Raw genomic sequence first — 141404 nt, 5'->3', positions numbered from 1 at the left:
GATGTCTATTATCAAAAAGACAAGAGAAAACAAACTCTGATGAGGATGCGCAGCAAAGGAAACCCTTGTGTGCTGCTGGTGCTGTGAACTGGGTAGAGCCATTCTGGAAAACAGTGTAGAGGCTTCTCAAAAAATCAAAAGTAGACCACCATGTGAGCCAGCAGTCCCACTGCTGAGCACACATCCAAAGGAAATGAAACCACTTTCTTGAGGAGGTAATTTATACACCCAAGGTCATTGCCACATTATCCACGCTAGCCAAGATGTGGTAACAACCAAAGTATCTATTGATGGATGAATGGATAAAGAAAATATAGTGCATATATATATATATGTATACACAGATATGTCTGTTTGCATGTGTATAAATGGAATATTATTCAGCCATAAAAAGAAGGAAATCTTGCCATTTAGGGCAACAAGGATGAACATGGAGAGCCTAATACTAAGTGAAGTAAGCCACAGAAAACATAAAGAGAAATAAGTACCATATAATATACTCATCGGAAAAGGCCCTGATGCTGGGAGAGATTGAGGGCAGGAGGAGAAGGGGATGACAGAGGATGAGATGGCTGGATGGCATCACCGACTCGATGGACTTGAGTTTGAGCAAGCTCCGGGAGTTAGTGATGGACAGGGAAGCCTGGCCTGCTGCAGTCCATGGGGTCACAAAGAGTCGGATATGACTGAGCAACTGAACTGAACTGAATATCACTTATATGTGGATCTAAAAAAGGAGGGGTTGAATTAAAAGAAACAGAGAGTATAATAGTGGTTGCCAAGGGCTGGGAGGTGGAGTAAATGGAAATGTTGGTTAAAAATACAAACTTCAGTTACAAGGTAAGTTCTGAGTACCTAAGGTACAGCATGGTGACTACAGTTCCTAATACTTGTATACTTGAAATCTGCTAAGAGTAGATCTTAACAGTCTTACCAAACAAACAAAAGTAACTATGTGAGAAGATGGATGTGTTAATTAACTTGATTGCAGGAATGATTTCATAATATATACATATACCTAATCACCACATAGTACATTCTAAGTGTATTACAATTTTATTTACCAATTATACTACAAGAAGCAGGGTTTGGGGGTGGGGAGGCTGTTTCCTGCAATGAAGAGGAGTCAAGGGTCAAGGATAGAATCTGTTGCCTCCATCAGGGACAGGCACTCTCTTGGGTCCAAGCTCTGTCTTTGTGCCTAGAAGCTAAAGGAAAGTCCAGGGTCTCCAGGCAGGAAGAGGTTCTTGCTGGTCCTGCTGGGGTCAGGACGAGGTTCTTCACAAACTCCAATCTAGCCTGAGAGCCAGGGTCAGGAATGGATATTAACCTAATGTTGATTCTGGACCTATGAAGAGGCCTAGAAAGAGGCTGGAACAGGACTTAGAAGTACAGATTTGGGGGACCTCTCTGGTGGTCCAATGGTTAGGAATCCGCCTTCTAATAGTAGAGGATGCAGGTTCGAACCCTAGGCAAGGAACTAAGACCCCACATGCTTCGGGGCATCTAAGCCCATATGCCGCAAACACTAAGCCTCTGCACTCTGAAGCCTGCGTGCCACAATGAAAGATTCCGCATGCCAAAGACATACCCAAGTAAATAAATATTTTTTTAAAACAGTACAGACTTTGATAATCCTGTGACAATCTGCACCTCGGCTTCTCCCATGTGAAGTGGGGCTATGGATTCTGGTCGTGGGACCCCGGTGAGAAATCAGAGGAAGAAGTAGGAAGGCATGGTTCAAGGCTGCTCAAATGCAGGTTCACGCCCCTGTGAAGTCTCCAAGCTCGGGGCAGAGACAGAGAGCTTTTCTTCTCTCCTCTCTTCCCCTTTCCCACCTGCGGCCTCATTTCTCAGCCATTTTTCCGCATTCTCTTTTACTCTCTGGCGATCCACGCAGACCTTTGTGCTTTCCCTTCCCTTCACAGTTTAATAATTTAATAAGTACTGAGCCCCAAGGTGAGGGTCTGGGGCTTTGATCTCAATCCTGGGAAAACAAGAGCAGCCTTGGCCTGTCTGGGCTGATTTATGGCCCCCGTTTATGGTTTGTGTGTGTGCTGGGGGAACTGGCCCCCACGGAGAGCGAGGAGCCACCTGAGAAAGCCTGGCCAGGTTGGGACTGGAAGCCACGGCAGAAGCCAGAGGCACAGCACAGCACAGGTGCCAGGGCCCCGCCTCCACCCACCTGGGAGCCACCTGGGACAGACAGAGGAGGCATTAACTATTGATGGTGTCCCAGCGGGCAGGGATGGAGCCAAGAGCTCAGAGCCAGCTCTGCCCCACTCTCTCCTCTTGGCTCTAAGGTCTCAAGGCCTTGGATGGGACACAGCTTGCAAGGGAAAACTCAAACATCAGCATGCTCACCCCTGACTTCCCAAGATGCCCCCTTGCCATGTGCAGCCAAGCTCTTCCAAGCTGAGCCACCTGTATGCCTCACTGACCGCTGCCCCAGAGGTCAGAATCCTCCAACACATATCCATACAGGTGGCACCTCTCCAAATCTTCAAGTCGACCTTCTAAAGTGTCTCCCAAATCAATCTGCTTGCCTGGCTGCTCACAGCCCTGCCCTGGGAGAAGCCACACTGCTCCTCCCCCGGAGGAGCAGGAGCCGCCAGCCTCGTCCTCCCCGGCCCCTCTCTGGCCCCAGAGCCTTCCAAGGCATCTACAAGATCTTGTCACTCTTCTGTTTATTGTGTGCTCAGCCGCTCAGGCGTGTCCGACTCTTTGTGACCCCACGGACTGTAGCTCCTCTGTCCATGAAATTTTCGAGGCAAGAATACTGGAGCAGGTTGCCATTTCCTACTCCAGGGGATCTTCCTCACCCAGAGATCGAACCCGAGTCTCTTGCGTCTCCTGCATTGGCAGGGGGATTCTTTACCGCTAATGCCACCTGGGAATCCCCTCTTCTGTTTAAAGCCCTTTCAATAGCTGCCCTCAGGATGGTACACATCACAGTTGCCCCAAGCATTCGTCCCCCTCAGGTGTCCCTCTGGAATTAACTTCTGCCATCCAGAAGAGGTCATCCAGCAAGGTCAGAGCCTTAAGACCTCATTAGCACCTGGCCCATCCAGGTGTCTGACCTTGGACAAGTCACTTCCTCTCTCCAGGGCTGAGAACTCTAGACCTGGGCTGAGAAAGAAGCTAAAACATAATGACCTCTCGGGTCTACTTGGGTTCTGATGTTAGAAGTCAGTGGCCATGCCTCTTCCACCAGCCCCACGCACATACCTGACCAGCTTCAGGGAGAATGTATTCGAAGGACATTTGCTGGTAAGATCAGGGTTTTAAAAGGAAAGCAAAGCAAAGCAAAGCAACCACAGAGAAGAAGGGCTACAGGCCCCTTCTGCCACTGCTGTCTGAACTGGATGAGCAATTCATAGGCCACGGGCATCCCAAGGGCAGAGACAACATCCAGTGCCCCGCTCCCTATTCTCCACGCCCAACACCAGGCCCAGCACAGAGGGCACCAACACACGAAATGAATCAGCGGGAGCATCCTCACAGTTGCATTCAACTCTGATAAGGGCAAAGTGTCTCCTCTCCTCACTCCCAAGGGTACCCGGACACCCCCACCTAGACACACACACAGCCCCATTCCCTGGAGAAGGCTGGCCTTTCAGTAGATGCCAGGCAGAGGCTGGGGGTCAGCCAAGGGGAAAGACGAAGATGAAAGCCAGGAGCATGTGGAAGTGCCACCACCCTCATCGAAGGACAGCACCCTCCCTGGCAATGTTCTCCCTCTCTTGCCCCCACCTAACCTCTGGAGCGGCCAGCATGGCGTGATGGGGCAACAGAGGCAAAGAAGGCCATCTAGAGAAGCCAGTAGACGTACTTCCCTCCCGTCTCCATCATCTCAAGAGGGTTCTCTCTCCTCCTCCTGCACTGACCCCACACAGACAGCCTGTGGGACCAGCAACCTGCTTCCACAGGTAGAGAAGCAAGGGAGCAGCCGTTCAGTGATTTTCTGCACAAAGTTCCATGGCCTGGAGGGCTGGGATGACACCAGCCAGGACTCAGCCCTCCCCAGTGGCTCAGCCGTAAAGAATCCACCTGCAGTGCAGGAGACCCAGGTTCGATCCCTGGGTCGGGAAGATTCTCTGGAGCGGGGCATGGCAACCCACTCCAGTGTTTTTGCCTGGAGAATCCCATGGACAGAGGCTATAACCCCTACGGTAGCAAAGAGTGGGACACAACTGAAGTGACTTAGCACACACATACTCAGAGCCAGCTCTGTCCTCAACACGGCTTGTGTCAGACCACTTCCAGGAGCAGCCTCCTCTGCGCCCCCCATACCCAGCTCAGTATTCTCAACTGGAGTGGTACCGTCTCCTCTGGATGGCTTTTTTATGTTTTGCCACCCCTTGCAGCTTGCAGGATTTCAGTTCCCTGACCGGGATTGAACTCGGGCTCTCGGCAGTGAGAGCACAGGGTCCTAACCACCGAACCACCAGGGAGCTCCCCTACTGGGGTGCTTTTTAAAATATTGGAGAGTTGTTTTTTTTAATGACACAGGTGACCAGCGACATTTACTGGGCGGGGGTCACGGATGCTAAATGAATAGTTCCACACCCAACATGACAGGAGCAGCCCTGCCTCCAGGAACACAAAGCCAACTCCTACTCATTTTCAGATCTCTTCCCTGGTCATTTCACAACCCAGACCCCCAAGACCAGGTCATGTTCCCCCACGTTCCCAGTCTTCTCTTTCACAGTCCTCATCTAAACATTAGTGCTTGTGTAAGAAACTGAGAGTTGGTGATGGACAGGGAAGCCTGGCATGCTGCAGTCCGTGGCGTCGCAAAGAGTCGGACACGACTGAGCCACTGAACGACAAAGATGAGAAACTAAAGAAAGATTTGACGGCACTGTTAAAGTAGTGCCCCAGCCTCCAGGGGTAGAGCACAACTCTCCGCCTCTAGTGCGGGCTGCACACACGACTTCCCTTCAAAGAGTGCAAGCTGGAGGAGAGGAAAATGCACCTTCAGCTTCACAGTGGAGAGGACTGATGAGCTCTACCTCAGCCTGTGATCAAGGTCCTCAGCCACAGTGATGAGTCACGTTGATGATACGTACTGTTCATATGCTGCAACTAAAATGGGACTTCACCGCTATGGTCTCTCCAAAACCTATAACCATAGTCTAATCGCGAGAATACCAGACAAATCCCAGTGAAAGGGCAGTCTACAAAACACCTAACCAACACTCCTCAAAATCGGCAAGGTCATCCAAAACAAGAAACGTAGGAGAAACTGTCACAACCAAGGGGAGCCTAAGAAAACACAACTGTATATATAAAATGTAGTAGCTATAAATATAATGTGGCATCTTGGATGGGAGCCTGATACAGAAAAAGAACATGGGGGAAAACTGAAGAAATCAGAGTAAAGTGTCGACATCAGGTAAGAACCATTTTCAATACTGGTTCACTAATATCACAAATGTTCCATACTAACGTGAGATGCTAATAATGAAGGCAACTGGACATGGACGACATGGAAACTCTACTGTTTTGCAATAATTCTGTAAATCTAAAACTGTTCTAAATGAAAAGCTGTGGGGTTTTTTTGTTTGTTTTTTTGTTTTTGTTTTTTTTTCTTTTGAGTTGTAGGGCCAAAGTCAGAGAGATCTTGGCTAGAATCCCAGCTCCACCTCATACCAGCCATGTGAGCTTGGGCAAGTTACTTACCCTTTCTGAGCCTCAGTTTATGCATCTTTGTGCTGTGCTTAGTCGCTCAGTTGTGTTCGACTCTGCGAGTCCGCGAGTCCATGGACTGTAGCCTGCCAGGCTCCTCTGTCCTTGAGGGTTCTCCAGGCAAAATACTACAGTGGGTTGCCATGACCTCCTCCAGGGGATCTTCCCAACCCAGAGATCGAACCCAGGTCTTCCACATTGCAAGGGGATTCTTTACTGTCTGAGCCACCAGGAAAGCCCATCTATGCATCTATAAATGGGGATAATAATCATACTTACTTCACATGACAGTTTTAAAGGTTAAAGGGGATAATAGGTGTAAACAGCTTAGCATAGTCTCTGGCACATTAGTGTGAGTAATTGCTCTCATATTCTGATTCATTTGTTCATTTGCCGTTCTTGTTCTGAGCTAACTCCCAGACTGGAAGGGGAGCTCCATGGCAGCGAGCCCTCATCTTCTTGTGTACTACCATATCCTCAAGCCTAGGAGAACAGCTGCCTCATCACTGATGCTTAGTCTGTGTTTGTTAAACAACAGAATGAGCCCTTTTCATCAGAGTATCCTTGGAACCCCAACTCTCACCCTGGGAGAACTTCAGTTCCAGAGCCCAGCGCAGAGCCCTGCCTACCTCCAGACCTGCAGCTAGAGCGAAGAGAAAGCCAAAGCCTCCCACCTGCCTTCCGGTGACTCTTCCTCCTCTTGGAGCCCTGCTTCTCTCTCCACCCTGCCCCAAAGACATCAGCACCTGCTCATTTCCTAAAGCAGCAAGATCTGCATAATGACCTCTGATAAACATCTTTTAATAAACCCTGTGGCTGGATTTGTCATCCAGAAGCTATATTCTCCTCACTTCTTGCCGTCACCGCCATCTCCTCCCACTTCCTGGGCTGGCCCTTTAGTGCCTCTGGTCTCACCAGGTAGACCTCCAGGCCCCCAAGGCCCCTGGACTCCAGCTTGCTGAGGAATGGCCAACAGGCTGCCCCAGCTATTCCATAAGCTGGACCCTCCCCACCAGCCTGGAGTCTCAGCGGCCTGGCCCAGCTCTGCCTGTGCCACCCAGCCTGACCACTGGCCAGTCCACTTCCCTCCAGCCCTGCAGGCAGTTTTCCCAGGCGTTACCAAGGAGACCACTCACATCCTACCCAGGGTTGCCAAAGCAACCAGCTCAGTGAGGAGCAGCCCCTCGGCTTTCAGCCCCTGGGTGTGCAGGACCAGGAGTGAGAGAGTCACAGGCCAACAGGAAATGGGCCCAGGCAGCTGGCGCACCCAGGTGGAGGCAGCCCTAGCATCCCCTGGGCAGTGCCCTGCTCCTGTTCTCCTTCCTGCCACCTCTTCCTCCTCTGTTACTGCCCTGGTGATGCCCACACCACCACCATCTTTGGCTTTGATTTAGAGCCAATGCCTGGACCTCAATGTACACATCTTAGAACTAGGCGCTTGTCATCCCAGATGCTCAGGGAGAAGAAAGTCCCAATATGCAGAAATTCCTCCAAGGCTAATTTTCTCCCTCATGGACTTTGGTGTCCTAGATAAAAATCCCAGTTCTGCCATTTCTTATTCTGGACAGCACTCTTAGAATACATGAGTCTCAGTTTTCTTGCCTATAAAATGGGAATAATAATAACTTCTTTCCACTTACTGAATGATTAAATGAATTAACCTACAAGAATGCACCCAGCATAGTGCCAAGCACCAGGTCTCACACTTCTTAAAAATCCTTTTATTCTTCTGAGGAATAAGAGCCCTCCTGGCCATAGCCATTGGTCAGAAATGCTTCCAGATTCACCCATGGGAAGCCTAGATGAGGCCGTCAGCTTGGCTGTCCCACCCAGCCCTTTCAGCTTGGCCTAGGACAGAAGCCCTTTAGCTTATTAACCTCCCAGCAGCTCAAGATGCTTCATCTGCTCCTCCTCTCTTCTCTGCTGATGCTGTAGTTTAAAGGAAATCACTACATTCATCTGCTCAAAAGCCACCCATAGCTCCTACTGCCGACAGGATCGACCCAAACTCATTCTGGCATCTGAGGCCCTGTGAGATCTGGCCTCAGCCTATCTTCAGAGATCAACCCGTTCATCTCCCTACTGTGGGTCTCGCATCCCAGATGGGAAGGGCTGCTCACTGTCTCTGCCAGCACCTTGCATTTTCCTACTTCTGTGCCTTTGCCTCCAAGCCCTCACCAAGATGCCCTTGAATGCCCATTCCAAATCTCCATCCAACTTCAGGCCCCTCTCCTCTGGGAAGCCTGATTTCACCAACTCCAAGAATACCAGAGTGGGTGTGTTCCGAGGCCACACAGCCTTGACAGTTCTCAGACTCTGAGGCATAGCAGAATGACCTGGGGCTCCTGTTAAATATGCAGGTTTGGGGGCTCCATCACCAAGGTATTCTGAGACAGTTGGTCTGGCCTGGGGGCTGGGAACCTGCATTTTAGATGTGTTTTCAGTTGATGCTGAAGCAGGTGGGAGAAAAACCTCACTTTGAGAAACACTGGCCCAAAGGAACAGAAAGTTCCCTTGAAAGTGTCCGATGACTGGCTGATGGGTCTACTAGGCATTTTCTCTGCAGAGGAGGTGGAAGGGGTGGGGTCAGGGGCTGGAAAGGAGCACACAAGAACCCTATGGTACTCTCCCTCTTCTGGGGCCCTGTCCAGAGGCCAGGAGACTGCTCCCCAGTTTCTCTGACACAATGGAAGACAGGGCCCACCAAGAGTGAATTCTATGGTGGCAAAATGTATAGTGGTTGCAAGAGTGAACTCTAAAGTCAGAGAGACGTGGGTTTGAATTCGAGCTCCATCAGTTTCAAACTGTGCGGTCTGGGATTAGCTATTTAACTTCTCTGAGCCTCTCCTTCTCCATCTATAAAATGGTGACAATGATAGCTTCCCCCTCAGAAATAATCTACATGGAAGCACTAGGCACGCAATAACCACCCAACACATGTGGCTCTTATAAATGTTACTGTGATGGTCAACAATACAGAGTTCCAAGGTCAAACTAAACAAAAACCCAACAGGGTGTGCAGGACAGATGCTCCAGGTTCAGAATGGGGGCTGTCTCAGCTCAGCTCTCTGAAGTCTTGGCGTGGCAGAGGAGGCCGCCAGCCCCCACCCCTTCACCATGCCAACTCTGTCTGCGGCAAGGCTGGGGGGTGGACAGATGAACTAACCTAACCCGCAAGTGTCATGAAAGCCAAGTGAGGAGCCCAGACAAGGGCTGTGGGAATATCTGTGGGCTGAGCAAAGAATGGAGGCCTTGAATTTCCAATTACGGCAGTCTGGGTCATGGCACTGAAGACTATTGATAGGAGAGGGGCAAGATGAAAGGAATACTTTAGGAGGATCCCTTTGGCAGCATCAAAGGAGAAATGAGAGGCAGAGGGGTCAGCTACGGCAATACCTGGGCTGGGGACCCAGATGGGGGGAGTACCAGCAAGGCTGTGAAGGCTGAAAAATGGCTAGGACCTTGTCCTAGGCAAATGCACCCCTCAACCCCACCCCAGAGCAGTGAGGAGGTTAAGAGTCTGACAGACAAGTTCCTGTAGCTCACTCTGGTCCACCTCAGAGTCAAAGCTCCTTGGTCAACCTTAGACACTCCCCCCTCTGCCTGCCAGGAGCCTCGGCCACCAGAGAAAAGAGACTTTGAAGACAACAGGGGTCTGGCGGGTGCAACCCCCAGCCAAAGCCAGAGGGGGATGATCCCCTGCATCCGTCACAACCAGTGGCTTTGTCAAATGTCCAATTCGAAAGCACCAGCTTTAAAAAGATGGAAGGCTCACTCCGTGGTATAGACCCAAAAGAACCGAAAACAGGTGTTCAAACAAAAACTTGAACACAAATCTTCACAGCACAAAATTCACAATAACCAAAAAGTGGAACAATCTAAATAGCCATCAGCTGGGAAGTGCGTAAGCAAAATGTGGCAAATCTACACAACGGAATGTTATTCAGCCACCAAAAGGAAAGAAGGTACACGCTAGGACACGGATGAACCTTGGAAACACTAGGCTAAGTGAAAGGAGCCAGACACAAAAGGACAAACGTACTGTGAGTCCATCTAAGGGAAATGTCCAGTGTGGGCAAATGCATAAAGACAGAAAGGAGACGAGTGGTTGCCGGGGGTTCAGGAGAGGGAGTAATGAGGAGTGACTGCTTCACGGGCACAGGCTTCCCTTCTGGGGTGATGAAAACGCTCTGGAACTACATAGAGAGGTGGCTGTACAATATTGTGAATGTACTAAATGCCACCTAAAAAATGTTAAAATGGTGAATTTTATGTTATGCGAATTTTACCACAATAAAAAAAATGACAAGAGGTGGTCTTTCCCATCCCCATCCCATCTATGAGTGACCACGGCAGACTGGGCCTCCCCGAAGGCTTTCCCAGTTACCTTCCCCCCAGTACCAAGCACCAAGTAGGCAGGCACTCAGAAAGAGAGAGGGAAGAATGAAGATCTCTGTTCTCTGCATCTGTCTCCACGAAGCATGAACCCCCTACTCCAGTCACCCGGGACCCATCACTGAGAATATCCACACACATTTACTCATCCTGCCCCAAGCCTTTGCTGCACGTCCCTTGCCCTACCCTCCTGTCCATATCTAAGACTCCCCCTGCACCCCTCGCCATCTACCCAATTTCTACAGTTCTTTCCGTGTCCAACTCAAACTCTTCCCTGATTCCCCATTTCTGACCTCTGCTCACACATATCTGGGATTTTAACAATCCAAACAAGTATTTGATGCCATCCCTTCCCTCAGCCCCACCTTATCAAGTAGATCTTCATTCTGTGAATGTCCAGGGATGTCACGAGCCCTCACCCCTGACCCAGGCACATAACCAGCTCTTCATAACTGTCTGTTGGTCCTTATCCCAGATCTATACCTTGGACCTCTCCCCTGGACACTCCTAGACCAACACTGTTCAGACCCCAGTGTGAATCACCAGCAGTGGAGTGAGGTCAGGGTGCCTTCAGGAAGAAGACCAAAGTCTACCACCTGACAGGTGATGGAAGAGCTTCATTTCATGTCAGTCTGACAGCTAGACCAATCTTAGATCTCTAATGAGTCCCAGGGTCCCCATTATGCCAGGTCCTTTCCAGTTGTTTTAATTAAAATGGTGAGAAATCAATAGATGGCAATTATGGAAAGAGAGAAAACAATCGAGAGTTCCCTGCCCCAGTAAATTTCTGGATGGACAGTGATAAGAAGCAGAGTTGAAATTCTGGGTGAGTACAAAGCAGAATCTGGGGTGGACAGTCTTAGAATCACAGCCAGTATCAAGGTCATACCAATAAAATGGGGGTAGAATTCTGGATGACCGTTGATGTGTCAGAGAAGACCCCTAGCTCAATGCTGATATAGTTAAAAAGGAACTTGGAGTGAACATTAAAACAATCACAGAATAAAAGTGATGGTTCTCTTCGGATGGGGAAAAGTCAGGCTGAGAAGCCGAATCAGGAGGCCCTAGACCTTCGAAGGATGGAAGTCAGCCTTTATGGCATGTTCTAATCCTTCATCTCAGGCTCGGTAGGAGCAGAACCAAAATTCTCAAGGCCCCTCCTGTAGGTGTGTGGTTAGGGACAGGGGAGAATGAATCCTGGAGAACCAAGCCAGAAGGGAGATGGACGGGAAGGGAGACTGCTGGAGTGAGGAAAATTTCTCCCCCGTTTACTCCCACTGAATAAGAACTGATCCCTATAAATCAGGGAGGCAGCACAAGGCGACTTTCTCAGGCCAGACAGGTGGGGAGTCAGGTAGAGGAGGAGGCTAGGGTGGGAGCAGGGAGATAGGAGGGCCTCAGACCCTCTCCTGCCCACTCCCTCCCTTGTCAAAGACTCCAGTCCCAGAGACTTCACATCCCTACGATCTCAAACTGTAGGTTAAAAGGGTGCAATTATGGAAGCCTTCTCTGGGCTTCCCTAGGGTCATGGATGGAACACAGCCTTCTCAAGGTAATTGATGAGCATTCCAGGGCCAAGTCAGCTCACTGGCCCCCAGCTAACTCCTGCCCTTGAAGGACTCAGCCTGACTTTGCCACCTTCTCTTGACTGGCCCACTGAGTAAATGGGCAAATCATTCTCCCTTCCCCTCATTTCTCTCCCACGTAAGAAAGAACATTGAACTGGATGACAAACACAGGTTCCACCATCATTAGGAATCTTTTTTCAGTGCTTAGAAAGTCATCATACATGCAATACTTACAGCTTATTTCTGATGATTAAAAATACTTGCCCGCAATACTTAGAGCGTATTTCTGATGATTAAAATTAATATTTGCTTGTAGAAATTTTAGAAAAGAGCAAAATATTAAAAAGAAAAGAAAAACTCTAATACCATCTCATTACTCAGAGGAAACCATGGTTAACATTTTGGAAACTTTCCAAGATTGCTTGATTTCTGTGGGGGAGGGGCATCCATAACATTTTAACAAAATTGGGCTCTACTGTTTATACAGCTTTGCCACTGCTTCTTACAACTGTCATTATGCTGCCGTGAGCATTTTCCCAAGTGATCAAATGCTCTTCAAAAATACTATTTTAAAGGTTGCATAATACTCCACCAAGAGGATTCACCATGATTACAGGGCATTTAGATTGTTTTCTAGTACAAACAACACTGCCATAGCATCCTAGGCTTGTGTACAAGTATTTGCCTTCATCTCCATTTCTTCAGGATCGATTCTGCAGGCAGAGTCACAAGGCCAATGAAAATGATATTTTAAAAGGGTTTGATGTGTGCCACCATATTAATTTTCAGAAAGACAACAAACCCACTGATGTGCTCAAGGTGAGTGAGAGGTGGTTTTTTAAGTGTCAGAGTTAGAATGCAGGATTGTGGTCCTGTCTCTTCTCCTCTCCCCCGTTCTGAAGGTTAACTGTCCAGCAAAAGAGAGGGTAGCATTCCAAGACAGAGATACAGGTCTGCAGTCTAGCTCTGCTGCTCTGGCTTTGGGATCCTGAAACAAGCATTGGTTCTCCTAACTGTGAAATGGGTATGACGAGCTCTGAGTACTATGCAGAGCAGTTTCCTTGCTCATTTGAAAAGGTATTTGTGAAAGTTCTTTGTAAACTTGCCCAAGAGCTTCCCTTCCTGACTCTTAGTCATCTGAATGCCCAGTCAGTGCTGGATGGTTTTCAGGATGATAGAAAAGGAGCTTTCTGAAGGGAATCAGTGGGCTCTGAGGGCCTGAGAAGGCCTAGGTGAGTCTTCAAAAGGTCAGATACAGCACTGAAGAGGTAAAGCAAAGAACAGGGCCTGGCACCTCCCTGAGGGTGCTGAGTAGGTCGGTGGACTTAAGAGGGCAAAGACCTTGAGATCTGTCTCAAGGCTCTCAGCCCATCCTTTCTAGAGTTCTGACTGGACATCTAGCCTTTGGGGAACCAGAAACCAAGCTGATTCGGTGAATACAAAAAGTCAGTAGCCGCAGAGGACTCCAGAGGCCACCAGCTCTGGTCCCTTCTTCCAGGCTGTTATTATTCGGCCCTGTATTTTTAAGACCCTCCAATCGGAAAGGCAACTAGCGTTTCCAGCCATCACCTCTCCAGCCATGGGCAAATGAAAAAGGAGACCGTGGTACTTCTCTTGGGAAGCACAGCTGGCCGGCCTGAGCATCCTGTCACTGTTCCCCATCCACCGGGCAAACGCCCTTCCTCACCCCCGGCACGCTCGCCTAGCACCGTGGCCTGAGGGGACTCCAGTGACGTTTCTGGTGTGCTGGAAGAACTGCGTAGACCCCACGGAACGCCATCCTCCCTGATTTTCGCCATCGTCACCGGCAGCCCCCCACCTCCAGCGCACCCCCAATGGTCAGAGATGCATCTCCCGCCTCCAAAGACGCACAACAGGTGGCACCTGTCTGGCCTCCCCAACCACACCTCTCCACCTGTCCCTGCCCCTCCACCTGCACCCCCGTCCGCCAGCTGAGCCTGGCCCCGGCGGAGCCTTACCTTTGAGGTTTTGGGGGTGGGCCCGCGGCGCCCGGCTCGGGTTTCCTCGGGGCAGAGAGGGAATACTGGAGAAGTTGTTACCCATGGCATCCGGCCCCAGTGGGGTTCGGCACTCGCAGGGGGCAGGCGAGGCTGGGCAGGAGCGGAGGTACGGTGTGCAAGTGGGTGCGCGCGCGGGCGCGCGCGCCGCCGGCGGAGGGCCCTGGTGGGGCTGCGGCCGGGGGCGGGCGGGCCGCTCCTCTCCTCTCTGTGTCTGGGCTCCGCGGTCCTCGGCGGGTCCTGCCCGCCGCGGGGGTTCCTCGCGCGAGCCGGCTACCTGCCTGCCATTTTTCGCGGCGGGCGCGCCCCTGGGCCGGGGCCGGCGGCGCCCGGGGCTCCCTTCTTCCTCCCGCTGGCGCTCGGGTTCCGGGTGTTGGCTCCCGCACGCTTCCCCCGGGCCATAGAGTCGGGGCTCTCGGCGCGGGCGCTCAGCGGCTCGGCCTGCCCGGAGGCTCGGCGGCTTGGCGGCCGGCTGGGTCCCCGCCCGCGGGGACGACCGAGGCGGCGACGTGCGCGGTGCCCTCCCGCCGGCGTCTCGACATGGAGCGGGGCTCCGAGGAGCGCGGGGTGTGCTGGGCGCTCTCGCGGTGGTGGGTCTCCCCCCCCCCCCCCACGCCGCGCTCCCCCCTCGCCGGGTCCCCCGCGCGACCGCCGCCCCCGCCCCCAGCCGTCGCCAGGATTCCCTCGCTCCGGTTGTTATGGTGACAGCTGCGCCGGTGAATGAGCGTCTTAGTGACACGCGCGCGCCCGCTCAGCCAGATGTGGCGCCGGGCGCAAGACGTTCCCGGCCAACACTAGCCCTTCTTGGCCTGGCGGGGGAGCAGATAGGGGTCAAATATCAGACAGAGATTGGGGCTCCAAGGGTTGGGTTTATTCCCCTCACCAACAGGGGCGCTTGGTCTTGAAAACAAGGGAAACCATGCAGTAAGAACGGTGAGCTCCCTGGATACCAGGCCCGGGACGAGGAAACTCATTTCCGATTTCTCTAGTAGAAGGAACAGTGCCTGGCATACAATAAAAGCTCCAGAAAAAATATATATGTGTATATATATATATATATATATTTAAGTGGATGGATGACTGAATAAATGAAGTAAGATTAAGAATCCCACCCACTCTTTCCTATTTTGCAAGATGGCGGTTGAAAAGGCTGAGAAGCCAGATATTAAGGAGAAAAAACCTGAAACCAAGAAGGCTGATTCTGGCCACAAGGCTAAAAAGGTGAAGAAGGTTAAGAAGGGGAAGCCCCACTGCAGCTGAAACCCTGTCCTGGTCAGAGGAATTGGCAGATATTCCGATCAGCTATGTACTCCAGGAAGGCCTTGTACCAGAGACAGTATTCAGCAGCTAAATCCAAGATCAAAAACAAAAAGGTTCGGGTTCTTGCTCCTGTCACAAAGCCAGTTGGTGGCGACAGGAATGGTGGTACCTGAGTGGTCAGACTTCACAAAACGCCTAGGTTTTACCCTAGGAAGACGTGCCTCAGAAGCTGTTGAGTCATGGCAGAAACCCCTTCAGTAAGCATGTGAAAAAGCTGCGTGCCAGCGGCATCACTCCTGGGACTATTCTGATCATCCTCACAGGGCACCACAGAGGAAAGAGGGTCATTTTCCTGAAGCATCTGGGCAGTGGCTTGTGACTTGTGACTGGGCCTCTGTCCCTCAGTCGAGTTCCTCTGCGTAGAACACACCAGAAATGTCATTGCCACCTCCACCAAAATCAACATCGGTGGTGTGAAAATCCCAGAACATCTCACTGACGCTTACTTCAAGAAGAAGAGGCTGCAGAAGCCCAGACACCAGAAGGGTGAGATCTGCAACACAGAGAGAAATAGGAGATCATAGTGCAGCCCAAGGTTGATGAGAAAGCCGTGGACTCATAAATTCTGCAAAGAATCAAAGCTGTCCCTCAGCTCCAGGGCTACCTGTGCTCTGTGTTTGCTCTCACAAATAGAATTTATCCTCACAAAGTAGTGTTCTGAACTTCTTACAAAGAACATAATTAAATAACTTGTCCATTTCAAAAAAAAATCCCACCCAGCACCTGACCCTTTGCTCTCAGTCAGCTCCAAGGGGCACTGGGACAAAGGCTCAGAACAAGAACCCCAGGCTGTTCAGTTACTGGACACAAAAAGGCTTTGGGAGCCTTTAGGTGAACACACACTGGATCTAGAAGACTGGATGGAGGGCCAAGCCTCAGGGACGAATCTCAGGAACAAACTGTCAGAGAACCACCAACTCTGAACTGAGTGGTTCTGTCAGCTCCAAGAGGTGGGGGTCTCTGTGACTTGCAGAAGTCAAAGAAAGCTTCCTGGAGGAAAGGGCCTTCAGCAAGTCACCTGTTCACATGACTCATCCATCCTGAAGCTCAGCACTGATACTAGGACCTGCAGGAAGGGAAGGGAGTCATCATCTACTTGGAGAGGGGGGCATCTTCTTCTCCCCCCTCCTTTTTTTTTTTTTGGAGTATAATTCACTTACAATGTTGTGCTAGTTTCAAATGTATAGCAAAGTGATTCAGTTATACGTATACATATGTCCATTCTTTTTCAGATCATTTTCCCATGTAGTTTACAGTACTATCCTTCTCCCTGTCTGGTCAGGGCTAGAAGATGAGCCAAGGTCCTGCTGGGAGAGAGAATCTGCCTTCCTTTTCCATCCCCTCTAGCTCCCTGACTGGTTTCAACAACTCTGATCCAGAATCCAGCAAGGACACGGGCTGGCTTCAGGCATCTCATCCATCCTCTTCTGGGTGGTTCTTTCCGCAAGCCTTCATGTGACAGCTCCTCATTATTCAGGCACAGTTCATGTATCACCTCCTAACCTTCTCTGACCAGCCCAGCCAGAGAACTCCCCCACTCTCAGTTATGCTCCATACCATTACGCTGTGCTGTCTTCTGGAATTAATTTGAAAGTAGACTTTCCTTTCCCCCCTGGTTTATGGTCTACCTCCCCCCACGGTGAGTGGAGCAAACAGGTCAACTCCACTCACCGTGATGTCACCAGCCTCCAAGAGAATCCCTGGTACATGACAGACTGTCCAACACTGCTTGTAAAATGGACGAATCCCCCTGCTTGCCAGGCGAATTCCACCAAGAGGCGTGGGAGGAAAGCCTCTGAACCATCCCTTTCTCCCCTCTCCTGCCCTCCACCCCCACCTCATTGCAGGCATCACATCCTTAAATGTCTGGACTCCAGGCGAGCTAGAAATATCCTTGACAGCTGCTCTCTGGGGTCTGGAGGGAAAGACAGCTCCCTTCTCCGCCCCCAGCCTCTTAGATGCCCAGGATCACGTGCCCGGCCAGCTGCAGAATGGACGTGGCAGGTCAGGGGTGCTGTCTTTTTATGGGCGTATCTCCCTGAGGCTCACGCCAGCTGATGACTCATGCATCAGAAATCCATGGGCTCTGAATGGCAGCACACTCATCCATTTGCACACACACTTTTACTCTCTCTCACACACTCACTCCTACACAAATACCCACACCCTCACACACTCATATACTCCTAAAGCCTGCTGGAATGAGGTCACTCTAGGCTGCTGCTGGCATCAGAATAAATCTGAAGACTGTATAGACAAGACTAGTTCCCCTGGAGGGTGTGCGAAGTGCAAGCCCTTGGTAGGATTTACCGACAGTGGCTGGGGGGAAGCCTGTTGTCTCCTTCCCTTCCTTGGGGGGATGGGCTGGGACACAGAAGGGATGGGGCCTGGTGAGGCCCCATGGTAGAGGGAGGCAGGGATGTCATGGATCCCATGTGGTCTAAAGCTGGGGCTCTGGGCCAAGCAGGGGAGAAATGGAGAAGGTCACAGGGAAGAGGAGACGAGGGGACCAGACACCGGTGCCTGCCTGAGGGGTCCAGAGGCTCTGCTGACCCCAGGGAGCTGCACAGGAGGGCGAGAGGCATTAGGGACTGGACAGAAACATCCCCTGATCTCAGAGGCTGAGGAGATGATGGGAGCATCCGCAAGGCTGAGATTAGGGTGAGATGAGCGAGGCGTCCCTGTGTGATGAAATGAAAGGGGGCACTCGCCCTTGGAACCAAGCAATGAACAGCTACCCTGCTCTTGCTCAGGCTTGAGTGATGCCTCTGAAATCTTGTACCCTACATCACGGGTCCCCAACCAGTGGGCCACGGACCAGCACCAGTCCATGTCTTGTTAGGAACCAGGCCGCACGGCAGGAAGTGAGTGGTGGGTGAGCAAGTGGTGAGTGAGTGATCAAAGCCTCATCTGTTTTACCACAGGGCCTCCTCACATTACTGCCTGAGCTCCACCTCCTGTCAGATCAGCAGCAGCATTAGATTCCCATAGGAGCACAAACCCTACTATCACTGTCTCCCATCACCCCCAGATGGGATCATTTAGCTGCAGAAAAACAAACTTAGGGCTCCCACTCATTCTGCATTCTGGTGAACTGTATAATTATTTCATTCTATATCACAAGGTAATAGTAATAAAGTGCACAATAAATGTAAAGTGCTTGAATCATTCCCCCACCCTATCTGTGAAAAAATTGTCTTCCACAAACCCAGTCCCTGGTCCCAAAAAGCTTGGGGATTGCTGCCTTATGTCATCTGCCTAGACGGGCCCTCGTTTTCCCAAGGAGCTCTGTGCTATGGTTGGGGGGCAGACACCACTGCCAGGTGGCAACTCACTGTAACTCTCTGGCCAGGCAGGGACCTGGAGGAGGCGGGTGTGGCTGCACGGGATCCAGGGCAGCTGAGGGTGACCCCTCCAGGGGACCTGTGCCTCAGAAACCCTTTCCTGGCAGATGTGGTGGTTGGACCCAGCTCAGAGGAGCAAAGAACCACAGCACCCTTCTTCCCCTGGACATGGGGTGGAATCCCTGAGGCTTCAAGCATCCTTCACCAAAGAGGCTGCCAGGAGGCAGGGAAGTGGCCTCTGAGGCCCCGAGGGCCCTTCCCAGCCCCAATTATGAAGCTAGGAGGGAGAAGGAGCCTGCCAGGAAGAAGATCTGGATGAAGTCACTGTTTTGGTGGCTTCAATGGAAGCTATTAATACCCATAAGGTGGTGCTCCAGCACCTATCACCGTGGCAACCCTGCCTCCCCAGCAGTGTAGATTCTGAAAGCTCTGCCCAAGGGGGTGGGTGTCAGTGCATATGTATTTGGCTGCGTGTACACGTGTGTCCATGTGGATGCTGTGAGCTCTCACACCAATGCACAGGAGAAGAGGGGACCCCAGGCGGGGACCCAGGGACAGTTTCAACAGCAGCTCTGGCCCCCGTCGCCCCTTCTCTGCCTTGCTTCTCTCCCTTCTGACCAGCTCCTTTCTCTTGTTCCCCTTCCTCTCTCTCCCTCCCTCCTCTTGTCTTTCTCCCTTCTTCCTGCCCTTCCCTGTTCCACCCTTGTCCTATGTTTCTCTGCCCTTGCTGCTCCTTGCTCAGTCTCCTCCTGCTGGTTCACCTCTCTCCTCCCCTCCTTTCTCACTCTCCACATCTCCCAAATCAGTTCAAGTCTTCAAGAGTCTCCATGCTGATAAAATAATAAAATATTTGACTGAGAGCTTCCTTTCTTCCTTCCCTGAACCCCTGGAGACTGAGCCCAGAGCAAGCCACGGGATGGTCCCCCCGGGCAGACAAGATGGAGGTCATCTAGGCTGAGCCAGGGCTCCCTTAAACTTCAACAGCTGACCTCCCCCTCCCTGCTGAGAAGCTAGCCTTTAAACAGGAAACAGCCTCAGCCATCCCTGGCTAGGATACAAGGCAGCTCTGAGCCCAGCCCGTAGTTATTAACATCATCAGACCACCGTCAGAAAACACATACAGAAGTGGTCCTGCCTGAACTGCAGGGGGTGGCTGGACGTGTTAGATGGGAGATCCCTGAGTGCCTGAACCATAGCAGATTCTCAATAAATATTTGACAAACCAATGAATCAATGTCAGTGAATTAACCTATCAATACAGCCTCTCAGTAAGCCCAAGAGCCTTGCCCAGACCAGCCTTTCTGGCCGGTTCCCTTCTCAACAGTACCTTCGCCACGAAGTTTTCCTTGAGGCCAGGTCTTTCCTCTGAAGGACCGGAGTCTGTGCTAACCATCTTAGCATGGAATGGGCACCCTGTTTGCAGGCGCTTTGGGATTCAGCTTTGTTCATTGCCCCAGCGACCTTTCTGAGCACTCTCTGTACACCTAGCACTGTGTGGGGTACAGTTTCCTTGCCAACGCCATGAGGGAGCCTGTCCTATGCTTTCCTTAACTCCAGTACAGTTTCCTACCTCCCAGGGCCAAGTTTAGGGCTGAACACACTAATAGGTCTCCATATTGTCGAGATGTCAGTTCTTCCCAACTTGAGCTATAGATTCAATACATCCCAGGGAAAATCCTAGCAAGTTATTTTGTAGATGTTAACAAACTGATTCTCAAGTGTCCGTGGAGAGGTAAAAGACCCAGAGTAATGAACAGAATATTGAAGAAGAGCAAAGTTGGTGGACTGACTTTAGCCAACTTCAAAATTTACTATGAAGCTACGGTAATTAAGACAGTATGATACTAGTGAAAAAATAGACAAATAGATAAATGGAACTGAATAAAGAGCCAAGAAATGGACTCACACAAACACAGTCAAGTAATCTTTGATGAAGGAGCAAAGGAATATAATGGAGCAAAGGTAATCTCAACAAATGGTTTCATGAACGACTGGACATCCACATGCAAAAGGGTAAATCTAGACACAGGCCTTACACCCCCACCCACAAAAATTAAATCAAAATGGATCACAGACCTATATGTTAAATGCAAAGCTATAAAATTCCTAGAAGATAACAGGAGAAATCCAGACGACCTTAGCTTTGATAATGACTTTTTACAAAGATGACAAAGGTATGAACCAAGAAAGAATTGGTAATACCAGGGGGAAAGGACAGTTAGGGAGTTTGAGACTGACTTGAACACACTGTTTTATTTAAAATGGATAACCAACAAGGACCTACTGTTAGCACGGGGAACTTTGTTCAATTTGGTGACAATTTACTGCTACTGTTATTAGCACAGGAGACTTTGCTCTATTTAGTGACAACCCAAATGGGAAAAGAACTTGACTAGAAGTAATACATGTATATGCATAATTGAGTCACTTTGTGTTATACCTGAAACTACCACAACATTGTTAATCAACTCTACTCCAATATAAAATAAAAAGGTTTTAAAAGAAATAATTGAAAAGCTTGATTCATTAAAATTAAATCTTCCGCTCTGCAAAAGACTCTGTCAAGGGAATAAAAAGACAAACCACACACTGGGAGAAAATATTTGCAAAAGACATATCTAAGACCGTTGTCTAAAATATACAAAAAATACTTCAAACTCAACAATAAGAAAACAACTTCATTTTTACAATGAGCCAAAGACCTTAACAGACACTTCGCCAAAGAAAATGGCAAATAAGCATTTGAAAAGACGGTCCATATCTTATGTCATCAGGAAAACGTAAATCAAAACGATGATGCCACTGCAGAATTATTAGAATGGCCAAAATCCAGAACACTGGCAGCACTAAGCGGAACACGGGGGACTCTCATTCATTGCTGGTAGGGATACAAAATAGTACAGCCACTTTGGAAGACAGTTTGCTGGTTTCTTACAAAGCTAACCATTCTCTTAGCATATTATCCAGCAGTTGCATTCCTGCATACTTACTCAAAGGGATTGCAAACTTATGTCCACGAAAAAACCTGCATGTGTGTTTTGAACCACTTTGTTCAGAATTGCCAAAACTTGGAGGCAGCCAAAATGTCCTTCAGTAGATGAATGAATAAATAAACTGTGGTACTTCCAGACATGGAATATTATTCAATGCTAAAAAGAAATGAGCTATCGAGCTATGAAAAGACACAGAGGAACCTTCAAATATAATGAAATATTTATGAGTACTTGTTTAATGATTAATGAGGTTGACACGACGTTGTTTTATAAACAGTTAAGTAAATATTTTTTAATTTTGATTTTGAAGTTTTCCTTTCATAATTTGGAGCCACTGGATTTTTTTCCAGTCTTATGTAGACCCTTAGAAAGCCCATAGGCCTAAGTCCTGGACTTATAGTGCCTATGGATAAAATCCAGGCCTGAGACCAAGCATTCTTAAGACTGCATCTAAAAGGGCTTCCCTCGTGGCTCAGATGGTAAAGAATCTGCCTGCAATGCGGGGGACCTGGATTCGATCCCTGAAGAAGGGACTGGCTACCAACTCCAGTATTCTTGCCTGGAAAACTCCATGGACCGAGGAGCCTGGTGGCCTACAGTCCATGGGGTCACAAAGAGTCAGACATGGCTGAGCGACTAACACACACAAAAGGACAGGTGGAGATTCCTGCAAGAAGCAAAAAGAAAAACGTGCAATGCCAGAAAGAGGACCACACGTCTCCCTATCTGGGAAACTTGTTTAGTGATTTCAAAGGAGTCCAGGCCCTTGACTCGTCCCAGGGCCACTGGCTCAGGTAATACTGACGATGATATTTGTTTGTTTGTCTGTGACTGCACTGGCGCTTCGTTGGAGCTAGTCTTTGTTGCCGTGTGCAGGCTCTTATTGCAGAACAAGGGCTCTCGGCGCATGAGCTCAATAGTTGCAGCATGTGGGCTTAGTTGCCCCAGGGCATGTGGAATCTTCCTGCACCAGGAATGTGCCCTATCCACATGCAGGCAGGCGGATTCTTAACCACTGGACCGCCAGGGATGTTCCTACAGGAGATATTTATGGAGCACATAGTCACGTATACAAGGTCTTGATCTAAGCATTTCATCTGTATTAATTCAATAACCCTGTGAAGTAGGTATTATTATTTGGCAGCAGCAGCAACAGTGTCCCCATTTTAAAGATGAAAATCCTGAAGCTTAGGAAAGTTAAGATGCTTGACTAAGAGCTGATAAGTGAGAACTGAGGTTCAGTCCTAGGATGGTCTGAGTCCGAATCCCTGCCCCAGAGTGGGATTCCTTTAGGTGCCAGCTTGAGGAAGACACCTGTCGCCAGAGAGGTGTCCTCCCTTGAGTTCCTGAACCAGCCCCCTCCTATTGATGAGACCCTTAAAACTCCCCAGGGCTTTGGCTCAGCTCTCCAGAAGTTAGGAAGTACATGGCCACTAATGAACACAAAATAGATTTAAAAACAACAAAACTGAACTCAAAGAAAAGTGCTCCAAGTGGCTGTAATATCCCAGCATTTTCTTTTCCCTACAGAAATATTTTAAATGATCTTGTGTGTGTTAGTCACTCAATTGTGCCCGACTGTTTGCAACCCCATGGACCATAACCCACCAGGCCCCTCTATCCACTGGATTCTCCAGGCAAGAATACTTGAGTGGGTTGCTATTTCCTTCTCCAGAGCATCTTCCCAACCCAGGAATCGAACCCAGGTCTCTCACTTTACAGGCAGGGTCTTTACTGTCTGAGCCGCCAGGGAAGCCAGGAATGACTGTATCTGGCAGGAACTCTTCTAAGAATGTTACAATGATCAGAGCATCCTAAAAGAAAAGTCTGATAAGTAAGACTGTATATAAATTTAAAACTGCTTCATGGTAAAAGTTGGAAGACACTTTCAGGAGCCGGGAGACACACTTCCACGAAGTCAGAAGCCTTTGGTCAGTTCAAACGCCGTGCATCTCCAGATGCAGAACAGGAAACAGACGTTTCTCCATTTCTGCTGCCTGGGTAGCCGCTCACTTCTATCCTCCTTTCCCAAGAGAGGTCTCAGAGGCGCTCGCTTGTTCCGACCTTCACCCTTCACCCAAAGGCGCCTCAGACTGTGGAAAATTTCCTCTCTTCCCAACCAGAGCAGCCTGTGGAACGTTTTCTCTCAGTGGGGTGAGCAGCCTTGCGTACCCCATCTTCTCTTCCCAGTCGTCCCTCTCCGTTTCTCTCAGGCCACCAGGAGGTGGCGCTAGACCTCCATTAGAATCCGCTTTGTCTCTGTCAGGCTTTTGAGGAGGGGGGACCTCAAGTCAATCAACACACCTTTTAAACGTTTACAGGTTGCTCTGTTTCCTCTTTCAAAGCGGAAGGAGAATTTAGGGAGCAGATACATCCTGATACCTTCCATTAACTACTTCATTATAATGAAAATATGTCAATGAAGAAATTAGCTCTGCTCTTTAGCCACCCAGATGTTACCCTCTGGGCACGTTTGCTTCCCTGAGGCCACTTTGTCATCTCCAGCAGACACTCTGTCCCAGGACTGAGAGAATCTCCCCAAACTTAAGGCAACTGGAGGTCCTCTTCAGAGCACCTCACCTCACACTGAGCTGCCCCACTGCCTGGATGTAGTACCTGACGTGGGCACTTGTGTGTGCCCAGCACAGCACAGCACCTGGCTGTGGGCACTGCGTATATCCAGTGAACAGCTGTTGTTATGTGGCCAGAGCTTGAGGGTGCGAGGCCATTGCACCCAACTACTCTCAGGGCTGGGACTTGCCACTCCTGGCCCAGGGCTGTCCCAAACACGCCTGGGAAGTCTCATGAGTTTGTGAGCACTGGCAACAGGGAAAAGGCAGGTACCCAGAGGAACTCTGTCCTTGGTGTTTATGGATTAAGAATAGAATTCAGAAAATCCAGCTCGATGCGTGCCCCCTCCCCAGAGAGCAACTCACCTGTTTTTGCCCCCAGTCTCTGCATTTGGCCCCGCATCCCCATGTCTGGGGATCCCCACCAACAGGACCTCCACACCAGAAAACCAGCCCCTTGCAGAGGATCTGGGAACACTTCATTTCACTTTGGTCAGAAAGTCCATTTTTATAGACTGTCAGTCATGTTTAAAAGAAAAAGGTGAAAATATTATAAAACCAGGCTCAACTGTTTCTTCTTCTGAGAAAAGGAGTTAGAAATGTATTGTGAATGAATGAAATTTTTCACATTCTGTAACCTATAGGGTGAGAACCAAAAATTAAAGTGTGGAATAATGTTAAGGTTTCAACTTGGTTATTTTCTTTTGTGTCAGTCATATATTTCAATCTTATTTTTTTTAAGTAATATTTATTTACATGGACTTCCCTGGTGGCTCAGATAGTAAAGAATCTGCTTGCAATGCAGGAGACCTGGGTTTGATCCCCTGGAGGAAGACATGGCAACCCATTCCAGTATTCTTGCCTGGAGAATCCCCATGGGCAGAGGACCCTGCCAGGCTACAAGTCCGTGGGGTCGCAAAAAAGTCAGACACGACTGAGTGACTAAGCACATTTATTTACATATGGAAACAATTTTTTAAATCCATAAATTTACTGCCCAGAATACTTCTGTTGATTTTTTAAAATAAAGTTTTTATGTACACATTGTTTGAAACATCAAACAGCACAGAAAGGTATAAAACAGAGGGAAAAAAGTACCCCCTGTGCTAGCAACTAATACTATTAACTGTCTACATATTTTATATATCCTTCCAGCAAAAAGTGTATGCACAATACCAAAACTTTTACATATTTATATCATTTTTATTCAGAAAAGATTATACTATGTACAGTATACCCAACTATTTTTTAATGCTTATCAGAATCTATTAGAGGTCTCTTCATATGAATACATATAGATTTGATTCATTCTTCTAATAGCTGTATAGATCCCATTCTATGGCTATAGCATAATTTATTTTAAAAATTATGAAATATCCCCTGTTGATGAAATTCAGGATCTTTCCAATTGCACTGCTATTAAAATGAAGCTGTAATGAACATTCTTGTTTGTTTATCTCAGCTTTTTTTTGCAAATCTATCAATAGAGCAAATACAGACCTATGTAATTGTTAGGTCAAAGGGTATGTATATTTAAAATATAAAAAGGGCATGTATATTTAAATTTTTGCTTTAAATATATTGCCAAGTTGTTCTAGGAAAATTCATACAAATTTTTTTCCAGCCATCAGTGTATGAAAGTGACTGCTTCCCTAAGCCCTCATTGACATTCAGTTCAGTTCAGTTGTTCAGTAGTGTCCAACTCTTTGCACCCTCTAGCACGCCAGGCTTCCCTGTCCATCACCAACTCCCGGAGCTTGCTCAAACTCATGTCCATTGAGTCAGTGATGCCATCCAACTATCTCATCCTCTGTCATCCCCTTATCCACCTACCTTCAATCTTTCCCAGCATCAGGGTCTTTTCAAACGAGTCAGTTCTTCCCATTTCATCAGATGGCCAAAGTATTGGAGTTTCAGCTTTAGCATCAGTCCTTCCAATGAATATTCAGTACTGATTTCCTTTAGGATTGACTGGTTTGATCTCCTTTCTGTCCAGGGGACTCTCAAAAGTCTTTTCCAATACAACAGTTCAAAAGCATCAATTCTTCAGCACTCAGCTTTTCACTCTCCTCTTTCACTTTCATCAAGAGGCTTTTTAGTTCCTCTTCATCTTTCTCCCTTAAGGGTGGTGTAATCTGCATATCTGAGGTTATTGATATTTCTCCTGGAATCTTGATTCCATAGTGTGCTTCATCCAGCCCGGCATTTCACATGATGTACTCTGCATATAAGTTAAATAAGCAGGGTGACAATATACAGCCTTGAAGTACTCCTTTCCCAGTTTGGAACCAGTCCATTGTTCCAGTTAAGATCTTATCCGGTTCTAACTGTAGCTTCTTGACCTGCATGCAGATTTCTCAGGAGACAGGCAAGGTGGTCTGGTATTCCAATCTCTTGAGGAATTTTTCCAGTTTGTTGTGATCCACACAGTCAAAGGCTTTGGCACAGTCAATAAAACAGAAGTAGATGTTTTTCTGGAACTCTCTTGTTTTTCTATGACCCAATGGATGTTGGCAATTTGATCGGGTTTCTCTGCCTTTTCTAAATCCAGCTTGAACATCTGGAAGTTCGAGGTTCACATACTGTTGTAACCTGGCTTGGAGAATTTTGAGCATCACTTTGCTAGTACGTGAGATGAGTGCAACTGTGTGGTAGTTTGAGTATTCTTTGGCATTGCCTTTCTTTGGGATTGGAATGAAAACTAACCTTTTCCAGTCCTGTGGCCATTGCTGAGTTTTCCAAATTTGCTCGTATATTGAGTTCAGCACTTTAACAGCATCATCTTTTAGGGTTTGAAATAGCTCAACTGGAATTCCATCACCTCCACTAGCTTTGTTCATAGTGATGCTTCCTAAGGCCCACTTGACTTCGCATTCCAAGATGTCTGGCACTAGGTGAGTGATCATACCATTGTGGTTATCTGGGTCATTAAGATCTTTTTTGTATAATTCTGTATATTCTTGCCACCTCAATATTTTCTGCTTCTGTTAGGTCCATACCGTTTCTGCCCTTTATTGTGCCCACCTTTGCATGAAATGTTCCCTTGGTATCTCTAATCTTCTTGAAAAGATCTCTAGTCTTTCCCATTCTATTGTTTTTCTCTATTTCTTTGCATTGCACACTTAGGAATGCTTTCTTATCTCTCTTTGCTATTCTTTGGAACTCTGCATTCAGATGGGTATATCTTTCATTTTCTCCTTTGCCTTTAGCTTCTCTTCTTTTGTCAGTTATTTGTTAGGCCTCCTCAGACAACCATTTTGCCTTTTTGCATTCCATTTTCTTGATCACGCCTCCTGTATAATGTCACAAACCTCCGTCCATAGTACTTCAGGCACTCTATCAGATCTAATCCCTTGAATCTATTTGTCACTTCCACTGTGTAATCGTAAGAGATTTGATTTAGGTCATACCTGAATGGTCTAGTGGTTTTCACTGCTTTCTTCAATTTAAGTCTGAATTTGGCAATAAGGAGTTTATGATCTGAGCCACAGTCTGCTCCTGGGGTCTTATTTGTGCTGACTGTATAGAGCTTCTTCATCTTCAGCTGCAAAGAATATAATCAATCAATCTGATTTTGGTATTGACCATCTGGTGTTGTCCATGTGTTGAGTTGTCTCTTGTGTTGTTGGAAGAGGGTGTTTGTTATGACCAATGCGTTCTCTTGGCAAAACTCTGTTAGCCTTTGCCCTGTTTCATTTTGTACTCCAAGGCCAAACTTGCCTATTACTCCAGGTATCTCTTGACTTCCTACTTTTGCATTCCAGTCCCCTATGGTGAAAAGGACATCTTTTTTTAGAGTTAGTTCTAGAATGTCTTATAGGTCATCATAGAACCATTCTGCTTCTTTGGTATTAGTGGTTGGGGCATAGATTTGGATTACTGTGATATTGAATGGCTGCCTTGGAAATGAACAGAGATCATTCTGTTCATCATTCATTTTTGAGACTGCACCCAAGTACTGCATTTTGGACTCTTTGGTTGACTATGAGGGCTACTCCATTTCTTCTAAGGAATTCCTGCCCACAGTAGTAGATATAATGGTCATCTGAATTAAATTTGCCCATTCCAGTCCATTTTAGTTCATTGATTCCTAAAATGTTGATGTTCACTCTTGCCATCTCCTGTTTGACCACTTCCAATTTACCTTGATTCATGGACCTAACATTCCAGGTTCCTATGCAATATTGTTCTTTATAGCATCGAACTTTACTTCCATCACCAGTCACATCCACAACTGGGCATTGTTTTCACTTTGGCTCCATCTCTCTATTCTTTCTAGAGTTATTTCTCCATTCTTCTCCAGTGGTATATTGGGCACCTGCTGACCTGAGGAGTTCATCTTTCAGTGTCATATATCTTTGCCTTTTCATACTGTTCATGGGGTTCCCAAGGCAAGAATACTGAAGTAGTTTGTCATTCTCTTCTCCAGTGGACCACCTTTTGTAAGAACTCTCCACTATGACCCATCCATCCTGGGTGGCCCTACCTAATACCAAATTTTATAAATATCATTCCCGTTCATTTAGATATAGTTTAAAAAATCAAATTCTGGGGTAATTCCATGGTGATCCAATGGTTAAGAGTCTGTACTTCCACTACAGGAGGGCACTGGTTAGACACCTCATCGGGCTAAGATCCCTTGCCATGAAATTCTCGATGAAGGGCCACATGTTCTCGGATGCTGCCTAGAAGGCAGAGATAGGTGGCAGCTTGGAAATGAAGATCATCCTGGGCTCTGCACAGCTTCTCACTGGTGATCCAATGTGCGCAGAAAGTTTTCACAAGGTACCAACAGGCCACGGTGTCACGACAGGGTTGGCCTGTGGCCGTGTTTAAGTAAGCTCAAGTCCCATAGAAGGCCTCACCAAGTGCACAGCAGTGACCCTAAGGCCGCCATTTTCCCATCGTCAGAACTGACATTGGGTATTACCAATCTTTTAGTTTCTAACAACTTGGTAAGTTTGAAAAGACACCTGGATGTTCAGATTCATATTTAATTATGAGTAAGTGCTAGAATCGTCACAGGATTTGGGGCCACTTGTCTTTCCTTTTCTGTGAATAGCCTGTTCACCCACTTTTTCATGGGTTTGTTCATCTTTTTTTATTGATGTATATGATTCCTCTGCATATACAAATTAAGGACATAGGCCTTTGTGCAGCTTATGTGTAGGAAACAGGCCTTGTGTGCAGCTTGTGAAAAAATGCGTTTTTTCAGCTTTTTGTTATTTTTACTTTGCTGATTGGCATTTTTGCTCACAGAAGTTGTGGGGCCCACTTTATCCATCTTCTCCTTCACGACTACCGAATTCTGTGTTCTGTTCACAACGGCCTTCCCTCGCCTCAGATTGTGAAGAAATTCACCTGCATTTTCCTAAATGGTTAGCCAGTTGTTCTGGTGCCATTTTTCAGTCTCCCCCGCCGCCCCCCCTTTTTTTTCCATTCTCTTTTCAGCCCCTCAGGGCTGTGTGACTCTCCAAAGTCACCAGAGTGGAGCCCACAGAAGTGCCACGTTGCTCTGTCTCTCTCTGCCAGCGACAGACCAGAAAGGCCTGTCACCAGATCCCACAGAAGACCTCTGTCATTTGGTAGAAGAGGGTCAGGTCTCTCAAGGGTGGAGAGGGCACCACAGCTCTGAGAGACATGAGGGAACAATAGCCTCCCAGTCCTGGCAGGAAAGTGGGCCACACACCCAGGTTTTCTTTCTGAAGGACACCTCAGGGGAGAGTGTGCTCTCTATCCAGAAAGAAGAAATATAGCCACACTTGTGTTTCTGAAGACACACAATTATACACACACTACACATACCCCCACAAATACCACCGCCCCACATACACACACACGTCACACACATCAGACACACCGACTCCCCTAGCAGGGGGCACCCTGTCCTAAAGAGCCCTCTCATCACAGGAATTCCAAGCACGGTCATACCAGTGTTTCTCAAATAACTCCCAGATTCCTTTTTCCTTTTGAAAGGAAATAAAAATCTGGAGGCCCCCAATAACATATCTGCAAGACCCCAAGTTGAGAAAAAAAAAGAAACCGAAGACTTCTTCTATAAAGATCTTCCAATTGCAGGTTAACACATATTTAAAACTGCTAAATAGATTGAAGTCAACATTAAGATGAAAATCTGACTTTAAAAAATTTTCCAGACTTAAAGATCTGGGGACTTCCCTGGTGGTCCCATGGTTAAGACTTTGCCTTCCAAATGCACAGGGTGCTGGTTCGACCCCTGGTTGGGGAACTGAGATCCCGTGTGGCTCGAGGCCAGAAAACCAAAGCATAAGACAGAAGCAGTATTGTAACAAATTCAATAAAGACTTTAAAAATGGTTCACATCAAATAAATCTTAAAAAAAAAAAAAGATGGGGTACCCCAAGGTGGGGTAGAGAGTTTAGAAGAATCAGATCTGAGGCATTATTCCGCAGCATGTCTACAAGTTAATTTGCTTTCCACACACAGGAATAACAAATGTTTCTTCTATTTTCTCTCTATTTCTGCCTCTGCTTGTTCAGCAGGCCTGAACTCCAGGCAACAAAAGGTGATCTTCCTCCCTTTTACCTTGTCCCTTAATCCCTTCGAGTTTTTCCAGTAAAAAACATTTCTGATTTTTATTGGGAATTTTTAAAATCATTATTACAAAATAGACAATTTAGAAAATACAGAATTTTTTAAAAATGTAAAGCCACCTGCTCACCCTGAGAGGTAACATCCCTTTAAGTTGTGCTGGGCTTCCTTTTTGCCTTTTCCTTTGCTTGAGTGTTTTCCAGTAAATACCCAGCAGGGGTGGGTGCAGTCACACCAGCTGGTTCTCCTTTCCTGTGAGGCCCAGGCCCAGGCTGACCTGGGAGGGCTGTCTCGCCTCCTGGAGGTTGGAGCTATGAACAGGCTGGCCTGGGAGAGACCTTGTCCCAGTTTTCTGCAGTGTTCTCCCAGACGCGTTGTCCACTCTTTCTCTTTTTCAAAATTATTTATCTGGCTGCACAGGTCTTAGTTGTGGCACCTGGGATTTAGTTCCCCAACCAGGGATCCAACTCCCAGTCCCCTCTGTTGGAAGCACAGAGTCTTAACCACTGGACCACCAGGGAATCCCCATTGTCCATTCTTCTCTGGAGACTCCCAAGGTTAGAGGCGGCTGGCGGCCCTTTGACCACTCTCCCCTCCCTCAGAGTAGATCCTCTCAGCCCACCTCTCTCCCTCTGTTCTCAGGTGGTTCAGGGTTGAGAAGCACAGCCTTAGCCAGACAATCCCCTCTCCTGGCAGCAGCCCGGAGGCTGACTAGGACTGGGAGGCACAGAGGAGGAGCCCAGCTTCCTTCCTGGCCCTGGCCCCACCAGGCTGTGTGACTTCGGACAGGACACCCAGCCTCTCAGGCCCCTGCACCCTCCCCTGCCCCAGGAATCTGGTGGTGGTGGCGGTTCTCTGCTAGTGACAGGCTAGAAAGTTTTCTCCAGAACATGCGCCCTCCCTTGTCTCCCCTCCCCTCCCTCCCCTCCCTCCCTCCCTCCCCTCTGCCTTCCCCTCCCTGCAGAGTCACACTCCAGCCCCCTTCCTCCCCGCTCCCGCACCCCACCCCACACACCCTTCCCTCACACCGGGACGGCACATCACTGGATAAACTGCAGACAAAGAATGGGACCCAGGCCTCTGTCTGTCACTACCTCATCAGAGGCAGAGACTGCACAGATACCTTAGCAAGTTTGCAGGACATATTGCGGACTGTCTGACTTAAACTACAGGCTAAACGATCTGCACAGCATTCATTTGGCAGGTCCCAGGGGTCCCTCAAACTCAAACCTCCCCAGCTCTCATTTTTCAGAGGAACTGAAACCAAGATACAGTGAGTCCTCCTGTATCACGAGGGTTAAGAGAAGGGAAAGACCAGCTTCAGATGGAAGTCCCCTCTCCCAGCAGCCCTGGGGCTCCCGGAGGGCGGGCTGGCAAGTAGCACGCCAAGAGCTTCACTCAGTGGTCCCCGGAGTCTCCAGAGGAAGGCCGAGTAGGCCAACCAGCATGCCCGTGTGGGGCCACACACACTGATACCGTGACAGGGAGACTCCAGGGCGGGAGAGTGCAGTCTTGGGGACACTTTCGTATTCTCTGTTTTTAACTTTTTCATAATGGTGTGTTTAATCAGAAAAAAAAAAAAAAGATGGAGATAATTCCATTTTCTAAAAGTTGTTTGAGACTACAGGAAGAAGGGCGGTCAGTGCAGCTGCCACAGTGCCGACGGCTCTGTGGAAACGAGGGTGTTGCTGCGCCCCTGGGCCCAGAAGGACTCAGAAAGATGCTTGCCTCCCGTGCTCCAGAGGGCTCATGGGAGTGGCGCTCGGGACTGTGTGAGGGAAGTGCTGATGACATCACTGGGGTCCCAGATGCCCACAGGTCCAGGCTGGATGGAGCAGGCGTCAGTGGAGTCAAGGGCACCCCAGCCGCTGAGGTTTCCCTTGGCTCAGGGGCAGCCAGAGGGGAGAAGACTGAGGAAGAGCCTGGGCTTCACCCACTCCCAGCCCAGGCTCAGGCCACGCCCATGGATCTGTGACCAGGAGCAGTTCCTGTGTCTGCCTCCACTCCCCTCCATAAGTCAGGCTGCCTGGATCAGAACTAGGGGCCAGTAAGAGTCAGGACTGGGGGCCAGGAAGACGGTGTTGCAGGGTGGGCTGCAGGTGAGGAGGAGGGAAAGATAGATAGGAAGAGACTGCAGGACAGAGAGGGGGACAGAGACAGAAAGACACTCGGAAAGACTCAGACACACGCTGAGGGACACTGAGAGTCACAACACAGAGAAAGGCGGAGTCAGATGGAGGGACAAAGAGAATGAGAGGGAGAGAGACAGAGAGAGCTAAGACCAGCACCTTCGTTCCATTTGCTTCCTAGGAGCAGACAGAGGGGCAGGTGCAGGTCAAGGCCTGGGCGGAGAGGACAAAGCTACAGATGGAAGCAGGGGGAATGAGTGTCAACATCACAGAGAACAAACCTCTGCCGCCCTTGCGGTGTGCTTGGCACCCTGCTGGAGGCTGCAGGGACAGGCAGGTGTGAGTGCAGATCCTATCCTAGCTGGGAGACCCACCCTACACCTGGGAGGCAGGAGCAGCAGGCAGGAGTGGCCTTTCCAAGGGCCAAATGGGAGGAGAGGCTCCCGAGAGCTGAGGTTGCCAGGGGCAGCTTGCTGAAAGGCCTCATCCGAGCTGCCTCTTACAGAGTAGGTGGGAGGAAGAGGCATCTGTAAACGTGTGGAGGTGAGAAGACACTTCTGGGTTCTGTCAGGAGGGCCTTGATTGTCACAAGGAGGCTGAGGGGGCCCGGCCACACTTGAGCAGAGGAGTGATGTAGTGGGACCTGTGCTTTAGGGAGACCTGGGCTGGCCAGTAGCCAGACCTGAAGGGCAGCAGAATAAAGTCGAGGAAAGGGTCGCAGGCACTCACTGAGCCCTGACACAGTCAAGAAACCCCAAACTGGCTGCTTCTCACCTCCGTGCCCTTGACCAGGCAGTACCCTCCATCTAGAAGGCCTCCCCTTCCCCAACCCAGGCAAACACTGAAACAGTTTAAATGCTCTTCAAGAGACTTCTCTTGCAGGATAGCTTCAGGCAGAGTAAGGCACCCCTCCTGGCTCCTCCCAGCACAAAAACCAATGTGAAAGCTCCCTGGGCTCAGCGGAGCTAAGTCATGTTCTTAACCAAGAGCCAGAAAATGTAACTGACTCCATCAGTGCCACAGCCTTAACCACACCCAGAATTTGCCTGTCCCCCAGGGGCAGCCCCACCAGCTGTCCAGCATCAGTATCCAAACCCTGAAGAAAGGAAGGAATTGGCTGGGGAGGGATGGGGGGACAGGGTGGGGCCCATTTGCCTAGAGGTGCTGTGGGCTGGCTGGTTATACAGCAGTGACTCATCTCCCAGAGAGGAGGGGAGCAGTGGGGGACCATTGGGCCAGGCAGGGGAGCCTATAGAGAGCCTGCCTCTGCCTCACACCCTTGGCCAGACGCCATCTCCTCCTGGCCCCCTCAGGCCCTTGGAAGAGAAGGAAGAACCTCTTGCAGCCGCTGGCTTGCCCCCAGTGTGGCTGGCATTGACCAGGAAGGCAGCTGAAGCCTCCCTGCTCCCCACCCGCAGCTGCCGCCAACCCGGGCCGCGGCCATGGATAAATTCCGCACGCTTTTCCAGCACTTCCAGTCCAGCTCCGAGTCGGTGATGAACGGCATCTGCCTGCTGCTGGCCATGGTTACCGTCAAGCTGTACTCCTCGTTCGACTTCAACTGCCCCTGCCTGGCACGCTACAATGCCCTCTACGGACTGGGCCTGCTGTTCACACCCCCAATCGCCCTGTTCCTCTGCGGCCTTCTGGCCAACCGGCAGTCCGTGGTGATGGTGGAGGAGTGGCGCCGGCCCGCTGGGCACCGGAGGAAGGACCCGGGCATCATCAGGTGCGGTCCCACCCCCCTCCGGCTCCCCGTGGGCGTTGTCAGGGGCTCCCCCAACTGCATAAGCACTGCCAGGGGCTCCCCAAACCCCAGTGGCCCCCATGGGTATGGTCAGGGCTCTCCCAGGAACCCCCACAGGCACCCTGATTTCATATGTGCCCCCTGCTCTCATATGTGCCCCCTGCTCTCCTCCAGAAAATGATACCAAGGCACCATCAGTTCACAGAGACAGATTTGCCAGTCTCCACTCTGGAAACAGATATTTTTGATCCCGTTGTCTGTCACCTTTCCATGCCCAATGATAAAGATGCGTGAATGGCAGGACTCCTAAGAATTATCCAGGTCACATCTGTCCTGCTGGCCATGGATTATAACTCCCCACATGCATGAAAGACCATCCCCATGATGTGCATACCGTATTACACATATGAGGGGCATGGTTGGCTTGAAGGCTGCATCCCGTCTCCTGCAAGCTCCCCGAAGGCAAAGACCTCATCTGCTATCACTGTGTCCTCAGACCCTGGTCAGTGCCCTGTATCAAGAAAAGCTGATGGGGAATTCCCTGGCAGTCCAGTGGTTAGGGCTTGGTACTTTCACTCTTTCACTGCTGTGGCCTGGGTTCAACCCCTGCTCAGGGAACGCAGATTCTGCAAGTCATGTGACATAGCTGAAAAAGAGAGAGAGAGAGAGAAGAAAAGCTGATGGACTTTAGCAATTCATAATACTCCCTGGCCAATAGTGAGCCAAGCTCTGTGCCAAGTACTGTGTGTGCACAGCCTCTGAATTCTTACCTTGGCCCTGGGTCTCTTCCTGTCTTGGATCCATTTTTAAGGGAGACCTGAGGCACAGAGAGGTTAAGTCACTTGGCTGAGCTCCCACAGCAAGGAAGAGGCTCAGATTGAAGTCAAACCCAGAACTGCTGCCCTGAGTGTTTTAGAAAAATACCTAAGGGCTCTGGGTCCACAGGCAGCGGCAGAAGGGCCTTGGTGGGTTTTAGTTCACTTGTGATCTTCTCCTCTCCCCTATTGATATAGACACCTGGGGTGTTCTCAAGGGCATGTTATGTAACTTCATAACGAGTCTTTGGTTCCGCCTTCTAACCACCTTGCCTCCATAGACAATGCTGGAGCCACCTCTGCCTACAACATGTTTATAATTCTCCACCAGGTAGGCCAGGTAAGCACACACACATACACACAGCCGGCGCACACCATCCTATGTTTTGTATACAACCCGCCTGCCAATTCAGGAGACATAAGAGACCCAGGCTCGATTCCTGGGTGGGGAAGATCCCCTGGAGGAGGGCATGGCAACCCACTCCGGGATTCTTGCCTGGAGAATCCCATGGACAGAGGAGCCTGGGTGGGTACAGTCTACGGGGTCACAAAGAGTCAGACACAACTGAGCTACTGAGCACACGCACAAGTTAAAAACACCTGTATTCTGTGCACAAGTGGCCTCTCTCTGATGTTCCCAGGGGCTCCCGGCTCCCTGTGATTCAGCCACGCAGGGAGGCTTTTCCTCTGGGGTCTCGTGGTTCCAGCTCCACTGGGCTCCTGTCCTGTGGCCAACACCCAATTCAGGCCACGGGACGTAGTAGGTCAAAAGAGGCCCCTGGGGACAATCAGAGGCTCCCTGGACACTGCAGGGAGGTGTGAAAGTGCCATCTCTGCGCAGGTTATTCCACAGGACCCTCTTAGCTTAGGGTCCCCCAAAAGCAGGTTCTGGGAAGAAGTGATAATAAGGAGACAACTGGGGCTCAGTCCTTTGAGGAGCCTAAGGGAGTGGGTAGAACCCACCTCAAAACCATCCCACTGAGGGTCCTGGACGCTGGGGCATTAAACTACCAGGCCTTGCCCTCTGGGATTGAGGTCGATTTGAGTACAGGAACCCTCCAGGCCACCCCGCGCCGGGAGCAGGGACTCCTCTGAAGCCCCAGACAGAGCCATGTAGGGGGTTAAGGTCAGAGGCCTTCAGGCCCTCCATGTGAATAGAAACTACCCACCAAAGCTCTAGATGCTTCTGGCCTGAGCAGAGCACTAACAGAGTCTGCTACAAAGGCTCGGGCAGGACGAATACCAGCTCCCCAGTGTTCCAGTCCCAGGGCCCCCAGGACCCCAGCTCTGCTTCTCCCCCACCCTCTGCTGCTCGGGCCTCTGCAGTGGGAGCTGCAACCGTCCCTTTGGGGTAACCACGCACCATCCTGGGAAGTTCATCCTTACATCCCCCCTGTAGCCTTCCTGCTGCAGCTGAATTCTGGCTGCCCTGTGTTCCCGCTCCCTTCCTCTGTTCCCAGGTACATGTGCTCCTCTGTACTGCAGAGAGCGCTGGCCGCCCCCCTCGTCTGGATCCTTCTGGCCCTCCTTGATGGGAAGTGCTTCGTGTGCGCCTTCAGCAGCTCCGTGGACCCTGAGAAGTTTCCAGACTTTGCCAACATGACCCCCAGTCAGGTGCAGCTCTTTTTGGCCAAGGTGCCCTGCAAGGAGGACGAGCTGGTCAGCAACAGCCCTGCTCGGAAGGCGGTGTCTCGCTACCTGCGGTGCCTCTCACAGGTAATTTGGGGCGGGGGGTGTCTTCTCCCTGCCCTGGGAAATGTCCTGCACTGGTTCAGAGGGGCACGGGGTGAGGAGGTATACATGGTTTCCTGAGGCCCCCCTCCCAATGCTAGAGACACAACCGCAGAGCATGTGGTCCCTGGAGGGGTGGTCAGAAACATGACCCACACACAGGACAGTGTCAGGCCTTAGGAAGTGGGCACTTTGCCATCAACACTAACTCACCTGAGGGCGGAGATCAGGTGTCCATACCCTTCTGGAGTCAGCTAGGCTCATCTCCAGGTTGGATGGCAGGAAAACACTGCAGATATACTGCACTAACCTGCCCCCACCCCACACACACATTCTGCCCACCCCTCAGAAAACACTAATTACCAGTTATGAGGCACTTATGTGTCAGGCACTGTGTTAAGTATTTCACATCCATTACTTCATTTAATTCTCAAAACTGCCCTATGAGATAGATGCAATCATGATTGTCCCACTTTGCAGATGAGGAAACTGAGGCTCTGAGAGTTTAGTTCACAAGGCCAAAGGCACACAGTTTGTAAGAGGCTGGGCAGGAATCTAAAATGCCATTCCTCCAAACCCTCCCCTACTATGCAGGTCCTCCCTAGAAGCTTGGCTCCCCACGGAGCACAGAATCCATTATCCTGGGAACAAACCCCAGCCCAAGCTCCAGATCCCACCCTCACCACTGCCAGAGCCCTGCTTGGGCTGTGTCTCCCCAAAAGTGTTTACACGCTCCCACCACGTGCAGAGCATCACTGGAGATACACCCTAGCTCTTTGGGGTGTCGGGACAGGCTCATAGCAAACACAGGCCCATGGAGTGGCAAAGAGAAGACCAGTGCTTGGGACACACTTGATTCTGCTTCAGACTGTGACCTCGGCCGTGAGCCCATTCCCCTTTGGGCCTCGGGTTCTCCTGCAAAACAAGTGGAGGTTCAGTCTACTCACCTTGATGTCCCTGTGGACGTAAACACTGTAGACTAGTTCACTATCACCGGAAAGACTGCAGAATCCTCAGACCAGGGTTTGAGTCCTGTTCAGTTCAGTCGCTCAGTCATGTCCGACTCTTTGCGACCCCATGAATCGCAGCACGCCAGGCCTCCCTGTTCATCACCATCTCCCTGAGTCCTGACTCAGCTGTAAATGATCAGTCACATTAAATGCTCCTCCAAGTAAAATACTCACACAAGCATTTTAAACTTAGAGTGGGGTGAGGGGAGGGCCTTGTGAGAGGCCAGGCAGAGAGCTTTGTCAATCACATCTACAAATGATAAGGACTCAAATAAGTCTTGTGGTTTAGAGGATGATTTCTCTGCTCCAGGTCTATAAAGTTGCTCTAGTCCTAGGCGATGTCTCAATACCTTTGGCTGGGCAGAGGGGAGGGCCAGGAGCTGGCCAGGTTGGGGAGAATTACTTCCAGCCGCTCTTTACTCTTGGCCTGGAACACTGTTTCCTGTTCACATCTTGTAAACTATCATCAGCCTTTAGGTCTCAGCCTCAACTTTACTGTTCTCTGAGGCCTCAAATTCAGGTCAGGTGTCCTCTCTCTGAATTTCCATGACCCAAGATACATCCCTCAACATGGCACTTAGCCAGGCATCACCTATGTCATTGTAACTTCCACTAAAGTGTTAGCTCTATGAGAGCAAAGACTGAGTCCTTGGTGTCTCCCCAAAAATAAAGGATGGATGGATGCGTAGATGGGAGGGATGCACATATATAAGCATGGATGAAGAACCAGATAAAAAGATGAAAGGATGCTGAGTGGATGCACAGATGAATGGATGAGAGTGCAAGGAAGGCAGAACTACCTCCGCCCAATGTAGGTTTTCAGCTGAGACTCTAACAAAAAGAAAGATTAACAGGAGGAAACTAAACGGTTTATTACTGTGTGCAGTGCTCATCAGGCCAGGGGGAACCTAAAGCAGAGTCACTCTAAGAGGTGGCTTAGAACTGTGGCTTATATAGCATCTTCAGCTATGAACAATACCTTTGTAGAGAAATGTCAGGACAAAGGAAAGCAGCTTTATGCTTCCACGGGTGGAAACTGTGGGAAGATAAATAAATACATGGGAGGAAACTAAAGGAGTAGGGTGTGTTTGTTCAGGAGGAAGGCAGGCGGGATAAATAACAAGTGGATTGATGATTGGATAGAGATAAATGGAAGCAAGGATGAGAGTATGGGAACATGAATGGATGGGAGGATAGATGGTTGGATAGGGGGATATGGACAGATAGGAGCATGGTTGAGAGGGTGGCTTGATAGGAAGACAATAGATATATAGTCAGATAAGAGGATGGATGACAGGATGGGTGAGAGATAGTTGGATAGAAAATAGATGGAAGGAGAAATGAATGAATGGGAGAGAGGATGGATGGAGGTAGTTGGTAGAACGGATGACTGAATTGGAAGGCAGATAGATCTGAAAATGGATGGAAGGGATAAGTAAAGGGAACACCCTTGCCACGCTGTACAATATCTGTGTGCTTGAATGCTCACCTTAGTGCTCCCCACCCTCTAGGCCATTGGCTGGAGTCTCACCCTGCTGCTGATCGTCCTGGCCTTCCTGGCCCGCTGCTTGAGGCCGTGCTTCGACCAGACAATCTTCCTGCAGCGCAGATACTGGAGCAACTACGTGGACCTGGAGCAGAAGCTCTTCGACGAGACATGCTGTGAGCACGCGCGGGACTTTGCGCACCGCTGCGTGCTGCACTTCTTCGCCAGCATGCAGAGCGAGATGCGGGCGCGGGGGCTGCGCCGGGACTCTGTGGGTAGGGGTCCGGAGACCCCTGAGAGGCCCGAGCCCCCAGACAGCCTGGACGGCGGAAGCGGGAAGGCCCACCTGCGCGCAGTCTCCAGTCAGGAGCAGGTGGACCGCCTCCTAAGCGCCTGGTACTCCAGCAAACCACCACTTGACCTCACAGCATCCTCTGGGCTCTGGGGGTGCGGCCTCAGCCATCGCGCCCCCACAGTGGTCCCGGGCACCAGGGCGTCCCCACACACCGACGTGTAAGGACCCAGACCACTTCCTCACGTAAAATGCCCACACTGACAAGGAGGTGGGGGCTTTCCAGGCAGTGGGGACCCCATGGCAGGGCAGCTTAACCCTTGTCAGCCTCCTTCCCCAGAACAGCCCAGTGCCTGGCCTAGTTTCTGGGCGTGGCCTCTTGTGTGCTCTAAAGCTGTGGTTCACAAACTTCATTGTGCTCACCTGTTCACCTGGACTCTTGTCAAATGCAGATTCTGATTCAGTCCATCTAGGACCAGGGCCGAGACTGCATTGCTAAGGAGCTTCTCATGCTTCTGGTCAGTGGACCAAACTCCAAGTAGAGTAAGAGTCTAAACAGATCTGTCCTGGGTGCTGGGTCCTAGATGTCCATATTCTAATCTAAAATAATAATGACCACAGCACCTGCTTGTATGATGCTTACTATGTACTAGGCACTGCTCTGACTTCTTTCCATATATAACTCATTTAATCTTAATGATAATCTGACGAGGTATAATGATGACTAGCCCCATTTTTTAGAGAAGAAAAGTGAGGCATTAAAGGTTAAGGTGGCTGAGGTCACCCATATAAGAGCTGGAAATTGATCTCAGGACATCAGCTCTAGAGTCTGCTCTGAGCCACTACATTAGTCCTCTAGACTGTGTGTGTGTGTGTGTGTGTGTGTTTTCAGGGCCGTGGCTGGGTTTCCTGCAGCCTCCAACAAGGTTCTCTGAGTGAACTCATCAAACTCTGCTTGAGAATTTTTCTTAAAAGTACAAATTAGTGTCTCTTGCTGACTACTGCAGGGGGATTTTTCTGTTTCTGAATGTCAAGGGGGCGCTGACCCTTCCAACTCCCATCTTCTCCAGTTCCACCGATTCTACTCTAACCAACCAAGGCCAAGCAGCCTTTCAGGGGCAGCTCCTTTGTCAGCCCACCCTTCTGCTCACCTCCAGCCAGCAAGAACTTTCTCTGCCACCTCTCCACTCACCACCCTCCTCACCACCTGCAGCCTGACCCCTGAGCTTGACCTTGCTTTCTAAGGCTGCCTCCTTTGCCAGGCATCCCAGGGGCATCTACCCACTGCCCTCAGCAAGAAGCTGGCACCATGGTAAGAATTTCCCTAGGGATACGAGGAATGGACCAGATCTGCCAGTCAGGGTGCAAATCGGGTGTCCAGGCAGCCCTAGACATCTCCATTGAACAAACACCTCAGGTGATTCTGCAAAATCCAGTGTTTAAAAACCTCTGGACCAAGTGTGGGTGTAGGGTCTGACTCGGGGATGAAGACCCTCGAAATACCAGGGTTACATCTTCCTGGAAGAACTGCTTCTTGGTCTCTGGCAGCCCAAACAGCAAGGGCTGGGGAAGATCTACTCTGTGAGCTCCTCTAGGTCTCTGCCCTTCCCTGATGACTCATCACCCCCATCCCCCCACACATCCTGTTATTGCCTCTGTCAGCACAACAGTGCCTGGTGACCACAAGCATGCACTAGGCTCACTCTGTGCTTTACTGGTAATGAGGGCATGGGGGCAGTACAGGGGTCCTGGAGCTCAGCTCCCTCCGTATCAGGCAATCTCTGCTCTCCTGGGTGCTTGCCAAAGGGCGTGGGAGGACCAGGCTATCCATACAGCCCAGTCTTTCCCCTGCTACCTTGCTGTGGTCAGGCCATGCAAATATCTAAAATGGTACTGGGCAGGGCAAGATTTAGGCAAAATGTTAGCAGGGATTGGTGGGGGAGGGAGGAGGCAGACCTTGGACATGATCCAGTCAGCAGGGCCGAGTGCCCAGCCCAGGGAAAGGAGGCTCAGGGACCTGGGCTTTAAAGGAGCAGTATCTGGACCAGTAAAGGGCCACTGACTGCAATCAATGCCCTTGCCTTCTTATATTGAGCCTACTGCATAGAAAGCACTGTGCCGGGGAGGAGGGAAGGAAGAATACACAGACGATTTATATTGCCTGGCCCCCAAGGAACTCAGTCTCTATTAGAGGGACTGAGATGGGTACAGAAATCATTACAACCCAAAGCAAAAGTTGTAAAGTGATATGATAGCGCCAAGCTGTGTGCCACAGAGATTCAGCATGAAGAGTAGTGGCTCCAAGCTGAGAGACTCAGAAGGATGTCATCACAATGGGCCTTAAAGGATGGGGGTGGGGGTTTGACAGTAGAGAGGGACGGGGGTGGGGGACAAGAGCATATACAGGAGGAAACAGAACAAAAGCAAAGAATTGGGAAACGGGCAACGTCTGGTTCACTGATTCACTCAGCAAACATTGATGGAATGCCTAGAGCCCCAAAGAGCAGGAAAGGCATCGTCCTATCTTAGTGGAGATTCCAGTCTGAAGGGGAGATAAGACGTGAGCCAGAGAACAAACAACCAAGTGCAGGGTGTGTGGTCCAGTCTGGCCAAAGTGAAGGACCTTGGCCAGAGGGCCAAGGAGTCTATTCCAATGAATCCCACCAAGAGATGCTTTCTGAGCCCCACACCCAGTGATACCTTCTTGGATCCTCAGCCTTTGATAGCCCTCAAATGCCTCCTTACCCTCTTCAGTCCCCAGATGACATGGTTTCAAACCCCAAACCCCTTTGCCATCATCCTTTCACACCACCATTTACTCATATCCTAGGAGAGAGGCCTTGTGTAGCACATGCCACGCCACTTGGGAGTGAGGGACCCAGGTGGCAGGCTGCCACCTGCTCCCCTCCCAGGAGAGCAGCCCTCGTGGGTGCTCATGCTCATTGCCCAAGTATCCTTCAACTCTGGGAGACAGTCCTTCTGCACACACCCTGTACACAGGGCCTCTCTTCTGGGAGACACGGCGACCAGCTGGGCAAGGCAGAAATGTACTGTAAGAGTGACTTTGGCTGTGTTAGTCCCCTGTCTTATATGGTCTGGGCAGCTGCGGTTCTGCATGAGAAGTGGAAGATGGTGGCATCCTTGAGGGTTTTGCTCAGGTCTTTGAGTTTATCCTGCAGGCAAGTGCTTCCGGGCAGAGTCAAAAGGCAAAATGATACTCCACCTGGCAGTGATCCCTGAAGCTGCAGGAATGGATACACCAGCGCGAGAGAGACGGAGTGAGAGAGGAAAGACTGAGACCTTTAGAGCTTTGGGGGAGAAAGTCGGGGCAGCAAGTGAGAATAAGGAATCACAGAGGCAGAGGTTCTATAAGAATGCCAGGGGGCAACCTGGTGCTCTGTGACAACCTAGAAGGGTGGGATGGAGTGGCAGGTGGGAGGGAGGTTCAAGAGTGTTAGGACATCCGTATACTCATGGCTGATTCACGTGGCTGCATGGCAGAAACCAACACAACATTGTAAAGCAATTATCCACCAATGAAAAAAAAATTTTAATTATGTTTTGAGAGCCAAAACTGATCAAGTTTTGACTATTTCATTCAATCCATGCCTTGATGACATAAGATTTTACTAGATGGACTCTAAGACCCTTCCCAGCACTGGCATTCTATGGTTCTAAGAGTCCATTCTTGGTAATATCTAAATAATCATTACAGTCATAGAGATTTATACTTTCTGGGGAACAGAATCAGTCAATAAACAAGAAGCTTTTTTAAGAAAAAAAAAAAAAAGAATGCCAAGGAGGAGTGAATTTCAAGACGAGGGAATGAATGAATAAAAGTTGCTCAATAGTGTCCAGCTCTTTGTGACCGCATGGACTATACAGTCCATGCAGTTCTCCAGGCCAGAATACTGGAGCGGGTAGCCTTTCCCTTCTCCAGGGGATCTTCCCAATCCAGGGATCAAACTCAGGTCTCCTGCATTGCAGGTGGATTCTTTACCAGCTGAGCCACAAGGGAAGCCCAAGAATACCGGAGTGGGTAGCCTATTCCTTCTCCAGGGATCTTCCCAACCCCAGAATCAAACCGGAATCTCCTGCATTGCAGGTGGATTCTTTACCAACTGATCTATCAGGGAAGCCCTAAAGATGAGGGAAGGATGAGCAATGAATCCAGAGCTTCAGGGAAACCAGCAGTGGAAATGCAGGGGATTGAGGGAAAATCACAGGTTCTTGGTAACCTTCCAGGGCAGGGGAATGCTCCCCCAGGGAGGTGGTCCTGGCAAAGCAGATGGATGGGTTTCTGTAGGAATCATCTAAATCCCTGGGCACCCACCCAGCCTCATAAAGGAAGAGTGGGAGGTCTGGAGCCTGCTCCTGTTTAGAATATTAACATGGAGGAGGGCACCAGGACCCAAAGACTATGATGGGAGTCAAGGAATCCATACCTCTCTGCTGAGAGCCCATCTCTGCCCAACTGTTTGAGGTCAAATGAAATGAGTTCTCCTTGAAGCTTGATCAGCTCTCACATCGGGGAGGGCCGGAGGGGTATGGGAAGAGGAGAATGGCCCTGAGGCTCTAGAGAAGGGCAGTAGGAGATGGCTGGGGTGGCCAATGGTAGCAGAATAGAGGTGTCACTGGCCTGCCAGTGGCTATCGAAGTGGTGGTGAGCTTTGAATGGATACCAGCCTTTCCTGCCCACCCAGCCAGCACATAATGCTGTTCAGCCCTTCTTACTCTGCTCACAAAGGCTAACAGAGCCAGAGCGGTGAGGACTGTCACATCCTATTTGTGTCCAGATTCCTGCCTCCTCACAAATTCATCTTGGTCCAAGGCTCACTTCTCTCCTTTATTCACTTACTCGGGTATTCATTCAAATATTCAGCACTTGTTAACTAAGCATCTCTTATACCAGCACACTGTTCTGAGCCCCAGGAACATAGGAAAACGAAACAGATGTGGGCCTTTATGGTCCGATGGGAGCTCTGGATATTAAACAAACACACCCTCCAAAACACATTACTAACTGAGATCAGTGCTGTAAAGAGGAAGTACATGGGTCGGGTGGAGGGCATGAAAGCCTTTGTCAGCAGGACTCAACTAAGCTAAGGGTTCAGGATCTTCTCTCAAGAAAGGCAACCTACTGAATAGAAGATATTTACAAATGATACTCCAGTAATGGGTTAATATCCAAATGATATAAAGAACTCACACAACTCAAGGTCAAAAAAGCAAACAACCTGATTTAAAAAATGGGCAGAGGACCTGAATAGACATTTTTCCAAAGAAAAGATATATATGGCCAACAGGCATGTGAAAAGATGCTCAACACTATGAATGATCAGGAAAAGGCACATCAAACCCACAATAAGACATCACCTCTCACGTGTCAGAATGGCTATTATCAAAAAGACAACAAATAACAAGTATTGGTGAGGGTGTAAAGAAAAGGGAAGCTTTGTGTACTGTTGGTGCAGCCACTAGGGAAACAGTAGGGAGATTTCTCCAAAAGTTAAAAATAGAACTAGTCTATGATCCAGCAATTCCACTCCTGAGTATTTATCTGGAAAAAAAAAAAAAAAACCCTCATATTTTAGAGCGACAAGAACCAAAATTCAGTTACATGCATTTCTTATCTTTGAGACTTATTTCCATGAGCCAACATCCCTATGTTCATTGCAACGTTATTTACAAGAGTTAAGATATGGAAGCAATGTAAGTGCCCATCAACAGATGAACGGATAAAGAAGATGTGAAATATGTGTATAGAATGGAATATTACTCAGTCATAAAAAAGAATGAAATCTCGCCATTTGCAACAACATGGATGGGCCTAGAGAGTTCTATGCTAAATGAAATAAGTCAGAGGAAAGACAAATACAGTATGATTTCACTTATGTGGAGAATCTACAAAACAAATGAACACATGTCACAAACAGAAAGAGAGTCATTGATATAGAAAACAAATAGTGCCTAAGGGGAGAGGACTTATGGGAGGAGAGAAATAGGGAAGGGAGATTAAGAGGTGCAAACTTTTAACTGCAAAATAAATGAATATTCATTCAAATATTCGGCACTTGTTAACTGAGCATCTCTTACACCAGGGACACTGTTCTGAGCCCCAGGAACGTAGCAGGGAAACAAAACAGATGTGGGCCTTTATGGTCCGACGGGAGCTCTGGATAGTAAACCAACACGCCCTCCAAAACACATTACTAACTGAGATCAGTGTTATGAAGAGGAAGTACACAGGTATGAAATGTCAGTATGGGAAATATAGTCAATAATTGTGTAATATCTTTGTATGGTGACAGATGGTGATAAACTTACCATGGTGATTGTTTTGAAATGTATAGAAACATCAAATCTCTATGCTGCATACCGAGAACTAACCTAGTGTTGGTCAATCATACTTCAAAAACAAACAAAAGAATGGGTGGAGCTCAGAGGCACCTGTTTGCACTGATGTCTAGAGTCAAAGAGGAAGATGAAAGAGAGCAGAGACAAAAGTAAGAGGTGAGGGCTTCTCTGCCAGAACTCAATCACATGACCCTAAGCCACATGAAACAGGGGCGGGAATTGTACGGAAGGCCATGAAAGGTTTGCTGGGCACTACCATTTTTTGTCACAATGTACAGCCTCCAGTACAGTTTGACTGATGCAGAAGAGAATAGCTCTCTGTCCTTGTCAGTTAAAGCCCTCCTGCCTCTGATAAAACAGCCTGACAGTCCTTGAGCCACCCCGGCAGCCCCATCTAATGGCTCAGTGCCCCCCAGTTGCTGGATGAGCGCTGTGCATTACACACACTCATGCTGTCCTGTGCAAATGAGGCATTTTCCTAAAGTACAGCATCCGCTCTCCAGAGGCCCCCTTTGCATGCTGCTTTTCATGACACTTAACTCTTTCAAGGTGGAGGGAACTCATCAGCGCTGGGATGGGTGCCCAGACACACTCCAGAGGGTGGGAGGAGAAGGGGCTGGTGCACACCCCAGTGGCGGCCGTGGTTGGGTTTGCTGTCAATGCACTGAAACGTTTGAGTAGGGCTATGATATCCTGCTTTCCACGTACACCCAGTCATGCTCAAGGAGTTCAGGGGAGAAATGATGAAGACACAAAGCACTGCTAAGTCACTACCAAATACCCTGCCACGGTCGGCAGGGTAATGGGCTCCCAAAGTCCACCGAGGGTCCCCTATCTCCAGAATGTGTTACCTGCAACAGGGACTTGGCAGATACGATTCTGCTGAAAAGCTTGAGATGAGGAGATGATCCTAGATTAGCCAGGTGGGAGGTTCCTAATCTTCCTCAAATCCCAGTGCATCATGACATTGGTCACTTTGGTACACGATACTGGGGCAAACCAAGGGAATTTGGAGATACCTTTTGGGAGCCTGTTGGGAACAAGGCAATGATATTGCTATCTTCTTGATCTAATATAATTATGAGAAAAAGAGGGAAGATGTAAAACAAAGTATTAGGAAAGATATTAAATATTGAATTGATACAAAACATTAAAATGGAATCTCCCAGACTTCTTAAAATGAGAAATTTGAGCTTTCTTCAGTGAACACAGCTTTTTAACATTGGACTTCTTGCATGAAATGACCACAGGCGATTCTCGTTCAACGGTTTTTTACAAAATTTTAAAATTTTATTTTGTAAGGATTTTTCTTAAAATTAACAGATAACATTATATTAGTTTCAGATGCAAAACATAACTAGTTATTTGTATATTGTTAAATGTTTCCCACAATAAGTCTAGTTAGCATCCATCACCATGCGTGGTTAAAAAAATTTTTTTATGATGAGAACTTTTAAGATCTACTCTCTTAGTAACTTTCAAACATACAATACAGTATTATTAACCATAGTCACCATGGCATCTGGTCCCGTCACTTCATGGCAAATAGATGGGGAAACAGTAGAAACAGTGACAGACTTTATTTTGGGGCTCCAAAATCACTGCAGATGGTGACTATAGACATGAAATTAAAAGACACTTGCTCCTTGGAAGAAAGCTATGACCAACCTAGACAGCATATTGAAAAGGAGAGACATTACTTTGCCCACAAACATCCATCTAGTGAAAGCTATGGTTTTTCCAGTAGTCATGTATGGATGTCAGAGTTGGACTATAAAGAAGGCTGAAGGCCAAAGAATTGATGCTTTTGAACTGTGGTGTTGGAGAAGACTCTTGAGAGTCCCCTGGACTGCAATGAGATCAAGCCAGTCAACCCTAAAGGAAATCAGTCTTGAATATTCATTGGAAGGACTGATGCTGAAGCTGAAGCTCCAATACTTTGGCCACCTGATACGAAGAGCTAACACACTGGAAAAGACCCTGATGCTGGGAAAGATTGAAGGCAAGTGGAGAAGGGGATGACAAAGGGTGAGATGGTTGGATGGCATCACCAACTCAATGGACGTGAGTTTGAGCAAGCTCCGGGAGAAGTTGAACGACAGGGAACCCTGGCGTGCTGCAGTCCATGGGGTCGCACAGAGCTGGACACAACTGAGTGACTGAACAACAACAAAGGAGATGATAAACTTAAAGCCAATTTTTACAGCTATATGAGCATCTACAATGGCTTGAACGGTATGTAAAGACTCTAACATTCATTGACTTTCAATAACTGTAAATACAATTCTAGTGATCATGAGAATAAAGGATTTAGAATCTAATCAAGCTGCTTTATTCCAAGTATTTTAAAATCACACTGAAGTTAGGATTTGCAGAGAGTGTATATGTGTTTAGAGCAGCCACCTGAAGTCAATTTGGGCACCATGAAAAGGGTACATCAGCTACAAATAGAGACCCATGTCCACTACAGATGGAAGACAGAGATTCCAGACAGCCTCTTAAAGCCACACTCCTGCTGGGCTCCCAGCCTCCTGGGTCACCTCACCCCACATTCCGCACCAGGGGCTGTGTGCCAGGCTCTGCCCGCCGCTCAGACCTTTTGTCAGCCGTCTGCATTGACACAGCAGTAGATGCACAAGGGTGGACACCCCCTTTGCTGGGTCTCTCTCACCTGCTGTCCACTGGTGCCCCTCCTTGGCATCCTCTAACAGGGTCCTCCAGTGGCCACCAGCCTGAGTGCTCCAGTTACCCAAGGCCCAGCTTGAGGACTGATGGGAGCAATACTCTTCCCCACCTGTATCCTACTTGTGACATGCTAGCATTGAGAAGAAAGCCAAAAAAATAAAAAAATGCTTCCCTGCCCCCTTCCTCACCTCCCCACTCCCACCTGGCCTGAGTTCAAATCCCCTTCTTCCACCCACAAGTTGTGTAGCCTTTAGCTGGCGTCGGGGAGAAAGAAACCTGTCCTCTACACTTCTGGTCCTTCTGACTGGTTTAAGAATTAAATTAAAACAAGACAAATTAACAGGAGAAAATAAAAATTTAATTTCTTATGTATGGGAATCCCACATACATGAGAGATTCAGAGCCAGAAAGATAAAATGAGGTGCTTAACACCATCCTGAGCTAAGGAATGGGGTAGGAGCCTGGGGGCTTCCTAGGAGAGGATAGTCATGCACAGGACAATAAATGTTACAAAACCAGGTCTGTTTGCCCAACACACAGCAGTCCAAACACCGAGATGACAAGGTCTGCAGCAGAGGAAGCGTTTTTTTCCGCAGGGAAGACAATGGAGATGGGAGAACAAGCCTCAGATCTCTGTCCCCCAAGGCAAGGCGGTTGGGATATTTATGGAATAAGCCGGTGGTCTTGGCATGGGGAAAGGTGATTGGAGGCAGGGGAAATGTGAGGTAACTGGTGTTCTGCTCAGGTGTACCTGGGTTACATGCTTCTGAATACTCAAAACTATAGCCACTTAGCATGATCTGAAGGTAAAGTTTTCCAGTCTCTGATGGAGAAGGAAATGGCAACCCACTCCAGTACTCTTGCCTGGAAAATCCCATGGATGGAGGAGCCTGGTAGGCTGCAGTCCATGGGGTCACGAAGAGTCAGACACGACTGAGCGACTTCACTTTCACTTTTCCCTTTCATGCATTGGAGAAGGAAATGGCAACCCACTCCAGTGTTCTTGCCTGGAGAATCCCAGGGACGGGGGAGCCTGGTGGGCTGCCGTCTATGGGGTCGCAGAGTCGGACACGACTGAAGTGACTTAGCAGTAGCAGCAGTAGATATCAAAAAATCATTCATAAAACACCTGTGTGCAGGCCCAGTTTTCGGGTTGGTGGTCCCAGCCAGCCTTAGCTGGCTTGCACTGGAAAGAGCTGACTCCAAGTTTCCGTAAGTCAGTTGGGTTACGTGACACTAAGAAGATATGCAATTAAAGAGGAAAAAAGGGGGGCTTCCCTAGTGGCTCAGTGGTGAAGAATCCGCTTGCCACTATAGGAGACAGGGGTTCAATTCTTGATCCAGCAAGATCCCACATGCCAAGGATCAACTAAGCCTGTGATCCAGAGCTGGAGAGCCACAATTACTGAGCCCACGTGCACAACTACTGAAGTCCACATCCCTAGAGCCCGTGCTCCACAACAAGAGATGCTATGGCAATGGGAAGCCTGAGCATTGCAGCTAGAGAACAGCCCCTGTTAGTGACAACTAGAGAAAACCTGTGCAGCAACAAAGACCCAGCACAGCCAAAAATAAATAAATAAATAAATAATTTTTTTAAAGAGGGAAAAAAGTAAGCAAGCTTAATAAGTGAAGGCAGTTTATAAGCAGAGGGGTTTTTACAGGTTCTTCCCCTATCTGTTGCTCTGAAAGACAAGCTCAAGAATTCTTGTTCACCACCAGAATCCACCTGCAATACTGGAGACCCCAGTTCAATTCCTGGGTCAGGAAGACCCCTGCAGAAGGGATAGGCAACCCACTCTACTATTCTTGGTCTTCCCTGGTGGCTCAGACAGTAAAGAATCCTCCTGCAATGGGAGACCTGGGTTCAATCCCTGGGTTGGGAAGATCCACTGGAGAAGGGCATGGCAACCCATTCCAGTGTTCTAGCCTGGAGAATCCCCTTGGACAGAGGAGCCTGGCAGGCTCCATGGGGTCTCAAAGAGTTAGACTGAGTGACTAATCACAGCACTAGCTGCTGTAAAGTCTGTAGGGGTATGATTTCATAAGAAGACATGCAGCTGTATGGTGACCAGAGGTTTGCCCTGACATACCAGGAAAAAAATTTCTCTGGGAAAAATTCGCAGTTTAAGTTCTGCAAGTTAGTTAAGGGAGGGGCAGTAGATTCTCTGGAGCCCACAGGGTCTCCACTTCCATTAGTTCAAATAAGCTGTATGCCAAAGTATTGTAACCAGGAAAAGGTTAATTTTGAATTCATGCTGGATCTGCTTCTGTGACTTTAACCCTCATCTTGCCATTTTTGTTGTTCAGTTCAGTTCAGTCGCTTAGTCGTGTCCGACTCTTTGCGACCCCATGGACTGCAGCATGCCAGGCCTCCCTGTCCATCACCAACTCCCGGAGCTTACTCAAACTCATGTCCATTGAGTTAGTTATGCCATCCAACCATCTCATCCTCTGTCGTCCCCTTCTCCTCCTGCCTTCAATCTTTCCCAGCATCAGGGTCTTTTCAAATGAGTCATTTCTTCACATCACGTGGCCAAAGTATTGGAATTTCAGCTCCAACATAGTCCTTCCAGGGAATATTCAGGACTGATTTCCTTTAGGATGGCCTGGTTGGATCTCCCTGCAGTCCAAGGGACTCTCAAGGCTTTTGTTGCTGGAGGCAAACATAATGGCCTGCTTCAGGGAAATACCCTGAGCCAGCCTACCTGTGAAGGACCATAAGGAAGTGAAACTAACACATCCTCCTACCTGAGGCTTGCTGTTCTAGTGGACATTTGCAAGGACCGAATATTCTTTTTACTTTGTTTCCTTCCCTCCCCTCCATCTCTGATCCATAAAAGAACCTGGCATCCAGGCCCCGACAAGGTGATTATTTTGAGGTGCTAGCCTGCAGTCTACTCCATCAGCTGGCTATCAAATAAAGTCCTTCCCTTAACACTGAAGCCCTTGTGGCACACTGGTAAAGAATCTGCCTGCAATGCAGGAGACCTGGGTTAGATCCCTGGGTTGGGAAGATCCCCTGGAGAAGGAAATGGCAACCCACTTCAGTATTCTTGCCTAGAGAATCCCATGGACAGAAAAGCCTGGAAGGAAATGGTAACCCACCCCAGTATTCTTGCCTGGAGAATCCCATGGACAGAAAAGCCTGGCAGGCTACAGTCCATGAGGTGGCAAAGGGTTGGACACAACTGAGCTACTAACATTCACTCACTTGTGTTAACATCTCGTCTGGGATTTATTGGCCTCTTGTGTGGCAGCGAGCAGAGTGAGCTTGGACTCGGTAACAGTAGCACATATTGAGGAGGTCTGCCCTGAACCTACAGTCGTGACTTTACCTCCCTGAGCCCAAGTGCCGCCCTCTGTGACATGGGGACAATAGCAGCTCCCCCAGGACGTTGTATGAGGATCCCATGAGGTGGCGTGTGTGGAGTGCTAGCATGGGGCCCAATCAGCGGAAGTGCCGGTCAGCGCCAGTCCTTGGTGGTCACATGGAGATACACAGACACAAAGCCCACTCACGTGATTACATTAGAGGAAGAGGCTGGTACCAAGTTTGACTGCTCCCTGCTTGAGGGCCAATACTTGAGGGACAAGGGTTGGTGGAAAAGGAAAAGTTGGTCTCCTGCTTTATTCAGGAGGCCAGCAACCTGGGAAGGCAGTGAACAAATATCCTAAGACCATCTCCAAGTTGTAGGTCAGAGGACAAAGTTTTAAGCTGTGTGAGGTGGGGGCTGCCTGGTGTGTGATTAGCTCGCACACGGTTCTCAGATCGGTTGGCCTCAAGGTGAAGTTTCAAGTGTCACTGATCTTCTGGTTTCAGCTGGTCTGGGGTCTGAGTGCCTGTGATCAACGGTTTTTATCTGGTGGGGGTCTGCTTCCTCTTAAAGCAACTTAGGAATGTGGGTCAGGCCTTTATCTATATTTTTCAGGGAACTGGGAGTTCAGTGACTACTTAGTGGCTGGTCTGTCCCGTAAATCGTTACCAGCTATTCTTCGTTTCTACATCTCCATTTGGTTTTAGAAAAGGCAGAGAAACCAAAGATCAAATTGCCAGCATCTGCTGGATCATGGAAAAAGCAAGAGAGCAGAAAAACATCTATTTCTGCTTTATTGACTACGCCAAAGCCTTTGACTGTGTGGATCACAATAAACTGTGGAAAATTCTGAAAGAGATGGGGATACCAGACCACCTGATCTGCCTCTTGAGAAATCTGTATGCAGTCCAGCAAGCAACAGGTAGAACTGGACATGGAACAACAGACTGGTTCCAAATAGGAAAAGGAGTACATCAAGGCTGTATATTGTCACCCTGCTTATTTAACTTATATGGAGAGTACATCATGAGAAATGCTGGGCTGGATGAAGGACAAACTGGAATCAAGATTGTGGAAGAAATATCAATAACCTCAGATATGAAGATGACACCACCCTTATGGCAGAAAATGAAGAGGAACAAAAGAGCCTCTTGATGAAAGTGAAAGGGGAGAGTGAAAAAGTTGGCTTAAAGCTCAACATTCAGAAAACTAAGATCATGGCATCCAGTCCCATCACTTCATGGCAAATAGATGGGGAAACAGTGGAAACAGTGTCAGACTTTATTTTTGGGGGCTCCAAAATCACTGTAGATGGTGATTGCAGCCAGGAAATTAAAAGATGCTCACTCCTTGGCACGAAAGTTATGACCAAGCTAGACAGCATATTAAAAAGCAGAGACATTACTTTGCCAGCAAAAGTCTGTCTAGTCAAAGGTATGGTTTTTCCAGTAGTCATGTATGGATGTGAGAGTTGGACTATAAAGAAAGCTGAGCGCCGAAGAATTGATGCTTTTGAACTGTGGTGTTGGAGAAGACTCTTGAGAGTCCCTTGGACTGCAAGGAGATCCAACCAGTCCATCCTAAAGGAGATCAGTCCTGGATGTTCATTGGAAGGACTGATTTTGAAGCTGAAATTCCAATACTTTGGCTACATGATGCAAAGAGCTCACTCATTTGAAAAGAACCTGATGCTGGGAAAGATTGAAGGCAGGAGGAGAAGGGGACAACAGAGGATGAGATGGTTGGATGGCATCACCGACTCAGTGGACATGAGTTTAGGTGAACTCCAGGAGTTGTCGATGGACAGGGAGGCCTGGCGTGCTGCAGTCCCTGGGGCCGCAAAGAGTCAGACATGACTGAGCGACTGAACTGAACTAAACTCTCCATTTATAATAACAATTAACTCCTGAGTCAGCCATCTGAGACTCAGGGGAGGCCTGGGAGATTAAAGCTTTGCTACAAATGAGAGGTAGGTGGACATGGTGGAGTTGGGGTGGAGGTGGAGCTGTCTCAGAAAGACCCCACAGAGTCTTGCATGGTCATAGTTACACACACACTGAGGACGCACAGGCACTGAGGCCCAAAGCCACAGAAATTTCACACGTGGACACATGACACACAGAGACACACAGATCTGAGGGTCCCACGGAGCTGCCCTGTCCAGGCTCTCGCTTTACTTCAGTCCCAGCCCTCCTCGGGTCCCGCCCCCGCAGCCCCCATCTCACTCCAGACAGGAGCCATCTAGTTGGAGCTGGATCTAACCCACTCTTCTGGGAGAGAAGGTGGCATCAAAGGGAGCCCTCTAAACCTCTCCCACTTTGCTGTGCTGATGGTGGAGCCTTGGCTGGGTTCCCATGGACACTCTGGGTTCCTCAGCCCCAGGCAGGCAATCCCATCACCCATTCCGTTATTTTTGGACCTGGTGAAGTAGTGGTAGGAGGGAGAGCCAGGAAAGGATTTTTCATCCATAATCCACAAACACACAGACATGACCACCGAGACACAAGGAAACAGGACATAAAAACACCTGCATTATGCTTACCGGCCACAGCTCTTTCTGCCTTGCAGAAGGGGCCCTAGCAACCTCTCAGATCCAAATCCTCTGACTCCAAATTCGGGGCTTCCTATTTTATTCCTTTAGCACTATCTCCACCACCATCACCATCCATCCCCACCCTGACCACTGTCACCACCATCATCACGATATTACAGCCATCACAACCAGCAACAACAGCATAGCCATCAGGACCATTACCATCATGACTGGCATCCCACCACCATCAGCACCATCCCCATCATGACTGGCACCACCACCACCATCAGCACCATCAGCACCATTCCCATCATGACTGGCACCCCCACCACCAACAGCACCATCCCCATCATGACTGGCATCACCTCCACCATTATCATACCTATGACAGTGCCACCACCACTGCCCTCACTACATCATCATACCATTTTCTGCACTAGGGGAGGAGTCCTCTTGGATCCTGACACAGCATGGATGAAAGACCCAACGGGAAGGGCAGAAGGACACGCTTCCTAAGAGCCCAGGGGTCAAGGCCCGAAAGCCCAGGCCTCTGCAGCAGTCCTGGATTCCCCCAAACTTCAACCCTGCCCAAGGCCCTGTCTTCCCAGCTGAGTTGGAGCCTCCATCCCCACCCTCCACCAGCAGCCAGAGAACTGGTCCCGGTCAGGTGTGGTCCTCGTGGTTTCCCAGTGGCGGAGCCAGCTGTGGAGCGAGAGAAACCCAGGAGGGGTGGAGCAGGGGAGGGGAGACTGCTGCACCCGTGGGATTGGTCAAGCTGCACCCTCCCGGCCAGCACTTGACTTAGAAGGTTCAAAGAGACAGCAGCCCCAGCCTCCGCCCGGAGCTCCGCCTGTCTCAGCCATGAGGTGGGCGCCCGCTGGGCAGAGTGGGCCTCAGGGACCACCCTGAGGCTGCCGTGAGGTGGGAGGAGGCCAGCAGGCCCCGTGGGGGCACCATGGACAAGTTCCGGATGATCTTCCAGTTCCTGCAGTCCAACCAGGAGTCCTTCATGAATGGCATCTGTGGTATCATGGCCCTGGCCAGCGCCCAGATGTACTCCGCCTTCGACTTCAACTGCCCCTGCCTGCCGGGCTACAACGCTGCCTACAGCGCCGGCATCCTGCTGGCGCCGCCCCTGGTGCTCTTCCTGCTCGGCCTGGTCATGAACAACAACGTGTCCATGCTGGCTGAAGAGTGGAAGCGGCCACCGGGCCGCCGGGCCAAGGACCCCGCCGTGCTGCGCTACATGCTCTGCTCCATGGCCCAGCGCGCCCTCATCGCGCCCGTCATCTGGGTGGCCGTCACGCTGCTCGACGGCAAGTGCTTCCTCTGTGCATTCTGCACGGCGGTGCCCGTGAGCCTGCTGGGCAATGGCAGCCTGGTGCCCGGCCTGCCCCCACCCGAGCTCGCCCGCCTGCTGGCCCGGGTGCCCTGCCCTGAGATCTACGAGGGCGACTGGCTGCTGGCCCGCGAGGTGGCCGTGCGCTACCTGCGCTGCATCTCACAGGTGAGGGGCCGGATGGCCTTGGGCTGGGGGTCCCCTCACAGGTCGGGTCCCTCGGAAAGTATTCCTTCCCTGCTCTTGAAGTGGAGCTTCCGCAGGGCGTGCTCATGTTTCCCCAATAGACGCCCCCCCCCCCCCAGCCAGGGCTGGGTCTGCCCACTCAGACACAGCTCCCTGGGGTGGGGGCATATTTTCCCAAAGGGGCCCAGGGCTTCTGAAGGCGGAGGCAGGTGTCTTTCCTCAGGTCAGTGCCACCTGGGGAAAGAGGCCTGTGCCCTGTCCCGAGGTTCCCCTGAGTGGGCCCAACCGCTCAGTCAGCCCCTTGTCTTCCTTCCTGAGCTCCAGTTTGGAAACTTGGAGGAATTTGCATCCTTTTCCTCTTCCAGGCTGGGGCAGTGGTGAGGCCAGTGGGTGGCTGGGCCGTTGGGTACATTTCCCTGGCAAATGGCCCCAGCTGGCACTCCCAGCTCAGGGGAAAGAGGCTTGAGTGAGGGGATGGACTGTTGGGATGTGCCCCAAAGGCAGGGCTGGAGGGCCCACTGACGGGGGATTCTGTCGCCCTGCTTCATCATTCTCTGCCCCTCGGGCCCGGCACTCATCTGAGCCCCTCAGGACTCCTCAGCAGTTGTGCGTGGGCAGGAAGACCTGGGCGGGGGTCTGCCAGGGAGGGGACAAGGCTACAGAAGCATACACACTCTGCTGCGATGAGTCCAGACACCCCGGCCTCCCCACCAGCCTGAACGCTCCCCTCTGGGGCTTGCAGCGTCCCCGGGTGCCCCTGTGAACCTCACACTCAGTGCTTTCCTTCTCGCCTGCGCCTCCTCTCCTGTGAGCACTTGTCCATCATCCACTTACCCTCCACCTGACCTTTAAACAATTACCTCATAGACCAAAAGGGGCCCCAGAGGGCAGGCTGCCTGGCCTATAGTATGTCATTTGGACTTCAGGGGCTGAATTCAAAGTTTAATTTTAGAATTAGTTGACATCATCTAAAACCTGAAAACTATCACATAAAAGTGAGATTTCCAGGTTTACCTGAAACTTTAGGAGATTCAGCCCAGCGGGGCCCACATTTCCTCATCCACCACATGCTCTGCAGTTTCCCCGCCCAGGGTGCTCTACCATAACCCACTGACCCCCGCTACTGACAGTGGTTGCCCTGCCTCACTCACCCTGATTTGGCCGAATGCTTCTCTGTGCAATTGGGGTTGACCCTGAAGTTCAAACTGGGGGAGCAGCCTTCACCACAGTGAGTTACTGGAAGAATAGAACCAGCACCCGAGTGTCCAGTGCTCTTCAGCACAAGTTTGAGCAATTGTCCAGTTTGTCTCTGTGTCCCCTGAGGGCTCAGCTCGGAACCCACACGGGAGGCACCGACTGAGAGCTGCCGACTGACAGGCAGACAGTAGCAGAAGCCAGAGGCGAGGTACAGGACTCAGAGGAGGAAGCGTCACTGTGGGAGGTCAAGGAGGGCTTCCTGAAGGAAGAGGCATAATTAGTGAGGGCTGGTTGGCCTAATAATAGTGACTACCAGTTACTGAGCACTAACTAGGTACCAGGCACTATGCTAAGTTTATTGCCACTTTTAGTTCCCAGAACAACCCAGTGGGATGATCAACAGCCCCATTTTGTAGGTGGGAAAACTGAGGCACAGGGAAGGCAGGTACTTTGCTCCCAGTCAACTGTTAAGGTCAGGCAGACCTTGTTTTATTGCACATCACTCTATCAGGCTTCACAGATACTGCGTGTTTCACAAGTTGAAGGTTCCTGGCTACCCTGCATTGAGAAAGTCTGTTGGTGCCATTTTTCCAACACCTTTTGCTCACTTCTTGTCTCTGGGTCACATTTTGCCAATTCTCATAATATTTTAAACTTTGCGGTGATCACTGATCTTTGATGTTATTACAGCTGCTCACTGAAAGCTCAAATGATGGCTAGCATTTTGCAGCAATAAAGTATTTTTTAATTAAGTTGTACACATTGTTTTTTATACATAATGCTATTGTTTTTTATACATAATGCTATTATACATAATGTTATGTTAGTGTAAATAACTTTTATATGCACTGGGCACCCAAAAACATGGTGTGACTCACTTTATTGCCATGTTTGCTTTAATGTAACAGCCTGGAGCAGATCCCATCATATCTCTGGAATATGCCTGTGGTGCAAATAGGCAAACCCAGGCATTCTAGTTCCAAGGTCTGCCCAGCTAAGTCCTATGTATTGAGAGCCAGGCCTACATACAGGGCATTTTACTCATGCCGTCTTTTCCATGACATGGTATATCTGTGCCCATTGTATAGAAGAGGAAGTGGAGGCCATGAGGTGCCATCATTTGCTCTTTGAGTCAGTGCTCTTTCCCCTAAAGGCCCTGGCACAGAGTGTGGTTTGGGGGCCTGGACAGGCTCAGGAGGCCAGAGGGCAGTGCCCGGCTGACTCTGTCTTCTCTCGTCTCAGGCCCTGGGCTGGTCCTTCGTGCTGCTGACCACGCTGCTGGCATTTGTCGTGCGCGCTGTGCGGCCCTGCTTCACACAGGCCGCCTTCCTTAAAAGCAAGTACTGGTCTCACTACATCGACATTGAGCGCAAGCTCTTTGATGAGACGTGCACGGAGCACGCCAAGGCCTTCGCCAAGGTCTGTATCCAGCAGTTCTTCGAGGCCATGAACCACGACCTGGAGTTGGGTCACACCCACGGGGCACTGGCTGCCGGCCCCGCTGGCTCGGCTGCCCCTGCTGCCACGGAAGGGGCGGATGAGGAGAGGGAGAAGCTGCGTGGCATCACCGATCAGGGCACCATGAATAGGCTGCTCACCAGCTGGCATGAGTGCAAGCCACCCCTGCGGCTGGGCCAGGAGGAGCCACCGGTGGGCAACGGCTGGGCTGGGGGCGGGCCCCGGCCTTCACGCAAGGAGGTAGCCACCTACTTCAGCAAAGTGTGAGCCGCGGCCAGGTGAAGAGGTGGGAATGGGGGTGTGAGCCCACAGCTCCTCAGACCCCCAAACTGGATGAAGAAATGGTTGTAGGCTCCAGAGCAGACCTACGTGCCCAGGCACTCACCTGCCCATTTGAGGTGGCAAATTTGGAGTTGGAAGGGGACCTCAGTCCCCCAGCTATGGGACTATCCTGGAAGGTCCTGGAGTTATAGGGCCACGAGCAGTATTAGTCAGAGGGATTCAGAACTGCCTTTGGGGGAGACAAGCTCCCATCTGCCCAGCCCCTCCCAGGCTACTTCACCCCTGGTTCACTATCTCCTCTCAGGCTCTGTGAGCACCTTGCCCCAGTGTTCACTCATCTGTGATTTTAAAAAAAATCTTAGTTCCCTTATGCTCAAGGCTCAGGGAAGTCCAGCCACCTCATGAAGCAGGAATCCTCTGATTTTGGCTGGTCTCCTGAGTGAGGATGAACAGACCAAAGTGGGCCCTAAGGACCCGACACAGCCCCACTTGGTGGGACACGCCTATGGTCACAGGTGAGGAGATATCTATCAACAGGTAGGTCCAGTCAGGAGAAGCCAGGGTGTGGCTCACCACGGAGGTCACTCAACATCATCAAGGCGGACTGCACACTTACTCAGCACTGGCACGAAAGGCCCCTGTCTTAGTCTGCTTGAATTGTTCTAACAAATACAGCAGACTGGGCAGCTTCTAAATGACAGAGGCCTCTCTCACCATTCTGGAGACTGGAAGTCCGAGATCACGGCACTGCCATGGCCATCTTCTGATAGAGGCCCTCTTCCTGGCTGGCAGAGCATGCCAGCTCACTGTGTCCTGTGGTGGGTGAGACTGGGGGCTCTCTGGAGCCTCTTTTTAAATTTTTTTATTTATGTATTTATTTGGCTGCACTGGGTCTTAGTTGTGGCATGTGGGATCAAGTCTCCTGACCAAGGATCGAACTCAGGCCCCCTGCATTGCGAACATAAAAATCTTTACCACAGCACCACCAGGGAAGTCCCTGGAGCCTCTTTTATAAAGCATGAATCCCATGCCTTGCTGCTGCTATGCCTTGAGCATCTCCCAAAGGTCCCACTCCTTAATCCCATCGCCTTTGGGGATAAGATTCAACCTATGAATTTGAACAGGGGACATATTCAGACCATACCACATGCCAGGGAGAGGACTTGGAGATGGCCCAGACGCGTCCCTCACATCCAGGTCTCAGGTGGAAATCAGACCGTCCCCAGAGCATTTAGAAAGGGAAGCTGATGTCTTCCCATGTTCTCAGAGACCACATCCCCTGGGGAGGGTGTTCTAAAGTGCTGAAGGTCTCTGTCCTGAGGGGTGGGAGGGGAGCTGCCTAGGGTGGAAATGGCCCAGACTCAAGAGTGAGACAGAATTCAATCAAATGCTGACTCTACCACTTACAAACTGTGTCCCTCGGGTCAGTTGCCTCACTTTGCCTCAGTTTCCTCCTCTGTACAAGGGAGATGAGACACCTATCTCATGGGATTGTGTGAGGATTAAATGGGTGAAGTACGTAAAGTGCATGGCACGTGGTCGGCACTCAGTACTTGGTGGATAATGTGGGTATCGATTTCCAAATCTGAGGGCTTCTCCTCCTCCTGGACGGAAGGCGGGGACATAAGGAACTAGAGCTTCCTTTGTCCAGGGGGAAGCAGAGGGCCAAGAAGATGAGCTTCTTGCCCCAAGACATCTTGGAGACCTAAGTCCCATTTACCTAAGAATTCATTTTGATCTTAAGCCTAACAACACTGGGTTAATAATTTTCATTCTTCCTCAGGCATCCTTCCCTCTATTCCCACTTCTGAGACCCAGTCTTTCTCCTTTTAATTATTTGGGAAGAGGGAGAAACCTGGAAGCCTAGGTAGGCTGGAGGCCTCCTCCAGGAGGTGGGACTTACTCTTGGGGGCGATTCAGATGAGTGAAGACCAGGGGTGTGTTAGCAGCTGGGAGTGGGCGGCAGAGGGGGGAGTGTTGTTGTCCAGAGGAAAAAAGCCAGCCCAGAGTTATTGGGAAGTATAAATGTGGAGGGTGATCCAGAGACCCAGTGGTTAAGAATCTGCTTTGCAATGCAAGGGACACCAGTTGGATCCCTGGTGCAGGAAGATCCCACATGCCACAGGGCAGCTAAGCCCGCGTGCCACAACTGCTTGAGCCTGCGCTCAACTACTGAGCCCACGCGGCGCAACTAGGGAAGCGCACACGCCTAGAGCCTGTACCCTGCAACAAGAGAAGCCGCTGAAAGCCACTGCAGTGAAGAAGCCTGGGCACCGCAACCAAGAGCAGCCTCCCCTTGCCGCAACTAGAGAAAGCCTATGCACGGCAGCAAAGACCCACCACAGCCAAAATATAAATAAAAACAAATTTTAAAGAGCTGTGAAGGAAAGAGTAAAATTTTAGGTCAGGCAAACCTGCATTCAAATACTGGGACTGTAGGACCTGTGGCAAGTCCTTTGACCCACAATCCTCTGACCCACAGAGGATTCAATCCCAGTGGGTCAATCCCTCTGACCCACAGTTGTCTGTCTGTAAAACGGATATTTAAAAGACCTGCTTTTCAGGATTATAGTGAGGTTAAAGGATAACTTCTAAGGAAGAATCAGGAACCGTATTTGGGACATGGTAAGATGTGAAAAAAATGAACACTGGTCCTTTTCCCTTCATTCCTGCACGTGAACAAGCCCAGCTGAGGGAGGCCAGCAGGTCACTCAGCAATTCTAAGGTCACAGAACCCCAAGACTGCAGAGTGAATAGGGGTCTGGGGGTCTCTCCCTTGATCCGGGAGGGTGGGTCATCGACACTGTCTTTGGGCCGGGCCCTCCCTTTCAGCATTCCCGATCCATGACTTTTCAGCCTCAGCTTGTATACTTCCACAGACAGGGATCTCACAACCAGTTTCTGGAACAGGCTGGATAGCTCTAATTGTTACACAGGGCTTCATCTGCCTCCTCATAATTTCCACCCACCAGTCAGAGCTCTCCCCACAGGACCTCAGAAAATCCCTAGAGTCCAGAATTTTCTCATCAGCACTCCTGAGATTCTAAGCAGCATCTGGGGAGTGAGTGGAAGTGAGGACAGAAGAGCCAGCAGGGGGAGGGCTTGCTCAGAGAGCACCAGGATGGGGGAGGGGGGCCTTTGGCTTTGCATACCCCACTAGGAGTCAGCGTCAGTCTGGTGGCTCCTCACCCCGAATCCTGCTTGGGGCTCGGTTCTGGCTGCTTCTGTCAGTGGAGACCAAGTACTGGGGGTGCTCCTGAAACCAGCCTGGAGGACAGGCCCAGACCAGAAATGCCGGGGGCCTCCTGCCTGGCTCCCAAACTGGTCCCACTGGTGCAGAGCCGCTGTAGGCAGGCGGGCAGCTGCAAAACTGACTCCTCCACTTCCTCTCCTCTCCCCGCACCGCCCGCCCTCCGCCCGCCCCCACTGCCTGGCGCCCGCCTGCCTGGAGACTGTTTTTCCACTGGCTGGCTCACACCATCCATCCTGCGGGGTTCAGCCTCTTTTCTGGAGTTAAACTTTTCGGAAGACCCCAGCAGCCCCAGGCCCTGCTGGTCTCTCCGGGGCAGAAGAAGCAAAGCGGGAGGGAGAGGGCATGGGCTGGTCCCCACCGGGATCTCTGGTTCTTGCGCCACTTGGAGAGCCCTGCTCCTCAGAGGCCAAAGCTACCGGTGCCCGCAGCAGATCCCAGGTAAGGAAGGGGAGCACACAGGGCTACTCCGGGTCTACCCGGAGGGACTTTCCCGGGAGCCAGGCCCCTCCCTGAGCCCCCTCCTCCCGCTCCCCAGGCACCTGTTTCCTGTCCTGACTGCTGTTGGTGGAGGTCCCATCAGGGCCTGGATATGACACTCCAAGGCCTGGGGCCCAAGGGCAGTATTCTCAGGGGCAGTGTTCTCTCCTCTGCGCACCACCCACTAGCGTTGTGATTTTTGAACCCAGGGGAGCATATTAGAGGCCGTTAAGTCAAGAGGAGGGGCGGAGAGAGGGGGCTGCCTTTAACTGGATCATCCCCAGTAATATCACAAACTCTTGTTTCCCAGGGAGTTAGACTGGAGCTCCAGGACCACCGGAGACAGTGAGTTAGGCAAGACAGATCTCTTCTCCTTCTCCACATGGCAACCCATGTGGCACCCAGTCAGGCAGTCTTGGCAGTAACCGGGAGGGACAGTGGTCCAGAGAGGAGGCACAGAAGGAAATACTGGCAGGACACCCCACCTCTGTTTGCTGCCTGCCCCCCACCCCCCATCTCTCCACTCCCCAGCTGCCTCTGGCCTGAGGACTTTTGTTTTTCATCCCCGATAGAAAGAACAGGGGCCACACCCTTGCCTGTGTGGGCGGAACCTGGGAAGGGAGGAGTTGGGGCAGAACAGGGCTGAAGCTGGAGGCCGCAGCTACCTCCTGGCAGGCTGCCAGCACTGCTGCTACCCAGACCAAGAGCAGGCTCGAGAGACAGCCTGCCTTCGGAGGCTCCACTGTATCTCTGGCATGGCCAAGCCTTAGGCTTCATCAAGGCCTCCTTTGCTGGCTGGCTGGGCTGCCCCAGGCCTGGGGACCTCGGTGGAACATGGCTGCTGGACAAAGAAAGGGGAACCGGCGGGGAAGGGGAGGCTTGCCAGGGCTCTTGTGGATGGGCACAGAGCAGGGGCAGAGGAAACCAGGAAAGCAGAGGGCTTGCTTAGCTTGACCCACCGTTGTCCACTTCCCAGGCCTGCTTAGGTCACACTCAAAAGTCCCCTCCAGGCACGTCCATATTTGAATAGCTTTGAGCAAAGCGTTTATCCTCTGGAGGCCTTAGTTTCCTGATCTTTGCCCCACGAAGAATTATGCCCCCCACCCACCCCTCACCATCAACCTCACCTCTGGGAGGAGCCTTCAGGACTGGACAGGGTGAGATGGAGGGTGTCATACATGGGACAGTTATCAGGCACGGTTAATTCCCTTTCTTTCCCCCCAGCATTCCTAAGAGGAGGGCAAGGGCCAAATGACTTATCCTCTTTTCACAGATGAGGACACTGTAGTCCAGGGAAAAGTCACGAAGTATGTTGAGAGCCAGGATCTCCTAAACCAGTCCAGAGCCTGCGGTCTCCAAAATGAAAAGGCTCTTATGAACTCCAAGGAGGCTGCACCAGGCTCACCACTGACTGGAGACTCCTTCCTCCATACCAGCCCATAGCACAGGGTCAAGCCCAAGTCCCTCATCCACCGGACACCCACTCCAGCTTTTATACCCATGGGCTAGACACCTGAGGACACACCCTCCGTTTGTCCTAGGTCCCCCAGCACATTAACAAGTACCTGGAATCCCAAAGGGAAAGCCAGTCAATATCCCAGATTCCCCAAAGCTACAGGGCCATTCCTAGTGCCCACCTCAAGGGAAGCTTATGGGGATGACAAGAACCTAAGTGTGTGAGGCAGACAGACCTGAGCTTGAATCAGCTCTGCACTCATGTGTGAGCCGGGCAGGCAGTCACCCTGGGGAAACCTCCACCTTCTCAACCGTGCACTAGGCTATCACAGCTCAGTGCAGGACCGTGATGATGGGCAATGAGGGGTACAAAATGCCTGACATATAGTAGGAGCTCAGTGAACAGTAGCTACTCTATTTCTACCCGGCCCTGGGGCTCCCCGAGTCTCCTTCGTTTCTCACCAGCCTGACTTCACAAGCCCCTTGGTCCCTATTTTCAGAGGCAGATGCTGATTTGTCATCTACTGTCCCACAGGAAGCACCCAACTGGCCACTACAGGGGATGAAATGGCAAGACTGTGCCCTGCCTTCTGGTGCCCACTAGCCTGCAAGCTCTCGTAGTCCCACCTGGAGCCATCATCCAGATCTCCTCCTGCCTCCACCCTTGCCATCGGTCCCCCAGCTGACCCATCACCATGGCAGCCTTGATCGCAGAGAATTTCCGCTTCCTGTCACTCTTCTTTAAGAGCAAGGATGTGATGATTTTCAATGGACTGGTGGCACTAGGCACGGTGGGCAGCCAGGAGCTGTTCACCGTGGTGGCTTTCCACTGCCCTTGCTCACCAGCCCGGAACTACCTATATGGGCTGGCAGCCATTGGGGTGCCCGCCCTGGCACTCTTCCTCATTGGCGTCATCCTCAACAACCACACCTGGAACCTGGTTGCTGAGTGTCAGTACCGGAGGACCAAGAACTGCTCAGCTGCCCCCAATTTCCTCCTTCTAAGCTCCATCGTGGGCCGCGCGGCTGTGGCCCCCGTCACCTGGTCTGTCATCTCCCTGCTGCGTGGTGAGGCCTATGTCTGTGCTCTCAGTGAGTTTGTGAACCCCTATTCACTCATGGTTGGAGAAAGGAGCTTCCCACTAGCCCATGCCACAGAAATCCTGGCCAGGTTCCCATGCGGGGAGGGCCCTGCCAACCTGTCAGTCTTCCGGGAGGAGGTCAGCCGCAGACTTAAGTACGAGTCCCAGGTAAGACTGTATCAAGAGAAGCTCCTCTTTTCTCCCCTACCTGATGGCGAGTGGGCCGTTAACCCTGGAGTTAGTCCTCTGGGGCTGAGCTCTTCAGAAAATCACTAGATTAACAGCCTCAGGCATCAGAGCTGGGTATCCATGGGTTAGCGACTGGTGGGACAAGGGTCAACGCCGTCCCAAATAAGAGAGTTTTAAACATTAAAGGAATTTTCTTCTTGCTCAGTCTGAGCCTGATAGCTGTCACAGATTAAGCCCTTCGCTCCAGCTGGATTGAACACAAACCCCTGCCATCTTATGAAAGTTTTGCTGTTGGCCATGAGCTGGTAGTGGAGGATGGCTGGCTCAGGGGATGAGCATGTTCCTATCCCAGGAAAAGCCATTGCCCAGCAGAGTCAGCCTCAGGCATTGCCAACAGAAGAGGAGTCCCTTGAGACAGGAGGGGTGTCCAGTCAGGAAGCAGCAGCTGCCACCACGATCCTAGCCTCAGCCTCAGCTTAGTTCTGAAGAAGTGGAATTGGTCAGGGAGAGGAGACAAGAGCAGAGACCTGAGCAGGAGCAGAAAAACAGCTTGTGTTAACTTAAAAGAAGCAGGGTGTGAGAAACAGGCAGAAAAGAGCAGTTTTCTTTTTTGGGGGGGTCACTCTGCACGGCATGTGGGATTTTAGTTCCCTGACCAGGGATTGAACCCTTGCAATGCAAGTGCGGAGTCTTAGCCACTGGACCGCCCGGGAAGACCTGAGCACAGATTTTCTAAAGGTACATAAGTAACACAAGTGGAAAAGCAGGGCTGGAGACAGCACCAAAGGAGATGGAAGATGGTAGGCAGAGAGATAAAATGTATTTGATGCTCAAATGCCCACAGATCTCTGTCCACGCTTAAATGGGGAAACAAAGATGACCTTGACTGTCCTAGTCCTCAACAGGCTCAAGGCCACACGAGACAAGCACATGAGTGATTTCAAAGAGGCTAAGTCTAAACACAGAAGGTGTGCGCTCCAGGGAGTGAGGTCAAAGTGGAGGAATCACAGTCAGAAGGGCCTGCTGCCCTTAGAGGAACAGAACCTGAGGCCAGGGAAGGGACAGAGCCAGCTCTCAGGGGGTTATGTCTGGTTCCATCCAGCCCACACCCTCTGACCAGCTCCCGCCACCTCTTCCCGGGGCAGGTGGGGGTCCAGGCAGCTCACTGCCCACCCTCAACCCTGCTCCTTCTCTGGCCAGCTCTTTGGGTGGCTGCTTATCGGTGTGGTGGCCATCCTGGTGTTCCTGACCAAATGCCTGAAGCACTACTGCTCACCACTCAGCTACCGCCAGGAGGCCTACTGGGCGCAGTACCGCGCCAACGAGGACCAGCTGTTCCAGCGCACGGCTGAGGTGCACTCGCGGGTGCTGGCTGCCAACAACGTGCGCCGCTTCTTCGGCTTTGTGGCGCTCAACAAGGATGACGAGGAGCTGGTTGCCAAGTTCCCGGTGGAAGGCACACAGCCGCGGCCACAGTGGAATGCCATCACCGGCGTCTACCTGTACCGTGAGAACCAAGGCCTCCCACTCTACAGCCGCCTGCACAAGTGGGCCCAGGGTGTGGTGGGCAATGGCATGGCCCCGGACCATGTAGAGATGTCCCTGCTTCCCTCCTGAGGGTCCCGTTCCCACACTCTTGGCCAATGACGGTTTTCGTCCCAAACTGAACCCCACTGCCTGCTCACACCAGCATCAGAGGGGACTTCTCTTTTCTGGCTGCGCATGGCTTGTGGGATCTTAGTTCTTTGACCCAGGGCTGAACCCTCGCCCTCTGCAATTAAGGTGCACGGTCCCAACCACTGAATTCCCCAGAGATTTTTTAACTATAGCTTTTAGGGGAAACAGGCCAGCAGAGAAACGAACACAAAGTGAAACTGGGATATGGATGTGAGAGCTGGTAGACGAGGTGGGCTCTGGCAGGAAGGCCCTCAGACCTAAGAAGTCCCCTTTCCGGTTGCCACCAGCCACTTGGTCAACAGCTTTGGAGAAAAGACCTTTTCCCAGAACTGGTCCTTCATGAACTATGATGTGGAGGATGACCTCTGACCAGAGGGACCCATTCCCACCCGTGTGGGAAGCCCTGGCCAGCAGTCAGGTGACGATGAAACTCACCAGCAGGCTCGCGTGCAGAAGGCTATGCAGTCCATTTGTGGATCTGCACGTGGACAGCTGGCTCGGTATGCACAGCTGGGAAGCAGCCCTCTGGCGTATGCCTCCAGCTTCATTTTATACACATTTTTGATAAAGCTTTTCTTAGTATAAAGGACTAGCTTGGTGTCTGTGTGACTGGATGGGTCATGCCACAGCACGCTGGAGGTCACGATGCTGTGCGCTAAGTTGCTTCAGCTATGTCTGACTCTGCGACACCATGGACTGCAGCCTGCCAGGCTCCTCTGTCCATGGGGATTCTCCAGGCAAGAATAATGGAGTGGGTTAGCCTATCCCTTATCCAGGGGATCTTCTTGACCCAGGAATCAAACTGGGGTCTCCTGCGTTGCAGGAGGATTCTTTACCAGCTGAGCTACCGGGGGGACAGACCTAAATCCCAGACCTGGGGAAGGAAGAGGACAGAGACCCTGGGCAAGACTGAAATGGGTAGAAGGGAGGGCTGGGGGTCAGGGGAGGCAGAGGCAGGTGTTCCCACTTGCGGGAAGGCCCTGGGGCTTATAATCTCTTAACTGGCTTCAGTCATCTGATTTGATCTGGGAAACAGATGGAGCCTGGTCTTTCTCAGAGGGAAGCTCGGCTTAGACATCAGGAGTCAGCAGACCCGGCCCCTGTGCTCAGCTGGGCAGTCCAGCTCTCATAACCCAGAGCTAACAAGCGAGAACCAGGCCAGCGCTTCATGGCCTCCCTCCCACACCCGCCCTGCCTGAGCACGTCCGCCACTTCTAGGACCTCCGATGCGCTCTCCCTTGTCCCTGTCCCAATCTCTGGCATGGGACTCCGTCATTTCCCACGGAAAAGCTCCCCAGCTCTCAGGACATTTAAAGCTCTGCCCAAGGAAACTTTTAATTCCCTTAAGACCAAGCCAAAAATGAACTGGCTTCAACTAGCTGGGTCTGGGCTGGCCTCTTAATTCAGGAACATGGGATTCTTATTTATCAAAGAAGGCAGAGACAGTCTTTCTGAGAAATTTACAGGGAGGTGGGGGTGTAGCGGGCCCATCACATCCCTTCTCCCTCAGGTCCCAAGGAACAAGTCAGTCAATGCCCTCTGCCCAGCAAGCTCTCCTCAGAGGAGCAACAGGGAGAGAATCTGTGTAGTCTCCCAAGGTCACACAGCACGTCAATCTAGGTCCTCACTGAGCCGGCACATGCCAGGCCCTGTGGCAGCACATAATATACATGCTCTCACTCAGTCCATAAAATCCTTCAAGCAGGACTGTTTAACCCCATTTCACAAACAAGGCACCCAGTTCACAGAGGTTGGGTAATCTGGCTCCACTGGCCCCGGAGGAGACATCACCGCTGGTTTGGGCTGATACCTGTCACCTTCCTCTCAGGCACTCAGGTCCCTGAATTCCCTTCTGGGCTCCGCCTCTCCTCTTGCCCAAGCCTCACAGCCTCCACCAAGGGGCACAAGGTACCACGGAGCTGAGGCAGAGGCAGGGTCCAGAGATGCTGTAATCTAGAAGGGTGTGGCCTGCTCCCGGGACCCTGCTGATCACCCACCCACACTCCCTGCTAGACCAAGAGCCCGCCAGGGCCACGGTGGGATCCTGACTCCAGGGTTGTGGGGAGTCGGCCCTCCATTCCTGCTCCTGGGGACCTCCCACGAAGGAGACTCTCAGGTTCCCTGGGGACCCAGAGGCCTGCTGCCTGCAACCACTGAGCAGCCCCAGAAAAGGAACAAGATGAAACAAATTGGTTCTTAAGACAAGCAAAAAGGAATTATAAGAAATCTCAAATTACTTTTTATCTTGACAGGATTACCCCAAGGATGCTGCAGAAAAAGCAGCACTAAATAGAGTCCTCAGGCAACACAGTTTCTCAACAGCCCAGGCGCCTGAGGGTCGGCCAGGCTGTTGCAGTGTCCTGGAGCCAGCTGGCCCCTAGTCGTCCATCATGGAACTCTTAGCCTCCACGTATTCCAGGGCCTTTGCCTTGACTGCCTGCACATCCTTCTCCGAGCCGTGTTGCTTCTCGTAGTCCAGGTAGCGCTTGAAGAAGAATTTCATTCGCTTGGGGGCCAGGCTCAGGTGAATGACCCGCTCAAAGATGTCCCTGGGAGGGAGAGCAGATGGCGTTTGCCTCTTGGTCCCTGGCCACATGATTCCTGGCTGACCTTCACTCACTGCTCTCAGGCTCTGGAGCACTCCCACTTCTACCTTTATTTTTATTCCTATTATAAACTGTCACATCCAGCCTTGCTTTCCAGAGGAGCAGACTGAGATGTTACAGGGCCGAGTGCCCTGAAGGCACACAGGGCATCAGGACAGAGCTAATGGGACGGGACAGCCAGCGAGGTGTAGATCTGTGAGGACAGCTCTGCTTAAAGCTCACTGAGAGGCGTGGGCGGGCACCAACTCTTTCTGGACCTCAGTCCAGCCATCTCTAATCCTCCCTGTCTTGGGGGGATGCTGGTGGTGACAGGTGAGATCATGCCTGTGAACACTCTCTACAATGAGAGCCAGGCTCAGCATTAATTGTGAGGAAAACCCAGTCTCCTGACTCCCAGGCCTGGGGCCAGCCTACCTCCCAGCCGAGGTTCCAGCCAGACTGGTGGCTGGGCCCCGAGGTAGAGAAAGAAATTGGAAATGTGAATGCCACAGAACCTGCTGTGTCACGTCAAAGCCGTTTTTCCAGGCAGAGTAAGATAACTGGGGTGCTGGGAGCTGCTGCGGGGCTAAAACTCCTGAGTGGTCGATGCCCGACCCCCACCCCACCACAGGGAATGAGGCCTCAGCCCCCCTCCCCGCTCACCGGGCTTCCTTCTGGCTGCCGTGCTTGATGATCAGGTCGATGTAAACCGACCAGACATCTGTGCGCTTTGGGTAGATGCTCAGTGTGCTCTCAAAAATGGCTCTGGCGCGTTCTGCATCCCCTAGCTGGAACTCAAGTTGCGCAAACTTGGCGATCACATCCACGTCTGCAGGGAGAGGACAGCTCAGACATAGAAAGCAGAGAGACACCCTCATCACAACACATGACTCTACGGGCACAGAGTCTGATGCCTGATTCCCTGCCCTTGGGTCCTGAGACCCAGGTGATGACAAGAGGGATGCAGGGGAGGGTTGAGAGCTAAATACACTGATGGGCACTGCTCTATGACTCCCAAACAGCAGACATTCTACTCTCTGGGCCCAGAAGGTGGATGGGGGATGGGAGGTAGGCTGTGGGGCAGGCAGGTACAGGCAAAAGAATTGATGCTAATCCTTTTTTGTTCCTCAACCTCTGGAGTTTAGCATTTAAAATGCAACATGAGCACATCTTCACGAATATATAATCAACAGAGAGCAAGCTACGCACCCTCCAGAAGGCTTCCCTAAACCAGCCCTTGGATGAGAAGACCCCCATGCCCCTGCCCAGATTCAGGGAGTCTACTGTGCTCAGGATCTGGGTGGGTGGAAGGAACGAGCACGCACGCTCTTTCTTAGGCAGGCACTCGAGGGCTCGCTGCATCACACGGTGACTGGCCTCCGCCTTTCCTCTCCGCAGAAGGAAGGCGCCGTATTTGACCCAGACAGCTTTCTCCTGCCTGAAACGCTTCAGCATCCGGTTGTAGAGTTCGCCAGCTTCCTGTGGGAAGAATGATGTAAGCTGAGAGAGCAGGTGAGAGCAGAGGGGGCAGATGGCTACGCTCGTGGGAAGCTAGCCCTGGGCTCAGGGGCTCCCTCAGTGTCCAGGCCCTGATCCACGTATGTGAGGGGAAAGGGCAGGCGCCCAGGATGAGGAGAGCATGTGCTGAGGAGTCTCCCTCCTAATCCCATGCCGCGAGGAGGTCGAGACCAGAGACACTGTGAGCACGATAAGGGCAAGGAGAGATGGAAAGGGGCGACTGGGCCACATCACCTCCTGTCTGTGACACCTCTGTTGGTGGCTCAAGGGTGGGGGAAACGACTTCTCCCACCTGAAGATGAGCAAGCCTGGGGCAGGACTGGGCCCAGAGGCAGGGGTTTCCCCCCTCCCCAAGACGTCCACGCTGCCTCAGGGACTTCCAGGAGTGGCTGAGGCCCCTCTGGAAGCCGGCTGCCTGGCCCAGACCCCTACCTGGAATTTCTCTGACTTGGTGTAAATGTCAGCCAGATGGAGAAAGACCTTGAGAGGCTCATTGTACTGCACAGCCCGCTCGAAGACCTTGGTCAGCGACTCCTGGGAGCCATACATGTTTTCTAGGTTCAGCAGGGCCACCCACACGTTCAGCTTCTCCTGCTCCTCTCTGGAGGGAGAACAGTCAGCACATGAGTCCACCCTCTCAGCCCTATGAGCCCCCACTCCCGACTGGGGGGCTGGAACTGCGTCCCCTCCCCAGGCTCCACGCATGCCCTCAGTCCCCATCCCCACAAGCCGGCACGAGAGCCCCACTGCAGCCCATGTGGAAGCAGGAGCCCCGATCCATGGCTGCGGGGTCTGAGGCTCCCCTGGCTTCTACCTCCACTCCTGGCAAGATCTACCAAATCTCAAACTGGCCTGAGGGCTGGGCTGGGCAGGGCAGAACCTGTGGTCTGAATCTCCCCTCAAACCAAGATAGCAATGCAAAGGAGCACCATCCCCCTTCACTAGCTTTTGGGAAGCCTGCTAGAACCTCGGCCTGGAAGATGGCCACACCAACATTTTCACCCAGGTGTGTGGAGAGGCAAGCTTTTCCTCTTCTACTTTTCTCCAAGTGGGGCACCTGAAGTGTAAGGACTCATGGAAATGTGACTCTAGCTCTCTCAGTGAAGAGGACCATGAAATATAAATGAGCAGATCTATGTCACGGCCGGGCCGTCTCTGAGAGAAAGCCTGTGAAGCCATGGGCCCTGGTGGCAGTCGCCCCAACTGCCGCCGGCCTGTGGAGGAGACACGGCCCTCCCTGAGGAAAGACGGGGCCCAAAGCAGGACGGCAGGGCCGGGACCTGAAGGAGATGGTCTTGAGCGCCCTCTCAGCCACGGCCCGGGCCTTCTCGATCTCCGTGGCCTGCAGGTGGAAGGCCATGTACTGCAGCCACAGGAGGGAGCTGCTGGGCGAGCTCAGCACCAGTCGGTCAAAGTCCTCGGCCGACTCCGGCTGTCGCCCAGGATCCATCAGCGCCTCCTCGATGCGGGACAGCTCCTTCTCCGCCTTCTGCTTCTCCATCTCCCTCTCCTTCTTGCTTTTCTTCTTCTGCTGTGGAAAGCAGAGCAGCAGGTGAGTCGTCTGCTCCTCAGACCCGGAGAGGTCTGCAGTGGAAGCCAGGAGCCGGCAGGACAGTCCAGGGCTCGGCAATCACTCCCCGCCTGGGATGGCCCCGCCCGCCCGAAGAGACACCGAGCCTAGGGCAGAGCATGGGAGCCCAAGGGTCCCCGTGAAAGAGGTGATGCCCTGGAAGATACGGCACCGTGGCTTGCTCTGGCTTCTCATCCTCCTCGCTGTCCGAGCTCTCTCCGTGAGGTGGCAAGGCCGGGGTCAGGGTGTCCAGACCCACGTCCCAAACGAAGCCGGAAGATAGCTGCAGCCGGGGCGCTTCTGCTGGCCTGGTCAGCTTCTCCTGAGGATCAAAGGCGCACGTGAGGCAGCACTGGGCCCAGCGGCCCCCGCTCCCAAGCCCCTTCCCACTGGAGGAGGAGGGGCACCCACCGTGCCCAGAAACCTAGAGGTCTAGACCAGGCTACACCCTGGTCCACTGGAGAAAACTTACAGGAGTGATGAAAAGCTTTCTTTGTAAATAACTAAATTTAAGTAGTAATTTTTTAAAAAGCTATATATGCATACACACATTAATGTAGGACAGAGATGTGCCAAACGCTCTGAGGGAGGCAGGGAAGCCCTTCCACACTGGTCCTCGGGGTTGTCCTCATTTCTCACAAGGAGACACAGTCTCAGACAGGCTGAAAAAGCCTTTCTTTGCTGGCTCTCCCACCACCTGACTAATTTAATTTAGCTCCACTTACAGACTGGTTCCAAATAGGAAAAGGAGTACGTCAAGGCTGTATATTGTCACCCTGCTTATTTAACTTATATGCAGAGTACATCATGAGAAACGCTGGACTGGAAGAAGTACGAGCTGGAATCAAGATTGCCAGGAGAAACAGCAATAACCTCAGATATGCAGATGACACTACCCTTATGGCAGAAAGTGAAGAGGAACTAAAAAGCCTCTTGATGAAAGTAAAAGAGGAGAGTGAAAAAAGTTGGCTTAAAGCTCAACATTCAGAAAACAAAGATCATGACATCTGGTCCCATCACTTCATGGGAAATAGATGGGGAAACAGTGGAAACGGTGTCAGACTTTATTTTTTTGTGCTCCCAAATCACTGCAGATGGTGACTGCAGCCATGAAATTAAAAGACGCTTACTCCTTGGAAGGAAAGTTATGACCAACCTACATAGCATATTCAAAAGCAGAGACATTACTTTGCCAACAAAGGTCCATCTAGTCAAGGCTATAGTTTTTCCAGTGGTCATGTATGGATGTGAGAGTTGGACTGTGAAGAAAGCTGAGTGCCGAAGAATTGATGCTTTTGAACTGTGTTGTTGGAGAAGACTCTTGAGAGTCTCTTGGACTGCAAGGAGATCCAACCAGTCCATCCTAAAGGAAATCAGTCCTGGGTATTCCTTGGAAGGACTGATGCTGACGCTGAAACTCTAATACTTTGGCCACCTCATGCAAAGAATTGACTCACTGGAAAAGACCCTGATGCTGGGAGGGATTGGGGGCAGGAAGAGAAGGGGACGACAGAGGATGAGATGGCTGGATGGCATCACCAACTCGATGCACATGAGTTTGGGTGAACTTCAGGACTTGGTAATGGACAGAGAGAGGCCTGGCGTGCTGCAATTCATGGGTCACAAAGAGTCAGACGCGACTGAGCGACTGAACTGAACTGAATAAATGTGGATTAGAATTGACTTTTAAGCCTATTCAACAGTTAGGCAGGGGCCCTGTCCTTAGGACCTGATGACCAACTGAGGAAACTAGCCTCGCCACCTTTTCCTATTTTACAGAAAATGAGAACAAGAAAGGGGTGCTGATGACAGCCCAGTCCTCAGGCAGAAGACCAGGGACTCCTCCCGGAGCAGCCCTCCTCCCCAACCCCGCCGCCCCTCACCTTGGGCAACATGCTCATCTCTTCTGCCTCTTCTTCTCCTTCTCGGTAATACACTTCCACACCACTGTCGTCCTCCTCAGACAGGGCAGCTTTCTTCTGCTTCTTGCTCCCAATTTCCTGGGATGACAGGCAGGGACGATGCTGAGCCTAGCTTCTCTCCACGGCCCATGGGGTGCTTGATCCCACCCCTCCCAGGAGCAGCCAGTGCCCCACACAAACTCAGCTGCTCTCAGTCCAAGAGGCTGCAGCGAGGCAGCTGCTGGTAGCTTCTGAAAGGCTCGCCTTCCACATGAGGGGAGGCCATCTTCCCGCGGGCCCTACCTGCTCACTGCTGGACTCGGGGTGCGGCCGCTTGCCCAGCTTCTTTGCCTGGGGCTTCTGGGGCTCTTTCTTATCCTTGCTGGGTGGCCGCGCCCCCTCCTGCCCCTTCCCAGTTCTCTTCTCTTTCTGTTTCTGCTGCTGCTTCTCCTTTGCTTTTCCTTCGTGGTTTCTCTCCGCTGCCTCCGTTTCCCTCCCCTCTTGCTTTGGAGGTGGCTGTCTCAAGGGGGCAGAACGCGCGTCCTGCTTTCCAGTGGCATCGGGGAGGAGTGACAGCTCTACCAGGCTCTCCTGATGGTTCAGGCTACGAGAGGACGACAGACTGGATGACGAGGACAAGACGGTACAGTGGGTCCTGCCCCCACCTGCCCTGGAATCCATTCAGTCACCTTAGGAATGACCCACACATCGTACGACACTTAGAAAAATATAGAGTGTGGCTGTGCTGCCCCTTCCTCCGGCCCCAACTACAGGTGCTGTGCAAAGAAAAGTACACACCTGCTTTCAGGAGCTGAGGCAGAAGGTGCCAAACAAAGGGAGTTCATGGACCACATTTACCATTACCTAGGCCATGATGTTTAAAGTTTAGCTCTCAATCTCCTCCCAGAGTTCCCAGAGAAAGGGGTAAGAGAGAGAGAAGGCACCCACCGTAGGACCTTGGCTGTGAGCAGCTTCCCTTCAGGGAGGTATCTGTCATAAGGAGCATTCTTGGACTGATTGTGCTGGGAGACGTGCGGGTGTTGGGCCAAACCCGTAACTGAGGGGCCAAGGCTGACAGGAGAGAGACAAGCATCCCGTGGTCGTGAACATGGCAACGGAGTCCCAGCCAAGCTAGAGCCCGCGCCCTCCCAGAGACCCAAGTGGGACAAGGATTTACAACAGACGGTTCTTGGCATTCAACTAAATAAAGAGGGCTTTGCAGACTGGAAAAAACATCCAGGATAATGAAGATATAATAGAAAGGTATTTTTCACCCCATATCAGAGCATCACAACACACAACTCAAAAGCTGCCAGAAGGACAGACGGAAATAAGAAAACAGTAACAGCAGGGGAGGCTGCAGCGACTGGCGCTGGCAGCTCACGGAACACTCACGAATCGTGACATGCCACATTCTTTGTCCAAAACACCAAACAGAGGAGTAATTTACAACTTTTTTAAAAGTATGAAAAGACCTGGAATTTAAAACACTGTGGGAACTCAGTCTCCTCCCTTCACGTTCCTTCAGAGGCGGTGACTGAAGGAGCAGCGGGGGCCAACCAGGACAGGCTCCTGCAGGACACGGGGCTGGTCCACGGCCCCAGGCTCCGCCTCACTCACCCTACGAGCACGCCGGACGGCTGGACGGACTTCACGAAGCCCCTCAAGAGCTGCCCTTCCTCAAGGTCCTTGATGGAGTTAATCTCTGGATCTGTTATTTTGCTTTTCGTCTCTGGGTTCGTCCTAAAGGAATAGAAAGGCTTACACACATACCTCTAAGCCCTCTGCCCACCCTTCCCCGTGATAATGCACTCAGTCACTCAGTCATGTCAGACTGCCAGCCCATGGACTGTAGCCCGCCGGGCTCCTCTGTCCATGGAATCTCCCAGACAAGAATACCGGAGCTGCTTGCCATTTCCTGCTCCAGGGCATCTTCCCCACCCGGGGATCAGGCCCACATCTGCTACATCTCCCTCACTGGCGGGAGGACTCCTGACCACTGTGCTACCTGGGAAGACCTCCTATGGTAACAACTCTTTGTAAGAAGGTGACTCTGGACCTGTCAGTAGGCCATCACCTACAGAGCCCAGCCCCACCTTCTCCTGAAGTCCTGTCAGCTCTGGACAGCGCTACTAGTAACAGGGAGAGGATGGTCAAGCCTCACAAATGTCCACTTCAAACCATGGCTTCAGGCCAATCCACTTGACGGCACTCGCCCCTGCTGTCTAACCCTGGGGGCTACATCACATCCCTTCACCAGGACCACCAACAGGCAAGCCCGAGCCCCGCTCTGGATGTCTGCACCTTTCCCTGGGAAACAAAAGCCTGAGCAGACAGGTTCTTCTACAGTTATAATGTCCTCAGCTTTTCTGGATAAAAACAGGGCCGGGCATAAAGGAGGTGAGCACTGAGGCAAGCTGGGAGGCCCAAAGCCCTGTCAGACCCACACAGCCTCTCCTCAGTCCTCTGGGAGGTTCTTCCCCGATTCTTGTCCCGATGACACAGACACTCACCTGGATGATCTCAGCGACAAAGTCAGTACAGGGCTCGCAGCGGACAGGACGTAACACCTAGAACGGGAGCAAAGGAGAAGGCAGTGAAGACCCCAGCACCTGGGAGACGGAAGAGGGCCTCGGCTTCCTCTCACAAGGCTGAGCAACAGGCAGGAGTGAGCGCTCTGCTCTTCGGCCTGTGGACCACCTGCTGAGGGACTCGGGACAAGGCTCTTCTCTGGGCCTCAGTCCATCAAGTAAAGGCAGCGCTACTTGCTCTTCTCACCCAAGAACGGTGCTGGCAGAAGGAAACCAGAGGACACGCAAGCTCTCTGGAAGGCATGCAGAGCCACGTGGGGAACACGCAGGAGATGAGACCTGCCCCGTGTTGGGGGTTGGGAGGGTTTGATCTCGTGGAGAGACTCACCCAAGGAACCGTGGCAGGGACAGCCCAGGACCACTGCAGATTCACAGTTCAGAGGCGGCCCCAAGTGAGACCTAGGCGGGGAAGGCTTCAGGGGGAAAGCAGGGTTTACTCTTGCTAGGGGACTTCCACACTCACATCACAGAAAATGGCAAGTAATAGCCCAAAGTCACAGGGTAGAGAATCTTACCAGGAGGAAGGGTCTCAGCAACAATACAGCCCAAATCCTCCCACAACAGCATCTGTGTTTCCCACCAGGGCATCACGGCCCTTAACACAGGGAAGGACCTGAAGGGATTGTCTGCCTTTGGGGAGTTAACTTATCATCCACATTTGAGAGTCAAGGAACTACAACTGAACACTACTCATATGCTTAACTATAAGGTTATTAAAAAAATATATTTTGCTAAAAATAAAAAAATCACATCCGTATTTTGTAAGCCTAAAGAAAATAGATGATTCTGGATTTCTCTGTGACATTCTTCTTCTCCTAGGCCCTGGGCATTTTTGTGCTGTTGAGCTCTGGCAAGTGGCTGAGAATAAAGGCAGGTGCTGGTGGCTGGAACACTCGAGATGGGAAACAGCAATTACTGCTTTCCAGTCTCATCCTCTGGAAGGTGCCTGCTCCATTGCTGGATAATTGTGTGTGACTATCAGAAAAGTATGTATTGTACCAAGCTGAAATATGCCTCTGCAATGCTAGTTTATTCAGGCTGTGAAACAGTTTCAAAACTCTGAGGCAGGTTCATTTCTGTGCATCCAAAATAGTTAATAAAGCAACCTGACCAAGCAAAGCATAGAACAAATGTAAACAGCCAATAATCATGAAAAATGACCAGTAAGAGAAATTCAAATTAAATTAAGAGATCAATCTGGGCCTATTCAGTGGCAAAGATTAAAAATTAAGAATATCCAATGTTAGATAAAATTAAGTCCCAGTGTCGAGACTTCCCTGGTGGTCCAGTGGTTAAAACTCTGCACTCCCAATGCAGGGAACATGCTTTTGATCCCTAGTTGGGGAAATAAGATCCCACATGCCACACAGAAAAAAATGCCCAGTGTTGACAGAGGTGTGAAAAATGAACAGACACATTAACTGGTAACAGAGATAAAATTTAGCACAGTCCTTTTGGAAGACACTTTGGCAAGATATATAACATTATTTAACCCATCAATTTTACTTCTAGAAATTTATTTCACACACATACTTGCCCTAGTATCCAAACATATGTGCAAATATACTCACTTCAGCATTACTGTCCATCAACAATTATTTATATAAACTGTGATTTAAAAAAAAACACATAATGCAACTCAAAAAAAAAAGATAAAAGTAAGGTAAAGAACAAGGAAGGTTTCGAAATACTAGCATAGGAAAGAAAAAGTGCATGAGTCACTGCTATTAAGAAAAAGCAAGTTGCAGAACAGTATAGAAAATTAAATTCTACTATTACATAAGGGAAAATTGTAACTACATATATTAGAGTCTTGAAAGAAATCGAAGCAATAGTGATGGAGAAACAGAGGAGCAACAGCAATGTTCAGTTTCCACTTTATATACTATTTTTTTTTTTCCGGTACAAAACCATACACCTGTAATTTAAAAAAATCAAAACCCCCCAAATCCTCACCAATCCCACAGATAGTGGGAAAAAGTTAAAGAGTGCAGCCTACCTGACAATCTGCTGTGGGGCGAAGTCTTCTAGGCGCACCTCTGAGTAGGAGTCACTCACGTGGAACATGCTGACTCTTCCAACCCTCCCGAAGGGGAAGGAGACGGTCAGCCCCTCCTGGGGCGTCACCTTCACCACACGGCCCATGGCCACTTCCCCCTTCTTGAGCTTGTGAGGACCTGGCAGGACAATGAACCAGACGCAGGGGAGAAGAAGTGAGCCAAGAAAGAAGCTGAGACAGTAGCCAACCAGAGGCTGGCGGGAGGTGAAGGTGTCTGGGCTCAGGGAGTCTAGAATGAGTGGACCAGAATGATCACACAGACCCAGACCACTGTACCACGTGGTCAAGGATGCCAAGCCGAGTGCTGGACAACCCTTTCTGAGAGACCTAAGAAAAACAACTGTAGGTAAAGGTGTCTCAGACACAGGCCACAGAGCAAAGCCCCAAGAGAAAAGCTGTTCCAAGGACACAGCCTCTGCAGTAGAATTCCATGGCATCCTTGGCATCCTTCAACCTGGGCTATGACTAAGACCTTCTCCCAACCCTTTCCACCCCCTCCCTTCCTTGACCAGGTCCCATTTCATCACCACACCTATGAGTGAAAGAGACAAGAAGGCCTTGGAGGAATCTGCTGGGCCAACCACGGTGGCCTTCAGGGCCTGGCCAATCTGGAACTTCTTATCTGGATGTTTCAGAACCTAGCAAGATAAAAAATTTCCTTTGATGTTTGAAGAAAGGCCTGTCATTCATCTAAAACCACAGTACAGTAAGTATCCCCTATGGGACAGATCCCTGTCCCCACTTTGAGCACACACCAAGGATTAAGTCGAGCTCAGGGAGGTGGGGTTTCCTCTCCAGGCATCTCAGGCACACTGACCTTGAAGCTAAGAGAAGTAAGCAACAAGGGAATTCTCCCTCGGACGTCTGGAGCAATCTCCACCTCGAGCCATTTCTTAACCATGTTGTACTAGGAGGGAAAAAAAACAAGAGGAGAAATGGAATGGGGCAGATACAAGCATCTCATCTTTTCCTTTCACTAAAACAGACACTCCTAAAATCACACTGAAAGGGCCCTAATCCTACATTTTCCCAAGTAACAGAAACTCACCCCCACGGCCCAATGGCCCTGCCCACCCGCCACTTCTCACAGGCTTTACTCAGTCTAGCTCAGAGCCTCCACCAGCCCAGCAGAACACACATCCTTCCTGGTGCCTCAGCTGATCAGGAGGCAGAAAAGTCCTGAGAGATAACGTCCTAAAGCAGTAGAACCAATCCCAACCTCATAGCCTCCTCCAAGCTCAGTTGTGCACAGTGAGTTAACAGCCTTCAGGGACTAACATCTCATTTATAGATCAGTTTAGATTTTTCTATTGACACAGTGCTCTACCCTAAATATACACCCCAATTTTCAAGTCAACTCAAAAAACATTTATCAAGCAGCCACTACACACGGCATGATAGTGGTAACAGCCAGGCCCTGCCTTCAAAGAGATTACAGTCTGCAAAAAGTAAGCTGACTGAGTATGCAAATGACTAGAGCAGAAAGCAACACACAGGAGTATAATATGCTATAGACTCTCTAGGAGAACTAGTAAGAAGGGAAGGTTATTTGTGCTAGACCTTGAATTATAGGCAATGGGAACAGACAGTACCCCAGTGTAGAAATAAAGAAGGGAGAAAAGAGGAGGTTTTCAGCATGACCGGTACTCCAGATTCATGAGGTCAGATTATAAACAGTCCTTTTTTTTTGGCCACACTGTGTGACTTATGGATCTTAGCCCCCAACCAGGGATCAAACCCATACCCCTGGCAGTGGAAGTGAAAAGTCCTAAGCACTGGACCACCAGGGAAATCCCCCTGAAGAACCTTAAATATTATTCTAAGGCATCTTGGGTTTATGAATATCTATAGACAAAAAGTAACTAAACGTATCAAGCATCATGGACATAATTAGACAGATGGTCATGCAGGAAGACTCTGGCAACACTGAAGAGGAGTTACCCCTCAAGGTCAAGTCCAGACAGATCCTGACCTTCTCTCTGATATATTCTAACCAGTACAGTTCTCACTGATCTCTTCCCTTTACTCAACTACTATTCCACTTAGGGTTTGAACACATAATCTGACACCCAATTTACATATTGTTTTACACTGTTCCTGAACTTTATGAAAGGCAAAAATCTAAAATCCAATACTTTATTTTAAACAGAATTTTTTATTTCTTGTATGTTCTGATAAAACTTTATTTGTGGACACGGAAATGTGAATTTTACATTATTTAAAACAAAGTACTGGATTCAAATTCTTGCTCTATGATGTATTTTTCTATTTTGTAAAAGAAATCTACAAACACGTAGAACTGTGAGTTGCTTGCTGTTTGGAAGCCATAAATTTAGCTCCTTGAATAGACCAGATGTTTTCTAGGAGCAGAGGGCTTTACTGTCTCCCACACATCAGCAAGGCAGCAAGCACAGAATCAAAGCCTAGTGCAAATGGTCATTGCCAGTTCCTCCCCCCTTTCTTCTATAAGAAAGACAGCACTGCATTGCACGGCATGCACTTCTCACCTTCTTCAAGAAGCAAGTCACAGTCTGACCAGCCTGATACTGTTTAATCTTCTCCAAGGGGCTTACAGAGTGAGTGTTGAGAGCAGTATGGCCATCCTCCTTCAGCTCACTGTTTGCAGAAAGGCAATGGAAAGAGTAAACCAATCTCTATAAGCTTCTAGCTTGAGACCATCTCCCCCAACTGGCCTTGGATTAATTTTACTGGACTCCCCTAACACATACACACCAACCATGCACACCTCCATTTCTGTCCACAAAGGGGAATGAATGTTCACAATACCTGCATGAAAGTTAATCCTTTCCAACTCACTCACCTAGGTATGAACAAACTACAAAGTAGGTAGCCAACAATAAAATGAAATTACTTTACTTATTTCAATGCTTGAGCTACCGCTTTACTGTTTGCAGAACTGCTTTCACAAATGAATGTGACAACACTCTCATGTCTGATTCAAACAGGAAAGATACTATTAAACTCATTTTATGCTACAGACCCAAGAACTCAAGTCAGAGCTTCTGATTCAAAAATTCAGGGCTCTGTCCCATGCTGCTGCTGCTGCTGAGTCACTTCAGTCATGTCCGACTCTGTGCGACCCCATAGACGGCAGCCCACCAGGCTCCCCCGTCCCTGGGATTCTCCAGGCAAGAACACTGGAGTGGGTTGCCACTTCCTTCACCAATGCATGAAAGTGAAAAGTGAAAGGGAAGTCGCTCAGTCGTGTCCGACTCTTTGCGACCCCATGGACTGCAGCCTACCAGGCTCCTCCGTCCATGGGATTTTCCAGGCAAGAGTACTACCTTGGCATTATCACTTTCTTGATTCTCTTCGTCTATGCAGAAAAGCAATGAGATGTGGCCTGAAATATCAGTCTACAAATCACTTCAAAGGAAGCACAGAGCTCCCATTGTTCCAACCCAACCCACCTTACCCATTCAAATTTCTAAAACAAAACAGAACTCGTCAATAAAATGGTACAAGTAACACTGGTAAAACTGTAACATATAATAGCCAAGTACTGGTCAATATAAAAACCACAGGAAACTTATATACAAGTAAAGTGGAAATACAGATATCCTATGAACTTTGAGAACATGGTACTAAGTGAAATAAACCAGTCACAGAGGACCATGCATGACTCCCCTTATATGAGGCATCTAAAGACATCAAACTCAAACTCAGAGAAACAAAGTAGAATGATGGTTGCAAGAGGCTGGGAGGTGAGCAGGAAATGAATGGGTATAGAGTTTTAGTTAATGCAAGATGAAAAGGTTTAGAGATCTGTTTACAACAATTGTGCATATAGCTAACAATATGGTAAGAGCATAAATTTACATTGTGTTGTCACCACAATAAAAAAAATTTGAAAAAAGATTAGAACACAGATTAATACAAAGAAAAGCCCAAATGAAGACATAGGGAGGAGAGAGCCATTTGTAAGCTGAGACAGGCCTCAGGGGCACAAACTCTGCTGATACCTCTGTCTCAGACCAAAAGTCTCCAATATCATGAGAAAATAGATGTCTGCTGTTTAAGCTAGAAAAAAAAATTTTTTAAATAAACCACAAACACACATTATGTGTTATCTTTTTTCTTTTTCCCAAATTATTTTAATTTACCTTTCTCTCAAAAAAAAAAAAAAGCAGCCGTAACTGCTTTAATGCCAAGAGAAAATTCAGCAACTAGCAGGAATTCCAAAGACACACATAAAGATTCCTGAACCGTCTGCTCTCCTAACTGCAGCCCCTCCAAACGAGTAATTAATTAATCAGGAAACATCTCATCTAGTTTGAGAGACCCTCACCCACCCTGAACTCTGCTCCAAGATACAGGACATTCTCTTTGTACAGGAGATCCGCATATCTAAGTGGGAATGAAAACATGGTGGCATTTTGTCAAGTTAGTCAACACCACAGATTAAACAAATGTTTTCCCTCCTGACTTCAAGATACATGATTTTAAACAAAAGCATTTGAGAAACACAGCAGTTATACCATTATGTTTATACTATGCTTCTCAGAGGCATTGATTACAATAAAATAATTAACAATACAACACAGGTGCACGGAGGAGGTGCAAGATGCTCTCGAGTTTTACCTGCCCATCTGTCTGTCTGTTATTGTAACTCTCCCTCCCCCACCTCCTCAATGCAATGCACTCATTTCCTGGCTTGACCCACACTACAACAGCACTGTCAGCATCTGGTGCTCCGGGCTCAGACTTATTTCCCTATCTCAGACACAAGCCCTCGCAGAACTATTCCACTTCTGTTCTAATCCCTTTGGGATGCTGATCAAACCTTAACCTCAGGAAGTTGTTTAAGTTGTCCTGTCCTTGCGTAACACTCTAAGCACATAAGACTTACAGCCTGGATGGGTGGAGGCCTGACTCTGCAGAAGCACTGGAGAAGGCACTGGCGACCCACTCCAGTACTCTTGCCTGGAAACTCCCATGGACAGAGGAACCTGGTGGGCTGCAGTCCATGGGGTAGCTAAGAGCGGACATGACCAAGTGACTTCCCTTTCACTTTTCACTTTCATGCATTGGAGAAGGAAATGGCAACCCACTCCAGTGTTCTTGCCTGGAGAATCCCAGGGACGGGGGAGCCTGGTGGGCTGCCGTCTATGGGGTCGCACAGAGTCGGACACAACTGACGTGACTTAGCAGTAGCAGCAGCAGCTTCATTCGTGGATGGCGTATTCGGTTCCAAGAGGCTGGGTTTGTTTTTTTCTTTTTTCAATGTGGGAAGCAGAAGCAGACAGGCCCACAGATCAACATGCTTAAGATTCTCTGAAAGAATGACCCCAGACAAACCAGGTCCACCACTACAAAGAGCTACCAGTTCTACTAGCCTACTACCAGTTCCACCAGTTCACTCGGAACCCCTTGTGGAACATCCCTTTGCATAATCCGCTAAGTATGACCTGAAATTTTCAGTCACCAAGCAGTAGTCCACACTCAAAAGAACAAGTATTCTTGGCTACACGGTGTATGTTTAGGGAATTACTGAGTTCTAGAATACTAGGTTCAAATAGATTTAAGGGATTAGAGCTGATAGAGTGCCTGAAGAACTTTGGTCGGAGGTTCGTGACATTATACAGGAGGCAGTGATCAAGACCATCCCCAAGAAAAAGAAATGCAAAAAGGCAAAATGGTTGTCTGAGGAGGCCTTACAAATAGCAGCGAAAAGAAGAAAAGCAAAAGGCAAAGGAGAAAAGATACACCCATTTAAATGCAGAGTTCCAAATAGCAAGGAGAGATAAGAAAGCCTTCCTCAGTGATCAATGTAAAGAAATAGAGGAAAACAACAGAATGGGAAAGACTAGAGATCTCTTCAAGAAAATCAGAGATACCAAGGGAACATTTCATACAAAGATGAGTACATTAAAGGATAGAAATGGTATGGACCTAACAGAATCAGAAGATATTAAGAAGAGGTGGCAAGAATACATAGAACTATAAAAGATCTTCATGACCCAGATAACCATGATGGTGTGATCACTCACCTAGAGCCAAACATACTGGAATGTGAAGTCCAGTGAGCCTTAGGAAGCATCATTATGAACAAAGCTAGTGGAGGTGATGCAATTCCAGTTGAGCTATTTCAAATCCTAAAAGATGATACTGTGAAAGTGCTGCACTCAATATGCCAGCAAATTTGGAAAACTCAGCAGTGGCCACAGGACTGGAAAAGGTCAGTTTTCATTCTAATCCCAAAGAAAGGCAATGCCAAAGAATGCTTAAACTACCACACAATTGTACTCATCTCACACGCTAGCAAAGTAATGGTCAAAATTCTCCACGCCAGGCTTCAACAGTACGTGAACCATGAAATTCCAGATTCAAGCTGGTTTTAGAAAAGGCAGAGGAACCAGAGATCAAATTGCCAACATCCGTTGGATCATCAAAAAAGCAAGAGAATTCCAGAAACACATCTGCTTCTGCTTTATTGACTACGCCAAAGCCTTTGACTGTGTGGATCACAATGAACTGTGGAAAATTCTTAAAAGAGATGAGAATACCAGACCACATTATCTGCCTCCTGAGAAATCTGTATGTATGGAGGTCAAGAAGCAACAGTTAGAACTGGACATGGAACTGACTGGTTCCAAATCAGGAAAGGAGTCCATCAAGGCTGTATACTGTCACCCTGCTTATTTAACTTATATGTAGAGTACATCATGAGAAATGCTGGACTAGATGAAGCATAAGCTGGAATCAAGATTGCAAGAAGAAATGTCAATAATCTCAGATATGCAGATGATCACCCTTATGGCAGAAAGCAAAGAACTAAAGAGACTCTTGAAAGTGAGAGAGTGAAAAAGTTGGCTTAAAACTCAACATTCGAAAAAAACTCTCAACATTCAGAAAACTAAGATCATGGCATCTGGTCCCATCACTCCATGGCAAATAAATGAGGAAACAGTGACAGACTTTTTTGGGGCTCCAAAATCACTGCAGATGGTGACTGCAGCCATGAAATTAAAAGACGCTTGCTCCTTGGAAGAAAAGCTATGACCAACCTAGACAGCATATTAAAAAGCAGAGATATTAAGGTCCATCTAGTCAAGGCTATGGTTTTTCCAGTAGTCATATATGGATGTGAGAGTTGGACTATAAAGAAAGCTGAGCACCAAAGAATTGATGCTTTTGAACTATGGCATTGGAGAAGATTCTTGAGAGTCCCTTGGACTGCAAGATCAAACCAGTCCATCCTAAAGGAAATCAGTTCTGAATACTCACTGGAAGGACTGATGCTGAAGCTGTAATTCCAATACTTTGGCCACCTGATGTGAAGAACTGACTCATTTGAAAAGACCCTGATGCTGGGAATGATTGAAGGCTGGAGGAAAAGGGGACAACAGAGGATGAGATGGTTGGATAGCATCACCAACTCAATGGACATGAGTTTTTGAGTAAGCTCTGGGAGCTGATGACAGACAGTGAAGCCTGGCGTGCTGCAGTCCATGGGGTCGCAAAGAGTTGGACACGACTAAGTGACTGAACTGAACTGAGAATACCAGGTTGAGAGCAAAAATGTTTCTTTTTGTCAAACATCAACAAACAGACTTGCAATCAGCCTTTAAATTGATACTTAAACTCTGAATACAGCTTTCACATTGATTTTCATATAATCTCTCTAATTTAGCTATACTGAGAAACCAGACAAACATCCCTCCTGAAGAAAAAAATAAAACCTGGACAGAGAGAGGCAAAATAAGTCACAATACTGGCTGAATTAAGACTAAGAATTCAGGTTCCTGACTCCAAAGCCCAAGCTCTTTCTACGGAACCACTGGAGTTCCCCTCACCTTGGCCGAACACTCAGCTCTGGGATGGTTCGAATAAATCTGGGATGACTTACTGGGAGAAACCTGGAAAAGAAATAAAGTCAAATCAATTCTCCTATTCTCTGTCACACTATAATCTGGAGATCAGAATTTCTAACTTCCCACTCAACTGAGCTTAAAAAAACCACCCATTCCACCGCCACACTGCCCACTGGTAACATCAGGCTTGAGGGTTTCCATTCTCAACGTTTGAGTCAACGTTCAGAAATTAGCTCATCTGATCTTTTGGGATTATCATATTAAACCCTGAAATGAATTTTCCTTACAGATAATATACTCCAACTCTTTCATTCTAAAAAGAAGGAAATTGAGGTCTAGAGAGAATAAATGACTTATTGAAGTTCCCACAGGTACTGAAATTAATATGCAAATTATAGGCTAGACTTAGAATTCTTCTTTTGGTTTTCTTATAGCAAGGACTTCTGCAGCAATAACATACTGTGACTTGACTTAAAGTAAATGAATACAATTAAGGTATGTACTGGAGAGTGGATTATAGTAACTGCTGATATATCCTGAGCTTTAACTATGAGTCAGACAACCCAGCAGGCACACTCCACGCTAGGTGTTCTTTTTCTAGTCACTGCGATGGCCCTACAAGGTAGTCACTATTATCACTCTCACTTTACAAATTAGGAAAATAAAACTGAGAGAGCTAAGGAACTGTTTAAGTCGTGGTCATGTAATTTTGAGTGGCAAATCTGGAATTCAACCCAGATCTGACTTTAAATGAATGCTCTTAACCACTGCCTTATACACCATTAAAAAATTAAAGAGAGACAAAGGGACTCTTTGGTGAATATTTTGGTGAACTAAAAAGAAAATCTGACATATGCACAATTTTTGAACCTGCCCCAGTTCCCATCCCTGCTCCCACAATTACAGCAAGCTCTCCTCAAAGCCAGACCCTCTGCATAAACAAAAACGAAGCTAAAAAAAAAAAAAAAGCCAGCCTCTCGCCCTAAGCTTCCATACTTGAAGGTCTTCATGTCTCTCCCGCCAATCACTCGGGCAGTGACTTTCTTCCCAACTTTCAGCTTGGCAGTAGGAGATGTGCCCACTGGAACATCATCTAGAATGTGGGAGGCATGGATGCAGCCAATGATGCCATCTTCCAGGGTCACAACCACACGGGTAGGCTTAATGGATTTGACAGTCGCCGTGACCGTGTCCCCAATGGACAGGGTGTGCTTCTTTACAGCCCCTATGACCAGAGCTGGGTCCACCTCCTCATCCTCGTCGACTGTCTCTGAGTCCTTCCGGGTCTGTCTCATGGTCCTCTTGGCAGCTGGCCCCTCAACGGCTAAAAGGAGACCGGTCACTCCTGGTTCTGTGGTCTGGAGGGTGAGGGAGACGCCTTGCCCCACCTGTAATTTCTCTGAGTCAAAGCGGAAGGTGTCGTTCAGGTGAGAGGTCAGGGAAAAAGCTGCGAGGTGGCCAGTTTCTACCAAGGAGGCGATGGCAAAGGACTCCTCCAAGTGCTGCACAATGGCCTGGAGGTCACTGCCTTTCTTCAGCTGGAAAATAGAAAACCACCATCCCTGCTTCTTACAGAGCACAAGGACTCATTCCTCACCCACTGGGCAGGGTGTGACCGAGGAAGCCCGCTGAGTCCCGGGGACCCAAGGCTCACGTGAGCTGGAATAAACTAGCCTCCACTCCCGGGACCCAATTTCCCCTCCTGTATTCTGAGGCTGTCGACATGATCACACTCAAGGAACACACTCAGGATCACCTGGAGTTAGCTTCTGTTTTGAATGCAGATTCCCAGTCCTATCCTACAATTGGCGAAAGCAGAACTTCACAGGTGACTGATGTACAGCTGGGTGACCACTAACGGTGCTCCAGCTTTAACACAACGCTGTGGTCCCTGCTCTCTAGGCCTGCAGCTCTCCATCCAGTGTTTTCACTCAGCCAACAAGAGAGTCATTACCGACAGCTTACTGTGTATGAGGATGTAGCCTATCCTTCCCCATCATCCAACCTGTGCTCACGCCTTCACAAGAGCGCCAGCTTCACTCAGATGATAAAATGGAAATGGGGCCTACTAGAAAGCTTGTATGCAAGCATACTAAGTTGCTTCAGTTGTGTCCGACTCTTTCGACCCTATGACGGTAGCCCACCAGGCTCCTCTGTCCATGGGGATGCTCCAGGCAAGAATGCTGAAAAAGGTTGCCGTGCCCTCCTCCAAGGGATCTTCCCAACCCAGGGACTGAATCTGCGTCTCTTACGTCTCCTGCATTTGCAGGGAGGTTCTTTACCACTAGTGTCACCCGGGAAACCCTGTTAGAAAGCTTAGTGAGGGGTTAATACTGTTTGCTATTTCTTTTTGTGTCTCAAAGTCTAAAAATTAGAAGCAACTAGAGGTTAAGGATTACATCTATATAATCCTCTGTAACATACCCTATGCAATGAGGAGCTTAATAAGTACTTCAGAAAATGATGAAATATATGTGTCATCTGGAGAGAAAATACCACTCATTTTGAGAGCTTTCTTGAAGCTATTCTTTGCCTGTGCAGAATAAAGCTATTCTTTGTGCAGATGAACAGCCTGGAGTCAGACTACCCACAGACATGTTCTGTTTGGTTCACATGATGTTTAAAAAAGTTTCTAACATTTCCCATACCTATTTCAAAAAAAGAAAATTAAAATTCTGCCTTCTCTTAAAATTCAATGCCTTAGCAACACTAACCCAGATGCTCTCACGTGGCAACAAGCAGACAGTGGTCTCCACTCCTCTGCAGGGACTCCTCAATCGGTCAGAGTCCTACAGTTTCCACCCTTGCCTGCTGCTCTCCTCTATGACACCAGCTTGGCCCTAATCAGGGTGACCATGTGACTCATCCGCCTGAACTAGAGTGAAAGTCACTGCTACTAACGAGCACACCAGGGCCATTCCCAGGCTGTCCCATGGTTGTGACCTGGTGATGTCACTGCCAGGGCCTAGGTTCAATCCCTGGTCAGGGAACCAAGATCCGGCAAGCCACACAGCTTGGTCAAAAAAACAAAAACAAAAAAAAAGCACACCAGAACAACAGGTACACCTGGGAATGACCCAAACAAATCCAGGCACATAGCTACCCTGTATACACGCATCTGCAGAGCATGTGGGGTTGAAGGGGTGTGTAATGCCTCTGAAATCATGGGAATGAAGTCCACAATCAACAAGCTTACCTTTTTAGCTTTTCTATTCACCAAATCGTAGCAGAGGGAAACATGTACTTCCAACTTCAACATATCAACGTTTAAGATTACAGCCTTCTTTTTCTGCCCAGGTTCCAGCTCCTGCCCTGCAGAGTGCAGAACCATACACAGGAAGCTGTGATCACCCTCCTGGAGCGGGGGAGGGGGGAAGAAGACAGCACCTCCCCAACCGTCCTGCAGCCCTTAGGCACAAAACAGAAGAGGACCTATGTCCTGGGTCTATACGGGTTAAGGAAGCCTAGGGTTGAGTTCCCATAATTCAAGTGTGTCAATTCATACAACCTGATAAATAGATTCACCCAAATACAACAATAAAAGGACTCATAACTAAACCTTCTTTAGTACTGCTGCTGTCTTCATTTGCATTTATACAAGATAGGCACACCAAAAACGTCTATTGAATCAGCTCATCTAGCCTACGTATTTGGAAATTCTGTACCCAGCAGAGGAAGCAACGGGCAAAGGGTTCCCCTATCAACCAAGAAAGGTGAGAGAGATGTACTCACCTGCCCGATGATACTTGCTGGCTCTCAGGACCAAGCCAGGCACGGGGCCCTCACTGAACAGCACAGAACCGTCTTCCAACACCTCCTGCACCTCCAGATCAAGGGCCATCCCCGGGGTCATCTCAGCCAAAGTCTGGATCAACACAGAGTCTGACAGAAATCCAAAGGAAACAGGGATTAACAAGATGAAACAACACTCACCATTCTTTTCCCTTTGGAAATATGCTGCCATACGGAGGACATTTCCAACGCTCTGCACTGGAAAACACCGTGAAGGTAAAACCACTCTTGGTAAAAAATCTGACGTCCATGAACACTCCCATCACAGGCAGAGACCTATGCCCCCTGCGAATCCCTCCTGGCCATAATTCATGGAGATAGCCAATGAATGTCAGGAACACATGTTTTGTCTTGGCTTTGGAATTTTCATCCTTTCTGTTTAGAAACTACCCTCTCAAGCTTCTTATTCCCAAATCCCACTGGGGTTCCAATAATTCTACACAATGTTCAACACTTGGGAGGATCAGACTAATAACCCTCACAAAGTCCTCCAGCAAGTCCCTGGTTCCATTTTATCACTCACCACACGTGATGAATAAAGGAACAGAAAGTGGAGGGGTGAATGGACTCGCACAAATGCAAACCTGAGGCTACAGAACTCAGGGGAGTCTGGATTCTGGACTGGGAGGGAGCACAGCAACTCCTGGCCTAATAGCGACGATCTTTTACTGGAATCTGGGCGGCAGTTAAACAGGGGCTTTCACTTTATAAACATTGATTGAGCAGTACCCTAACAGATCTGTGCACTTTTCAGAGGTCCTACTCCCATTTTTTAAAGTTTAGCCTTGTTTTTTTAAATATCAGGGGAGCCAAACAACTCATTGGAACAGACAGGCCTAATGGAGGCTGCACACGCTCCACCCTGGCCCTCACTGTCTGCCCTATTGCCCCCACCTCGGTTGCTCATGAGGCTCCGGACGCCCTGCCGCTCCTCCAGGCACTGGCTCAGGAGGAGGAGGCTGGTTGTAGCCAGGTCCCCCAGGGTGCAGTCCGACAGCCGCAGCGACAGCAGCATCCGCTGCTTCTCCTCGTCCACGTTGGTCACCTTCGCAACCACCGTCTGCCCCTCGACAAAGTGGTCACTTGTGGAGGTCACAAACTTGTCACTCAAGATCTAAAGGGAAGAATCATGCACAAAACGAAGAAAGGAAAGGAAGCTTCTATTAGAACAACCCCCTTGAAACACCCAGAAAGAAGTGTGTGAGGCAGTAGGTGTACCCCAACAAAGTACCTCCAGTTCTGAGTACAGCTGTATTCCCCTTCCATAAAAACACAGGAGGCGCCCTGGCTGCCAACTCAGCCTTCTAAGGCCACCCAACAAAGAAGGCCCAGAGCAACTCTCTGCCCCTCACTATGCATGCTTCTGGAGCCCTCCCCTCTGCTCCCATCTTTAAAATTGTTTTGGCAGGAGATACAAATGAGACCTGCCCAGGCAAGACACGAGGGAAACACACTGAGGGAAGGGACGAGAGATTTATGAAATGTCTGTGGCAGGAATGAGCGATGAGCTCTTTGCTCTCCACCATCCTACACGGGCTTTGATAAGAATCCCTCGCCCTCTGGGTCTCAGTGTATGCAGTAACCTAAGTGATCCTATGGGATCTCTAGGATCCTCTCCAGTTGCAAAAGCTGGCCATCCAATGACCTTCCCAACACTATAGCGTGAAGTGGAAAGTTACTCCTTCACCAGGACACAGCCCTGAGCCGGGACACACAACGGGCAAGAGGAGTGCAGACGGAATCTCAGCTCCACTCCTCACCCAGCACCTTTATGTGATGCCCCTGAGAGTGTTTCAAGAGAATATAGAGTATCCTGCTCTTCCCCACCAGCCCTCCAGGTCTGTGACCCTGTTGTCTCCCCTCAAAGGCCCTTGTGCAGGAATCTGAACTTACAGCTTTGGGGGCCAGTCCACTAAGACCTGAGGGGAACTGGACAAACACACCGTAGTCCTTGATGTTCTTCACAAAACCAATGAGCAGCATTCCGGGATGGATTTCTGAGAAGCTCTTGGGATTCTGGCCACCCTCTACTGCGGAGACCAAGGCTGGCTTCCTGCAAAGCAGCTAGTGGACTTCATCAAGGAATGTTCCCGAAAGGGCAGATGCACTGTCCACCTCTCCCGTCTCCTTTCTCCACTCTCTCTACCACAGTGATTCTCTGAGTGTGCAGATGAACAGCCACCACATCACCTGGAACCTGAGGCAAACCCTTACACACCCCCCAGACCTGCTGAATCAGACGGGGTGGGGCTGCAGGAGACAGCAGGCTCTGCTGGACCAAAATCCTCCAGGTGACTGACGCACATTGCAGTCTGGGAATTGCTGTTTCATTCCTTTTCTTATCAACTTATCTCTGGATTGCCAGAGGGGACTGGAAGGGAATGGCTCACCCCCGGTGGCTTGGCAGCTGGATCAGCCATGACACCACCCTCTTGCCTCCATCTTATACCAACCAACCCTATTTCACCTCCTCTGTCCATCTTCATTCTGAGATTTCATTTTACATTCTGTGAGAAAGAAGGTGGGGTCTTCCTTCTAAGCGGCCACACTAAGACCAAATTGAATATTCTGAGACCTGTATCTCAGCAGGGGAGAGGGGGAGGAAGAAAAGAGATAGCGGGTCCTTACCAACTGTTCCAACTTGGGGACAAGCACCAAGCGCCCCGAGAAGGCTGGATGTGCCACTGGGGGTGTCCCGCCGGGCCCGGCATGCCACGCGGGCCCCTCCCCAACACCCCGGGCTCCCACTCTGTGCTGACCACTAGCATCAGCGAGCAGCACCTCGGTCTTGCTCTAATTACCACCAGGGAAACAGAGGCAAAGTGCAGGCTTGCCCCCTGGTGTGGTTTGATGGATGGGTGTACCTCTGAAGGCAGAACCCACTTCTTTCCCATGAGTTTCCAACTAAGAGCAGAACCTGACCTGGAGGTCCCGTGCCCCTCCCCAGAGGCGCAGCACTCCCCCACCTCCACTTCCGTGGGCCTCACAGCCCAGTAAAGGATACAACCCGCTCCTCAGTGGCGCTCAGACACAGGACCCGGTGCAGGGTGTCACCTGTCTGGAGCCAGTGATACAACAGTGGGCCGTTGGTGACGTGGTCCGACAGATGAGCCGTGGGGAGGAAGCCGGGGATGTTGTGGGGCAGGACAGCCACCTTCAGCCCGTCTTTGGTCTTCTCTAAAACCTTCACATCCACCAACTACCCAGGGAGGAGAAAGACAAAAATACAGTACTTGTCTTGACAAGAGAGCAGCCTGTGTGGGTCAGGCGGAGATCAGAGGCACCAAATTCCAGTACCAGGCATGACTGAGAAGTCGGGATCAGAGAAGCAGCTTTCTCCCACTCCTACCTCACCCCAAAGACCCGGCAGGCATGCACACCACACACACAGCAGGATCCATCTGCTGCCCACGTCGCTCCTTTCCCAAGCCCCTCCAATGGGTCCCAAGGGAAAGACAGCCTGGCACACCGGCCCTAGAGCCCAGAGAGAAGAAGGGCAGCAGCACACCGAGGACAAGCCGCGCAGCAGCAGCATTCTCCTTTCCTGAACAGCCTCCCTGTGCTCTGACACACAGCCCAGAACTGTAGGCGGCTCCTTTGAGCTTCCTCCTCCAGTGGTTCCAGGACCCCAGTATCAGTGGCACCCTGCTCTCTGCTTCTGTAGCTAAATCAATTTGTCTGGAGAAGTCAGGTACCTGCCCAGCACTAACAGCTTTCTTTTTCTTCTGACTCTGTCCTTCACACTCTTGCTTCGGATCACTCAACAGCCTGAAGGATAAGAGCATCCTCTCCTTGGACGGCTCACAGTTCAGCACGGCGACCTTCACCACCTGGTGAGAAACCACACCTGCTCAGCACTGGAGAGAGGTACCCCCGCAACCAGTGCCGCACAGGCCTTGGGAAAGCCCCCAAGACTCTGGATCAGACCAGAAGGCAGTGAAAATAAATGTACTGAGAGTTACACAGAATCCCCATGAATCAGCCTTCTGGGTGAAAAAACAGACATGAATGAATTTTGGGGTATAACTCCAAGTTTAAAAAAATTTTTTTCCTAGTCTGCTGCAGACTCACTAGATTTAAGACAGTGCCCCCTTGTGGTGACAGTGGCCTCAGACCAACTGCTGATGTGAGGGACTCAGGTGTATTGTGGTGAAGACTAACACCTTTCAGGTTGAGGGCCTAGGGTCCATTAGGTTTACCAGCTTCCAGTGAGCCCTTGTGAGGGTTTCTCTCTGTTCCATTCCATCTCCACTGAGCTGGCTCAGGCCCATTACCCACATGCTCTCTTCCAGATCCCTTAAAAGGCAGCTCTCCTACTCCTTCAAATCTGTGTTCCCAGGGTCATCGAGGAGAGGAGCCTGTCCAGGGTTAGGGTTACCTGGCCCGTGTAAAAGACACTCTCTGGGTCAGGGACGTACTCGGCACTGAGCTCGTGCCTGGGCACCAGTCCCTGCACGTCATTGTAGAACTTCACGATGCAACCGTAGTCCTTGACCCGGAGGATAAAGCCGTGTGTCTGCAGACCAGGCTTGGCATCATCATAGCAGGTGATGGCAGGAAGTTTGGACTCAACCAGGGTTTTCTTCAGGGTCATCATGAGCTTCTTGGCTTTAGGGTCACAAAGCAAAACCTAGAGACAGGATACTGGCTGTCACCAAATCATCTATTATTGAGGGAGCAACTGCAAGAGGGAGTCTCTGCCACCCCCTGAGCCTGAGGGCCATGTGCTGTTCTGTGCTTAGTTGCTCAGTCATGTCTGACTCTTTGCGACCCCATGGACTGTAGCCCACCAGGCTCCTCCGTCCATGGGGTTTCTCCAGGCAAAAATACGGGAATGGATTGCCATGCCCTTCTCCAGAGGATCTTCTCAACCCAAGGATGAAACCCAGGTCTCCTGCATTGCAGGTAGATTCTTATTCTTTACCAAGGAAGCCCAAGAATACTGGAGTGGGTGGCCTATCCCATCTCTAGGGGAACTTCCTGACACAGGAATTGAACTGGGGTCTCCTGTATTGCAGGCAGATTCTTTACCAGCCAAGCTATCCGGGAAGCCCTGACCTGGGCCATGGTCAGTCCCTAAAAACCCGCTATCTCCTTCTCTCTGAGAAAAATCTCAACTGTAGATCCTCCCTGCTTCTTGCTGGATGATAACCCAGGGAGCATTCATCTCTATTTCAAATATATCTCCTCCTGTAAGGGACCCCTAGACCTAGAGGAACACTCACCATGCCATCACACCTCCAGGGAGGCCTGAGTCGGTCACTCCTGCTTGGCCTCCACTCCCTTTTTCTCCTGGACCGCTGCATCTCGTCTAACAGAATTAATGACTGAATCTGTTCACCCCCTCAGTCCTCAGTACTGCTATGTGTTCACCCCCTCAATACAGCTGTGTACTAGCTAGAAACTATGATTGAGACACCCAACCACCTTTCATTCCTCAGGTCATCTCCTTGAGGGCAGAGAAATTCCTTTAACTTCCTGACCCCACTACTGTAAAATTTTGTACCAATGGCTAACCAATATCTTTGTTGACCCAATAACGAAATTACATGAAAATAGGAAAACCTAACACTGAGTTTGCACACGCCAGGCCCTAAGTACTGTGTATTATCACGTTTACTCTTTACAACTCTGTGCGGCTTCTCTCAGGACCCATGTCTATGTTGTAAAACACTCAAGTTTGGACAGCTTTGTTTGGGCTATTTCTGTACCCGATACACCCCCTGATCTTCCTAAACCTTCCAAATCCTACTCATCCTTTCCAGTTCAAGCCCCACCTCTGCCAGATATCTAGACAGAAGACATTACTCTCATATAGAACTCAACTTGAAAAGTGGTTCTGCCATGTATTAGCTGTATGACTCTGGGCAAGACACTTGGCATTCCTAGCCTTTCATTTCCCCATCTGCAAAGAGGAGGAAAACAGTACTTCCTTCTTAGGCAATTTTAAGGTGAAATGTAATGTTATGATGTGCCGAGCTCAGCAACTGGCACAGAATACATGTTACATGGTAGCTGCTATTGATCATCACTGATTCTCAATGATTCTTGCTGCCCCAGTATACCCTCACCTCCCCGTTCTGAGATGTGACCACACCATATAGCCTGCACCAAGCCACGTGGCCTGCACTCTTCAGGAATGGATATTTTAACTCTCAATTATACCATACAATTATCAAAGGCAGGGACCCATTTTTCTCTTCCCAGTGCCAGGCACAGCACTGCAGACATTATGTGGTCACTTTGTGGAAAAAGGCAGAAACTTCACCTGCGAAGCACTGTTTTCCTATCTGGCCAAGCCCACCAGCAACCCTTCGGGAGGCTCACCCGGCACTTGACCTCATCCCCAACGTGGTATTTCTTCTCCGGATTCTTTATATGGATGTCGGCCAGGTGCATGGTAGGTACCAGGCCCCTGATCTGCCTGCCCATCTTCACCACCATTCCGTGTGGCTTTATGGTCAGCACTTTGCCCTAAGAATCCAAGGAAAAGATGCCATGATGCCCCAAGAATGTCTTTCCTACACTTCTTAACAACAAAGCATCTCATACCTCTCTTTTAAAGTTTAGCTTCCTGGGGTAATTACCTGTTATTCCAGATCTCATAGGGGCAAAGCAAGTGCCCCACACTGGGCTGGATGCAGTAGAGTTTATTTATGAGAACTTTCACACCTTTTTGTGTGAGCATCTTTTTGTCTGTCTTACCAGTTCCATCTCCAATGGAGAGGACTATGTCTGCTAAGGAATGAACTCTACATATAAAGGGGAGCTGCTCCACTGGGGCTAAGTGGCTAGACAGGAGAGGCAACTGGAACTGACTCCTTCTAATATCCCAGGTGGCTAAATTACCAAAGAACTAACTTTTGACCTGGTCTAACAAACACCATCAATTCCCAAGACTGATGATCTACTGCCTCTGTGTAGTGGCATGGTGCTGCCAAGACTTTACCATGAAATTAATTTCAAGTCACCCAAGAGAAGGAAAAGAAATCCCAGCTAACAGGCAGAGGGAAGGAACAGGCCTGAAAATGAGTTCATCTAAGGAGTAATGAGCTGCCAGTTAACCTGTGAACTTAAGACTGTCTGAAGGTGGGAGAGCGTCTAATTATATGCTTGAGGTCTTACCTTAACCAAAGCCCCAGGTTTGATGTCATGATACCAAAGGAACTGAGCTTCAATAATAGACCTAGAACAAAAGGCAAATACAAGATTAAATACATTAGGGCAGAGGCTGCCTAAAATTCAGGGCTACCAAAGGCACACTGGCAAGGAAAGAAACCCTCACCAAGTAAGGACAGGAAATGCCGTGGGCACGCACCACAGATGAACACGCACACCTCTATACCCCACACAGTGAGTGACAGACTTACGTCCGCAGAGAGAGCAAGGCCAGTTCATCCATTTGGCTGTAGTCGATGATTCTACACTTGTGAGTGTTCCCTGGCTTGAAGGCCTCAGGTTTGAAAGTTTTCTTAGAATTGGAGAGATGGTTGCGCTACAGAGTACCAAGTGATTAAGGACAAGTCAGAGGCAACAGATCTGAGACAACCAGACATTAAACCAGACGTGTAAATGACTCAGAACATTTATCACCTACCATAAAAACAGCACTCTAATTACCTGTTAAAATAACTGCTCTAACTAAAAAACTGTTTTTTACTACCACAGAATCTCTATAAAGTCAGAGAACCATCTAGATCATGGGTCAATAAATCACAGCTCACAATGAAATGCCTATTTTTGTAAGTAAAAGTTTGCCTGGAACATAGCCACGCCCTTTCATTCACATACTGTCCTTGTTGCTTTCAGGCTACAACAAAGATAAGCAGTTAGGACAGAGTCCATATGGTACCTGAGTCTAAAATACTTACTATCTGGCCCTTTAAAACACCTTCGCCAAGCCCTGGTGTAGATCCTAACTCATTTTTGTTCCTATCATCAATCTGGTATCAATTAAGGCAAGCCAATCTCAAGGTACTCTAATATAACAAACAGACCTTGTTCAAGTCATGAACTGTCTGCCACGTTTGGGGAAATTCAAAAATAGGAAACTAATTCTCAGGGATGAAGGAAGCAAAAAGAATCCATGTCCCCAAAGTCCTTCTGGTGATGAGAACCTGATGAAACAAAGAGGCTCCTTACCCGAGCATAGGCCAGAGCACCATCCTTCAGCTTAAAGGTGGCCCCAGCATTGCCAAAAAAGCCCTGGACAGGCACATCATCCAGCACAGCTCCTAGCTGCTGGCACAAGAGACGGGTGAGCGGGCGCCCGGGCTGCAGGAAGACGGGGCGCAGGCTCAGCCGCACAGCTCTGGTCCGAGGATGCACGCAGAGGACACAGGCCCGTACCTAGACAAGGGACACAATGAGGATAAGGCACACTGGAGACAAGACACCCAGAGCCAACTTTCAGGGGTTTGACTCTCCCTGTGCTGACCAAGTTATATAGGTGGAAGTATAAAAATAGCAAGTACAATCAAACAGTATGTAGAAAATTCATACAGAACACCCCGGAGGAACTACATCTGACTAAATCAACACTTATGCAAGAGCAGGAACATGGGTATCATGGGTATCAGGGTCCCCTCAACACCATGAGCCTAATAATACATATGCAACAGGAGCCATGCACTGGCGTCACTGTATCCAAAAGCTCATCTGAAACATCAGAAACAGCCTGCTCTGATCACAAGGTCCTAGCATGTAAAATGTCTCAACTCTGTACACAAGCATGACTTAAGGAGAAAAAAAGTCACTAGAAAGAGGTTCACCAAAAAATCAATAATATTATCACCAGGTGCTGGGGAAATCTACTTTAAAAAATAAAACAACAAAAACAAAAAACCAACAAGGTCTCCATAATGTCCATTAGCATGAGTTACTGGTAAAAAACAAATAAATCATTTTGGAATTTTTAATAAAAAACGGGTAGAATATACTGGAATTTTCTTCCCAAATATCCACAATCATAGTAGAAAATTTGAATATTTAGATCAGGGAAGAAAAATCACTTAGACTTAACCACTAACACCTGACTGCATAATCAGATAGTATTTTAATCAGGTGTACCATGGCACTTTCATATTCACATTCATTTCATATAGCACTTCCATATTTTGAATACGAACATATATATTAAACATACATTTTGTTCTCCTGTGTTAACACTTTCTTAGAACACTTTAAATTATAACGGCAAAAATTTCACTACCAAGTGAGAAAAAGAAGCAGAGTCTATGAAACAAAAATTACAAGGTGCTTTCTTCTCCACAGGCTCCTATTCTAATCTCAATCCCCAGAAATAATCACCGACCATTTCCTATGGTCCTTCCTAGACAGCTTTCATTCTCCTCACCACCCCTAACAGGCATACACACGAGGCCCAGGACCTGCCTGTAGCAGCTGTGACGCTGCTTGCAACACAAGTGAAATCGAGCAAAGATAAGCGCAACATTTCTTACTTGCTGATTTGAGAAATATGTTCCGGCTTTCTTAGGATCCAGGTGCATGAAGTCAACCAGGCCACTGAAGAACGAGAGGAATTTAAGTGTAAGGCCAAGTGGAGTCACCTAGAAATAAACAGAACCAACTGTGAAAAAAACATCTCTCTGAAAGATCAGGAATGAGAGAGACTGTTCATACTGAACATTCAAGGCCACATTACCATGACTCCCCCCACCCCCAGCCCTTATCATCTTTCTTCCCATAAAATCAAGAGGCAGCACAACCCCTGGCACTGGCTCTTCCTATATTCAGTAAGCTCGCCCACCACCACTACCTCCCCAGCCTGAGAGGGCTCTCCATTCTCTGCATTTCCCAAAGGGATGGAAGGCACTTTACACAAAGATCCTTGAGGAACTGCCAGCCTGACAACTTGGACGAGTTGCTGCTAACTTGGTGATGTGCTCAGGCCAACATGGGAAAACCCAGTGCATGCAAGTGGGAGATACTGACCACGAGCAATTTGCCCACCAGAGGCTCACAAAGCTAAGAAAGTGGGGTGACAAGGCCCTCAAAAGAGAGCACCGAGGCAGGGAAACTAAGTCAGATCCCCAGGTCCTCACAGGGTTCACCCTTCTCCCATCTCCATAGAAAGTGGGAGAGTTATTCTCTTGGAAACTATCAGAATCAAAACACAGGAATAGTGCATAAACCATGAAAATGTGAATTAAGAAAAATTCTGAATATCGTACAGATATAGATATGAAGACATCCAGCCCCCTTCTGCCATCCAGCTCTTAGGCAGCCAGGCTTATATCCTTAGATCCTTTCTAGAGAAATCTAACATGCCAGAGAAGATTTCTAACAGTGACACCTGGTAGGTTCTCAAAGATGGTCCGCTAGCTCCAGCCCCTGACAGGGAAGTCGGCCAGTCAGCAAGTCCACCCAGGCTCACAGACTTCCCAGCAGTTTTCTAGTGACTCTCTCATAAGATGGCAGTCAAAACAAAAACTCAACAGAGGATGGGAGGTTTAAGCTGAGAGACTCTCCCTAAAGTAGGATGCAAATGCATGCAGGTACCAAAACAGAAAGTAAAAAGTAAGAAAATTAGAACTGATCCATTAAGTCCAACATCACACTAATAGTTCCAGAAAAATAAAACACTTTAAAATACTTGATAAGGGGCGTGTATCTAGAATACACAAGGAATTGTTTTTACCGTATCAATAGAAAGCAATGAATAAAGGACTTCTAATTCAATATTTCTCCAAAAAATTTATAAATGGCCAATTCACAACATGAAAAGATGCTCAACATCACTAATCATTAGAGAAATGTGTATCAAAATAACAAAATACCACTTCACACCCACCCCTTCTAGGAGAGCCATAATAAAAAGAATAAGTGTTAACGAGAATATGAAGAGAAACTAGAACGCTTAAATTGCTGGTGAGGATGTAGAACATTGCAGCCACTTTGGCTGTTCCTCAAAAAGTTAAATACAGAGTTACCATATGACCCACCAAGTCCATTCCTAGAAATGGAAACATGTGTCCCCACAAAAACCTGTACACAAATTTCACAGCAGCATTACTCCTAAGACCCAAAAGTGGCAACAACTCAAATGTCCACCAACTTCATATGATGGAGTATTATTCAGTCATAAAAATAAAAACCCGCCATGAGCTTTGCTGGTAGACAACATTCACGTGCATGCGTGTGTGTGCTAAGTTGCTTCAGTCGTGTCCGACTCTTTGCATGGGGCCCATGGACTGTAGCCCACCAAGCTCCTCTGTCCATGGGACTTCCCCGGCAAGCATACTGGAGTGGGTTGCCATGCCCCCACTGCCCTCCAAGAGATCTTCCCAACCCAGGGATCGAACCCACATCTCTTTAAAATCTCCTGCACTAGCAGGCAGGTTCTTTACCACTAGCACCACCTGAGAAGCCCTTACAACATTCACATGTGTTGTCATAACCTGTTGCTAGAGGAATTAAATACACCCCTGTGACTCCACTAGAAGAGGATTCTCAGAGGCTTATGCCTGGTTTCTTTCAGACTTCACTCCATGGGCCTTTTCTCTTTGCTGATTTTGCTTTGCCTCCTTTCACTGCAGTGGATCACAGCCGTGAGGACCACTACATGGTGAGTCTATGAGTCTCCCTGGGGAATCATCAAACCTGGCAGCAGTCTTGGGAATTTCAAGACACATTAAGTCAAGATTAATCTCCAATGTGCTTTTAGGGGACTTTCCTGGTGGCTCAGATGGTGAAGAATCCACCTGCAATGCAGGAGACCTGGGCTCAATCTCTGGGTCGAGAAGGTCCCGGGGAAAAGAGAATCGCTACCCACTCCAGTATTCTTGCCTGGAGAATTCCACGGACAGAGGAGCCATGAGGTTGCAAAGAGTCGGACACAACTGAGCAACTTAGCATGAACGCTTGTGGTTTTTTGAGGATGTTTCTGGAGAATGTGACACATTAAAACAAGTGAGTAAACCAAAAAAGAGAAATACACAGAATCAAAGAAGGTTCTATCCAATACAGAAGACTGGGGAAGGATCCAGAATAATAAAGACCGAAAGCCTCTGGACAAAGCAACCAGACTGGAGCCAGACGACAGCAGAAGGACTCCAGATGGGAAGAAATAAAACAAAGATTATTTTAAAAGGTTTGAAAATATAGAAAATAATGAGGGAAAAATAATTACAGGATGTATGAGGAAACAAAGATAGGAAGAGAATTCAGCAAATGAGAAAAACAAAACTGATTATCAACTCCAAGGTTGGGGGAGGAAATGGTTCAAGAAACAAATTATATTACCTAGTTCAGCAAGTAAACAATATTTATGTGGTCCTAATAATTTAAATACTGAATAATGACTTAATCAAAAGTTGGGAGAAGGGAGGAATAAGGGAGCCAAAATTTCATCTACCTTGATGAAGGGTTAAAACTCAGTGCCTCAAAGTGATAAACCATGAGATCTAGCAGAAGCATATTACTTAGAAATACAGAGGTAAACTTCAAAAGATAAGCTAAAAGAATTAAAGATGGAGGTTCAATGGGGTGAGAGTTCTTCATTAGAAGCCTCTTAATATTAATACCATTTAATCTTTAGATCAGCACTGTCCACAGCACATATGTAACTGAAGTCACATATGTTATTTCCAGTTTCCTAGCAGTCACACTGTAAAAACTACCAAGAAAGAGGTGAGATTTGTTTTAATAGTTTATTTAACCCAATACAAAATATTATATTGGGCAAAATATTATCATTTCAACATGTGATACTGGCTATATTTCAAGTACTAATGGCCACATGGGACCAGGGGCTACCCTACTGGACAGCACAATTTTAGACTGTGTGCACACTCTACTTGAATACAAATTATTTTTATTTTAGAAAATAGTAGTAACAGTGAATGGCTTACCTTCTGTACCTGAGCCTTGACCACCAGTCCTGGTAGCAAACTATTGAGGGTCCAACTCTGCTCTTCAGTAGCAATGGCAGCAGAAACTTCCGAGTGACCAATAGACAGAGTGACAACTCCTCCACTGCCCTTCACCTCCTCAATGAGGCAGTTCAGGTACTGACCCACCTTCAGTTTAGCACCTGCAAGTCCAGCCCCCCAAAAGCAAAAAACATCTATTATGAGAAGAATTTTAACTTGGGCTCAAGTGACACCTTAGAGATCCATGGCCTACTTGTCCAGTTACCATGCAATACTCCCCATATTCCCAATTTTCAAGAAACCATCTACAAAAATGGGAGTGAAATGACTCTAACTGATCTAGAATCAACTACAACACCAAAAAATACAAAAAACCTCAACTAGGCAAGAGAGTGCTGGTTCAGAGGCCCTGAGGGTTCAAATTTCAGTGGTAACTTCTACGTGGGAAAAAGTGAAACTGGCCCATCAGATTTTAACAAGCCTGGCACTCTACTCTTACTGAGCCAGTGGCATTTAAATACAATCCCCACACATACCACCCCAACCATGCACTTGCCCTCCTTCTTCCCCTCACCTTTGTTCTTCTGCCGAATGTACTCCTGGGCTTTCTGCAGCGGCAGAAAAGCTCTGGCCCCACTAACACCAATGTCCACTAGGTAGCCATGGTCTTCCAGGCTGGACACAGTGCCCGTGAGCAGCTGGAGGAAGAGAAAGCATTCCCAAAAGTTCGAAAGTCACAGGACACATAACCAACATTTACTACCAAACACAGCAAACATGACTGTTCCCACCACTGGTCTCGACAAATCATCCCAGAATCCCAAGCATCCTCCCACTTTTAAATTTAAACCTCAACTGCTACAACACAGGGAATACAGCCAATATTTGATTATAACTCTAAATGGAGTATAACCTTCAAAAGTTGCGAATCACTAATGTACTATACATCAACTATACTGAAAAAAATTTTTTTAAGAAAAGGAAAACAACCTCAATCTCATTAAAGGTTAGAAGAGGGAAAGACATCAATTAACTTTAACGGGTTTGAAGATCTTAGGGTTTCCAGACAGTGAGGAGCTGACTAATGGAATGACAAAGAGGGGTCTCTTTCTGGAGGATTTTCAAAAGATAGGCAAGCCTTTCATGTCATACACATGAAAGGGGTGCGGTGCCGGCACCCCCAGTGCCCAGACAACTGAGAATCCAGAGCCACCCTTCTAGCTGTCATCATGTCTTTTCTAAGCACCTCCAACACCCCCCTCACTTCACCAAAACCTCTTGCCAACCTCCTTTACACTTCACTGGAAGCACTGTGGCATTCAAATCTGGCTCTAAGAAACACTAGCTATTTGGTCTTTGGCCACTTAAGTCAGGTAAACCTTTATCAGTCTACTTTCTCAAATGTACAAGAGTGATACCTATTGGCCTCACAAGGTAGCTATGAAAATGTCTTCAGAGAAAGTGTCTAAAACAGCAACTGCCAAACAGCCGCCTGTTGGTACTTGTCAATTTCCTACAACTTACTTACGGTTTGTTCCCCATTCTACTCAACGTTCAGGGCTTGGCCCAAACTTCACTGCTTCTAACCAAATGTTCCAAGACCATATTGATCTTCCTCTTAAGTGAGTACAGTTTATCTAAGTGTGTTTTACACCTACTCGACTTGGAGGTGCTGAGCAGGGATTCTCGTCTCCTGAACCGCCACTGGACTGGGAGATTCAGTAGTGCAGTGTCCATTAATATGGTGACAGGCTAACTGCTCTGTCTACCCTGGCTCTTGCTCTCAGACAGCAGCCCCCAAGCTTCCCCAACAAAGTTCAGTGGCTTTTAAAAATGACTTCATCTGTGAAGAAGTCTCAGTAAAGAAGAAGGCATTTCAAGAACGTTCTCACCCTTGCTAAGGTTTCCTGGAGGCATCTTTTTTTTTCCGACCAGCAAATGTGGGGCTTGCTTTCCCTTTCTCCCATCCAGAATGATGTGATTAAGTCTTCAACTTCCATTAAGTGCCCAAAGCACCTTGGAGATCTTCACCCAGGAAAAGACATACCCCCATGTGTAACAGTTAAGCTGAAAGTGAAGGGTAGTCTAGACACCCCCAGAAGGCAGGACATGGAGAAGGCATGTTGCCTGCTCCTCCTCCCTTGCCCCAGATACGTACCATGCCAGGTTTCAGGGTCTCAGCACTCAGCACTCTGTTGACATTTTTGGGGTTCAGAGATAGCTTGACATTCTTTTTGCCCCACTTTGTGGTATCCAGACTGCTCACCACACATCTCACCAGCATTCCAGGTGAGAAGAGCTCAGGCAAGCCGACCAGGTCCTGCATAATACAAGTGAGAAAGATCTGATATGTACCTTTCCCCTAAATTGAGAATTCACTGCCCGACCCTGCTTCAGTCGTTTCTCATCCTCAGATTCCCAGAGCCCAAAAGGCAGATGACGAGAGTAACTGCTCACCCACAAAGGCATTGGTTTGTAGCCATGTCAGTCTTGGATTACAGGTAAGGTCTCCAAACATCTCCACACAACAGGCAGATGTAAAATGACTTGTCAAAAGAATCTTCTACAATTACTGTACTTCCTCATTTACTTCCTCATCTTCCACTTACTCCTCAACTTTCTGCAATCTGCATTCCACCCCTTCACTCCATACTTGATCTCCCAACAAAATCTCCAATGACCTCCACGTGGCTTGATCCAACAGCCCACTTTGCAGTCCTTCTCACATGACTTTAACGAGCCATTTTCACTCTGGTGCTGCTTCCTTCCTGAAACATTTCCTCCTGACTTCTGACCTTTCCTTCATTGGTTTTTTTTCCTCTACTTCTCTGGTCCCACCTTCTTCTGACAGCAACTCTCCTTTTTATTCAGCAACTAAAATACAATGTTGACTCCTGGTTCTCTTCTCCCTCTGTGTGCTGTTTATAAGCAACTTCTTCCTCTTCCACAGCTTCAACCACCACCTACCTATACAGAGAAATCTCCCTGAGCTCCAGAATCACCTATTTACTGGTCGTCTCAATTGAATCTCAAACTCAACACAACCAAAAATCAAATCATGATCATCTCTCCCAATCCCCGTACCCTTTCAGGGCTTCTTATCTCAAGATGGCCTGGCCAACTGTTAACCATGCTCAACAGAAACCTAGGACTCATTTCTGACATGTCCCTTGGCCTTGCCACCCATATGGAATCCATCACTAGGCACTGACTTTACCTCCTCAGCCCTCAGTAAAGCCATCAGTCTCAAAGCCTGGACTATAACAACAGCCTCTGAACTAGTCCCTAAGCAACTACTCATGCTGCTTTGATTCATTCTGTCTTCTGTCTACATATCACCCACCTCAATGAGAGCATTTCAAGGGCTTCCAGTTGATTCCAGAAAAACCAATCCTTAACATGGTCTAGTCTCCACCCAGCCCTCTAACCCCATCTCACACCACTCTCCCTGCTCTCTGTTCTAGTCGCACCAGCCGTCTTCTGCTACAAACCGGGCTCCTTCTGCCTGAACTCTCTTCCTTCCTTCTCCAGCCTACCCTCACCTTTCACATTCAGCTCAGGTATCCCTTCCTCGGGCAAGTCTTCTAGGTCCCCTGGCCTAAGTGAAAGTCCCCTTATTTAAAAAATTAAAAAAAACTTAAAAATAAATTCTCTAGATAAACTCTCTTGGTATCTTGTACCTTTCCTTCTTAGCACTTAGCAAAGCTGCCATCTTACACCTTACTCCAGTTACAGATTTCATCCAGGGTTCCCTTACCTGCAGGGGCTCTTCTTGGGCCACCTGCTCATTCAGCTTTTCAGTGTAAGCATCACAGATTTCAGTCACTTGCACACATCCTTGGAGGCCGTTGGGGAGACTAATCACCAGTTCCAATTCATTTACCTCTTTCACGCAACCCAAAATCCGCATCCCCTCACACAGGGACTACAAGAGAAAGAGTGAATTATGTACAACAGGGAAGAGAACACTGAATAGGGAGGTGGGGAGGCGGGGCGAGGGTTGGGGAGTCTGGCTTTTAGTCCTAACTCTGACATAAAAAAGCTACAAGAGAGACATACGTGTATATATAACACACTCGTCATGTTTCTGACTGAGCACCATGAAAGGCTGAAATGGTACCACTGTGTTTACAGCATGAGGGTGTTGGAGGGCACGCTCACCTTTTCCTTTATTCCAAGCAACCCAAACTCAAATGCCTGGGAGGCAACACAATGAAGAACACAGACCAGGAGAGACTAGGGAAGTCCGGCATGTGCGTGCCAGGTGTAAAGGGCACAACGCTATTCAGCAATGTGTGGCTACAAATATGAGGGAGTGCATACTTGTATTATCAGCACTTTCAAGTTTCTATAAGAAGTCAGTAATCACATTCTTAATGTAAAAGTTTTAAGTTTTCTAATGTTGGCACCAACTTTTTTTTAAGTAGCACACAGGACGAACAAAATATTTCTGCAGGCTGGAAGTACCTTTCCCTTCACTATCTACATCAGTGTGTATCTTTCCATTCACTATCATTTGGCTTTTTCTTTTTTATAACTGAAGAATCAAAGTTACCTAAAAACTTAAGGGACATAAAAAGAATGCTTCACTTCTCTGAGATAAGTTTCCACATCTGTGAAATAAAACGGTAGAATCAGAATGACTGTTAAGGGTATTGCCAATTCTAACCTATGAATTTACTAAAACGCAAGTTCGAAGAGAGCATCAGCAGGATGAGGGATTTAGCCGCTAAAATGAAACACAACACACGATTCATGATCACAGGCATTGACAAAACTGGAATAGAGACATAAGATATATATACATGTATATATACGAAAAGAATGAAGGAAAAAAGGGAAGAGGAAAGGAAGAAGAGCACATCAAGTTTGTTCAAAACCAAATGTTGACAAACCTCCACATTAAGGATTTCAAACTTTTCTCTGACAAACTTGCTGCTTTCTCTGGCTTCAACTTTCACCTTTTTTGTTTTTGCTGGCCCTTTCTGGGTCTTTTTCCTTTTGGTAGATTCCTCTTCAGTAGAAATCTAAAGTGGGGGAAGGAGGAACAGAAGATCCAAAAAAATAAAAAGCAGTTTATCCAGGCCTGTCCCTTTAATTTAAGTTCATCTGTTACCCTGTTTTATCACCCTTCTACTCCACCCCACTCCCAACTCTTCTTTAATTCCTGCCTCGTGGCCACTCTCCCATCCTGACACCAATTTTCCCTGTGACGAAAATCTGAGCTCTAGTCTAAAAGCTTCTTTCCTCCTGCGTTCTTCCTCGCTTGACAGGGATGGACACGGGGGTTCCCCATTGCGAGAAGCAATTTGGAACAGTGCATGAAAATAAAATAGGTGGAGTCACAAAGATCCCTACCATAACAAGCTGTGTGGTTTCAGCTAAATTATATAATCTCTCTGGGCCTCAGTTTCCCACCATGGAATAGTGATCTCTGCTTCACAACACAGTTGGAAAGATTACATAAAATAGACCTAATCACACAACTGAATGTTAGTTCTGGTCCCTCTAGCATTTGGAGCACAACCTACTTTAGGTGAAGATTTCAAATTCTAATGCAAATCATGATCATTTTAAACAGCCTCATTCAAACCTTATTCAAACTGTTTTCTCTCCATCCTTAATCAACATGGTAAGTTTCTGAGAATGAGAAACAGGGAATTCCCTGGCAGTCCAGTGGTTAGGACTCTGCGCTTTCACTACCAATGGTGCAGATTTGATTCCTAGTCAGGAAACTAAAATTCCACAGGCCGCCTGGTATGGCCAAAAACAGAAAGAAAAAATGGCACTGAAAACTTATATAATAAATGCCACTCATGCTTCAAAAGATATAGCCTTGTGGTGGGATGGACTCTCTAACAAGTTAAATGTATAAAAGTAGACTTCAACAGAATCCAATTTGGAAAACCACACATTCTCAGACAAGGCTCATTCTCCATAAGTACACTAGAAGAGCGTTCTGCAAGTCTTCCCAAAAAAGCACCCCACTTACATCAAATAAGTTGTCTTGTTCAACTGATTGCTGGAAAGCTTTCTCTGATTTGTGGGTCTTTCTTGTACCCCCACGAGGGAAGCTTTCTTCCATGGCTGCCATGTTTGAGTGTCCTAAAAACAATGCAAAAAGTTGGTAATATGTACTTCAGTGTCAAGGTTGTGATCGATGGGCAAGAGACAAAGCCTTCTAGCACCAGTGTGCTAGACAGCACTCAGGACTAAGAAATGGATGGTTTGATGCCAGGCAACAGATAATCCATAATTCATCTTTCCAAAGGTCTTTGCTTCAAAACCACATGTTCACATATTTTTCTCCAGTAAGTTTTACTTTCAATGGAGCATCATTAAACAGCTTCAGTTAAGTCACGGATACTCAAATGACTACATAACCCCGTATCTTCAAAGAATGCACACACATCTAAGATAAAACAATTCTGCAAATAATCTAAAATACAGATCAGGTTATAAACTATCAACAAGAAGGTAGAAAATAATGAGGCTTCAGCAAAGGAGGAAGGCTTCCTTAAAAAGATGCCTTTGAGCTGCATGTTAAGACGAACAGGATTTTGACAGGTGGAAAGGGAAAAGCAGGATGAATATGAGAAAAAGCATGGCGACAGAAAAAGCCAATTATTTTGAGCAGCAATACATCTGTCAGACTGCTCACAAAGATTTCTCTGGTGGTCTAGTGGTTAAGGATCCTCCTGGCAATGCAGGAGACACCATTTTGATCCCTGGGTCCAGGAAGATTCCACATGCCATGAACAACTAAGCCCATGCATTACAACTACTGAAGCCGCAGCACCCCAGAGCCTGTTCTCCACAATGAGAAACCACTGCAATGAGAAGCCTGTGCACTGCAACTAGAGAAGCCTCCGCTCGCCACAACTAGAGAAGGCCTGCAGAAAAAAAAGACTCAGTGCCGCCAAATAAATAAATACATAACTTAAAAAATATTTAAAACTGCTCACAAGCTTGCTTGTCTTTCTTTGAAGAACTGTTCAACTAGATCACAAGGTGAATAAAGCATAATAATTGGAATTACATTTTAAAAGACAGGTCGAGCTCTGTGTGTCAGATCTTTCATTAGGTGTGAGTAAATTAACTTTTACTTGGGTAAGTTAGACCCTTAAGAACAGGAAAAGACAGAACAGTAACCAAAACATATATATACTGCAGGCTATAGCCTGGACAAGGAGACAGGACTGAAACTTCCAAGGTAAACCGAGTGCGTGCTAAGCCGCTTTGGTTCCGTCCCGACTCCTCGCGACCCTACAGACTGTAGCCCGCTAAGCTCCTCGGCTCATGGGATTTTCCAGGCAAGAATACTGGAATGGGTTGCTATTTCTTCCTTCAGGGGAATCTTCCCAACCCAGGGATCGAACCTGCCTCTCTTATGTCTCCTGCATTGGCAGGAGGGTTCTTTACCGTTAGCGCCACAAGGAGATAGAACTGAAAGAAGGTACACACCGGGTAAGATTAAACGGCAGGAAAAGCCAATAGAGAAATAACGAGAACCAGAACTAGGTTTAAGTGAGAACAGGAGGAGAGGTTGGTTCTGAGAGACACTTGGAAATAGGAATCTAAAAAGGCTTGAGACTGTGGAAGAGGTGAGGACCTAGAGGGAGCCTAGAAGGAGTTAGAATAAGGAATGAATGTATTTCGTAAAAGAGAAAAAAGGACAAAGCGATGCGGTCAAGTTTACTAGAAATATGACCCTTAATCTTACTTCACAAAAGGGGAAACAAACTTCAAAGAGTAAAGCGACCCTGAGACAAAGGGATCTGAGCTACTTCCTAGCAACATAACCTGACGTTACAGGGCCCACTCCAGCAGAGCCGGCTTCCGAGGTGGAATGCGGTGGCCTAACCACTCACCCGGCACTGCGGGTGCATGGCAGGCATCCAAAGCAGCTAGTCCTGGGACAGCCCTGGAAGCCACGAAGTTTCCACCCTTGTCGCTTTTGCCCCCACTCACCAGCCCCGGGACGCCAGCACTTCTATTTCAGAGGCCGCGCCACGGCAATCACACACGCGGAGACTGGTACAGCCGCAGCCTAACGCTGCTCTTCCGGAAGCGTGGGCGGGCTCAATGCCCTATTTCCATTACTACACTGGATCCAGTTCTACAGGGAGGGGGAGGAGATGTAGAGACAGGAAGCGGAAGGGCGGGGCTTAGAAAGGTAGCCAATCGACGCAGAGGGCCGAACCCTTCAAGCCCGTTGAACGGTGAGGGGGAGGTGGTGTCTTCCGGCGGGATCGAGGGGCGGCAGCGTACTGTGAAGGACACAGGCCGCGGAGTTTGAACCCCTTGAAAGGTGAGTGTGGAGGGGAACATGGATTTAGACCACGCGCCTCCGCTCTGTGGGGCCGGCATGGAATCAGACTGTCTCCTGGTCCAGGCACACTGCGAGGCCTTGTCTTTGGTGGGGGCTGGCGGAGAGTGGTGGTGATTAGAAAAGGAATTAGGGAAAATGAAGGCCGGGCGTGAGGGTTCGGACAGTGACTGGGAAGCCTGGGCGCGAGGCTCCTAAAGGCCCTTAGAATGTATTTTCCAGTGGAGAAAAGGAGGCCTGCAGGGAAGGGAGGCTCCCCCCCCCCCCAAGGTCACTCAGTGACGTAATATTGGATCAGAACTCGGACCTATGACCCCACCTCTCGTCATAGTAACCTCTCGTGCACTGTATGCCCAAAGCAGTTTGTTTCCACCGAGCTATGCCTAGGAAGCTGTCCAGCCAGATTCCTTTAGCTGCGCTGCAGCCTTCGTCTGGCGAGAGTGAGTGTGGCCTGGCCCCGGGTAAGCGGCTTAGATATATCTGTCTGTGTTCGGTCGGCGGGAAGCCCTTTCACTAATAGTAGCTAGAACAGAGAGCTATAAACTCCTTGTACCAGAGGCAGCTTCTGGTACCTGAGCGGCTGTCTCTTGTGTTTGCCTCTTTTTCCCGCGAGATCTCACATTTCAGGTAGGTGTCCGGCCAGGCAGACTAGTAGTACCGAAAAACAGAAAGTAGCGAGGCTAGTGGGTCACTTTGGGCCTTTTCTGAAGTGCTCATTTTACAGGTGAAGAGAAGCATGTAAAGATTAATTATATTTAAAAGTAGTTCGCCGCGCAGTTAGAAGCGAAGACCCCATGGCTTAGACTTTGCCATAGGCTACAGTTTAACAGTTAGTACGGTTTTGTTTAATCTTAGGTATTTTTCATTCATGTCTTTTTCAACTGATGTATAACTCGAAAGAAAAGCAAGTTTCGGTTTAATTATTCCACGAAGTACACTTAACACAAGGATTCCTGTTCTTTGCCCAAAAGTAACCAGGAGTTTGCTGAGGATACTAACCGCAGTGCTTACAGGCTTTGCTGCAGTTGTTTAGCGGCAATATCTCACTTACCCTTCCATCTCAGCGTTTTGTGATCTCGACTAAATTGCCGCTGGTAAACTGTGCCATCCCCTACAGTCAGAATTAGTCCTCTGTGGAATATTGCAGACATCAGCCTTCCTTCTGTATTGTATAGAAGGAGATTTAAGGCACCTTAAGATTGTTTCAGTTGGATACCACATTCTGAAAATGTTTGTTAGACACAAGTTAGTGGGAATTAAGCCCTTGTTTTCTGTAGGGTTTTTCCTAGAAACCTGCTTGACACTGTTAAGAATCCAGAAATCAATCCTGAAGATGAATGGGAAAGCATATCTTTAATAAGTTTACTAAAACCTTTAATATAAAAGCCATATCATAAAATTTTCTTTTAATGGAGATTTTCCTACTTGGACTGGACTGGACTTGCCAAGGCCTCTAAAGTGACCCAAGGAAGTTTGTAATCCTTCATTGCTACAAGAACCTTCTTGAAACAGTGTTCACAATTAAGGTCATTTGTCGAGATTTTCATCGCCAATTCTATGCTTGTGAATGCCCCTGAAGGCCTTTGAATGGCAAACTATAGAGTGCCGGTTTCCATAGCAGCAACTTCCTCACAGGTTTCCCCTGATTCTATTTCATCAAGAGTCGGCTGAGTCACTGCCACTGCCTACCAATCTCGACCGGACCTCGACCGGCTCGTCTATGTTGCCAATCGACTCGGCGTGGCGTCGGTCGTGGTAGATAGGTGGTCATACAGACGAGTTTTCGAGTGTTGCTCTGGTGACCTTTGATGTGCCTTTATAAAAGAAATACATGCCTTTGTGAAATACATAGGCTCTATAGATGTAATCCCTTTTTCAAGTCTCCTGTATATTTAAGGGTTGTTTTTTTTTTTTTTTCTCCTATATAATTACTAATCAGGGTTTGGTTTTCTGTTACTGCAGTGTTTTTCAAACTTTAACATACATTGGAATCACCTAGACAGCATATTAAAACAGATTGCTGGGCCCGAGTGTTTTATTCAAAAGGCCTGAGAATTTGCATTTCCAGTGAGTTTCCATGGATGATGACAGTGTAGGGACGAAACTTTGAGAACCTTTGATGTTCTCTATACTGCCCAGAAATAGGAACTTTTAATATTGCAAGGGGGCATCTTTTCATGTTTATATTTAAAGATCTCTGTGCATTGTGTTTCCTCCCATGGGAACCATCATATATCAGTTTCCTGTAAATGCACTTGTTATTTCCATAAACTGTATTTCAGTTGCCATCCTTGAACCATACTACATGTTTCTACTTTATAGTATTTCTATATAAGGATAAATTCCTGGTGAACAAATTGAACCAACTAGATAAAAGGGTAAACTATACTCTGTCATAATTCAGTAGATACTACAGAATTGCATTTTAGGGAGGTTGTACTCCCTCCAGTTTACACTCCCTCCAGGCAGCGGAGAGACTTGCTTATTTTCCCATATTCCCACCAACTGCTGCGTATGATAAATTTATCTTTGCAGTCTGATGGTTAAATATTTGTCTCATTTCATATTTCCTTCACTGATCATGAGGTTGATTATCTGTGTTTCTTTGGCCACCTTTGTATTTTCCCTTGCCTAGGATGATTAAAATGCTTGTCCATGTTTTCTTCAGGTATTTTGGTTTCACTTTTTACATTTACATGTTTTCATCTGTTTTTGGTATAAGGAGTAAGGATTTCAGCTTCCCCTCCACCACCAATAGTTAGTATGTATTAATTCCATTTAGTAATAAATAACCCCGCCTCCTCCTTCCCATGGAGGTCCTAAATTATTTATAGGAAAAACTGTAAAAAGTGGTGTTGCAGGGTGAGCTGTTCAGTTAGTTTTTTTGGTTGTTACCCCTCTGAGAGACTTTGAAAAGTATCACAAGCTCCAGCTTTCAACTAGTCTTAAAACTGATGGAATTCCATGTACAGTGTGCTATATAAGATAGAGCCAGGAATGAAAACATCAACCAATTTTGGGTCAGAAGATGGAGTTAGAGACTACTGTGTTCTATGTGTTATTTGATGTATATTCTGGAATGTTGTGTGATAGCAACCAAGACAAAAGTCCTCCTTCCAAATTCTTACCAATGTTTTTTCCATCATTTTGCTACTGCTTTCTTGGGTGAGGCATACATAAAATTTACAATAATTATATGCAATATATAATACTTATGACTTTAATTTAAAAAAAACTTTTTTCTTTTAAATAGCATCCAAACCAATTTGTTGCCTTCTTTCTTTTTTTAAAAGATTGAAATCATGGCAGGTCCAGAAGCTGATGCCCAGTTCCATTTCACTGGTATCAAAAAATATTTCAACTCTTACACTCTCACAGGGAGAATGAATGTAAGTATTAATGATACCTTTAAGTAGTTATGTTTTAGAATAATATAGATGTGACAACAACTCTTGTTTGCTTTTTCCTTTCTTTTTCAGTGTGTGCTGGCCACATATGGAAGTATTGCTTTGATAGTCTTATACTTCAAGTTAAGGTCTAAAAAAACTCCAGCTGTGAAAGCAACATAAACAGTAAGGAGATAATAACTTAATAACTTTGCCATTTTGATGTTAGGGTTCCCCTCCCCCACACTATAAAAGTAATGTCATTGTTCAAAATCTTATTACATTCAGGAAAAAGAAAAATATTGCCCATGTCTCCATCACCCTGACAGTTTTTGTTAATATCTGTTTAGCTCTTTTATATTGTATTTGTTTGGTTTCCAATGGCTGTGATCCATATCTGTAATTTTGCTTTATAACATATATGTTCTCTATAAATTTGAATGCATGGGTGCTCATGGATATATGATTTATTTTATACAGATGTTTCCTATTAAATAATGTCAGTTTCTGATTTTTGTTAGTTTGATGAGTAAAAACTTTTTTTTTTAATGAAGTTGTATATTTTTTCCATTTAAGTATCATTTGTATTTTTAACATTCTCTGTGTTTTAACATTTGGGACTTTCTTTTTGTAAAGATCTTTCTTTCTTGTATAAGCTCTTTTTGTAATTTTTTTTTTTTTTTTGGTAGTAATTATTAACCAGCCTTTTAAATCAGTTGCAAATGCCTCTTGCTTTTGAAATTTTATGTAAGCAATTCTGTCATTTCCTTAAATCCCACCTAGACTTCATTTTCTTTTTAGTGCAACCCAATGCCCATTTGCCCTTGCTTGTGTAAGTATTTTGTTGGCAGTAGACGATGTGTAAAAAACCCCAAACCTAGATTTTATCTAATGTATCTTTCCATGACAGAAAATTTCCTCTGCTCTTGAGACCTTTTCCAGTCCCAAAATTATTGACCGTAGTGGACTGACTGCATAGCCCAAATGCAGTGATCCATGGCTTTTTCCTGACAGGTAGTTTTTTTTTGCCCAATTTTTCATACTGTGTGTGCTTAGTCACCCAGTCGTGTCCGACTCTTTGTGACCCCATAGACTGTAGCCCACCAGGCTCCTCTGTTCCTGGGATTCTCCAGGCAAGGATACTAGAGTGGATTTTTTCCATCTGAGCCACAAGGGAAACCCAGTTTTTCATATTAGGAACCTCCTTACTCTGTTTTTATAATGGGGATACTACCATCCTTCCTCCTTTCTACTATTTAAACTATTACTTTAAGGCGGGGCGGGGTGGAGAATGTTACTGGGTTGGCAAAAAAGTCCATTATTTTCCTATAAGCCAGAAACCCCTGAACAAACTTTTTGGTCAATCCAGTATCTTATGTACTAGGCTTTTACAACAATGTATATTTTGGATCATACTGAATTATTGACAGCTCTTCTGTAAAAGGTGGGAGTTTTAGATTGTTGAAAGCTGAGAGACAACTAAATTTGGGGGAGTTTAATGACTCCTTTGAGACTCTAATGAATTTGCATTCAGTTTCAGGAGGTTCGTGGATAGCCTTTTACTAATAATTACTGAATGTTCTAAAAGCAGAGTTGAACACGTTTGTGTCTAAACTATTTTTGCTTTGTTTATAGGATTCTGAACTGTACATTATCTAAGTTTCCATGCCTGAAGAAGCTAATGTCAACTCATCATGTGATACTCAACTTGTACAATAAATTATGAACCTGGAAAAGCTGGTTGTCTTTATTTACAAGATATCAAAAATATAAAAACTGTACAAAATGCAACAAAGGCAAAAAACTGGCAGTAACTTGGTCTAAATCTTTTAGTTTTCCAAAGCAAGGCTCAGTACTGGAGGTAAGCAACTGAAATGTCTGACTTCAAGTGTACTAGGTTGTATGTAGCCATTTTAGCTGAAGTAGAACATGGAAGTTAATTTCACCTGGTTTATAGAGTGTTTGGGTGCACTCAATCCAACAGGTATAAATTCAGATGTCAGTGGATGGTTGTACTTCATCTATTTCTCAGAAAGGAATTGTAGTTCATCTTAGCCAGTTAACGTACATTCCACTAATCATGAGCCAAGCAAAAATGTTAGTGGATCATATAACATAGTACTTGAGTGCCATACAGTAACTACATTTTTACAGCAGAAACATACATGCTCATGGAATTCTTCAGCTAAAATTCAGTATGGTATTATATTACTCAATTTGAATCTTGAAGCAGGATGAATTATTGAAATCAATTGATTTTTTTAACATAATAAATTAAAATAGCATTTGAACAGAAAATGCATAGTTTCCACACAATCCAAAGCACCATGAATGTCCCCTCCACAAACATAATACCTCTTATTCAACTAACGGAAATTAGTTAAATGTGGTTGCTATAGAAACGTGGAACTGTCCTGTACAGATTTTCTAAGCAGCATACTTCCAGATCCATATAGACAAAACATTCTTTGTAGCTTAAATAGTAATGACTGAGGTATTTGCTTTTAGTCTCCCTTTTTCAAACAGTAGTTTCCAAAAGTCTTTTAATACCGACAGTTTATTGAGGACTGTAAGCTCCTGCAGCTAGAACCAAGTTTCTTCGAGTAAAATGGAGGTGTACAACTGGTGTTGATTTGGTCATATATGTTCCCAACAATAACTCCTGTGAATTCTCGGGTAAATTTATATGCCCCGTGGCTGTAGTAAAGTCATCAGTCTCTACATCTTCAAATGCTTTGACAGCATCCCATAACCGTACTGTATTATCCATTGAACCTAAGCGGAAATCAAAGGGAAACCATTTAGTAGAATCTGCCATATTTAAATTTCTGACATGTCAAGTATGCTTTATGTATTTACATTTCTGGTAAAAGAAATCTGAACAACTCTATTCCCTCTAAAGAATTTCAAGCAGTAGCTTAACCTGAGAAGTCAATATACATGTAGGTAACAATCCTGAATCATGCTAAGGAGGAGCAAAATCCAAAACAGGACTTAATTTTGCAATTTTCAACATTCAGAGCTTCCGTTAAATATACAAGGGACTCTTTACCACAAAGCCAGTTCTAGTCATTTACCTGATGCCAAAATTTCACCATCTCTACTAAATCTAAGTGAACAGACTGTATCAGTGTGTCCTTTTAATTCTCCAACCATCAAACCATGTCCAATATCCCAAAGGAGTACTCTGCCATCTGTTGCTCCTGTAGCCAGGAATCTCCCATTGGGAGAAAATGTCAAGGAATGAATTGGTCCCTAAAAAAAAGTACATGACAAGAATCAAAAGTAAGGTTAAAAATACCTAGGAAAATGAGACAAAAGAACTATAACATAAACTTGAGTGGTGTGGACAGTATCTTTGAAATGTATGTCACTAGTTAATTTTTAAACTATTTTTAATCTTAAAGAACCTTGTGTGCTGGAATAATGAAAGTTAAAATACCTTGTGTCCAGTGAATATCCTTACACAGTTCCCATTCAGGACATCCCAGAGCCGCACAGTTCTGTCTGCAGAGCCCGTAGCAACATAATTAGAATTTGGATGGAATCTGGTACAATTCACATCAGCAAGGTGGCCAGCAAATATCCGTAAAGGCTGATAGTGATCTGTAGCCCAGAGCCTTTTTAAAAAATTATTGAACACACAAGGTAATTACTAGTTAACTCTGAAATGCCAAGTTCTATCCAAAATACAGAAACAACCATGTGAAGTATTAGCTGTAAGTGGGTCCCCCTCACTAGTTTACCTGAGGGAAAGGAGGATGGAATGACTTAGAGACTAAGCTTTTGTCGTTTTTTAAAGCTATGCCATGCAGCTTGCAGGATCTTAGTTCCCCAACCAGGGGTTTAACTGGTGCCCTCGGCAGTGAAAGCACCAAGTCCTAACCACTGGACTACCAGGGAACTCCCTAAACATTCTTAAAACAGTTAACATGGTCCAAAAGTTTTTTAATTCTATAATCCTTTAGTTCTCTGAATGTATACTCTCTAACTCCTAGTCTAACTGCTAGAGTATTTTTCCCTAGTTTTGGCTACCACATGGTGGTTTACTCACCAAGTTGTGTCAGACTCTGCAGCCCCAAAGACTGAAGCCACCAGGCTATTCTGCATGGGATTTCCCAAGCAAGAATACTGGAGTGGGTTGCCACTTCCTTCTCCAAGGGATCTTCCCAACCCAGGGATCAAACCCGGATCTCTGGCATTGCAGGCAGATTCTTTACTGATTGAGCCACCAGGGAAGCCCCCCCCCCCCCCCGGGCAGGGCGGGGAACGCGACCACAAATAATTTCAAACCCAAGCTACCTCATCCTGAACTTTTAAAGATATGACAGGGAAATAAAAGGGCTCACAGTGGCCGCAAAAGACAAGGTTTAGCATCCACTTGGGGAAGGGGAGGGCATGGACTCTTGGTGTAGACATGATTGCAGACAGAAATATTTCTGTCCCAAATTAAGTTTTCAGATGACCTACAAATGCTGACATTCTCAAAAAGCTGATAATAACAGAAGTGAAAATAAGTTTGGCTGGGGTTTGTAATTCCCAACAAGAAACCATTCTGTTCGTTGAATAGGCCGAGTCCTAAGCTCATAATGTTCTTACCGAGCTACTCTGTCATGGCCCCCTGATACAAAATAATATCCATATGGAGAAAACTGTGTGTCCCACACTGGATAGTTGTGTCCTTTATATCCCACCAAGCAAGTAAATGTTTGAAGACTCCATAATCTAACAGTTCCATCCTCTGAAGAGGAGAGCAGGTAGTTCCTGAGAAAAGAGAAGGTAACGTATTTGATTCCTAGAATAACTTAGTTACCTGTCCAGTTTCTCTGTACGTTTGTATATGTTAAATATAGCTAACTGGCTACTACATCTCAGTTTTAATTTATGCCTGAAATTCACAGTAGATAACAAGAGTTGAAAGTACTAATGTTAGCCATGACACTACATCCACTGAGCATCTACTGAATAAGCTTAGGTTTTTTAAAAACAGTGTCTATTAAGAAAATCACAGTTCTTTGGGGAAAAAAACAAGAGATAATGACAAAAAGTATGGTCAAATCAGGTCACCTGAAAAAGGCTTCTAAGAAATATGTCACTTAAAATCAGTAATTTTTTACTTTAAAATGGATTTGCTATTTTCATACCCTATACAAAGCAGGGTAAAAAGCTTTCAAAAGTAAACTACTCAGAAAGTACTATGGTTTTCAGTGATATGAGAAGTTTCCCTCAAGTATAAATGTACCATTTGACTAAACTCTATAAAAAACAAAAATCTTCATTCTCAAAGTTTCGTAAAGATGAAAATCTTTATGAACGATTTTGGACTGAAAGCAATAAGATATAGATAGTATTACAAAAAACAAAAAAATACCCTACCCACATTGCTATAGAATATTAAGAGATCTGAAAAATAAGACACATTTTCATGGGTTTCTAATTCCCTTATCAGTATTAGTTCTTTTGATTATACAAAGATAAATCTTCAGTTGATAGGTAATATGCCTTTAATAGCAGGAATCTGTTGTGAATTTGGAGATGACAGAAGACAGCTGCTGCTGCTGCTGAATCGCTTCAGTCATGTCCTACTCTGTGCGACCCCATAGACGGCAGCCCACCAGGCTCCCCCATCCCTAGGATTCTCCAGGCAAGAACACGAGTGGGTTGCCATTTCCTTCTCCAATGCATGAAAGTGCAAAGTGAAAGTGTAGTCGCTCAGTCATGTCCGACTCTTAGCGACCCCATGGACTGCAGCCTACCAGGCTCCTGGGTCCATGGGATTTTCCAGGCAAGAGTACTGGAGTGGGGTGCCATCACCTTCTCTGCAGAAGACAGCAGTAGCCACCAAACACATAGCAGGAACCCAAAGAAGCAATCCTCAACCCCTACTGGAGTTACACAAAACTAAAGCTAATTTTCATAACCAGCAAACCCTGAAGTTATGCATCCTGATTTTGTAAATTTAGCTACTATACACCAGTACCCCAAGATGAATTAGCAGAGGGCAAGATTCTAAAAGATAATGAATGATAGGCTTCTAAAAGTATTTTCCCCAACATTTGCATAATGTTTCTAGTAGTTAACTTTCACATAACATATATATATTTCATATAACTTTCATTTAATCTCAATGTAATACAGCAATATTTAATTCTTATAGTTTGTATTTTACCTATCTGGACTGAAGCTGGCTCCATAGACAGGACCACTGTGACCGTACAAGATCTTCAACTCACTTGCCGTTTTCTCATCCATGATTCTTTCTAAGACATCATCAGATTCTTTATCTATCAGGCTAAGATCTAAAATGATCCAGAAATATTACTTTTAAAAAATACATTTATTAAAACAATTTAAGACAATTATTTAATATATCAGAGTTTAGGAGAAGAACTAACATTTGAACTGTTCCTCCTACTTACCAATCACTATGCTAATGCCTTTAAATTAGGTGCTATCATTTCAGGGTACAAGAGGAGAAAGTGAGGTTCAGAACAGTTAATAATATGCCAAAGTGCACACAGCTACTTAGTCTTGGAACTAGGGCTGAAACTCAATTTATCCATTAGATCACAATGTTTTACAAAACAGAACTACAGAAATATTAAAATAAATTGAGAATCTGTTATCTTGTTTAAACAATACAACTAGCAAGAAACTTTAAAATGTAACCCTGATCTTAGTTCATTTTAGCCATTTTTATGGCTAAAACAGAAAAGTACTCTCCCAGTATTTGAAGACTTTTTTTTTTAATTTACAAACAATCATAAAATGTTAGATTTTTAACTTCAGGGAGTTTTCTAGCCTAATGCCCTCATTCTACAGATGAGAAAACTGAGGACCAGAAAAATTAAATCAGTCTAGCACCCCAGTCTCCTGACTGCTACTCCAATACACTTTTCACTGTTGGGAATGTTGTTAACAATTTGACTTAAAGTAAAATCAAGTGAAATTCTGCTAAGATCACAATGTCCTGGTATATTCCATAGAATAAAGATTGGTGTAAACTAATGATGAGTTTGTATCCTGACAGGTCATCTCAGTTACCTGCTGCTTGTTTGACACTACGAAGCTTTTTGGGTGTCACAGACCACACTCTGACAGTTGAATCTGCAAAACCTCCAGCGATCAAACTAGAATCATCAGTGACATCCACTGCAGTGAGGCCCTGCCAATTAAAAAATACATACTAAACAATACTGTTTTAGGGGAAAAAAATTATCATCACATCTGAGAGAACACATAATGACAGCTCTTTTTCTTCACATAAAAGATAATTTGAGATTTCACTCTCTTCTGAAATTCACTGTTCAAATACACTTATATTGAGAACATGTCATAAGTTACTTTTTGCCCTCCAAATTTGGAATGCATATATAAACCAAGTTTTTTTTTTAATTTTATTTTTTAATTGGAAGAAAATTACAATGTTGTGTTGGTTTCTGCCGTACAATGCAAATCAGCCATAATTACAGTACAAAGTATATGTAATTATTTTTGTACTTTACCAAATATATCCTTAGCAGTCTATTATAAAAAGTCTATAAGGATATAAAGAATTCTTAGTAAAAAATTTAAATAAGTACTTAAGTTCAGAGAGCTGAACCACATAGCTTCCTCCTTTTTCAAAGGTTAGCAGAATTCTGATCAGTGAAACAAAGGACACATACAAACAAGATTCTGATACCAACAAGTTGCTAAAGGTCTTTTAAACACTGTCTTCTGTCTATTCTGAGCAATGTCCAATTCTCCTTTTCTAACTGCTATCTTGAAGCCATATTTATATCAAGACTTTAAATAAGAAATCTCCATTTTAGTTAAGACATCTAAGCTACTTTTAATGGTTAATCACCATTTTCCATGACTCTCCCAATTTTCTCCCAGAAACTACCCAATTATTTTACCAACCTGGTAAGCATTGAGGAATGTATAGAAACAAATGGAAGGTAAACAATCTGGCCCCAGGCGTACTCGTTTTGTGGTTTCTTTCATATTCATTATCTTATCCAATTTATCTGAATCTTTCAACTCAGGAAGAGGGATTCTGTGAAAGAAAAACAAACTGGAAATTACTCTGAATATTAAAAAACTGGAACCATCTATAACATCGTCTTACACTTACACACATGTTCCTGAGGTTTTTTCCCTCACCTGTTTTGAGGTGGAGCATTGGGATCTTGTTTTTTACTTTTGGATCCAATACTATCTTTTTTAGGCTTCTTTTTTTTAGGTTTTCCTTCTTCATTTTCTCCTTCTTCATCCTCATCGTCCAAAGGCACCTCAATTTCTGGCTCTTTTAATAAGCCAAAAAATACCTACAAGTCAAGAGAGTCATTTTTTTTAAATTACTTTTTTGTTTATTGATACATCTTTTTAGTATCTTGATAGGAATCACAATTATAATAGGGTCATTTATATCCTGAAACCGATTCTGTACTTGTCTACCCAATAGACAGTCTCTCCTTCTCCCTTACTGACAGAACCCTGATTTCGCTGGAGCAGCAGCATGCTCAGTTAAAAGGCTCCCCTGCAGCTGAGAATGGCCATATCATATCATTCTTGCCAATAAACGCATACACAAACATACTGGGTGGTGTTTTAGAAATACTGTTTTCCTCATAAGAGGGGAGATTCAGCAGGTATATCCTCCCCTCCTGCCTTCCCGGAACACAGCTGCAAAGGTGGAGCTGCGACAGCCACCGATGAACGCAGTGAAGAAAGCCACATTCTGCAGGCGGCTCAGCAGAAAGTAAGAGGAGCCAGGGCCCTTGAAGGCACTGTGGAGTTCTCACACCAGCTCGGAGGGCCTTCCTCTTTAATTCATTTTATGTGAAGAAAAAAACCTTACGTGTTTCATCCAGTGTAATCAGGGTTCTGTTAAATGCAACCATTCTCAAATCCTCACTAATATACACATCATCCTTAGAACATGAAACTTAAGTATACAGTGTAAAATTATCCCCAAACTAGCTGTAAGAAAAACGTGTAAATTATGTAGATGGAAATGCAACAAGTTTTCATAATCTGCATTACATAGTTCTTGTTCCCATACCTTTGATTTGTTTGCCTCTCGTTTAGCCTCTCCTGCCAAACTTCCCACCATCGCATCTATCTGTTGCTTACTACGCGGCATCCCATCAAAGATGTCAATGTAGAGGTGCTCCTGAACTATGTTCCATATCTGATTGTTCTGTTTCTCCTGAAGATGCCTCTTCAAGAGTTGGTACGAGTCTCGGGAAATACGCAGAACAAATTTACTTGTTCGAAAATCCAACATGGTCTCATTCCCTTTCATGTGTTCCTTTTTGGTAAGACTAGATAATACTCGTAGGTCATCCTGGTAATAACATTCCTGATCTCCATGGAACCTGTTTCAGTGATTTTAAAAAGGCATTTTTCAATGTAATCATTAAGGGATCTGCCTCTCCCCCATATATTTATAAACATCCCAGAATACTTTCAACGTAGTAATTTGAATAATCCTGGACTAAGTTGTAGAATCAGAAGTAACACAATTCAAAATGATTACAATTCAGTTCTGAATTCATTCTAAAAATGACCAAGTTAATTCTCTAGTGAAATGCATCATAAACATTTTGAGGGAATTTGAAATAAATACCATAGATAAATGAAAGATAAGATATCCACCACTGGTGGACAGTCACATTTGAATGCCACCATTGGCAGAGATTTGAAAATGTTAGAATCTTATGTTCTCTCAAAACCCACTTTTTAAAACTTTTTATTATGGGAAATTTCAAACACATACTAAATTAGAAACTAATATAATAAACTCAACATACCTATCACTCAGCCTCTCAACAATAATCAATGCATGACATTCTCACAAAACTCATTTTAGTGATTTCTTATATGCTTAATATCAGATATAAATATTAAACATCAGTACTTTAATAACATGACTGAAGAACAAGAATATGTTGATATGAAAGAGTAAGCACTCCCATTTACTCACCATTACCAAAGGCAATTATAGAAAGCTTTCAGTTTTGGTGCCAATTGCTAAATTTAAATGTACTTTTGTTTCTACAAATCTTAATTATTCTAATAATACAAAATATAAAAATCATACAGTAACATTCACAAAGAGCAGCAAACAATGCAAAACATTTAGAAAACAAATGAGTAAAGATATTATGACTTTAGCTCTGACACACAGCCAATAGATTCCTAATCTGTTACCTGTGTTAGCCTAGCATGACTCATCAAGATATGATTCAAGAGTTTCTAAGATGTGAATGAAATTAGAAATCTCAGCCTCTTCATTTTTGTATTAGTCTCTGCCAATAACCTCATCTGAGCATGGGGTCTGGGCACGGGCTGAGATTGTTCATGACAAGGACACACAGAGTCAGTCCCTATGATATCCCAGCTTGCTAGGTGAGGAGATGGCTACACCATGAGACTGGAAGAGGAAGAGGCCTTTTGAGGACAGTTCATGCATGCCTGCCAAGTCGCTTCAGGCAGGTTCAACTCTCTGCATGCTATGGACCGCCACCCGCCAGGCTCCTCTGTTCATGGGACTCTCCAGGGAAGAATAGTGGAATGGGTTGCCATGGCTTCCTCCAGGGTATCTTCCCTACCCAGGGATCAAACGAGCATCTCATATCTCCTGCACTTGCAAGATGGGTTCTTTACCACTAGCACCACCTGGGAAGCCTTTCTGATGACAGGACTGTAAGAAAAATTAGCTTAGAAATTCTGTCACCATCAGCCTTAATATTTTCTTTCAAAAACACGGAGCTACACAATGTCATATGACAGCCTGGATGGGAGGGGAGTTTGGATACATGTATACAGATGACTGAGTCCCTTCACTGTTCACCTGAAATTATCACAACTTTGTTTGCTAATCAACTATACCCCAAAACAAAGTTTAAAAAAAAAATACTTGAGCTATCAAACATTTGCTTTATATACCTTCTATTAGGCATTGTAGAATAATGAATGAACATAATGGCACAGAAGCCAGGCATCTTGGGTGCTATCATTCCTCTATCACCACTACCTGTGTTACCTGACACGCCCTAGCTTCTGGGTCTACTGCTTGAAATAAAGAGCTCTCATTCAAACTGTTACACACACCTCCATCTTAAACACTCCTTTTCTCTGGCTTCCACAACTCAGCACTCTCCTGGTTTTCTTTCTGCTTCTCTGGCCTCTCCTTTCATCTCTCTTCTACATGGTAGTCTCTTCTACTCTTTTTATTAATCTTCTCCTCCAAATGTTAGAGTTCCCTGAGGTGCAGGTCTAGCCCTCCCATTGATTTATTTCTATTTCATACTCCTTCCTAGACAATCTTGGATTCCGTGGTGGCGTAGACAGTAAAGAATCTGCAATGTGGGAGACCCAGGTTCGATCCCTGGGTCAGAAAGATCCCCTGGAAAAGGAAATGGCAACCTACTCCAGTACTCTTGCCTGGCAAATCCCATAGACAGAGGAGCCTGGCAGGCTACAGTCCATGAGGTTGCAAAGAGTTGGACATGACTGAGTGATTAACACTTTCAAATAACCTCATCCCTATCCATCAATATTGCATACGACTCCAATTTATGGCTCTAGCCCCTACCTCTCCTCTAAGCCCAGACACTTACATATCCTCCATCTACCAACCTGACATCCCTTAAATGAGTCAAAGGCATAAACAAATCTGAACTCAAGATTATTCTACAATCTGACAAACCCTGCCCTCTTCCAGGGTTTTCTGTCTAAGTGAAGAGCACCCCTTATCCAGCTAAGGGAGCCAGATACCCAGGGATTATCAATTATACTTTTATCTCCCTTACACCTGTATCTAATCCTTCACCAAGTGTTTCACAAATATGTCTACTGCCCTTCACCAACACTATCACCCCCAGTCCAGTGTTTCTCAGCATGGGTGCTACTAGTATTGGGGGCAGAACAATTGCTAAGTGTGACTACCTGCACATATTGGAACTTTTGGTTTCCCTAAGACAGCTGATCCTCCAGTCAAGTTGATACAACAACCAAAAATACCTCCAGTTTCAAATAGCCAGGAAGGAGGAATAGTATTACACTCAGTTGAGAATCACTACAATAACTTCCAAAATGATCAGTCTATGATCACTTCATCCCCCCAATCAGTTTCCCCCCACATAAAGGTCCTTTCAAAACATAAAATCTAATAAAGCACGGTTCTTCAACAACTTCTGTAGCAAAGATGTCTGTCCCCAGATATTCATTTTTTTCTTTCTTCCTCCACAATGAAACACTGAAATACTAGCTGAGCACACAGACATCTAGGTGAAGACCATATTTTCTACCTTCCTTGGCCAATGACTAATGACATAAAAAAGGGAGAAATACTTGTAACTTCCAGGAAGGATGTGTGCCCTCCCTGCTCACTCAAACACTGATCTGATTTCTTAGAGCTGGAGAGTCACCTTGTACCACAGTGGAAACTGCATGACAAGGATGTTAGCGCTACATGATCAAGAGATACAAAGGATTCCATACCAGTCCTAGAATGCCTTCCATCATGGGAGAGAGAAATAGACTTTTATTATACTCAAGCCTCTACTGTTTGGGGTTCTAGTCACTCCCATGCAATCTAATCCTAACACAGCTTCATACTGCTCTTAGTAGCAGCAGCAGTGCATGCATGCTCAGTCATGTCCAACTCTTTGCACCCCTATGGACTGTAGCACACCAGGACCTCTGTCCATATGATTTTCCAGGCAAGAATACTGGAGTGGGTTGCCATTTCCTCCTCCAGGAGATCCTCCCAACCCAGGGATTAAACCTGTGTCTCCTGCATTGCAGGTGAATTCTCTACTGCTCTTAAAAGCAAAAATAAAATTTTTATTTAGGCAGCTATTGTTTTTCAGTGAATCTCAGCCAAATCTAATCCTACCCAATATGACTAACTACTGATCTTAGGGTAAACAAAGACCCTCAACATGGCCTAAGAACCTGCCTGTTCCAGCCACTAACTAACCATCAAGCTTCATGTAGTACCAAACCCCACTCCCCATACTCTGCTCCAGCCACACTAGCCTTCCTCATCTCGGGGCCTACCATGATCCTTCCTGCCACAGGGCTGTCACACAAGTTTTTACCTTTTCTCTTCCTCTGGTTAACTCCTCTCCAGTCTTCAGATCCTATCTCAAACATCACCTCTAGGAGCCTTTCCTGACTTCAACAAGATCAAACCCTTCATTTTAAGTTTAGGAGAGGCACCAGGTACCTCTCCTTCATAAAGTATTTTTTGGGTTGCAATCTGACATTTGTGTAATTACAGATGTATATATACATTTTGTGTGTGCATGTATATATATATAGCTATATATACATATTTTTTATAAATTCACATACTTCTCAAAGAATGATTTTGCTTCATTCTCATGTTGATTGTAGACTAGTTCCAAATACATGTGTACAAATAGGGGATAAAAGAGTTGGGATAGTTCTGCCCGATGGCAGTCCAAGGAACATTCAATGAAGTGTTTCAGTCCGCTATAGTATTCTTCATACATCGTGGGGTCTCCCTGTTGGCTGTAGGCTGAGAGCACGGCACTGACATCTGGCTGGTCTTCCACAGCTACACTTCCAACTGTTTAAAAAATGAAAAATAACTTCAAGAAAATGACCTAACAAGCACCAAGAGACTAAGGCTGTTTTGTTAAGGTCCAGAGGTGAACTGTTTCACAGATGTTTGTCCCTCTCCTCTCAAACACTCTTCCCTGACACAATCACAGAATCTTTTAATGGAATTCAGTTTGGTTCAGTTACCCATCCAACACTCCTTCGGTTTGTCCACATCTTAAAATAAAAATTTTCAGATCAACAGCAAAAAGATTCAGCATTTTTCCTAGAGCTATCCTATTTTAAAAACAAATTTTATAAAACATGGTATGTGCAAATCAAACAACGGTATTACTCTTCTCTCAAGGCTCAGTGCAAATGGCACTCACCACCACCAAGCCATGCCCTGGAGTAATATTCCCAGCCCTCTGAGCTACCTGAGTATTTTATAACTTTTCAGCAACACATCCTATCCTGTGTTACCTTCACGTATGTACATCTATCACTCCCTATAAAATACAACCATGTTAATGGTGGGAAGAACTTGCCTTTTATATTTCTAAAAGATAAATCTATTTTATATGCTTAAAACAATTTCCATAACCGCCATTTCAAGGCAAAAAGCATGAGTATTTATTTGTAATATTTCAATACCAAACAATGATACATCTGTCAATCAAATGAGGTTTGTGGGAAATTTTTTAAAGTTATGATTACAGTACTGTTATGCTCTTTACTGCACAAATTTTCAGCTTTTTTGGTTACTATGATGGCCTCTTATCCTTTCTACCGGTTTCTCAGTTACAATCTGAAGGTCAAGTTTCTAAAGAGATGAGAGATTATAGCAAAATAATCAACAACATAATTCATCCATCTTATAGCTCATTCCCAAATTCAGATTCAAAAAAGATTCCTCTCAATCACATCTGCACACATTTCTACTTATGGGTTACAGTGCTTCCTATTCATACTTCACTCCTGGAAATGCTGCCAAGATTAGGTCTCATAAACACAGGTTAATTTGGCAAGAGGCTCTACAATGGGTAATTTAATTCAATAAACATTTTTTACTGGCTCAGGATCACCTTTGAAACTTTATGTTGTGTATGACTTTTACTGCATGGACTTTGTGACAACAGTTGCTGAAGAAAAAGGGGTGCGGGAGCCTCAGGTGTCAGGGATAGGTACTTGGCATAAACTTGTCAGTGCCAGACATTTTACATATATATGAATCTCACAATAACCCATTTAATAGGAGGGAAAAAACTCTCAAGCTTAGGAAGAGTAACAATCAGCATCACACAAGGAAAAGCGTTCAACAGAGAAACTGAAGTCCAAAACCTGTTCCTAAATGAATGGTTCTCAAACCTTGCCATAGATCAGCATCTCTTGGAAGCATTTTTTTTTTAATCCTTAGAATATTTATTTATTTTTGGCTGCGTTGGATCTTATCAGCGGCTCTGAGGATTTTTCCTTGCCGCATGCGGGCTCAGTAGTTGCAGAGCACGGGCCTAGTTGCCCCACGCTTGAGGGATTTTCGTTCCCTAACACGTTCCCACGTCCCCACGTCCCCTGCGTTGGAAGGCAGATTCTTAACCACTGGACCACCAGGGAAGTCCCTGAAGCATTTATTTGAAAATGCAGATTCCCAGACTCCACCTGCACAGGATCCGATTCACCAAGTCTGAAGTGATGTCCAGAAATCTGCATTTCTCTAAAAGATTTAGCCTATATTTTGAGAAAGACTGGCTTCACTATGTACCACCACTCTCTGGCTGTGTGGTCCAAAGCAAATACCTTGGCCTTTCCCGGTCTGGTTTCTCATCTCTAAAATAGAAGTACTGTCTACCTCACAGTGGAACTGTGAAAATTAAGATAAACAACATAAAATATTTATAGCAAAAGTACGCTAGTACAAATAATGTTGCTGCATCCCTGCCCAAAGCTCAAGAGCCCAAAGAAGAAGCAAAAGCCTGAAAGTTCCCGCCTCTCCGCGCCCACCGTCCCCATACATCCTTCGGCTCAATAGCTCTTCACAGCCTCTCGCTGGAACTGACAGCTCGGAAGAGGGTTTGACTGCGCAGCCGGCGCACTAGGGAAAGGGGCGGGCATGTGGCCCTAGAGGCGGGCCCAGGAAATTCAAAACAAGCCCGCAGAGGTGCAGGCCTGCCAGCCTCTGCCTTCCCGGCTCACTCCCCGCCGTGCCGGTCCTGCCTACCCCGGACCCAGCGGCTCACCTTTACCCGGAGCCACAGAACCTGTCGCTAAGCCCGAGACGGCGGCGGACCCCGAAGCGCCGCTGACCGGAGGATCCGGGGCCGAAGGGCCGGGCGCCGAGGCGGTGACCCGGCTAAGAAGCGCGCTGGCCGTCTCAGCGCCGGCGCTGTCTGCCTCTCCCGGGGCTCCGGAGCCCGCCACTGCCTCCTCCAGCAGCCGGGCCTCACGGCGCAGCGCTTCTTCGGCCTCGCGGAGGTTGCTCTGCCGTAGAAACTGCAGCACGGCGAGCAGAGTCTGTCGGTCGTGGGGAGCGCTGGCCTCCGGAGCAGCGGCGGGCACCGGGGCCGCCCCCGCCGGTGCAACGGCGGAGACAGCCACCGAGGGTTTGGGGGTCCCACCATCCCCGCCGGCCGACGACGCCGCCGCAACGTTCCCGCCGCCGCCGTTGGGGCCGCTGTTGGTTGTGCCGCCGCCACCCTCGCCAGCGCCGTCCCCCGCCTGCGGAGGTAGCAGCGTCGGCGGTCCCTCAGGCTCTAACTTCACCGCCACCTCCGTCTGCTCCTCTGCCAGCGCCGCCATCTTGCGGCTGAGCCACCTCGCGCCGTCAAGCGTGATTGCGTTTTCGCCACATGGAGGGCGGGGAGGAGCGTTTTACGACATCTCTGGAGGGCAATTTACGGCAGTAGGAGGGGCGATAAAGAAGGGGAAAAAGGAATCGCAGCAAGAGCGACTTTCAAAAGTGAGTGGCAAAAAGGCAGGAAGTGGGACGTGGGGACAGCCTCTTGCATTTGCCGGATAATAGTTACATTTATTGCAGACCAGCTATTTTTCAGGCACTGCGATGGACGTTTTACATTATGTGACCTTTAATTCAGCAGTCATATAAGGTATCATTATTCTTACGATACAGATGACTCAATCAAGACCTAAAGACATTTTTAAAATGCCAAAGTCACACAGAAGGAAAGCGTCAAGATTCAAATCCAGGTCTTTATCTTGAAAGCATATATCATTTACCAGACGGAGGCTTCTGAATTACTGGTAATGTTTATATTTTTTTCTGGATGGCGGTTACTTTTCTTTTTCCCATTTATGCCTTATAAAAATTAATTGGGCTGCAAGCTCACGTTTTGTGAACTTTACGCATATATGTTATATTTCAATAAAAAGTTTTTAAGAACCTTAATTTTGTGACTGAAATGTGTATATGCTGTATTCGTGCTATGTTAACCATTATTACAAGTAGGCCGCATTTTAGTTGTATATTTTAAAACAGTATGTGCCATTTTGCAACATGCTTCATAGGTTTAAAAGCACTGCTGCATGTTTGAGGACTTACGTTGTGGCTCAGACGGTAAAGAATCTGCGCTGCATATTTGGTCTCCTTTGACTCTCACAACGGTATGAGATAGGTGCAGACAAGAAAAGTGAACCTGGGACGTGGGGACGATCGAGTTATGTGAGGATTAAATAAGATCATTTATATATGATAACTAATACATAATAGAGTCCATGTGGTCGCAAAGAGTCAGACACCACTGGGCGACTGAACTGAACTAAACACATAATAAATAACTGTTGGTTATTTTTACTGAACCTTAAGCGGTGTTCTGCAAATGTTTCCTAAGAAAGTCTAATCATGACGTTCATGGTGATCTCAAGACTGAAATATAAAACTAGTGGAATTTGACATAATGTAAGATTATGAAACATGGGTAGGGGCAAGGGCAGAGTCGGGAGGAGATGAGCGTTTAAGTTGTTCAGTTTTTTGCTTTACTAGCAGTTGCACCTTCCTCTGCATCTCATTACTTTTCTCTATGAATTTATATTTCCTGGAAGGTATCCGCTACCTTGTATACCCAGAGGGAGAGGCTAAAGCCTAGCATTGGTAAAAGGTGAAGGATGCACCCAAAACAAGAAACCCTGTGATGTGTTGGCCCCATCACTCGTTATTTATCAACATACATGCACACGTGCACACACACATATCCTCAGAGTTTTCACAGTTTTTACTGATCTATCAATTTCAGTGCCATCTCTAGGGTTGAGCGTGATGGGAGAGGTAGCCACTGGTGTGAGTTTACAATCTTGTTCAGTTCCTAAATTTAAATTCACAAAGCTAAGAGTGAATTTAGAGTTTGCCTCCTAAGGTAGGTAATTGCAAAACTGACCTGCACTACTCCAGGAGCAACTTGTAGTGTGGTTATTGACTACTGCCACTGAATGTACCTAGTCTGAGCTAAGGTGTTCTCTAAGTGTGAGATATGCGCTGGATTTTAAAGACAAAAAGAATAAAATGGCTCAATAATATTTTTATTGGTAACGTTGAAAGGTATTTTTATATGAGTTAAATATTCAAATTAATTTCCTATTTTTTACTTTTTTGTGGCTTCTGGAAATTTTTATTTACATATGTGGCTCACCTTATATTTCTGTTGGACAAACTGATCTAGACCAGGAGCTTTCAATTTTTTGGCCATGATTCACAATAAAATATGTTTAACACCAGAACCCATAACCCACATAGGTATGTGGATATTTATAAGTGAGACAAGTTTTAACAATAATATGTATAATTATCACATGAAATATATACTCTAATATTTGATAGTCTTTCTTTAAATAAAATGCTCAGTATGACTGATTAAATTTATTTTGATTTAATTTTTAAATGATCTGCAGTTTGAAAACACCAGATAGTTCAGTTCAGTTCATTCACTCAGTTGTATGCGACTCTGCGGCCCCATGGACTGCAGCACTCCAGGCTTCCCTGTCCATCAGCAACTCCCGGAGCTTACTCAAACTCATGTCCACAGAGTCAATGATGGCATCCAATGATGCCACCCAGAGGATACCATCTCATCCTCTGTCATCCCCTTCTCCTTCTGCCTTCAATCTTTCCCAGCATCAGGATCTTTTCCAGTGAGTCAGTTCTCATCAGATGGCCAAAGTATTGGAGTTTCAGCTTCAGCATCAGTCCTTCCAATGACTATTTAGCATTGATTTCCTTTAGGATGGACTGGTTTGATCTCCTTGCAGTCCAAGGGACTCTCAAGAATCTTCTCCAACATCAGAGTTCAAAGGCATCAATTCTTCAGTGCTCAGCTTTCTTTATAGTCCAACTCTCACATCCATACATGACTATTGGAGAAACCATAGTTTTGACGAGACGGACCTTTGTTGGCAAAGTAATGTCTCTCCTTTTTAATATGCTTTCCAGGTTGGTCATAGCTTTTCTTCCAAGGAGCAAGTGTCTTTTAATTTCATGGTTGCAGTCACCATCTGCAGTGATTTGGGAGCCCAAGAAAATTAAGTCTATCACTGTTTCCATTGTTTTTCCATCTATTTTCTATGGAGTGATGGGACTGGATGCCATGATCTTAGTTTTTTGAATGTGAGTATGAAGCCAGCTTTTTCACTCTCCTCTTTCACTGTCATCAGAGGCTTTTTAGTTCCATCTTCCTTTCTGCCTTAAGGGTGGTATCATCTGCATATCTGAGGTTATTGATATTTCTCCCAGCAATCTTGATTCCAGCTTGTGCTTCATCTAGCCTGGCATTTTACATGGCATACTCTGCATGTAAGTTAAAGAAACAGGATGACAATATGCAGCCTTGACATACTCCTTTCCCAGTTTGGAACCAGTCTGTTGTTCCCTGTCCAGTTCTAACTGTGGCTTCTTGACCTGCATACAGATTTCTCAGGAGGCAGGTAAAGTGGTCTTGTATTCCCATCTCTAAGAGTTTTCCACATTTTGTTGTGATCTACACAGTCAAAGGCTTTGGCATAATCAATAAAGCTGAAGTAGATTTTTTTCTGGAATTCTCTTGCTTTTTGCATGATCCAGTGGATGTTGGCAATTTGATCTCTGGTTCCTCTGCCTTTTCTAAATCCAGCTTGAACATCTGGAAGTTCATGGTTCACATACTGTTGAAGGCCAGCTTGGAGAATGTTGAGCATTACTTTGCCAGTGTGTGAGATGAATGCAATTGTGCAGTAGTTTGAACATTATTTGGCATTGCCCTTCTTTCGGATTGGAATGAAAACTGACATTGTCCAGTCCTGTGGCCACTGCTGAGTTTTCCAAATTTGCTGGCATATTGAGTGCAGCACTTTCACAGCATCATCTTTTAGGATTTGAAATAGTTCAGCTGGAATTCCATCACCTCCACTAGCTTTGTGGTGAGTGATCACATCATAGTGGTTATCTGGGTCATCTTTTTTGTAGAGTTCTTCTGTGGACTGAAATGTGTGAATTCCATTCAGATGGACTGAAATAGGTGAATTTAATTCAGATGACCATTATATCTACTACTACTACCATATCTACTATTGTGGGCAATAATCCCTTAGAAGAAGTGGAGTAGCCCTCATAGTCAACAAAAGAGTCCAAAATGCAGTTCTTGGGTGCAATCCAAAAATAACAGCATGATCTCTGTTCATTTCCAAGGCAAACCATTCAATATCACAGTAATCCAAGTCTATGCCCCAATCAGTAATGCTGAAGAAGCTGAACTTAAAGGGTTCTGTGAAGACCTACAAGACCTTCTAGAACTAACACCCAAAAGAGATGCCTTTTTCATTATAGGAGACTGGAATGCAAAGTAGGAAGTCAAGAGATACCTGAAGTAACAGGCAAATTTGGCCTTGGAGAACAAAATGAAGCAGGGCAAAGGCTAACAGAGTTTGCCAAGAGAATGCACTGGTTATAGCAAACACCCTCTTCCAGACAGACTAGTTATTATTAAAAGTAAAAATATTGGAGGAGATGTGAATAAATTCATAAATATATCGATTTTTTAGACACAGGACTTCATAGTTGAATTTGGGAGATGAGGACAAAGAAATCCATGACAGACATCCTGGCATTTGGCTTGGGTGTCTGAAAGGATGGAGATATAATTCCCTGAGAACTGACCTGATTGGGGAGGAAAATTATGAACTCAATATTTAACTTGCTGAATTTGAGATCACTGGAGGTTTACATGGAGACTAGCCAGTAGATAGAAGCACATATGGTTTAGAGGTAAGGAAGAAAAACATCCTGGACAACAGATACAGATTTAGAAATCAGCAAATAGGTGGTACTTGAAGTCATATGAGTAAATAAGATTACCCCAAATAGTGTATAGAGCACGAAATAAAGAAGATCCAAAAGGAATTCTGAGTAACACCCATGTGTGCCTAGTCACTCACTTGTGTCTGATTGTGACCCCATGGACTGTAGTCCGCCAGACTCCTCTGTCCATGGGATTCTCCAGGCAAGAATACTGGAGTGGGCTGCCATGCCCTCCTACAGGGGATCTTCCCAACCCAGGGATCGAACCCAGGTCTCCCACACTTCAGGCAGAATCTTTGCGGTCTGAGTCACCAGGGAAGCCCAAGAACACTGGAGCGGGTCGCCTATCCATTCTCCAGGGGATCTTCCCGAGCCAGGAATCAAATGGGGGTCTCCTGCATTGCAGGCGGATTTACCAGCTGAGCTACCAGGGAAGCCCCAAGGGAAGAAGAGGGAGGGGAACCTAATTTTCAGGAATTGCACTCCATTTCCTTTTCAACATCTAACTCCTGACAGGAGGATGAGAGAGGAACACTCATACTTAAAGACAAATCCTGGGACCATTCAGTCATGTGTTCTTTTTAATTTTTAATTGGACGATAGTTGCTTTAAAATGTTTGTTGGTTTCTGCTGTATAACAGTGTAAATCAGATATATAAGTATACATATATCCCCTCCTTGAACCTCCCTCCTACCCACCCCCAACTCACATGTTCTTGAAATTGTTTTCTATTTAGAAACCCAAGGCTTTCTATATTTTCCTCCTTCTTCTGACCACTCCTTGACTTTTTCCTTGTCATTCACTGCCTCCTCTTCTACTTCACTTTACTTTTTCTTTCCAGATTTTTTTTAAACTTTTAAGACAAGTTATTTCAGATTTATAGAAAACTTCAAAAGTGGTACAAAGAATTCCCAATTATCCTCCACCCACATTCCCCCAAATTAACATTTCCTACAAATACTTTGTCCTTCAATAGGTGGGTAGGTAGGTAGATAGATAGGTCTCTCTATATACAAATATAGAGTGGTTCAGTTCAATTTACTCTTTATGATTTTATATATATATATAATATATACACACAAAAAGCTGTAGACATGTCCTTTTTCCCTTTAAATATTTCAACATATGTTTCCTCAAAACGAGGCATTCTCTTACATAACCACAGGACAATTACCAAAATTAATAAATTAACATTCCTACAATACTACTCAATAATTGTCTGCACATCTTATTTCAGTTTTTCCCATTGTCCAAATAACATCCTTTTGAGCAAAAGAAAATCCACGATTATTTATTGCATGCAGTTATCATATCTCTATAGCCTCATTTAATTTGAATCTTTGGTTATATTTCATAACTTTGACATTTTTGAAGACTATGGGCCAGTTAATTTGTAGAGTGATTTTCAGTTAAGAGTTTTTCTTATATTTTCTTATGGATACCATGGATGTAGCAGTATATTCATTGCTAGTGTATAAGAATAATAGTGATTTTGACATGTTGACCTTGTATCCTGTGACCTTACTTAAATCATTTAATTGTAGAAGTTTTGTGTGTATTCAGTAGTGACAATAGTGTCCTCTGTGAATAGAGACAATAAAAGGGAAAACATACTTTCATTCACCTGTTTCATTATTCTCTATTCTCAACACTTGTGGCACCAGGTGTGTGGGTTGTGCCCCATACTTCCCAATTATCTGATACTAGCTTAGGTGTTCTACATTTCAGTTCTGATACTATCAATCTGTAGTTAGTATATGCCCCCACCCTCCCATCAAATGCCAATCATAAGTATGGCCCTTCCATATTTCTAACCAACCTGCTATAAATTGGGGTCCTCATAACCCGCTCCTCCTGTTTGATAATTTGCTGGAACAGTTCACAGAACTCAAATAGTTTATTTACTAGATTGCTAGTTTATTATTAAAGAATTCAACTCAGGACCATTCAGATGGAAAAGGTACACAGGGCAAGGTTTGGGTAAAGGAGAATTGAGCTTCTGTGCCCTAACCAGGTGCAACACCATCCCAGCACCTCCATGTGTTCAGCAACACAGAAGCTCTCTGAACCCTTTCATTTAGCATTTTTAGTAGAGGTTTCATTATGTAGGGGGCTTCTCTGGTGGTTCAGATGATAAAGAATCTGCCTGTAATCCTGAATTATGTAGACATGATTTTTGAAAACATTGGCTGTTAGTGATGACTCAGCTTCCAGCCCGTCTTCCCTTCCCAGAAATCAGGAGGGTGGGGCTGAAATTTCCAACCTTCTAATCACATGGTTGGCATTTTTGGCAACTAGACCTCTTTCTGAAGCTATCCAGGAGTCCTCAGACCTTAGTCACCTTATTGGCATACAAAAGGACACTTATTACTTCAGGGATTCCAAAGTGTTTAGGAGTTACATGCCAGCAAATGAGGAGGGGTAAGTAGAAACCAAATATACACTTCCTATTATGTCACCGTTTTTATTATATCCTTTCCAATCTGTTTGCCTCTTATTATTTTTCTTGTTTTATTGCACTGGTTGAATTTACAATATTGTGTTGAATATGAGTGGTGACTGTAACGGGACATGCTTAGTTTTTACTATTAAATATGATGTTTACTGTAGGGTTATTGTCTGCTAAGTCACTTCAGTCGTGTCTGACTCTGTGTGACCCCGTAGATGGCAGCCCACCAGACTCCCCCGTCCCTGGGATTCTCCAGGCAAGAACACTGGAGTGGGTTGCCATTTCCTTCTCCAATGCATGAAAGTGCAAAGTGAAAGTGAAGTCGCTCAGTCGTGTCCGACTCTTAGCGACCCCATGGACTGCAGCCTACCAGGCTCCTCTGTCCATGGGATTTTCCAGGCAAGAGTACTGGAGTGGGGTGCCATCGCCTTCTCCGAGGGTTATTGTAATTGCCCTTAATCAAATTAAGGAAATTCCTGGATAGTGATATACCTTGTATCAGTTCAGTCGCTCAGTCGTGTCCGACTCTTTGCGACCCCATGAATCGCAGCACGCCAGGCCTCCCTGTTCATCACTCAGACTCATGTCCATCGAGTCCGTGATGCCATCCAGCCATCTCATCCTCGGTCGTCTCTTTCTCCTCCTGTCCCCAATCCCTCCCAGCATCAGAGTCTTTTCCAATGAGTCAGCTCTTCGCATGAGGTGGCCAAAGTACTGGGAGTTTCAGCTTTAACATCATTCCTTCCAAAGAAATCCCAGGGTTGATCTCCTTCAGAATGGACTGGTTGGATCTCCTTGCAGTCCAAGGGACTCTCAAGAGTCTTCTCCAACACCACAGTTCAAAAGCATCAATTCTTCGGCGCTCAGCCTTCTTCACAGTCCCACTCTCACATCCATACATGACCACAGGAAAAACCATAGCCTTGACTAGACAGACCTTTGTTGGCAAAGTAATGTCTCTGCTTTTGAATATGCTATCTAGGTTGGTCATAACTTTTCTTCCAAGGAGTAAGCGTCTTTTAATTTCATGGCTGCAGTGATTCACCATCTGCAGTGATTTTGGAGCCCAAAAAAATAAAGTCTGACACTGTTTCCACTGTTTCCCCATCTATTTCCCATGAAGTGATGGGACCAGATGCCATGATCTTCGTTTTCTGAATGTTGAGCTCTAAGCCATATTTTTCGCTCTTCTCTTTCACTTTCATCAAGAAGCTTTTTAGAGTACATCATGAGAAACGCTGGACTGGAAGAAACACAAGCTGGAATCAAGATTTCTGGGAGAAATATCAATAACCTCAGATATGCAGATGACACCACCCTTATGGCAGATACCTTGTATATTAGTTCTCAAAACCTGTGAAACATTGATTAGATTCAAATTCATGTGTATGATGCCCAAAACTCTGCCTCTCTGCACCAGTGCCAAACTGAGTCTCAGAGTTTAGAGTGAAGTAGAAAAGAATAGCTCTATTGCTTTGCCGGGCAAAGGGGGACATGGTAGGGTCATGCCCTCAAAAACTGTGTGTCCCAACCTAGGGGGCATTTGGTGAGGTGTCTTATAGCAGTCTTTCAAGGGCAGGGGTTGCTGATAGGGATCAGGGTGTGTGCAGGGCCTGCATTCCTTTAATCTGGCCTCAGGAGGTCTTCTGATGAGCTCCTGTGATTCCTGAGGTTATCAAACTGTGACCTTCTCTCTGGAATAAAGAATGCTTCATCAGTTGTTAACATCTTCCATTTGCTAAAAAATTTGTTATGTATATCCCTTGAGGTAGAACCAGGACCCTGCTCAAGCCTGCAGTGTTCTTTCTTGTCTGCCCCTCCCTTGTTTCTGCATCCCTTCCCTTCCCTGATTAACAACTGTTAGAACCTTTCCTGTGAAGCTCAGAGGAAGTCATGGAAGCTGAAGCCTGTTTCCTACAAACAAGAAACAGGGACACAGAAAGTCTTCAATTCCCAGGAGTGATGCTGAAAGCTCAGCCTCTGGGCACCTGTGCTGAATCGAACTTCAGAGACAGAATTTTGGTTGAAGTAGAAAAGAATAGCTCTATTTCTTTGCCAGGCAAAGGGGGCCACAGAAACTGCTACCCTCAAAAGCTGTGTGTCCCAACCCAGGAGGACATGGTGAGGAATTTTATAACAATACTTCAGGAGTGGGGTTGTTTATAAGAATAAGGTATGTGCAGGGCCTGACGTACGCTCATCTTGTCCTGTGAGAACTCCAAAATTACAACTTGCTGCTGAACAACCATTGACAGGAAAATGTTGGATCCCACCAAAAAAAGATAACCCACATCCAAGGGCAAAAGAGAAGCTCCAGAAAGATGGTTCAGTTCCGTTCAGTCGCACAGTCGTGTCCAACTCTTTGCGACCCCGTGAATCGCAGCACACCAGGCCTCCCTGTCCATCACCAACACCCGGAGTTCACTCAGACTCACGTGCATCGAGTCAGTGATGCCATCCAGCCATCTCATCCTCTGTCGTCCCCTTCTT

At 47.2% G+C, this 141404-nt stretch overlaps 6 protein-coding genes and 1 pseudogene across 8 annotated transcripts; 5 read left to right on the top strand and 2 right to left on the bottom strand.

The window, feature by feature from the left end:
- Positions 1 to 14806: 14806 nt before the first annotated feature.
- LOC120873599 lies at positions 14807 to 15662 on the top strand (annotated as a pseudogene).
- An 18353-nt stretch (positions 15663 to 34015) lies between these two features.
- On the top strand, positions 34016 to 40243 carry CALHM3 (calcium homeostasis modulator 3). Its single transcript, XM_040254365.1, has 3 exons — positions 34016 to 34327; positions 36621 to 36876; positions 39413 to 40243. Exons 1-3 carry the CDS (start codon positions 34041 to 34043, stop codon positions 39902 to 39904), a joined length of 1035 nt encoding a protein of 344 aa, XP_040110299.1. The 5' UTR covers positions 34016 to 34040; the 3' UTR covers positions 39905 to 40243.
- Positions 40244 to 55526: 15283 nt separating this feature from the next.
- On the top strand, positions 55527 to 59018 carry CALHM1 (calcium homeostasis modulator 1). Its single transcript, XM_040254364.1, has 2 exons — positions 55527 to 56078; positions 58536 to 59018. Exons 1-2 carry the CDS (start codon positions 55527 to 55529, stop codon positions 59016 to 59018), a joined length of 1035 nt encoding a protein of 344 aa, XP_040110298.1.
- A 3434-nt stretch (positions 59019 to 62452) lies between these two features.
- CALHM2 (calcium homeostasis modulator family member 2) lies at positions 62453 to 67758 on the top strand. Of its 2 annotated transcripts, XM_040254369.1 has the most exons (4): positions 62453 to 62724; positions 64037 to 64212; positions 64754 to 65468; positions 66690 to 67758. In XM_040254369.1, exons 3-4 carry the CDS (start codon positions 64914 to 64916, stop codon positions 67104 to 67106), a joined length of 972 nt encoding a protein of 323 aa, XP_040110303.1. In that variant the 5' UTR covers positions 62453 to 62724; positions 64037 to 64212; positions 64754 to 64913; the 3' UTR covers positions 67107 to 67758. The 2 variants fall into 2 exon arrangements, with proteins under 2 accessions (XP_040110303.1, XP_040110302.1); XM_040254368.1 differs by lacking the exon at positions 64037 to 64212.
- A 1618-nt stretch (positions 67759 to 69376) lies between these two features.
- Positions 69377 to 111994, bottom strand: PDCD11 (programmed cell death 11). Of its 2 annotated transcripts, none has more exons than XM_040254314.1 (36): positions 111882 to 111994; positions 109903 to 110015; positions 108806 to 108937; positions 107668 to 107835; positions 106069 to 106230; positions 104485 to 104608; positions 103890 to 104071; positions 100479 to 100586; positions 99160 to 99366; positions 98388 to 98512; positions 98143 to 98203; positions 97345 to 97491; positions 95396 to 95647; positions 94713 to 94847; positions 94022 to 94216; positions 92911 to 93081; positions 91912 to 92131; positions 90958 to 91107; positions 90422 to 90537; positions 88222 to 88763; positions 87208 to 87270; positions 81898 to 82006; positions 80208 to 80297; positions 79923 to 80028; positions 79331 to 79508; positions 77254 to 77310; positions 76361 to 76483; positions 75689 to 75811; positions 75044 to 75344; positions 74723 to 74839; positions 73012 to 73161; positions 72550 to 72800; positions 71702 to 71870; positions 71077 to 71230; positions 70415 to 70580; positions 69377 to 69715 (listed from the first exon to the last, which is right to left on the bottom strand). In XM_040254314.1, exons 2-36 carry the CDS (start codon positions 110002 to 110004, stop codon positions 69544 to 69546), a joined length of 5628 nt encoding a protein of 1875 aa, XP_040110248.1. In that variant the 5' UTR covers positions 110005 to 110015; positions 111882 to 111994; the 3' UTR covers positions 69377 to 69543. The 2 variants fall into 2 exon arrangements, with proteins under 2 accessions (XP_040110248.1, XP_040110249.1); XM_040254315.1 differs by having other exon boundaries at positions 69404 to 69715; positions 72550 to 72797; positions 111882 to 111988.
- A 108-nt stretch (positions 111995 to 112102) lies between these two features.
- On the top strand, positions 112103 to 117361 carry ATP5MK (ATP synthase membrane subunit k). The gene is made up of 4 exons (XM_040254371.1): positions 112103 to 112221; positions 115533 to 115628; positions 115719 to 115811; positions 117261 to 117361. Exons 2-3 carry the CDS (start codon positions 115542 to 115544, stop codon positions 115806 to 115808), a joined length of 177 nt encoding a protein of 58 aa, XP_040110305.1. The 5' UTR covers positions 112103 to 112221; positions 115533 to 115541; the 3' UTR covers positions 115809 to 115811; positions 117261 to 117361.
- On the bottom strand, positions 117351 to 132002 carry TAF5 (TATA-box binding protein associated factor 5). The gene is made up of 11 exons (XM_040254326.1): positions 131426 to 132002; positions 128979 to 129216; positions 124675 to 124990; positions 123774 to 123937; positions 123531 to 123666; positions 122670 to 122790; positions 121795 to 121924; positions 120225 to 120389; positions 119068 to 119245; positions 118703 to 118880; positions 117351 to 118400 (listed from the first exon to the last, which is right to left on the bottom strand). The coding sequence occupies exons 1-11, from the start codon at positions 131982 to 131984 to the stop codon at positions 118183 to 118185; spliced, it is 2403 nt and encodes an 800-aa protein (XP_040110260.1). The 5' UTR covers positions 131985 to 132002; the 3' UTR covers positions 117351 to 118182.
- Between the last annotated feature and the right edge of the window lie 9402 nt (positions 132003 to 141404).

The sequence above is a fragment of the Oryx dammah genome, unplaced genomic scaffold (assembly GCF_014754425.2).
Source record: "Oryx dammah isolate SB20612 unplaced genomic scaffold, SCBI_Odam_1.1 HiC_scaffold_14, whole genome shotgun sequence".
NCBI classification, from domain to species: Eukaryota; Metazoa; Chordata; class Mammalia; order Artiodactyla; family Bovidae; genus Oryx; species Oryx dammah.
This window is presented reverse-complemented; position numbering and strand designations above follow the sequence as displayed.

What these genes read in the sequence shown, in the direction of transcription:
- CALHM3 (XM_040254365.1), top strand. Translation starts at nt 34,041, where the DNA reads ATGGATAAATTCCGCACGCTTTTCCAGCACTTCCAGTCCAGCTCCGAG. An exon ending in AAGGACCCGGGCATCATCAG is followed by an intron (nt 34,328 to 36,620) that starts GTGCGGTCCCAC and finishes CTCTGTTCCCAG; the next exon opens with GTACATGTGCTCCTCTGTAC. An exon ending in ACCTGCGGTGCCTCTCACAG is followed by an intron (nt 36,877 to 39,412) that starts GTAATTTGGGGC and finishes CCCACCCTCTAG; the next exon opens with GCCATTGGCTGGAGTCTCAC.
- CALHM1 (XM_040254364.1), top strand. Translation starts at nt 55,527, where the DNA reads ATGGACAAGTTCCGGATGATCTTCCAGTTCCTGCAGTCCAACCAGGAG. An exon ending in ACCTGCGCTGCATCTCACAG is followed by an intron (nt 56,079 to 58,535) that starts GTGAGGGGCCGG and finishes CTCTCGTCTCAG; the next exon opens with GCCCTGGGCTGGTCCTTCGT.
- CALHM2 (XM_040254368.1), top strand. Translation starts at nt 64,914, where the DNA reads ATGGCAGCCTTGATCGCAGAGAATTTCCGCTTCCTGTCACTCTTCTTT. An exon ending in GACTTAAGTACGAGTCCCAG is followed by an intron (nt 65,469 to 66,689) that starts GTAAGACTGTAT and finishes TTCTCTGGCCAG; the next exon opens with CTCTTTGGGTGGCTGCTTAT.
- PDCD11 (XM_040254314.1), bottom strand. Translation starts at nt 110,004, where the DNA reads ATGGCAGCCATGGAAGAAAGCTTCCCTCGTGGGGGTACAAGAAAGACC. An exon ending in GCCTTGCTCTCTCTGCGGAC is followed by an intron (nt 98,204 to 98,387) that starts GTAAGTCTGTCA and finishes CTTTTGTTCTAG; the next exon opens with GTCTATTATTGAAGCTCAGT. An exon ending in GCCCCACAGCAGATTGTCAG is followed by an intron (nt 77,311 to 79,330) that starts GTAGGCTGCACT and finishes CTCCCGTTCTAG; the next exon opens with GTGTTACGTCCTGTCCGCTG.
- ATP5MK (XM_040254371.1), top strand. Translation starts at nt 115,542, where the DNA reads ATGGCAGGTCCAGAAGCTGATGCCCAGTTCCATTTCACTGGTATCAAA. An exon ending in CTCTCACAGGGAGAATGAAT is followed by an intron (nt 115,629 to 115,718) that starts GTAAGTATTAAT and finishes TTTCTTTTTCAG; the next exon opens with TGTGTGCTGGCCACATATGG.
- TAF5 (XM_040254326.1), bottom strand. Translation starts at nt 131,984, where the DNA reads ATGGCGGCGCTGGCAGAGGAGCAGACGGAGGTGGCGGTGAAGTTAGAG. An exon ending in GAGAGGCAAACAAATCAAAG is followed by an intron (nt 123,938 to 124,674) that starts GTATGGGAACAA and finishes CTTGACTTGTAG; the next exon opens with GTATTTTTTGGCTTATTAAA. An exon ending in TAGTGTCAAACAAGCAGCAG is followed by an intron (nt 121,925 to 122,669) that starts GTAACTGAGATG and finishes GGATCATTTTAG; the next exon opens with ATCTTAGCCTGATAGATAAA.